The sequence below is a fragment of the Python bivittatus genome, unplaced genomic scaffold (assembly GCF_059951505.1).
Source record: "Python bivittatus isolate LINGU-HERP-01145 unplaced genomic scaffold, Pbiv_v1 ctg000080_np1212, whole genome shotgun sequence".
NCBI classification, from domain to species: domain Eukaryota; kingdom Metazoa; phylum Chordata; class Lepidosauria; order Squamata; family Pythonidae; genus Python; species Python bivittatus.
This window is the reverse complement of record NW_028277035.1, coordinates 3,398,524-3,533,324: the sequence shown is the minus strand read 5'-3', so window position 1 is coordinate 3,533,324 and position 134,801 is coordinate 3,398,524. Positions and strand designations below refer to the sequence as shown.

The window sequence follows — 134,801 nt, the reverse complement described above, 5'->3', positions numbered from 1 at the left end:
TGCCTCTGAGCACTGACTTCAAGTTGGGTTCACTTTTATCTCCTGTGACTTGCACTAGGGCAGCAGTTTGTTTGTTTTTAAATCATGCTCCACATGTGAATCTCATTATCCAATTGCGAAGGTATCCAAATTACCATTCGGTAACCATGTACTTAATTTAATTAGAGTAATTATATTGTATACGCTTTCAACATTTAATCCTCATTTGACTTTGCTATTTACAATTTCCCAATCCTTGGTATATACGTGTAGCTTATACATTTCATTGTTTTGTTACTCTTTGAGGGGCCACAAGAATGTTGTTGTTGTTGTTATTATAATGGGCTAACACATTCTTCTTGAAAAGCCACTGTATTTCGTTACTGCAGTTAAAATGCACATCAAAGTAGGGTGAGGGTTTTTTGGGGGGTGAGGGTAGATTTATTTAAATTTGACAATGAGAACTACAATAATAATGAAATAACTCCGTATGAGCTAAAAATAAGATTTAAGTAATGCAATATTGATGATAAAACATTCCTATGACACTCCTAAATTTTATTTATATTGTTAGGCTGCAAAATCAGCATAAATCTTGAAATGAAGGTGAGCAAACACTTGTAGCTTTATTTCTAAAGACAACAGAAAGATGTCTCTAGTGTAATAAAAAAAATATGGAATGTTAAATTTATGCCCACCCAGGTGGCAGAATCTAACCAATCTTTGCTGATCCTGCTTTAATACTTGAATGGGAATCTACCAAGATATCAGGGCTATAGGTTAGACTGAGAAATCAAAAATCATCCTGAAGGAGCCAATGGGAAGCCACTTTCATTCCATATTATTGGCAAGAAAATTACATGGACCTTTCAATGAAGTCATCACGAATCAAGCTTGACTTGAAGATGCTACTTTTTATTAACGTATGGGATATATACAGTAGTCAACACATGCAGCATCCTCATGCATACATCAGTGCATACAGGACACTAGCCAATGTTGCCGTAATGATCAGTTCTGCCCTTGGACATCTGACCAGGCCATCTGAAAAACAAACAAACATACAGACATAAATTGAATTTACATCTCATGCTAAGATATTGCTTTTTGGGAACAAGCCTTAAATCATGGTTAATAATGGCTAGGTTCATACAACATGCAGTGCACTAATGCCCAAACCAAACAAACCATAGTATTAGGGCTTGGTTAAATATATGAACCCCAACACTCATTTAGATGCATAAAGCTTTTCCATGTGATTTGAGCTCCCAACTGCCAAGGATGGCCAGTCTCATATAGTCCACACAACTGTAATAGAAAGACACAATGCTACAGAAGTTTTGGTCACACATGACCAACTGGAAGTTGGACATACCATTGTTGGGGATGTAGCCAATTAGCTGGGGTCCTGCCATTCCTCCACATATTTAGTGGACATATGAAGGCACATGAAGAAACAGGTCACTACCAGATAGGCCAGTGCTTCCTGCTGACCTAGCTGAGGCAGCTTCAGGGGACATATAATGAAGCTAGTTCCCAGAAAATAGGCTTACTGAGAGAGCAAACAGGAGTTTGATGGTGGAGGACAATAGAGGCACGTTTTGTTTGCTTATTGTTCATCAGAGGAACATGGAGATGGAAGGAACTATTTTGTGACCTGCAGAAGAAGTACCATGTTGTTTTCCTCCTTCAGGACAACAAGAATTGCACATGCTGCAAGTGCTGGCTGAGAAGATGAAGGAGCTGCAGACAAAACTGTCCATCCTCCAGCTTCCCAAGGAAGATAAGGAATTCATTAATTGGACATAGGAAGCCTTTGCAGAAGGACAGTGGTACCTAGGAGCCTCCCAGAAGACAGAAGCAATCTAGGTAGAAAGGATGGAGAAATGGAGGATCAATTACATGAAGGCCTGAGCCTGTCAGAAAGTGCCCTTATTCTCTGGAGCTTCAGAATAATTTCCATGGCCTCCTTGTTCATGTTTCTGAGCTCTGGATGAGGGACAACTGTTATAAACTTCAGAGACTGAAGAAGAAGATTCTACAGATTCTGTAAAGGGCAGGATTCATGCCTCTGTCCTAAAGGGAGGAAGCAGGTAGCACTGCTGATCAGAAATACTCTGATACTACTTTGAGAAGGTCCAAAGAGGGTCCAAAGAAGCAATCTATAGTCCAGATGGCCTGCCAAGAGAAATGTGTACCCATTTTTGTACATTTCTACAATATATTTGTACCATCTGTTCTTTGCATCTTCTTCATCCAGTAGATCTTTGTCTTCATCTTTTATCATATCCATTTTTGAGTTTTTTAACATGGCGCCCAGAGTAGATAGGTAGTTTTAGTTCCATTCAGGGTTTCCTGTAGGCTTTTACTTTGAGGGTTAGAAATTTACCAGATCAGGATCAAGGAATAAATGTAGAATGTTTGAGATTAAGATTAAAGCAAAAGTGAAGTAATCAAATGTTTAAGGTGAAATTGCAGCAAATCTTTCACCAATTGTTGTTGGGGGGGGGGGGGTTTCTTTCCATGCTGGTATTTTTAATCCTCTTGAAGATGCCCATAATCATTTGGTGAATAGATGATTTTAGAAAGCAAAGAAATAAAAATATTTTAAAATTAAGCATTTCCAAGCAGATATATATTTATCTTAAAAAATGAAAGTAAGATTTTAAACACTCTTAATATTACTATAAATAAATAAAAAATCCTTTACCCTTTTTCTAATTTGGCCAAATTTATTGTTGCTGTGATTAAGCATTCCTAGATCATGAAGTCCTAAAGCTAAACTGGTAGGAGTACCAGAAAAATCTGCTTGTTCTCCTTGCCTAATTAATAACTTGAGATTTATTACAGAACAGTACATAAATTAAAGAAATACTAAACACTCAGTGTCAAATCGTACTGAGTAATCATACTCAGTCTGTATGATACACTGTATGAAGCAATTCTCAATAACTCCAATGTTCCTCAAAGAACATCGTGATTTATAGATTACTCTGCAGTGAGTAATGCTCTAGGGTTAAGACTTACCATCTCCTTCAAGAAACAATAGCTTTGCCTAAGCATTTCCAAAGAAAGTTTCCTTTTGTACTATTTCTAAAATCTGTTAGCTGCCTCCTACTTCCCACTCTCTTTCTGATTAAAAGCTAAGAATGTAAGAGGGTCATGACAGCTTACTACTACCACCAAGATGCTATCTGCACACGCCTGCCTGTTCCTTGACCCTGTCCATAAATCCATGGAATTATCTACTCTGATGAAATTCCCTTGGGATATACTCCTGTCTACCTCACAAGGGATTTGTGTGTTCAATTTAGTACTGGAGACAGATTTTAGATTTACAATAAAACTGAGGGAAAACCGCCTGTCGGGTTTTTATCCTAACAGACTGTCTTTGGGGTACCTTGAAATCTGTTTTCCACATAGTCAGACCTAACTAATAAATCTACCTGGGACTTTCTGCATTCTATCTCCAACCTGTTGTAAATTACAGATTTGGGGGCTTTTACCCCATCAGTTTAGCTTAACATCCAGAGAACTCAGCATCTTCTAAAGTATTTGGTGACATTTCATTTGCCCTTAAATTAACATTGCCCTAATATGGAGTCTGGATTTCTCTGATGTAAAGTTTTCATAATGCTGTATGTTAACACAGTGTTGACTAGCCCAAGTATGCACCTTCTTCAGAAGTTACTGAATCAAGATGGCCAATCTTGGTAATTTTGCCCATACAGCTCTTGATTTGCTAGACCTACATGCTATGCCCTTCAACTGAACAAGGAGATCCTGTCATCTCTCATAGACATGCTTGAGAAATACAAAAATTACAGTACCTTGCTGAACAGATGCTTCCTTTATTATTCTAATGCAGCTGGCTCTACTTTCCGTCAGAGGGAGGGGAAATAGCCTTGGGTAGTAGTTGTGGATGAACCAAGATTTGGCAGAGCTATGTGCCAGTGCTGAAGCAAGATTCAGTTGTTAGTTCAGTCAAATTCTGAACGTGAGATGAGAAGAAGGGCTGTTTTCTCCATTGCCTGAGATGGAAAACATACCACAGGGTGTTCTGCCTGAACACTACTCTGTTTATTTTCTGATGTAGCAAAACATCCTCTCTGTTTTGCACTCTTCCTGTACAATTTTCATTATATCACGTTTTTATACAGTAATACAGTAGTTCCTTGTTCTTCATCCTCTTGTCCGTAACTCCAGTTGCTTCTTTAATTCTAGTAATGAATGTACATGAAATGGGAAGTACATGAAATGGGAAGTATGTTTTGTTTCAAACCCCAAGCATCATTTGGGATCAGCCAGTTAAAAAGAAATAAAACTTGGAAGCAAAGGCCTCTCTCTCTCTCTGTATGTCAAAAAAGTTAGTATGGGGGCTCTGATTGTAGAGTGTAAGCCCCACATCTTTTAATGTACATTGGATGTGCCATTCACCTTAAAAAAGGGCTGGGGTTTAATCATGAAGTTGTGGATGCCATCTTGACTTTTTTTTAAAAAAATCTTCCCATCTATGGACAGGCAGTGTAGATAGATAGATAGATAGATAGATAGATAGATAGATAGATAGATAGATAGACAGACAGACAGACAGACAGACAGACAGACAGACAGACAGGGGTGCCTAGAACATTTGGGTTCTTTTAGGTTTCAGCTGAAACAAAATTCAGAACAATCCTGGAGTAAGTTTATGCAGTGAGTCAGAGAAGGTTGGTGTGCATCTCTTTCCTCCTCCTTCCCTTAATCTTCTTGAGCAATTTTCCCTGAGTGTAGGAGGAATGCGAACTAGCAAATATCCTTGCTGTAAGGAGAGCTTTCCATAAATGACATCTATGTGCTTATTTTCCCTTACATAGCCTTATTCTTAAATAGACCTAAGTCTAGTTCTTGATATGGGAACTAAAACACAGTATTAAAAATTATATTAAAAGATAAGTTTTGAAGAGGTATTTGAAGACAGCATGGAGTATAAAGATCTGCAAGTATTTTGTGAGGAGTTCTAAGGCTTAAGCAACAAAGGGACTAATAGCAGAATTGCTTGTGGAGCTTTTAGATAGCTAGTATAATGATAGCAAAAAATATAATGGTAGCAGAAAAAGGAATGGGGCAATGCAATGGAGGGCTTTGAAGATCAAGACTTCTGTCACTGTATTTTAGTGTTATGTAAAAATGCTCCAAACAAACAATCAAGAATAAAGAAGGATTTCTTCTGCATCCCAGAATAGAAGCCAGTGGAAAGATTTAAGGAAGAATGTCATATGTCACAGTGACAAGGGCATCTTCTAGCTGGAGGTAAGAGTCCTGGTAAAGAAAACCAGAGAAGGTCCAAATAGTTCAGATTCATGAATCAGAATTTTGCTAAGAAGAGATGAAAAGCACTACTTTTGCAATTATACCAAAGGAGGAGCAATATGACTGGACTATGAACTCAATATGGGAGCAAAGGAAGACAAATAGTGAAGGGTGTAAGTGGAATAATTACCCAGGCTGAATGCATGCATCCAGCTAAGCCAAAATACAGGGTCTTGGGGTTTTTGGGTTTTTTTGGCTTAACATGTTGTGTGAACCCAGCCAATGAACATCAGTTAATCAAACTGGTGCATAATATAGTATGTGAGACCTATGGACATCTGATTTCCTCTGTTCTTGGAGAACTTCTGAATGTTACTTCTGCATGGGCACATAGACAATTTGCTGTTATTTTAACGTACTTTTTTTCCCTTCAAAAAGAAACCCTGATGCAACTGTGTAGTTCCATCAGGATTCACTGTGATTTAATCAATGTGGATACTGCCATATTACCAGTGCCAGTTGGCATGTTACCAGTTATCAATATCAGCACACTGTAAAAAGACGCACACTGAAAATGGACAACTTGTGCCATTTTCACTTTTGTGAAGCTGTATGATCTGATTAACCTGTATGAACCTTCTTGTTTTCTTTGGTGCAGGAGTCTCCCATTTCAGTTGCTCTGTGAATGCAGCAATGTTACAAACAACACAGGATACCCAGCTACACAAGAACAAAGCAGTCAGCAAATCTGAGCAAGCTTATTCTATTGGCTTTTGCTGCTTCTTTTTTCCCAAACAGATCAAACATGTTCAGAGTCCTGAAATGGCCATGTCATGGTTGAATAGATGCATGATGAAGGAAATACATGAAGCTCTAAGATTAGGCAATGCGCGTGCATGCAGGAATGCGAAGGACACCCCCCACACACACTCCAGATCATGGAAAAAAAGATGAAAAGGAATGTCCTTCTTAAATAAGCCCCAGAGATCAGGATGGAAATGGACTTAAATTGGTTTGGGGACTTTCACTAGTGGTTTTGAGGAGACTCAGTTTTCAATTTCAATTTTAATTAGTCACAATTCAGTATTTCATCCAAAGCCTGAATAGGGTTCCTCTTAACTAATAGTTCAAGTTGGCTTATTTCAAATAAACAACAATTTAGAATAGCCAGTTTGTTGGGCTTAAAGTAATTATAAACTATGGCTAATAAACAAAGGAGCAAAAACAAATCCCAAAGCTTTTCCGTGTGGTAGTGCTAGAGAAGAGACGAGACAATGTACTAAACCCCAACATGAGAAATTATGGTTTACTGTGCCATCAGAATACAATGCACTGTTTGTAGTATTCACTGTTGAACTGATCACAATGTGGCATATGTGTACCTATAAGAATTATCTGACCCAGGACTTGTTGCCTCATTCAATTCCCCCAATGAGAGCTTGAAGAGGTCGTTAATGGGTCTCTATTTCAGGAACGGTTACTTCCTCTGATTGGATCTATCATCCAATTTTTTACTCAGTCTTATCAAGTCTATGTTCATTTAGTCATTTGGAGATAACTACTGCACCTATGCAAAAGATATTTAAACATGCAAGTTACCTAAGCATTCAGAAATTAGAACAAAGATGGCTATGGTGTACCAACCATATCTGAGGGACCACCTCTCCCTGATTACATCTACCTGTCCCATTAGATCCAGCAGGAGAGGCATGCGTTGGGTCTTGTCCACTAGAGAATGTCATCTGGTGGGGCTCAGGAAGAGAGAGTTTTCTGTTGTGGTACCTGCCCTGTGGAATGTCATCCCCCCAAAAGTTGGAAAAAACTCATGGAACTTTGTTTTCATATATGATAACAGCAGCAAGACTTTTATATGCACAATGGTGGAAAGATTTGACATTATCCATAATGGAAGAGGAGTGGATCATGAAGATGATGGAGATGGCTGAGATGGCTAAATTGACAGCTCTGATTAGAGAAAACACACTGATTAAGTTCAATGCTGACTGGAAACCCCTTTTGGACTTTTTGTGTGAAACAGAAAAAAATGAAATTATGATATATGGTTTGATTAGAAAAAATAGTAGATGACAGAAAAAATGAAAGTTATGTTGTAACCATAGAGTAAGAGTTCAATTTAAATTTATACCTATAACTGTTGTAAAAAAAAATTGGAAGTAATTTCTATATATTTCTTTTTTCTTTCTTTTCTTTCTGTACTTTTGGCTTTGTTCTCTATTTATTTTCTTTATCTTAAATATTAGTTCTTGTTAGTTTTTATCTTTCTTGTTTTAAAAATTCATAAAGTTATTACCAAAAAAAAAAGGGATATCATCCCCCAACCCCCTGGGATCAGATCAGCCCCAACTGGCCTTTCCTAAGGCCTTAAAGATGTGGCTGTACCACCAGGCTTGGGGATCTGTATGTGCGGTAGAACCTATAGAGTAGTTGTGTTAAGTGCTGATTGTTTTTTATACATATGATTTTATATGCTTTTTATATGTTTTGATTGTATTTTATTCTTTTTGTAGTTTTTTAATTGTTATAAGCTGCTCAGTCATGTATCTGACATAAGCAGCTATATAAATCAAAATAATACAATAAAAATAAACTCAGTTACTGTATACCACAAGAAAAAAGACTGCTGTATTCTTCAAGAGGATATAAAGTTATGCACATCTGGAAGAAGACAATTGTCAAAAATTGACACAAGGCCTTTGTATTCTTATTTGAATTTCTAAAAATTACTTTCTTACCCTGAGCCTTTTTTCATCTAAAGATCAAACAGTGCAGTTACTTTTATAGTGGAAAAAATAAACGTAACAAACAAAATGGAGACTGCATCTCCCCCCCCCCGCCCTTTTGAATATGACCAGGGTCAAACCCAGTTCATATCTTTTCCTAATCTATCAGACCCAAATTGACCCTCCCTGCCCCCAGACAAAGCCCCCTGCAAGCCCATCTAAACCAAAGAATAGGTGCCTCCTCACCAGCTCGCAGCATGGCCCAAGGGCAGCCCTTACAAGGAAATTGCAACCTAGAGAAACCCCAATGGTCCATCCTCTATCAGCTGACCTCAACATTCCATCTCCTTAGCAATGGGCTTCCCAGTTCTGTTGCCCATTTTGCCTAACAATAGAACTCACCCCAGGTACACTGACAAGGACCTGCCTAGCTTCCCCAAATTGGCCGGCCAATCAGATTCCTAGGATTTCCCACCTTATAGCTCTTAACGTGTATAAAAATCTTTGCTTTTCCATTGTGCAGGGCCCTCTTTCTTGTAAAGCAGGCACCCAATGATCCTTGCAATAAGCATGGTTCTCCTCCTCAATGTTATTCTCCTCCTTCAGACTGAATCCACGACAAGTTTAATTAATGTCAGCATTTTAGACAAGTAAAACCCTCCACAGTGGCAGGAAGAGAAAGGTCTGTTCTATAAGAATAGAACATGGATTTCTAGGTATTTTAATGAGGGCATTTACCACTATTGTAGCACACAGGCACAGAAACCTCTCTGTTCAAAACAAGCAACAATGCTGAAGGATCTGGAGATGAAAGCAACTGCTGTGAGCTTACAAACTGAGAGCCCATAAATTCCCTAGACACAAGGGTTATCGCTGCTTGTTGTCCTAAAGCCACAAATAACACAGGACACCCGGCTGCATAAGAACAAAGGCAGTTGGCAAATCTGAGCAAACTTACCCTATTGGCTTTTGCTGCTTTTTTTCTAAATAGATCAACAAGTTCAGAATCATGAGATGGTCATGTCATAGTTGAATGGATACAATATGAGGAAATATATCAATATTTTAGATCAGGCAATGTATATGCATGAAGGAATACTTGAAGGACACCCCCCTCCCCCGGATTATGGGGAAAAGGATGAATAGTGATGTCTTTTCTAAATAAGATCCACAACACAATGCAAGTACAGAAGTTCTGGAATTCTGCACTGAAAACCCAGTCTGAATTCTGTAATTATAAAATCCCTCAGTTGGAACTGGAACTGATTCTCCATTTCAGCAGACACAAGTGAGGCAGTGCAAGTGTTAGATGAAGACTAATAAACAGAAGTTAACTATCAGCAAAATGGAGAAACTGTGAATGGGCAGCTTGCATGTCTGGGTCTGTCTGGGAATGTACCTGGGGCTGCAGTTCTAGCTTCATTTCTGTCACTCAAGGCCTAGGTGTCATTGGGTGCATTCAGCCACCTATATCCCACTGGGCAGCTGCAACCTCCAGGCTGCTTTAGTACATGCTCTTTAGGTTATTGCAATGCACTCTCTGTGGGTCTGCCTTTGAAGATGGAAACTGCAGGTAGTGAAGAATACAGCAGTAAGACTGTTATCTGGAACAGCTTTAAGAGACCAAGTAACACCAGCCCTAAAAGAATTGCACCAGGTCCTGTAACATTACCCCTTGGACTTCAAGGGACCACTGAGTATATTAAGCTCTGTAGCAGCAGAGAGGGGCTCTCCTCAGTCTCCTATGGCTGGGAGAGGCACATAATTTGTGGGTGGGGGGGTGGGAAACGGCAGGTGAGTGCTTCCTCTGTTGTGGGAGTTCAGCTGTACAACACCCTTTCCCTGGAGGCCTGGCTGCTGCCAATATTACCTGCCTTTCAGTACCAGGTGGGTTTTCCTTCTTCTGCCTGGGACTTAGAAACAATGCATTTTGTCTTTAAAGTGCCCCTCTGACAGGGTCATTTATTACTGTGTATTTTAAAAGGTATGATTTAAAATAGTTTATTACTTATTTTACTTGGCTTTATTGTGTTACCTTATCACCTGCTGCAAGACCCTTGGGATAATAGGTGGCCTAAATGTTTTAAATCGATAAATAATCAGGCAGGTGGTCTGTCTGGGCTGAATCAGGACATCTATATACTAGCATATTCCAACCTTTTGATTTTTTGTAAAAGTGTCTTATCTATTTTTAAAATTATTACTACTGTTATTACATTTTTATCCTACCTTTTTATATATATAATTCAAGGTGGCAAATATATCTAATACTCCTGCCTACTATTTTCCCCACAACAACCCTCTGAGGTGGGCTGAGCTGAGGGAGAGTGACTGGCCCAAAGCCACCCAGTCAGCTTTCATGCCTAAGGGAGGCCTGGAACTCACAAGTCTTCTGGTTTCTAGGCTGACACTATCAATATTCATTGTTGTGATGTCTATTATGAATTATAATCATTCGATTTTTTTACAGTATTTTTGATTTGTAAACAGTCAATTTAGGTCAGTTTGACAACTTTGTTCCAACATTCAATTGTAATCACTGGTAATTATCCTTCTCTTAGCAATAATTCTATAGTTTATTGAAGGAGAACTTTCTGTCTTAGACTCTCTATTGTAAGAACTAGAATTGTTTAAGGGAAAGCACACAACATTCAAATACTCCGTTTGTTCCCAATCAATAGAGTTTCATAGCTCTCCTATTCTAATACATGGCTTTATTGTTTATTTTGTTGTGTGCTTTCATGAGGCCAGAAGAATAATGAAGTATGCATTGACTTACATAAACATCTTGGCATTCTTGTAAGAATGTCAAAATGTTACTTAGAGAAGTACATTCTTAACTTCTGTAAGTTAAATGAAGTAAAAGAGATCTACTTATATTTATTTACAATATAGGAGTTCTCTATGAGGAGAGTATACTCCCTATAATTCGAAGAAACATTTTGTTCCTTATTCAAGATTTTCTCACGTTCTCCGATTTTTCTGATTTACCCAAAATAAATAATGCCTGAATGTTTAATGCCTCTTTTGTATTTCCTTATTTTTTGACTTTGTATTTGTTGAGTTTAAAAACATTTAAAACAACTCAAATTTATTTTCATAGAGTCTATGTAAATTTTATTTTCCTTATAAAATTTAAACGATCTGAGGAAGAACATCAAACCTTGCTGAAGCTGCTACATTGCAGGCTATTGCTTCTCAAATTATGCAAAATGCAAATGAAAGGCAATTATGCACTGCATTACATACACGTCCATGGAATAATTTTCTTCAGTTTATGGAATAATAAATGAACATTAATTCCAGCAGTTAAATAATCAGAAAGTAGGACAATTGGTTAAGGGTTTTATTGCATAACAATAACTGGGTCTCACCACAGGGTAGCTTCCAAGATCAATATCTCTTATACACCATCAATCAATAAGTTTATTGCTGTGTTGGGTCATACATTAATGCAGCATAAAAAAGGAATGGAATCAGTAATGAGAAAACAATAACAAAAAGGGCAAGTAAATTAAGATGGAACCAATGCCGTAATTGAGAGCCTAAAATTCCTCAGTTTAAAAAAAAGCACGGCAAGAGTAGTAACCTGATAGCTAACAGTTGGAATTATTTCTGCAAGAAAATAATTCAGTCATTTGGCAATCCAACCTCTTCAGTTTATCATCAATATTTTCCCTAATGTCACTGCAGATAGGACAGTACAGGATATAATGAATAATGTTCTCCATTTCGCCAGCATCACAAAGACAGAGGCGCTGTTCCATTGGAAGTTTACAAAATCTCCCTTCAAGGTATGTAAAAGGCATGGTCTGAAAGTTGAGAGCTGTAAAAGCCTTCCTCAATGAAGCTTTAGTGATGCTGGCCAGATATTGGGAGAGGCGGCTGTGTTTCTTACAGTGGTGCTACCAACACGACGATTTGGAAGACTGTACGGCATGCAATAGCATCTACACAGGTATCCTGCTTGAAAGCTTACCTCTGAGGTTTTCACTGCTCCAAGAACTAAGTTCCCCTAAAGGGGTCTCTTGAGTATTAGGGTTTTCCCACCTCCCTGCCATACCCGTATTCTCCCACTTGCACTCCAGAGGGTCTCCTAATTCTCCAAAGTAATTTTGGGATATGAGAAGAAACTGTGTGAACGATGAAAATCCATTCCACCAGTACCCAATCACTAGTTTAAACTAACTGACTCTCAGTTTAAATTCAGTTCATAAATAAAACTTTATTTAGAAATTATGCTCACTCCCCCAATTCAAGTTTGCCTTTGTTCTTGCCCAGCTGGGGAGACTGAGTCAGTTACACATTTGACTTGGCTGCTCATTTTATCTGACACCGCACATTGATTGGACAAAGCCTTTGTTATCTAACTGTCCTAATAGGTCAGATGATGAGAATGTATCCTCGGCAATCCATTCATTGCCTTTAATTCTAACATGTCTGGGAAGATGAAATTAAAACATTAAAGTTTACTTCACAAGTGCTGGAAAGACTTCAGGACACACTGTACGCAGTTAGTAAGCTGGCTATGAAAGGGAAATAGAACTTCGTTTTCCACAAAGAGGTAATATATACTGAAATTTGACATACTAGCATTTGCTTTTCAAATGTATTTTATTTGGGAATAAGAGAATAAATATCCTATTTGAAAGGCCTCTGTCCCTCTCCCTGTTACAAAGTAAAAAACTGTTCTCATTTGGTGAAATATCTGTGTACAGTATCTAATTTGGGGAGGATCAAAAATAAAATAAAATACATTTTACTTTTCAATCAGCTTCCAGTATCCTTACTTTCTAAACACTGGATTTGTTTGTTTATGACTGGATCTTAAGTATTATTAACTTTTAAGCATATAATGTCACATAGTAAATCATATTAATAAACTTTCTCTTAAAGCTATATTAATGTGTTTACAGCTATTAATGATGATGCTTTGCATTTTTAATTATTTACTTTCAATATGTACAGTATTTCCTTCAAAGAGCTTAGAATTATATACAGAGTCTTCATCAGAACTATTTCCCTATTCATAATAATCCTGTTGTATTAGGCAAAGATTGTGTTTTATTTACAGCATCACTGGTGCATTTTAATGTAGTTAAATGTATTTTATCATATTTTGATTTAAAATGGCTAAAAAATAGAATAAATTATATAGTTAACAAAGTTAACTATCTAGAATAATTCATGGTATGAATTCCATCAACTATTATTTGGAAAGCAGCATAACATACATAATTAAATGGAATATTGCATCTACAGGAACATATCCTTTTATTTAAGAATAATCACCTCTGAAATAAATTTCCCTATTTTTTCTGCCACTCATTAACATGGTTTCAACTCGTTACAACAGACTGAAAAGCTCAGGGTGCACGAATACGCTGCCTATTAACCCTTATTTAGGACCATTAGATCAGGACTGCAAGATCCAGATAACCACAAGATGGCAGCAAAGTGATACAGAAAAAATTCTTACTGCTAACCACCGGTAGTCCGCATCTTTGCAGCCAAGATCCGGCAGCCCTTGTAACTGCAATTTTGGAGATCTGTGAGTTTAAACAAGACACATCAAGCCCTCAAAATCTTTAGTAATTTCTCCCTAAATTACGATTATGGTTAAATAGCGTCCAGAACGATGCTGTTGACAGCTCACGTGCTCTTTCTTGGGTGCCAAGCAATTAGCCTCCCCGCGACCGCAAGCAATGGCAGCGCATGCGCAGTCGAGCTCGCCTAACGAAGAGAAACCGACAGCTTCGTTGTTATAGGAATAAGCCCTTCCATTCCCTTGCCAACGCCGCCCCCACATATTACATTCGCCAGGACTCCATATACCTTGGGACGACAGCCCCAGAACCCCACACCAATAAGCCACTCTCCGTGCAGATTAGTAATATGGGAGTTGTAGTCCAACTTAACTGGAAGATCCCAATATGGGCGGACTGCTATACAGATCTCTCACGTGCATACACACATATCTATCATACATACATGCGCGGTTCAGGTTGCTAACAAATCGCCTTCCAGACACTTTGGTCCGACGCATTACTCCTCTAAATTAAAGTTGCAGTAACCAGGCATTTTCCTCTACTGCGACGCACCTCAAGCACGAAGTTCTAACTCCGCCCACTTCCGTTGCAACGACCATTAGGTTCCTCTCCGAGGAGATTCCCCTGTAACCGTTGCTTGGCCCGCCGATACAGGCAGCCATCTTTATTGCTGGAAAAGAAGCCTCCACGGTCCTAAAAAGGTGAATGAAATCGCCCGCTGAGCAGCCTAGCGTTTTAACTTTTACAGGTCAGTCGACCGAAATCCGCCCGTGAGCTAAGGAGAAAATGGTAGCTAAGTAGCTTTGGACCGTTTCTCCTCTGCCCTCACTCAATATGTCTGCGTTTTACGGGCGAAGGCAGCGATCTTTCGAAGAGCTGAGACAAAATGGCCGCCGAGAGCAGGAGGAGGCGCTCTAGCGCCGCGTCTCTGTTCCTCTGAGTGTGCTGGCGGAGTTGAGTCTCGCCGAGTTGGGAGCTGAGCGCTAGCGGGCCCGAAAGAGTCGCTGGGAGGGAGGGGTCGGCAGCCGCGAGGCGACGTGTTAACGCGGCCGCCTCAGTGACTTTTGCTCCGGAGCCGCCTCTGCCTCTCGGGAGGCTTCTGTTCGCCCTCCCTGTCCTCCGCCGGGCGCCTCGTCCCATTGCTCTCTCCTCGCCCGTCCCGCGTGTGTGTCGCCCCGCGCCTTCTCTCCTCGCCCGCCCGCGGCTTCCCTCCAAAACCTGTCGTGGCTTTGGTCCGCCTTTTAAACCCCTGGGAGACGGCTTCTGGCTCCCTCTGTTTGGGGTGGGAAAGGGTTCTCCTTTCCTTTTGCCTCAGCCAGAATCGTGTCTCTGGGTCTTCTGAATCAGCCGCATAGGCTCACTCCTCAGTTCCCCCTCCAATCCCAGGAAGACGGCCGCCTTTCGCTTCCCTATCTCTCCTCGATTGGGGGTGTTCCTCCCTTCCCTCTTTCTCTGCCTTTCAGGCTCTCTCCCGGGAAGATCCTGTCCTGCCCTCCCTGCGTACCTGTAACTAACTTTCTGTGGGGCTGCCAGAGCCTCCCGCTCCCCTCTCCGGAACTATCCCTTTTGTCTGGGAAAATTGGCTCTCCTCCTGTGTCTGTCTTCCCTGTTTGGTATGTAACCAAATTGCATTGCTTCATTGCTTCAACTCCACTGCAATCTTACTGGGGAACAGTCCTCTCAAATTTATTTTTTGTTTGCAGTAACTGTAAAATTTCCTTTCCTCTCTCACTTTTGATTTTTGCTTTTGCTTTTGATACTGCACATTGTTGATACTCGGTATATATCCGGCTGCTTGTTTTGAAGACTTTCTGACTCCTTGAGGCAAACGTCCAGCCTTGATTCCATAGTGTTATCATCTTGCTGAAGGGCTTTCTCTCGCCTAATTTTTAGTTCTGCTGCTTCTTTGAATGTAACTTTTTCTGGTTACCATAATAATTAGATTGCGGGCAGTCTTTCCTAATCAGATTTTTTATCACCATCACTAACTCAGTGCAGTGTGGGTGATACTAGTACTTCGAAAACTAAAGAGGAGGATGCCAAGGAAACTGCTGTTACCTTATAAATCTGTGTTTTCTCACTCTCGAGTTCGAAGGGGGTTGCATGATTCTTTGGCAATGAATGCAGCCAGAAGTGGCTACCGGGTCTTCTCAGCAAATTCCACAGCAGCCTGCACAGAACTGGCTAAGAGGATCACTGAGTGAGTGTATTATAACTTTTTGCATTGCGTTCCCTCATGTTTCTGTCTTAATGCCTTTTAGACCCTGGCAATTACTGTAAGAAAATGTAAACTGACATGAATGGCCTTGGAGAAGATAGGTTTATCACAGTTTTTCACTATAATTCAAGAATGTGTATTACTCAACATTTAAAAATCTTATTTTTATTTAAAGAACAATTGTTAAATTACAGCTGGTATTTTAAATATTTTAGATTGGACTATAATAGACAATAAGCATTCATATTGTGATATTATAAATGATCTGTGTGCATTTCTTAGTTCCATTCATACAGCTGAGAAACAAAACCCTTTACTTCTTTATGTTAATAATCAATGTGGTGTTTTATATTCTAGCTGGGCAATTTGAATATATTGTTTAACTGCTTTTTTCCTTTGTATAATTTACTACGTTTAGATCATTGTTTCCCCCCTGCACCCCCCACCCAATGGTTCAATGGATGATTGGACAGCCAACCAAAATGTGTACTTGTAAATTAATCCTGCTCTATTCTGCTTATGAAGAGGCATAATAGTATTGCTGATCTTAATATTGAGGTGCTATGGAGCTAGAAGAGATGGCATTGCTTTTTAGTGTATCTCTGAGGCTTTACAAGATTAGAAGCACAAAACATTTGCACCGCTCCTCATGAAACTTTGCAGAGTCAAAGCTGAATCCCAATTATCTTTCACTAGGGATTCACTGATAAGACTCTATAGGCCTCAGTTTTTGCTAATTCAACATTAGTCGACAACATGATAGTTAATTTGAAAGCTATTAATCGAATACTCTTGCTGACTTTTCATTGACATCTCATAGATGAGAATGTGGGGGGGGGGGGTTGGTACTGTCAGTTTCAGCCTACTTGGATTGCCTTCTGATGAGAGCATACTTTTTGGCACAACTTAGGTACATAAAGTTGCATTAGAAAAACCTGTGATATACACCATTTTTATTGTTTTCTTAATCTTCACATTTACATACTATTTTCATAGTTGTGCCATTTATTTGGAGCATTATTATGTGTGAGTTTAAAACATATGTGTATTACTTTTTTGAGACTGGAAGTAAGCAGATACAGGGATTGATTTCATATATTGTGTCAGCCCTTTTTCCCATTCATCATACATTCTATACCGCAATTTTTTAAAACAGCATAGAGTAGATATCTAATAGGTAATAATGCTGGAAAACCCTTTTCTTCATATTTAATGCCTTATCAACCTTAACTCATTCTGAACTTTAGTTTTTCTGATCTTATATCTACAGTTCTGGACTATCTCATATAGCTGTCTTTTATGACATGATTGTCAGTCTCATTCAGTGGGCTTACTTCTTTAATTTCTTCCTTGTAGAGAGGTATTTAATCTATCAGTTCTTCTTGTACCACCTCATTTGTTTTGATAACTCTTTTTTATCTCATTTGAGATGATGTGAACTGTATAACACTAGCCCTTTTAATATTTTAAGGGACACAATGCTGTCCTTTGTATGTTTATACAAAAATAAGTCCTACCACATTGAGTGGGTTTGAGTTGGATAACTGCATAAATTGGCAGCCAAAGCTAGATCAATATGATTCTCAGAGGAAGCAATGTTGCTGCCATCAACTAGCGTGGAAACTTGCTAGCATTGGCTAATCTTCAGTCAGTTTCCTGAAAAGCTGATTGGGCAAGTTCATCAAAAGCTGTGTTAGCATGTGAAAGATGATTCCTTTCCATGAAAAATATCAGACCTACCTCATCCAAGAATCTCTTTAGATCTATAACTGGAGACTGTAAATATGTCCATCTTGACTTAATACTGTTAAGTCTTGAAAAATTCTCAATGTAACAACATCAGAATAAAGCTAATTATAAAGTATAATTTATAAGCCATGTCTGTCTGCTGCTAGCTCTGTGTTTTGCCTTTTACTAAAAATGGCTTCTCCATATTTAAGTACTCTAGCCTCGAATGCTATAACTTGTGCCATATGATTAACCATCCCAAAATGTTACTGATCATAAGAAGGAAAGCCCCAGCCAATAAAAAGAATAGGGAAACCAAAATTCTATCCAGTAGAACATATATTGTATAATGGACTTCTGGTGCAAGCCAGTTCTCCACACTGTATGCCTTCTACATTAATGAAGTTGGAGTTGATTACTAGTTTCTAGTTCCTTACTTGTATGAAGTTTTGCAAGTAAAATGAAAGCAGACTTAAAATTTATATCAGGTTGCAATTAAAAATTAGAACAGAACAATCACATACCACTTTTTTCTATATTTATGGCATTCTGCTGTTCAACATGAGTAATAAATTCCTCTAATAAAATTATTTTATGCAAATATTTGCAGGAAAAGAATTATCCCAGATTTATTCCCTCTTGCTCTGCTTTTAAATGTTTATTTTCATGAAGAGGAAAACACAAGAAATCATCGGAGAGATAATAATTTGTATAGATTGTGTTTTGTTCAGCTGAAAGATTTCGGTGCACAAACAGCAGCAGGCCCCTCTTACCCAAGATAAATAGAGAATAACAAGGTTTCTGTACCTCAGGATAAGCTTTTGGTGACCACAGAGTTATTTTATTGATTTACAGTTCAGGACCAAGGAGTAAGGAAAGAGATAGCAATAATGATAACCCAGTGCTAAATTGTTCATAAACAATCAGATTCTGGGTTGGGGTTTTGTGCATACCCTTGCTGTGATCTATTGAGATCCTTGACACACATCTTTACCATAAATCAAAACCTTTCATGATAGGAGACCATCACTGAAGGATTAAAACTTTCCATATGCACAAGGCAGTAGAGACCATGGCAAAGAAGGGCTTGTTGAACCATAGCAAGAAGTGCCATACATATTTTTTGTGCAAAATTATTATTAGAGGGAATGTTTTATCTTGAAGAGCAATGAATCCTGATCAAAGAGATAATATGTGAGTATTTTTAGACTTTATTTTAGATATATGATTATTTGTTAGATCTACATTCATTTCACTGGCTGAGGTCTCTTTTGAAGTTTTGCATAAACAAGGAACTAAAAACTAGTAATGCTTGTTCAGAGTTACTTTTAGGAGCAGCATATCTACAAGTGCAGAGCATCATAAATAAACAAACAAACAAACAAATAAATAAATAAATAAATAAATCTTTCTGAATTCCCTCCAAAGTAATATGCATTGGACTCTGGAGGTTTTAACTTGCAGATTTAATATAGTTAGAAATGAACATTGTGTAGAAACAGGACTCCTCTGGCACAAAATGAGTTCCTCCAGGTATGTCAGGCTCAGCCCAAGAACAACAATGAGACAGTCCAGTCCAGTATAGTTCCTTTATTAGCTTGTACCTAATAGACAGAATCTCGCCAGACTAAACCTATGCTAAAGCAGCTAGTGGCTATACCCCACTATATACTCATATATACTCAGCTTCTTCACCTTCTCATGGTCCTGCTGAGGGCTGAGGAAGCACTTGCTCAGGAATGTTCCCCCTCGCTCCTGATAACCTTGATCCTCCATTCCAGTATCCTCCTTGCACATGCCTTCCATTACATCGTAGTTCAGAATGACATACATAGTTGCTCTTCTTTTTTTTCCTTAGAAAACTATAAAGGTATGTGATAGATTGGTTCATCAGTACAGGGTACATACAACATCCAGAACCCATGTTTCAGTGACTGTTAGGGAAGATTGTAATATGGCAACTGAAATGGATATTAATGTTTTACTTTGTATAGCTTTATTATGATTTGTGTTTTAAATATTTTAAATAAATAAGTTTAATTTGATGTAAATATAAATTAGTGCTGGGGTAGGTGGCAAAAGAATGTGATTCCTTTATACAGCAGTCCTAGCAAATCAGATCAATGGCTAGGAATAATCATGGATATATGTTATCTCAAGGATCAAATACAATACATCTCCAAATACCAGTTGTCTGGAAACACAAGTAGGACAATGTTGTGTTTGTGGACTCAAATAAGAATCTGGTTGCTGTTGTTGGAGCAGGATGCTGGAAAAGAGAAGCTTTGATTTGATTCAGCTTTGCACTTCTAATGTTCACAGAGTACTATTAAAGTTTAACTTTTGTACACATATGAGTTTTACTGTTCTAAAATTTGCACAAAGAACAGTTTCATGTTATTAAGCTATTGTGCAGAACCTGAATCTTGCAAATCCCTCTTTTTTTAGGCGTCTTGATGCTGAACTTGGAAAATCTGTGGTGTATCAAGAAACCAATGGAGGTATGTCAGCAGAATAAAAATATGTGAGATAAAAGCCTACATACAGTCAGATAAACATTTTAAGATGCTATGGCATATGCAAGCTCATCCTGCTTTGTTACATTTAGAAACTCACACAAAAAAAAACCAACTACTTGACCAGACCAATCTAGTCTACATGAGTAATAATAATTTATTAAATTTGTTTGCCACCCAACTCTCAACGACTCTGGACAGCTTACAACAATCAAATTATAATAAAAACAATAAAACATAAAAGTTAAAGATGGCAAGCGTGATAAAACTCACTCTCCCTTGCCAAAGGCCTGGGTGAAGAGCCAGGTCTTCACGGTTTTTCTAAATAACAGCAGAGTGGGGGCATCCAGATCTTGGGGGGAACCTTGTTCAGGAGGGCGTGCACTGCCTGAGAAAAGGTGTGCTTCTGGGCACACCTGACATTGTTTAATCGGACGAACCTGGAGCATGCCAACCCTGCAGGATTGAATTGGATGGCAGATGGGCGGTCCCTAAAGTAACCAGGCCCTATGCCATGTAGGACCTTATAGGTAACAACCAGCACCTTGAATTGCACCCAGAAGCAAACTGGCAATCAGTGCAGCTCATGAAGCAGAAGTGTTACATGGGTATACCAAGGCATGCCCATTACTGCTCGCACCACTGCATTCTGGACCAGTTGAAGTTTCTGGGTGCAATTCAAGGGCAGCCCTGTGTTCAGCACATTGGAGTAGTCAAGTCACGAGGTGACTAGGGCATGAGTGACTGTGACCTCCAATCTAGAAAAGGGCGCAACTGGTGTACCAGATGGAGTTGTGCAAAGGCATTCTTGGCCACAGCTAACACCTCTTCAAGCAGGAGCTGCAAATCCAGGAAGGCCCCCAGATTGCATACCAGTCTTGAAGGGGGAAGTGCTACCCCATCCAAGATCAAAGATTGAATATCCCCAGATCTGGGTGACCGAAACCCCCACAGCCACAGTAGGTATAAACAAAACATCATACAAAAAACAGCATACATGTTTGAAATCTAAAGATAGTTTCTGTTTTTGAATCTATTCATTCTTCTCTGATTTTAAGACGGCCAGTGAGATTAGTCCTTTTTTGGTTATCTTGTTGCTTCCACAACATTTTGAAACAAAAACAATATTTCTATATTTTTTATATTTATGGCTGGGTAACTATTGAACTAGATTCATTTCTGCATGGTGAACTTCTTGTGCTATCTTTATTCTTATAAAATCTGCTATTATAGGCTTTACAGTGTATTTCTAAAAATAATATTTATAGGGGGAAGTGCTACCCCATCCAAGATCAAAGATGGAATATCCCCAGATCTGGGTGACCCAAACGCCCACAGCCGTTTTTATCATGTGTATAACCCCTGTTTTTCCAAGGATTCAAGGTTGTGTTTCCTACTCTTTTTATGTATGCAACAACCTTGTGAGATAAAGTAAACCTAAGAGAAAATGGATTTTACAATTGAGTGCAGATAGGAATCTCTACAGTCTCTAGTAGAAGAGCTGGAACATGAATTTTTCTATATCTGAGTTGCTATACAGGTAGTCTTTGCTTAACAACCACAATTGGGACTGGCAATTCCATTGCTGAGCGACATGGTTGTTAAACAAAACATCATGGGACTGTGACAGACTTACGACCTCACTTCCATTGTGGTTGTTAAGTGAATCACTTGTGGTTTTAAGTGAGACATCACATGACTACGACTTGGAATTCTATTGCCAGCTTTTCCATTGATTCTGCTTGTTGGAAGCTAGCTGTGAAGTGTGCAAATGGCGATCATATGACCACAGGGACACTGTAATGGTTGTAAATGTGAGGACCAGTTGTAAAGTTAGTTTTTCAGCATGATGGTAACTTCAAATGTTCACTAAACAGGACAGTTGTTAAACAAGGTCTTCCTGTATCTGCTACCAATATTTTAAATTCAAACTAGCAGTATCAGAACTTTTAAACTGAAGGTTTAAAACATTAGGGCTGTGCAGAGCTCTAGATTCAAAGGGCAAAATGTGATTTGGAACGTGCATGTAGCACCTGTTGGGAACACTTAAAGCAGCTGCATCTTTTCCTGGTCTTATGCCCAGCTGCAGAAGCAGACAACTATATTATGATGTTACTGTTGCTTATAAAAGTTGATAAATTGAGAAGAGATTAATATAGGAATTGAAAAATAATGGAAATAGCTGTCATTGCTGCACCTGGAGCAATGAGGTTTATATAGAGTAAATAATGTGTGCAGTTTTGCTTTGAGGGGATGGGAAATCTAGTGAGGTGGCTCCATTATTTTTAACATCCCTTTGCCTATTATTTTCTGTTTTAGTTTGTTTTTTAATATTTTTTATACTTTTTAATATATTTATTGACTGTTTTTTAACCCTGTTGTATGCCGCCCAGAGTTGCTTGAAAAAGCAAGATGGGTGGCTAATACATTGTGTAAATAAATAAATAATATCTGTGTTCTTGTGTTTCTCTACAGAAACAAGGGTTGAAATAAAAGAGTCAGTCAGAGGACAAGATGTATTCATTATTCAGACAATTCCCAGGTAAGGCTTTTGTAGATTGTCCTTGAACTGTGAAGGCTAAAATGCAGATTCTTGGATAAGTGAGCTGTCCTGTTGAGTTTATTGGTTCTGTGTGAGATTTCTTCTAACGATTAACAAATGTAAATACTCTTCTTCCAGCCCCATTACAATTTATCCTTGTTGCTAATAATTACTGTGATGTTAATAATTGTACTAGTTAACTTCTTCATCATTGTGGACTAAGACAACTTAGTTTGGCACTGAAAGTATTAATATGTGAAACCTGATGAAATTCCCTAGTTTGTGACTGTGTACCGAGAGAAAGGTTCTTATCTCTCTGGTCTTTTAAAGATCCTTGTTGGAGAGTGATTACTCTTTTATAAGTCCCATCAAAGCTAAAAGCTGCCAAAATATTGGTTCCTACTTGATAATTATGAATTGTAATTTAAAAGTGCAAACCAGAAGTTGTAAATGTATGAAATATTGTCTGTGAAATGCACAGTTATGATATGTAACAGTCACCTTTCCATAGCTTTTAAGTGGGGTGATAATAGTGGTTTTAGGTAATTTTTGGCTGCTTCCTTGATTACGAACAAAGCTTTCAGGTGTATAAAAGAGCATGATGAGCATGATGGAGGTAGAATATAACATGTGTTCAGACAAATGGAGGCTTATTTTCAAGGGGACATTTACACTGAAAAAAAGTAAAAGTGATTGGCTAAAATGGAAGCTGAGTCACTGATATGTTTTTGAGAACCAGAAGACTCCCAAGAGTGCCACATCTGATGATCAGGAAAGTTTTGTTCTTCAAGTGTGGCAGAATACAGAACAGTTTGGTAGCTGTGGCCTCAGAGGGAGTTATATATTTTTTTTCTTTTTCTTTTCTTTTTTCCCCCTGGAGAGGATTTAGTATTAGCAAATACATATCTCCAAGCAGTAGCTGAAGTGTAAATATTTTTAATCATCAAGACAGCATTGATATCTTTTTTTTTTTTTTAGCACAAAGTTAAGTCGTTTTCAGATCTTTAGGAAATCTTATCTAATTGCCAAACAGATAGAATATATTTGTTTTGGAATCTATGAATGCTTCAAAAGATTTGGGGAATGACCCCCACATATTTTTGTACATAAAAATTATGCCAGTGGCTGTTTTGTTTTGCAGTTGTTTCCCATGTCACTTAAAATAACAGAAACTTTAAAAGAAATTAAAGTCAGTTGGGTTAGGGAACAGATAGGACACGTCCAGGAGCACATTGGTGCCTACACAGTCTATCTCTGTCCTGGGGTGTCCTATTGGTTCAAATGCACAATGTACAAGTTAAGTGTATAGATTAATTGAATTGTATAAAAAATGTTATGTCATAGATTATGGTCTCAGATCTTGCCTGGGTATGCATTGCAAAAGTTTGCTAATGATTTACAAACTACTTTTCTAAACTGCTTATCTCCTGTACTCATATTCGTACACAGGAACTTCTGACAGGTTTCTGTAGAACCACAGGTTTCTTGTGTACATAGTTGGGAAAATATCAAGTTAAGATAAGATAGCCAACTATTTTGTTGTGGTGTTATTAAATGATTTTTAAAAATCTATTGTATTTCGATTGATAATAGCTGAAGTAATGTACCACATTGAATAATAATGTAGAAGTGTTGTTTATTTCAGATTAGCACAATATGTGAACCCAGCTATTGTGATTTGTAATCTAAAGCTTAGCTTTACGTATGAACTATTCAGCAAACCATGGTGTAATATAATGTGTAAATCTACAGTTGATTTTGTCTTGGCTACTGTAGGATTATGGGCAGAGGGATAACTGATAATTGATTTATATTTTCAATCTTTTCAGAGATGTGAACACTGCGGTAATGGAATTGTTGATTATGGCTTATGCACTGAAGACATCCTGTGCCAAAACCATCATTGGTGTAATTCCCTACTTCCCGTATAGCAAACAAAGCAAAATGAGGAAGAGAGGTTCAATAGTCTGTAAACTCCTTGCTTCCATGTTGGCTAAAGCAGGTAAATGGGCTAGTTAGAGGCAACATTGATTTTACTTCCCACAATTTGCCTTAGCAATGTTTGATCTGTCCCCAAACATGGTGACAAGAATAGCTGTTTTTGTTGAATTTTGTCTTCTACTGTAAGAATAGCTTGCTTTCTGCAGAAAAGCTACCAGAACAACTATTTAAAAAAATGTTTAGGGGAAGTCTGTAGGATTCATACTGATTTCTAATTCAAGCTTCAACAGATCACAACATCTGCCCTCAAACTATTACTGGAGCCTTCTGCCAGATGCTAACCATCACTTTAGCACCGTCATGGAAGTAATGGGAAGATAAAAATAGGAGATGAATAGCCTATATTAAGAGTTATCCAAGGAGGAACAAATAACTAAAGCAGCATTGTGCCAACAGAATGCATAAGCTCCATCCCTTTTGTACACACTTCATGATGCTGCGTGTAGATATGAAAGTGCTAACGCTTACTTTGCAATGGTGCAATGTTGATTTCATCATTTTGGCAAAAGTGCTGGATCCTATGGATGCCTCTGCCTATTTTCCACCCAATTCCTTAGAAGAAAGGAGGAATAAAGAAGAGATTAACCAGGTGTTTCAGAGTGTGTTGAGGCGGGAGCACCTGAGCATGATCTCTAAGGTCACAGAGTTCAGAGAGAGAAAAGTTATTCTGGACTTATTTATGTATTTAGGTATATTAACATTTTTAAATCACCTTATAACCAAAGCTGCTTAGCATACTGAACCTTGCAGCTAGTCCTATATGTTTTCTTAACAAAAGTGTTTTATATAACCTATAAAAACATCTGCTCCAAGCAGTATGTTTGCCTTGTATTTGTTACATGTTTTTGACTTTTAGATAGAGTCAAAGTCTAATAAGAGCCCATATTCTATGTACTATCTCATGACCCATGGCCATATTGGCTGAGAACTGTGAAATTTGCCATTCAGTGTATATGGAAACACTAATCAATTAATTGGGGAAAGTTACCATAACTTCTCATGCATTGTTTTGTTTAAAAGTATAACAGTGCTGGTATTTGACTTTTCTCTAAAGTTCAGAAGAGGTCAGCGAATAGAGAAATTATGGTGATATAATTGATCTGGGCAAGTAGGGGAGACTGGATATAAATACAAGGGACAATGGAGAGAAATAGAAAGTGAAACAAAAAAGTGAGCAGAGCAAGCTCCTCTAGTAATTAGAATCTGAGTCATACAGTCACAGTCTTTAAATTCCTTGCATTCTATTGGCTAAAATCTAATCTAATAACTTGCTATGTTATCCTATTTGAGAACACTTCAACGAAGTTCCCATGACAGACTGCATGGAGGCTAGGAAACAAACAGGAGAAATGTTAGATGTAGACAATCAGAAGAGAAGAGTTTATTTGTAGTTTACTTCATAAATGGCTGTTCAATCCTGATTGCAAAAAGCCTGGGAAGAAATGATTCAAAACATTCAAAGAGACTCCACCCCAGTGAACTCACTAGTAAATGAGGATTAGAAGTGTCTGTCATAGATTCCAAGATTCTGTACTTTACCCTAATCTTTGTATTAAAAATATTTTACAAAAGCCTCTGTAATTTTTCCTTCCTTGTTTATGCCGTGCTGTGATATTTCCTATACTTGTGTTTAAGAAAGGCAGATGCACAAAATGCAAACGGTTCAGCTGTTCCTTTTTTATCAGTAATGCAAAAAGCTACTAGTGGTTATTCTGTTAGTATATCATGAGAAAAATATCCTTCAAGTATCCACAGTTAATTGAACTGGAGCTAGTTCATTTCTTAATGACTTCATCAATATTGATCTGCTTGCTTGGAACTAAGATCATTATTCCATTTTCTTTTTAAAATTAATTTGAAAAAGTTTTGATTAAAATATGCTTTATTTGTTTCTTATAGTATGCATCTTCCTCCTTCTTGAAACACTGAAGAATGTGTATTCAGGTTATATCACACTAGGAATGCATTTTTAGTAAAAAATTATGATAATGAAATGACTAAATGTAATTTTAAACATTAAAATGAGATTTCCTGCCTTGTAATTCAAGTCCATCCTGATAGCAAGCATCTTGGTTTATTCCAACTTGAATAATTAGATATCCATCTGGAATTATTTTAATTTCTTGACTATGTGAGATTATTTAAATCTAAAAGCATATGTGAAAAGCATAATATGACTAATCTCATTTCATATTTAACCCCTTTAATGATGTTTTATGTTTGTTTGGTTTTTAGGTTTAAGCCACATAATCACTATGGATCTTCATCAGAAAGAAATACAGGGCTTTTTTAGCTTTCCCGTTGATAACTTGAGAGCATCGCCTTTCTTGCTTCAGTATATACAAGAAGAGGTAAAGTGATTTTGATCTCTCAATAGTCATAACATTTGTCCTATTAGAAGATAGTGTTCTCATATCTATATTATCTCATATCTATCTGAGGCAGTATAAATAATGAAAAACAATTTTTTGAGTGCTGGGTATTGTTACACACGCTCCCAGGTTTATTTTATGGTCATTCACTCACACACATGCAGCCTGTCAAGGCATGCAGATCTTGCAGCCTCCCTTGCTTTCTACTTGGGTTTTCCAGATAGGTGTGTCTAGAACTTAGGAGACACGCAGCTCTGGTCAACAACCGAAAAATAAACTAGGAACACACGGAAATCATTTTCAACCAAACACTGAGGCATGTCAAGTTCTGATGCAATAAATGGAGACATAATGAATTCAAAATGGCAGCAAAACTTTACTGGATATATGTACATTTGTTCTCTCACACACACTCATCCCCACTTACCCACATCCTTCTCAATTAAGCTGCCAGGCACTAGCTAAACAGACTATAGCTGCCAAGTCTGGATCCAGGACGACTCAAAGAGTGGGCGGGCTTCAGGGCCCCTTTAATCCCCCAAAGCTTTTGCTTTGTTGATTCACAAGAGTGGTAGCTGTCAGTGGGGTGGGGGAGTCCATGTGTTCAGCCCCTGGCCTCCCTTGTCTGTCTTCTGGTAACATTTCTCCTCTGATCCGTAACAGTTTGGTTCCTTCTTACCTACCTCCTGAAGGGATCTTTTTGACAAGATTCCTGGCTCTTGTCCTCCGTGTGTACATGGCTGCTCTGTTTTTAGGTTATGTCATCTTCAGCCTAGTCTCACATTCTCACACAACCCAGTTTCATGTTCTCACAGTGTAATAGGGAATCCCCCCACCTCCATTTAATGTACCTCTTGATGCATCCTTTAGATAGTAGTTAAAAAAAAGCAACAAAGAAAAATAATGGGGATTTTTAGGTATGAGATGGATTAGCAAAAGAAGGAAGAAGCTCTTGTTGCCTTCCTCAGTAGTTATTGGAAATTGTGTAATACAAATACTACATGTTGGCTGTGTTCAGCCGTAATGTTAAGGCAGATTTTTTTTAAACTATGATTTTCTGAATAAGCTGTGTTGTCCTTGTTTGCACTTAATCGTAAATCAGTTTGAATCTATTCTCTGACTCATGATGCCTGTTTTTATTTTATTTCAGGAACCCCCTATATTAATAATATAAGATGTTTAGTAAAGTTGAGGGAGATTTGGCCACTTCAGTGTAATATAAAAACCTGAATCTCTCCACCATCTCTAACACTTCCTTTCCAAAAACAATTGCCCTTTGTAGAATGTAACTGAGCCCAGATGCTGTGCAGCACAGTATTTGTGCAAAGATGCTGTGCAGTTCATAGAGTTTGAGAGCAAAGCCAGAACAGATATGAGACAAGGATTCACAGTTAGCAACTGCAGAGTTGGGAGTAATGCTAAGCTTAACCTTCCCTTCTTCCCCATATTTCATTGATTGTGTGTGTGTGCGCTTGGCCCTAAATCAAGAACAGTTAAATAAAAAGGAAATGTAATTATTTTGTAGTAGTGCATCCAGCACCTATTTTGTAGTAGTGCATTCAGCATCTATTTAAAGATTAAATAGGGACTACATATGGGAGTATGGTAGTCTATAAACAAATTTTTCCCAGTCACATAATAATAAATAATTATTTGTAAAACAATTGATTTCAGAGCCAAACTGCTTTAAAATCGAAGACCTGCTCTCTTTTTTTCAGATTCCTGATTATAGGAATGCAGTTATTGTAGCCAAGAGTCCTGATGCTGCTAAGAGGTAACTACACTTATTTAGATATGATATGCATATTACAAAATATTAGATATGAATATTACAAAAATTCCTAACTGCAAAATTCAGCCTAGTAGGGCTGTACAGAGATCAAAATTCGAAGAGCAAAATGTAATTGAGAACACATATAGACATTGTTGTTGCAACTGTTAGGAATATATTAAAGCAGCTATTTTCCTGGGATTGAAAGGCTTCTGCTTGTACTATCTCTGAAAAAGATATGAGTATTCCTGAGAATCATTATGTACTCATCTACTCACATTTTCAAATTATATTTTTCTCTTCAGATTTGAATGTATGCACAACTCTAGAAGATGGGTCTGTGTGCAAATAACTGTTTGGGACTTCCAACTTTTACTTCTCCAGCTAATGCCCCCCAAAATGGATCCCTGCTAAGTGAAATTAAATGAATATGTATTGAACCCCTTATAGGATAGAGATTTTTGATTAAGATCACCAAGTTAAAAGCTTAGATTATCTTTTATGCATAGGATAGTAGGTAAATTAATAGCTAACAAAAGCTCCCTGGAAGCCAAATAAGACATTCTTCACAAATGAAAACACATGCATTCATGAATGCTTGAAGGAACTTCAGTGGGTGGTTGTGGATTGGAAGGCATTGTGCTCTGAAGTATTTTTCAATTAATATATACTTAATAGAAAAAATATGCTTAATGGAAAAAAAATCCAAGGGCTGATAAGCATCAGTAGTAAAAGGAAGTATAATTTTGCTTTTCATCAATAATTGATGAAAAAGCATACACAGACATTTTTCCAAGGCTTGATCTTGAAGAATGAACAAATGAATTTATGTTTAGGGCTTCTCAGAAAGTCTTGCGTTGCAGTAATATTTGGTTCATGCTTACATAGGGCCCAGTCTTATGCTGAGCGATTGCGGCTAGGCCTGGCAGTTATCCACGGAGAGGCTCAGTGCACAGAGCAAGACATGGATGATGGACGGCACTCTCCTCCGACAGTAAAAAATACTACAGTGTGCACTGGACTGGAGCTGCCCTGTATGTTGTTATATTTTTCTATATTTGCTTGTACACAATAGCTTGTCAAAATGCATAGTAGCAATTGAATGAGCATGTCTTCAGAAGATTGTGTAATGCATCAAGGGATAATCTGAAATCTGCTATATTTGGCTAAACAGTCAAGTTGTCAGGCATAGAGTTTATCTGTATTTACATTGCACTACTTCATGCTGAAAGTGGGGATTTATATAATGAGATGTTTCTCAGTGTAAAACCATCACATTCTACATATATAGAAATAGCATACTGAGGAATAGGATTCAAATAATATTTATCATTTCTTTTTGGTTTTCTCTGTGCATAGAAAAACCTCTACAGTGGAATCCTTTATAAAATCAGTGAGTATTGATTCCACTCTAATACAGTCCCCAAAAATATTTTCTGCCTCAGAAAAGAGTGGGCCAAAGAGGGTAGGATTCAAATTTAAAACTGCATACAGTTCTGAAACACAGAATTTTCTAATCTGTGGACCCTTCTGAATCTGGGGTCATCATTCATATCTTTTGCTGTATTTAATGGTATGGAAAAATATTTCATTACATCTTTATTGGGATTCCCTTCATGTGGAATAACTTGGCCCCCGAAATGAGAGCAGCTCGTTTGCTCAATCCCTCCCTTCTATTATTTTAGCAACTAGTAAATAATGGCCTGTTCCATCAAGCTTTTGGTACTAAGGAAGGAGGAGAACTAATAGTACTGAGATGAGTGATATTTGCTGGGGTATGAGGACTTATTGTATTTATTGTATATTTTCATACCTCAATTTATAATTTTATTGGGTTTTGTTATTAATGCAGTAGTTTTACTCTTTTGGGACTGGTAAGCTGCTTCGATCTGTTGAACTAACATTGAAGTAGCAGCAATTAATTATTAATGAATAGTTTTCTGTGTGAGATGAGGATATAACAGATTTAAAAAAAAATCTGTTCAACCGTGTCCAATTCTGAGACTGCCTGGACAAGTTCCTGCAGTTTTCTTGGCAAGTTTTTTCAGAAGTGCTTTGCCATTGCCTCCTTCCAAGGGCTGAGAGAAAGTGACTGGCCCAAGGTCACTCATCTGGCTTTGTGCCTAGGCGGGACTAGAGCTCACCGTCTCCCACTCTCTAGCCTGATGCCTTAACCACTACACCAAACTGGCTGTAATATAAATAAACAATGCTATATGGACATACGGATATAAATTATATATGGATATAAATAATCAATGCTATAAAAATGAACAAATAAATGAATGGCAAATTGAAAGGATGAGGGGTAGCATTAATAGATGCTTATGGTCTCTGAAGCCCCATCACACAGTGCTATACATCCTTTCCAGAGTGTTTCTCAGTTGTGTAATTGCAGCAAAAGTTCTGGAAGTGAACTTGAAAGAGCACCACACTGAACCATAGCTTGGCTAGTTTGGTTTTATCTTACTGTATTGTATAACCCACATGCTGTGGTTTGTATACCATGATTTATGGCTTAGCACGTTATGTGAATCCAACAGGTATGGGTCTGTGGTTTAGTACAATATGTGAATCAGGTCAAAGAACAATAGTAGCAAGGAAATAACCCTTTTATTTGTCTCCACATACATACATGTTTAGTTAAAAGAGTGATATAAAAATAACATTCTGTATTGCTAGTGATATAAAAATAGCATGGAAATTTAAAAGTTATCCATGGCAGGTTACAGTTGTTCTTGTCTCAGTGAAGACAAGTAGACATGAAGGTTATTAAAAGTGATTGGTTACTTCTCCTTCTTTAAGATATAACAAGATGAAGTGATTTTCTATCCCCAACTAAGACAGAGCTAAGGCATTAGAAAGCTTCAACATGTACATGTACACATGTGCTCTTCCTTCAAATATACCGATATCTGGCTGGGTAAAAGCAGTTGAAGTGATTGAGATCCTTTTGGTTTACTTTTTTGTTTTTGTTTTGTCTTTGCTTTGTTTCTGCCACCTTTCATGATTGGTTATGAAAATTGAAGTTCTATTTTCATATGAATCCAGGATGGCTACATTTTAAAAGCAAAAACAAGTGTTGTGAGAGGGCTATCAAATATGGAGATAGTTCTTCCCTGTTGGATGTTTGCATGGAGGAAGTTGTTTCATGCACCTCTTATATACAGTGTTCCTGATCAAACAGACATAATCCATTTCATCTACATTTGACAAAAATGCCTTCTATGATCTCTCAGGTTTCATTAAGGCAGGCCTTATCTTTTATCTAACATTCTGGCACATTGCTGCCTGAGCTAAACTATAATGCCCTGGAAACAGGCAAAATGTAACTGGTTAGTTGGGTTATCACATGATGTACTTGAATGACCAATTATTAATGCTGACACACTACTTGCATTTATAATGGCAACCTTGAGAAATGTTCCAAGAGCTTTCTTTAGAATAGGGATTACAGTCTTATCCAAGCACTCGATATGTTTCACTAGTGAAACTGCAGTGTTACTGAATTCACTTTGTTCAGAAAAAGCTTACATTCCTGGGCTTTCTTCCTAACATTAATAGGTTTCTACACTGAAGAAAAATCTTTTCTTACTTGTATTGTATTGAAATGAGTAAAGGAGAAATAAATTAGCCCCACTGATTTCTTTTTAGCATTTTTTTTCAGAACACATATAATTCACCCCCCCCCCAAATATTAGGTGAACAAAGGTATGTTTCTTTTTTCTTCAGATATAATTTCTCAAGTAAAAGATAATATTTCTAAAAACTGGGTAGATGCGCATCCCTTGAGTATTGTTCCATGTTTTTAAGTACATATTGTAATAAGTCAAGAAATGTGTATAATTACTACTGTTACCATTTTGATTTCCATTGCAATATAATCAGCTGAAATTTAATAGCAAATAATTTGCTTCTATTCTTGGGGTTGGAAGATTATGAATGAAGTAGCATTTACCAGTAAAATATTAGTAAATTTCTGTTTGGCAACTCATTGTCTTTTTAAGTGGTAGGTAGTCATCCATTTATTGTAAACAGAAATGCTAAATTTGTGGAAGCTAGTTTGCATTTGGGTTTGTTTGCAATAAAAATATTTACTTAAGGTTACAACCCAAAATGGACATGGTGAACTCACTTCCAAGTATCCACTGAAGCAGAATTAATCTGCCTGCATAAGTGCTGACTACAGTAATAATCATGTTGAATGAAATCACATTTGGGATGGTACAATATTGGCTACTTTACTACGTACCTGGATTATTTTGTCTGATTTCTTAACATTTAGCAGTGACCACAAGTCTGTGTATTTGATTCCAACTGTTTCATTTCAACCTTTGGTTGCAATGTTTTAAAATGTTAGGCAGACCAACTAATGTTCAGGGTATTTGGGGTTTTAAATAGAAAAGTACTTATCTCATGTAGAGAACTTGTAATATATTATCTAAGTATGTGTGCAGTTGCATTAATTCAGATAAAATTGGTTCTATTTGGCAAAGGATTGTAACCAATAAGGAAGTAATTTAAGCTATCTGTCTAGGTGATGCAGAATGAACACTAGCCTGTCATACGTGAGGTTTATGCTAAGCATTAATTTACAAAGCAAGCAAGAACATGTATATATACTGTACAATAAATATATCGTTCTGATTTTTTTCCTACTATAGTGATGATGGCCAAAGAGAAACCACCCATAACAGTAGTTGGAGATGTTGGAGGTAGAATTGCCATAATTGTGGTAAGGAATCAAAAGACCAGAGACTGAATGGGAATTTCTTCAGTTTTAACTCAGCTTAATCATTTATGCTTAAATATAGCTGGGATTTTAGTTCTGGGCTCAAAGCCAGTGTTGATTATGCTGACAAGTAGTGATGCAATATCCACTTCTTCCACTTTTTCTGTGCTTAAATATAGATGTTCTACATCATCTACACCATCCTATTTGTTATAGGACCTTCTATTAATGGTTTCTGATATCTATATATTTTAATAAATGTGCAAAGAAAACCCAACTCTAAAGGGTTATCAGTATAGAGTCTTCCTATTCTGAAGGAATGACTAAGTGATGGATTTGACTTTAAGTCTTACTAAGTTTACATAATACTCTATATTACAGTAGCAAGTTTCAGCAGGATAGATTTTAATCTCTTCTTTAATTATAACAGGAATTTGGTATGTTGTTTCATTATTTTAGTAAATTCAGTGGTACTATAGCTAAGTCTGGTTTCCTGACAGTATGTATGTCAGGTGACAGAACCTTGTATAAAAGTTTCCCATAGTATGAAGGCACCATATGAAAATTTGGTGACCTTTTCAGAAGATATTACAGAGATTCCAGGTGGTCTACAACATATTATATCTGTAAGCCTGGGCAGCTATTTTCTAAACCTAACCTTGGGAGAGAGATAACCAAACTAACAATGCAGTCAAAGTTAATTTTGGTTCTTTGAAGATTATCGGAATGATTTTTCCAAACAGACTTTCAGGTATCTTTGATGGAAAAAAATACCTTAGATATCATTGTAGTTACTAAAGTGCTATCTTAAGAGGCAGTCTTATATTGTGCTGATATAAAATGCTTGTTAAAATACCTATAGATGAAAAAAAATGAATATGCTTACATACTTTCATTTCTTCAGATCTTTCTGAATTTACATTAGTGCTAAAGCATTTGAGGTAGGAGTATAGTTCCTTTTTATCAGTAACTTCCACAGTTTAATTGGGATATGCTTTCCTTCTCAGGATGACATAATTGATGATGTTGAAAGTTTTGTGGCAGCTGCAGAAATCCTGAAAGAGCGTGGTGCTTACAAGATCTTTATCATGGCTACTCATGGTCTCTTGTCTGCTGATGCCCCACGTTTAATTGAAGAGTCCTCAATTGATGAGGCAAGTTTCTGTAGGCAATGGATTAATTCTTCAATTTCTTTTTTTTTCCCCCCAAAAGAAAGAACAAAAAACAAAACTAGAACCAAAAAGCTCCCTAAAATCAAAGAACATATTTTGGGGGGGAAATCTAATTGAGTGTGTGCATGTGTGTATGTATATGTAATACACAGTAAGTCCATGCAAAGCACTTGAAAGAGATGAAGCCTTTTCAAGGCTCATGCAACTGTTTCAATTCAATTCAGTTCAACTGTTCCCAGTTGTCTCTGCCTATAGGTGTGTACGCCTAGCCACTTTGCTTCACTGGCAGTTCTGGTAAAAGTGTTGTCTGCAGCTGTGTTTTGAGCCTCTTGCCTAAAGAGTCCTGGTTTTGAAATATCCAGTAATTATGAGCAAATTGGCAGATTTCAATGTGTAGAGTACACAGCTACTGCATGTATTCAAAACCCATAGAGAAATTCTAACAGTTTAGTTTCTACTTGTATCCACCTCGTTCTGCCCTTTCTATAGCAAATAATCTGTGGCAGAGAGAAGGTTTTCTTGGGTTAAAGGGATAAGTTGAAAGTGGAGACTAAATGTCATTAGTCTGTCCTTTCAGAAAAAGTAATGGTTGGAAACAAAAGGTTCAGACAGGAAATCTCCTATTTAAAAATGTGTATCTTCCTATTGTGCTCTAAGGTCCCTGCTTTTCTCCTTTTCAATACAGTTTGTTCTCCATGTAGCCATAATTCAGTGCTGAATGTTTCCAGACTATGGAAATACAATGCTCTCCTTTGGTACCTTCCTGTCCAAATAATCTGTCCTTTCTGACCTTCATTTAATTTTCCTCACCAAAAGAAATGTTGTTCCTCCCAGTTGTCTTTCTCTCTGAGTTAATGGCGGGGGGGGGAGGAGGAAGATGTGGTTGCCAGTGGCAGCAGTCAGATGCATTTCTTCAAGTAGGAAATACAACAGAGCAGGACAGAGGGTGTATAGTGGTACATTTTGTCTACCAACTTTAAAGTTATCTACATATAAAGCTATATGTCAGATGTTGTAGAAAATTATAGAGTTGAGAGAGAACATTAGCCCTATGAAAGTAAAGAGTGCCACGCTGCTATACTAAGGTGCCAGCAGTTGAGCAGTAGAGACTATAATTACCACTCTTTGGTCAGGATAAATTGTTCCTTTTTCAAGGAAATACATACTGAAGAGGTTTTTTTTTTTTTAATTGTCATTTCACAAACTACAACATATATAAAATGCACTAAACCTTTCCAGATTTATTTTACCCTTGTTTAAGTGCATGGTGGCCCAGTCTGTATCAGGGCTATCATGTCTATGGAGGAGGGTGTCAGATCAAATTCATGTTTTGTAAACTGAGTATTTTACCCTTTACTTCTGTTTGCAGCAGTGACAATACCATTGGTGATCCAACTGATAGATTTCCTTTCTGTTGTTATGTCGAAAACAAATTCAGTTTTAATTTTCTGTGTCTTACAGTAATTCTATTAACAGCATTTCATACTATGCAAGGGACATCACAAATATTTGAACCTAAAATCTGGCTATAGTTCCTTCTTATATGATGAAATCTTAAATACACCAATAGACTTAATTCCCACTGATAATCCCAAACAGCTCCTAGCTTGATTTTTTCTTAGATAATATTCTTCATGGATTGATTCCAAATAGATATTTTAGCCCTGTTTTCTGATGCTGTTTTCTTTTCCTATACTTTGATAGGTTGTGGTCACCAATACAGTTCCTCATGAAGTACAAAAACTGCAGTGTCCCAAGATAAAGACTGTGGACATCAGCTTGATCCTCTCTGAAGCTATCCGCCGAATCCATAATGGAGAGTCTATGGCTTACCTCTTCCGTAATATTACCATGGATGATTAAATTTATTTTTTGTCATTCTGCCATTTGTTTCCCCAAAGAGAAGGGAAAATAATATGTGCATGAGACAAGAGTGCCATAAAGTTGATAGTGTATTTTTTTTAATATTATAATGGGGCTGAGTATTTTGAGCTGAGTTTCACTAATCCTGCGTGGAGACTGGAGCAGGATGCAGAGAGGCATTGGAATATGTTGTTAAACTGTTTGAATGATACTAGCTGTGGCTTTTTGCTCTTGTTACATCTTGTGTATCATGAGAGGCAACTGGGGGATGACCTTAAAGGCTGAGATTTACTCTACATGCATATCTTCAAGTTGCATGAAAGAAAGCATATTTTTCTTGCACTGCTGCAATGCCTTCTTGCCATCTTTGGAACCATTTTTAATGCAATGGTAGGAGCAATGTTTCCTTTTGTGAAATGATTGCTAATTCATTCATTTTCATCAACACTAGCATAGTATGATGCTATCTGGTTCCAAAGTTGTGGTAAAAAGTAGAATGTGCTACCTCTTTTTTTTTACAGAAAACTATGCCTGCCTAGCTGCTTGAAAGAGAAGTATAGCAATTCTACATATAACGGTTGCTATAGTTTGTGCTAAAATATAACGTTATAGTTCAGTGGGATTTGTATGGTGTGTTTGTGCATGGCACAAGATGGGATATTTTAGTTAGAAAATATGGAGAAATCAATGCAGTCCTATCTTACACCATACATAACTCTACTCTCTGATACAGAATGGTTAACCTAGTAAAATGCACTCTGATTTTTAAAGCACTCAGTTAGCAATTACACTCACTGCAGTATTTTACCATTAAGGCCTTTGCTGGGATGACTGAGCCTATTTTGCAGTGCAGTGATTCTTGAGCATTTTATTAGATGTTAGCTTCTGGCTTGGAAGTGAAACTACCTACTTCCATACAGTTTCCTTTTCTCCCCTGGCACGTGTTCCTAGGATGCCAAAGTTTCATCCCTAGAATTTCTGCAACTCTCTCACAGAGGTCTCTTTGTGCTTGGAATTTGCTTGTTTAATCCCTGCATATCTTCAGAGTTTCAATACAGAAAACTAGATTTTAATGTCAGATCTATTCCAAGTTTTTTTTAATTAAGACTGAATTGCACATATGGTAGCAAAAGAGCAGCATGTTTTCCGCATTCCATTGAATAGATCTTGAATTTTCTAAAATACAAGGGCATTACTTTCTTCAGAAAAGTTCACGAAGCCACCCATCATTAAAGCTATTTTATTTCAACTTCTGTTTTATTTGAAAAAAGTCTAAGCCATACTTACCTGCATAGACCAACAACCCAAACCTGCTGTTGCAATAGATTGGGTGCAGGTAATAGGAAGGTAAGAAGTGAGATTGAGGAAAAAGATAGCCTAGCCTGATGCTATCTGCAGATGGAGCCTAAGCTAGGCCAAATTTTATTCAGCTCCTTTAATCTATAGTTTTTTTTATTGGCTTTGTTTTGCTTCTTTTGGGGTTCATGGGTTCTTATATCTGCTCCAATATCCTGTACCTTTTGACGCTTTAATTGGAGATATTGTATTGGGACTGTTTTTCTCCCAGTCACTATTTTGACATGCATTGGAGGAAAAAAACACATGCTGAGACCTTGCCACAGTTCTTCAATTTCCTAGTATTTCTTGTCTTGCTGCTCTTCTAGCCAGTCAGAGCAGTCCCTCCATATTCATTTTGGCTTCTTCAACTTGTTCAGTTTTTTTTTTCCTATTTGCTATTATCTGTTTTTTCTCTTTAGCAAATTTCCCTTTTTACTTGTGTTCTTTGGCAGATTTGATCACTACAAGAAATGCCTAAAATAAGGTACCTGGTCCAGCATGTAATGATTAAAATAGCGGGAAGACTTGTCTTCTAGAAATTCTTGATGTATTTTTGCATCTTTTCTTATTAATAATGTTATTACATCAAAAATCTAAGAAGTGCAGATGCAACCCTCATTTTTTGTCATAGCCCAGATGGCTCATTTGCTCATACAGCTCTTTATATCTCAGCCCCTTAGATAAAACATTTCTCAGTCATATTGACCGTATTGAAGCCGAATACTGAATATTCTATTCTGTTTTGACAGAATTTTACAAGTATTGCTCTGAGTATTTAATGCCAGGCAGGGTATAAATGAATTGCTTATTATTTCATTAATACTATTATTAATTATCCCATTATTATTGTTATTACTATTTCATTAACACTGTTAATCACTTAATGATATTATAGCATCTTATATATTTCTGCCTGAATCTTCATGACCATGGAAATATTGTTCAGTTCTTTACAATTATAGATCATGTATCTTACTCTCATATTCCTGCTTTAAAGGAACAGGAAGAAAAATATTCTTTGTCACAGGCAACCTAGTCCCAAAACATACAAGTAAATATGAGGCTAAAGAGCATTTAATTAACTAATCTATACCAAAAGCACAGCTGTAGCAGTGGTCAACAGTGAATAACAGAATGCTGAAAGTACAGAAAGAACTGTTACCCCAGGTTCACAAGCAATATATGCTGGCACAACTAATGGAGTTTAAGTGCCTTAACTGTGGAATGGTTATTCTAATTCACATCAGTGATTGCCAGAACAGATCAGGCATGATCTTCCAGATAGATTAACCAAGAACAACTCATGTTGAGTCTCTCAGATTGTCTCACTGCATGAGTTATCAAAAATATAGATAATATAGATAAGTTGATGTAGCATCCTTTCTTCATTTATTGTTAGGAAAAAGGAACTCTTCTTAATTTCCCTTACATTTTCTCCACACATCAAAGCATATTTAAATATCTTTCAATCCATATTAGAGACAAAGAAGGCTTTAAGTCCAAGAAAGGTCTTGGCTGTTCAGCAAGCCAAGTCCCTTTGTTTATATGTGCCAGCATGCAACTTAGCTACCTTTTGGTCTCATACTGACTGCAGAGATATATGTAAGTCTGGACATGGGGACATCTTGTTGTTTGAGTCTGGTTAACAAATAAGAGCCTTCTGAGATAAAAAGCAATATTTTGAGATAGTCTCATAAATCATAAATGCTGAGTGTTTGAGAAAAGCCATGTTTAACCCATTACTGTGATTTTCATGGGTGGTGCTTGGGTTCAAAGTTCAAAACATTTATATTAACTGTACTTTTTAAGGGTAAATAGATTTGGCTGAACTGTAGGTGAAGTCCACAGTGTGATTTCTCTTCTAAACTCAAGCAAGTGGAGATTTATGCTGCATGTGAATTACCAGTTTTACAACAATCAAAGCCATCCATATATATTCTTGAGGAGTAAAAATAAAGATCTATGCAATGTTATACTGCAGCATTAAAACAATATTTGGGATTTTGATCTGCTTTAAGCAAATTGGCAGGGCCATGAAGTCCAGGTCACAGGATCCAGGGGAAGAGTGATGACTGATTAGGATTAAAGTAACGTAAACAAGTCAGGCATGGCATTTATCTTTTGTGTGATAGTATAAATATGTCCTCATTAAGCACAGAAATCTATTTGCTTTTAAACTGGCGGGACTTATTTTTATCTTGGTCTTAAATAAAGATAAATAAGGAATGCCTCTCCTGTTACATCACCCTGAATTTATGGGAAGATTCTGTCTCTTATTAAGTTATCTTTTGAACCAACTCTTTTGTTAGTTCATGGCTTTTTAAGGAGCTTGCTTTTAGATGTCATAATTCTCCCGTAATATTGGAGACCTCAAACTCTTACAGCAACCACATCTTCTGTTTATGATTTTGTCTTTCCTGATATCTCCTTCCTAAAATTTTATTGTGGAGTCCTTGGGGTTCTCTGAGCTTGGTTCTTTTCTTGCAAATGTTTCATTACCCGGTTAGGTAACATCTTCAGTGCTACAATGGGATGGGGTTTGCTCTCTATGTGCTGTGGCCTGCCTTGCCAGTGCTGGTGGGGGTGGGGGGTTTGTTTTTGTTTTCCTCCTCTGACCATTAACAGCATCTTCAAAGGAATAAAATTCACCAGAGAGGAAGAAAACAACAACATGCTACCCTTCCTGGATATCCTCATCAGCAGAGGAAAGAACAGGAAATTAGAAACCCAAGTTCATCAGAAGACAACCCACACCAATCAAGTACTCCATTACCAAAGTAACAACCCAACCTCCCACAAGAGGAGCTGTGTAAGAACATTATTCAAGCGAGCACAAACGCATTGCAGCAACCCAGAACAGCAGAAAAAGGAAAAAGACCACCTATACAACATCTTCCAACAAAATGGATATCCACGCAATTTTATCAAAAAGTGCCTGACCACTTAACCTACTAGAACACAACCTACACAAGCTATGAAAAGGATCACACTGCCGTACATCAGAAACGTCTCAGAAACCACCAACAGACTTACAACCATATGGCATCTCTGTAGCACACAAACCAACAAAATCACTCCAAAATACCCTAAGTAAACCAAAAGACCCAGTAGCCCAAGAAGAAAAAGCAGGCGTCATCTACAACATACAGTGTAAGGACTGTAACAAACAATATGTAGGACAGACAGGCAGAAGACTATCAGAGTGTATCCACGAGCACCAACTAGCAGTCAGAAGACATGATGAAAATTCCTTAATCTCACAGCAGATGGACAGACTCAACCATAGTTTTAACTGGGAAACTCTCAGCATTTTAGACCAAGCCAAATCCAGATATGCAAGAGAATTCTTGGAAGCCTGGTATTCAGACAAGGCAGCAATTAACAGACACATAGAGATAAACAGCATCTACATACTATTCAAAATAGACAAAAGACCAGAAGATCTCACCAGCAATCAATCACCAGCAATCATCACCCAGATAAGCAAACACCAAGCACACAATCAAGCAGCAAACATGTTAATCAAAGAACCAGCAGAGGAGCAAAACAAAACCCCCACCCTTACCAGCACTGGCAAGGCAGGCCACAGCACATAAATAGAGAGCAAACCCCATCCCATTTTAGCACTGAAGATGTTACCTAGCCGGGTAATGAAATGTTTGCAAGAAAAGAACCAAGCTCAGAGAACCCCAAGGACTCCACAGTTCAACCCTGAGCTACACATATTTACCTCTATTGGTAAAATGTTATTATCCTCAAAACAAGTGCAAGATCCTATTTTAAACAGTTACCAGAGCTGCAGTGGCAAGGCTTGAGATAGAGTTCAGATTGTAAATCTAGCTAGTGGTCTGAAAATTGCAGTTTTTATGAGGAAATGGTTTCTTGGCTTTTTAATCAGATACTTAAAATAGCTTTATTCAAATTCATAACTAGGTCTTTAGTAGTACAAATATTTTCTCTCCTTCATATTCATTCCTGTCTTGCTTTTGTGCTATACTTTATATCAATATAAATGGAGGGGGAGCACTTTAATTAAATTAGTAGCTAATTAAACTCCCTTAAGATGAGATTGTGGGAGAAGGTGAGATAAGTTGTAATTTTGCTTTCTGAAATACTCTGGCTCCTGGGAGAATTGGTTACGGACAACACAATACAAAATAAGACTCGAGAGAGCAAAACCATAGGGCTTCTGAAAAATATTAATCATTCTGAAGAGAAGATGGGGCATTGTATTTTAAATTGATGTTATATTAATTACATAACATCAAATTAAGAGACTAATTGGTAACAACTTTCCAGAACAACAAATACTGTATAATAATACTCTGAGTATTATGTTTCATTTTCCCAAGTGCAAGATACCGAGTTCAGAAAACTCAGTGCTTCAACAATGCAAGTGCTAACTTGAAGGAAAACATGTGGAGATATATACATAAGAGATTCATAGCCAACAAGTGCATGTTAAAGTACAGTTTAGATCCAACACAGTCAGTGAGAATGTCCCTTGTCTCTGGGCTGCATGTATTCAATGCAAAGCAAAATTAAAACATCATGCAGAAAAGCTCTGAAATGAAAGCTGGAATGATTTTCTATCTAGTGCTGGGCCCACTGTCTTTGTGGAACTAGATGCAGTTCAACTGGCCTGTTTCATGTAATGCTAGCTTTTACACCTTGTTCCATAGTGCCACTTCTCCACTGAAGTTTGAAGACGTACCTCTGTCTCCTTTGGGTGCATCATGACAATTTGCTTCTAAAAGCAGTTTCATAAATGAAGGGGAGCTGTTATATCCAGAATAATCTTGTAATACCTAACCTCTGTGAAATGATTTCACATTTTTGAAGCCTGCTGATGATGCAGTGGATAATATGAAAAGCTACTGCTGTGTCCACATGTTCAGTTATTAATCCTCTAGACTAGAGTGGGACTGGTAGAGGTTCTCATGAGTCCAGCACATCTCAAGCCTGATTATTGCAGCCTGTTCTCAATTTTACATGATTGCTGCTAGGAATCTCAAACCTTTCAATTATCTTCTAATAAATATATACACAAGCACTTTGTCTTCAGTTTTGGAATGAAAGAACACACAAGAATGGTGGTGCAGGGCAGCACCATTTCGTATCCTTATGACTTCTTGGGTCAGACATTTGTATAAATTGAGAGGGAGGAGCCAAATCCTGATGGCCCACCTATTTTCATGTCCTGTCCTTAGGGTCTCCATTCAAATGGGTATACAGTTATCTATCTTGAATATTCTACCCTTTACAGGGTCTGGGTTAGTGCATTTAAATAATGTTGAATGTAGTGATATTAAATGAAATATCCCCCTCTTTAGATTGTAACATTGGTTAATTAGGGGAGATGGGCAGCATACAAATTTAATAAATAAATAGTAAAATAAATAAATAAAACGGTGTGCCTGCCACCTTACTATTGAAAAAGAACACTAGGGACAATTACAGTTTAAAACAACAAACAATTGGGAAATTCAAAGTATAAAACGTAAAAAGTTAGTTAAAACATGAATGATAAAAGGACCAGTAAAGGCCTGGCAAAAAGATGCATTTTTACAGATTTCCTAAGAGTATGGAATGGAGCTTAAAGCAGCTCCCAAGGGAAGTCCATGAGTGATGCAGGAGAAAACCCTCCCCCACACACCTGATACCTTTTGTTATCTTCTGAAAGGCCTTTTGCAGAACTTATGTCAGGCTTTTAACGGGAGAGGCAATGCATCAGCTATTTAGCTTTAACCTCCTTAGACTGTCGTGTTTAACACTGCAACTTCCAGCCAACCAGAGAAGGGGCCACAGAAGCTACTTGCCCCTTGCGTTCACCAAGCATAATATCCCTTGCCCCAGCTTTTGCATGTCCCAGGGAACGCTGGAATTAGAAGGACCAAAAGGGGCTTGTAAATTGGGAGGAAGCAGACTTTGAATCAAGTGGATGGAAGAAGGTGAAGAGAACTGGAGAAAAGGTGGAACAAGTGAAGCTGCTGTCACGGTGTAAATTGCAGCAAAATATAAGGCTTTGTGACAATACAGAGGAAGTGAGAATGCAGTGGAAAAGTATTAATATGAATCAGATTTTATGGTGCCTGCTGAGGACAACAGAACACCAGTCAAGAAAACAGTTTGGTTTTTTAATTTGTTTCACTGCAGATTCACCACAGCACCCAATAAGCGTCTCTTTTGTGGTCCAAATGTTTCCAGGGGACATCAGTCCAACCCTGAAAGTTTTCCTCATGATCACTCCAGCCATTTATTTCCTATATCTGTTTTCCACAAGATCCAGCCTAACAGTAAGAGGAATATGAAAAGGAACTGGTGATTCGAAGCCACAGAGGCATCTGTTCTGTTTTGCTGCTCACACTACTATTGAAATGCAACCAAAAATCAGTCCCTGTATAATTCCAGATTCTGCCATATGGGATGTGAAAACACACTGGAAGAAATGTATGGCAAAGAGTCATAAGGTCAACTGTAGAGACTATTACTTGCAACAGAAAGATCTTGCGAATGCTCTTTCTTGAAAAGAGTTTAAATTCAGAGGAGGAGGAGTGACAAAAAGGATTCGATGGATCCCATTGCAGGTAGAGCAAAATTTACCTTTGTAAGATTTTGTCCTACAGCTAGATCGGGCATGGTATTTCTTTCTTCTGTAAAGCTTATCAGTGAATACAACCCGAGTCTGAAATAGCACAGTGTGAAAATTAGGATGCAAGCTGAAAATCCTCAGGTATTGTTTTTAGCCTGCACAGCACATTTTCTGAATCTACGTATTATCCATGCAGTCCTGAAGTCAAAATGCATTGGGGGAATATAAAGAAGCTTATAATGTATTCTCATATACTTCTGCAAAGTGGGGAATTCTTAGAAAATTGCAAAATTTTCTCTCCATTTCAGAACTAGAGAATGTTTGGAGAACTCTAAAATTAATACTATTCACCTTATTGTTGAAAATTTTAATGACTGCTAGATTCTTAAAACTGTGGAAGAACTGCACCCAAGAGCAGAAACTCAGGCTGGCTGCAATCTGTTGAGTTCATGCTTCTCACAACAGTGTGGTACAAGATACTGCAATCTACTGATACCCAAAGCAAATTTGTCCAAGGATCCAGGCTCAATGTGTAAGAAGGTTTGTAATGTGAAGAACTTATTGGGAAAAAATCAACAGTTTAATGAGTCCTGGCCAAGCCTTATCAGAGAAGGTAAGGGCTAGATTTCATTCAAGACAACATGTAGAAGAATCTGAGGGAGGAAATCTTTCTACAGTTAGATACCTACAATTAAATACACATTTTATTCCTTTGAAAATAAATCCAGAGCTGAAATATTGACCACACCTGTAAATATGTTCTTCTCAGATCTGCAAAATTAAGTTAGAACTATAGCATTTCTCACCTATTGTTAACATACTAGCAGGCACACAGGAAGAAATTGGCAACTTTTGTAAGATCTCTTTGCACCACACACCCACAGAACCTAGCCAAGGAGCCATTGTAAGAATAATTTTGTTTTAGAAACTCAGGGAAAAAATGTGTGCAATTCTGGAAGAGCTATGGATAACGCATTCAAGTTCCTAACTATATTTATGCCTAGAATGTGTGTTCCCTCAGATACCTGTCTGCTTGACAGTGCTCACTGCCTTGCCAGTGTCTGTTGCATCTAGGGAATGCAATTTTAATAAGCTTATGGAGCTTGTGGTCAGTAATGAGGAAGAATAGGCTGAACCATTTAATCATGGTGAGAAGAGTGATGATATTGCTGATGACTGCAGCCTTGGAAGGAAGGAAGAAATAATGATTTTGTATAGAGATTCATCAAAACTACAATTGAGAAACTTAACTGAAAAAATGTGGAGTTGTGGTTTTAAGTACTGTGACTTTAAGATGTCAGAGGAGGATCTCAGTCCTGAGTTGGGGCTGATTTTAAGGAGAGTCCCACATACAGCACATGGGTTACTTCCCTAGTTTAAAAATGTGAATTCTCAACTGTTCTCTTTAGCAAGATTTATTGAAGGAATAAGTGGTACAAGAATTCCAGCCAGTGAATTATTTTCAATTTACTGTAGAATCAATATATCTAAGGGGCACACTTTCTGAGACTTTCTCAGCCTTTCTGTGCACTGGAGAGGAGACAGTTCTCTTCAGTGTGGGAAATTCTGCAGCTATCTGCATAACAGTTACTTGAATCTTTATCAGTCTGAAAATTAATTCCTGCAGTGATGTATTTTGGTTCAGAACATGTGCAACTCTCTCCAACCAGTTACAGTTGTGAGAAAAAGAGCTTTTCACCAGTAACAATAAATAATTACCAGGGTGGGGAAATCCTAGGAACAGTCTTTATTAGAGGATTTCCCCTCCTGTCTGATGTTCTGCAAAAAGGCTTTGGATACTGAATCATGGAGGGCCACATTGAAATCCTGAGAAAATTTCATTTTAGCCAGGAGCGAGGTGTAACCTGTGTGACCTCTGCAAATCTCAGTTATTCAACCAGTAATATCCAACACATTTTGTTCTCTAATTCTGTAACAGTAACTAGCATTGTTGGGCTATGATTAGAGCTAGAATGCATGGCCAGGCAAAAGTTATACATAGATCTGTGTTCTTATACAGAAATGGCTGGTGCTTATTCTAATACGAATGGTAAGGGCATACAACCAACAGTGAGTAACCTTTCTCAGGACAAGAGCTGCACTTAAATTTGGGTGGCACGTTAGGGAGTAAGGCAGGACGAAATTTATTGAACTGAATTATATAAAGTTACTCTGATTGTTCCTAGTGTATTTAAGAATTAATTTTCACCTTCAGTTGGTGGGACCTCTTAAAGGCCCAGGTCTTTAAGGAGTCAGTGCTGCCCTGGGCCTCCGGTTGTGTACCCCACCCCCTCCTGTAGACTGTGATGCTGACTACAAGCTTCTCAGGGCAAGGGGGAAGTGTGTGAACAGGAGGACACTCAGCTTGTTTTGGCAGATAAGAGTTCTGTGCTAGAGACTGTCTCTGCTCTATTCCATGTGCCGTGCTGCCATCTGCAGGAAGTGTGGGAGTCCTTCCTCTGGTCTTTTGATGGTGATTGAAGCACTGGGTTTCATGGAACCAGATAATTATGTCACAAACTGCTTCCAGCTCAGTCCTACCTATGACTTCCAAGTCAGCGCATACAGGGTCAAAATCAGTTGCCTTTGGCTGGTATGAGGCTCAGAAAAATAGGAGCAGGGCAGTGTGTCAAGGGAGAAGAATATGAAAGGGAAACAATAAGAGTCTGGTTTTCCATAGTACTCTGATACTCAGAAGCAGCTTTCCTTTCCAAACGGCTGCCCTCCAGATGCATTAGAATGCCACCCTAAGAGGTCCAAGCCAACACGTCTGTGGTATTTTATGGTCTCTCACATAGGTTCCACCATGGCCATAGAATCTTCAACTTGGTTCAGAAAAAAGTAAGGCCGTACAGATGTCTATATTGATCATTCCTGGAAATACACAGAACTATCTGTTTCTTTCTGGTTCAGCTGCTTCTCAGCCCCAAGAGCATCACAGTGGCTGTCTGCACAGCATCCCTTTAAACACACACCCTGTTCCCTTGACATGCTACATATAGCAAATCACTTCACCCCCTGTACAACGCGATCAGGCTGGAAGTGGAACACTGCTGCCTTGATGAACACATAGGAGGAGTGGCAAATATGGCACAGAAATCCTCTTGATCATCCATTGTACTGTGGTTTGGGAGATATCACCCCACTGAATTCTCTCAGAATGCAGCAGGACTTCCTTCTCATTAAGAAACAACTATTTAGCATGAATTTCTGTATTTACTACATCAATATGTATAGCCACCCATCTTGCAATCACGATTCCAGGCAGCGAACACAGGAGTAAAAAGCAACAAAACTAAACTAATGAATAACAACATAAACAACGACACAATAACAACACAATTAATGACACAATAATATCACAATTAAATTAAATTAATTAAAACAGAAGTTGATCCTAATATGTGCCTGCCAAGTGGTAAAGTATCTATCCTTTGAGATAGTTTCTGGCTTCGATAGGAAGTATGGAAGACAGTCAACACTCTTCCCATCTTATAACTGGGTAGATGGGCAGCCAGGATATCCCATTCCAACTTCTAGAACCTGCACTTAATTTGAGGAAAACTGTGAGAGCTTTTAAGAGTCGCTTTTTGTGAGGTGGACCAGGATATCCAATTATAAGTTAGACAAAGTGCACAAAATCTAATATTGTTTTTCCAGCATCAATATGCTGACCCTACACAGGTACAGATTGTATACAATTTTAGAATAGTTAGTATTACGATCAGTAAACAAAGTTATTCCAAATTGATTCTGTGTTGTGTTTGCTCATTATTCAACATACAATGCATACATAGTTCTTAAAATGTTTTCCCATGTATTTTCGCCCAGAAAAACAAAAAAGCCTGAGCCTATGTATATTTACTCAGAAGTGAATCTATTGGAATCCCCAAGTGAGGGTGCATAATACTTTAAAGATTAATGATAGAGAGATTTTTACCTGCTAAATTTGGCAGGCTACTCTTAAAAAATAGAGTAAAAACCAAAACAGTGTGTTAACCCTGTCTGGTTGACTGAATGCGATTGGCGTACTTTCCACACTATGATGCATTACAACAGCGGTTCTCAAAGTGTGGTCTGGGGATCCCTGGGAGTCTCTGAGACCCTTTCAGGGGGTCTGCGAAGTCAAATAAATAAATATTTTAAAATTTATCTATTTTAATTTCTAATACAGTAAATTTTAAATTAAATAGATATAACCCACGTAAACCAAAGCTCTTTGGGATCCTCAATCATCACCTGAATGTGGCTGGCTTATTTTCCACACTATGATGCATGACAGCAGCAGATCTCAATCACTTTTAAGAATATAAAGGCTAAAATGTTTGAGATTCAGTCAATCTGGCAATATCTTTCACTTATTCATTATTAGAATAGCTGGGATGGGGGATTTAAAATAGCTCCTTGATTTTGCAATAACAGCTAAAAATATAAATTTCAAAAGTAAATTGGACATATTTTGAATCTCCATGTTTTAAATTTTGATTTTTGGAATAAATTCTAGAATCTGCACTGAATTTGATGAAAACTGTGTGAGAGCTTTTAAGAGTCGCTTTTTGTGAGATGGGCAGCCATATAAATGTAAGAGAGAGAGAGAGAGAGAGAGAGATGCCACAAATTTCAGATCAGCCTCCAAGATTTTTGTTCCCTTTTTGTATTTTCTATATTCTTTTAAGTGTGCATTTGTAACAGTTTTGTTCCTTTTTCTTTTTTTCTTGAAATAATAATAATAATTTTAAAAAATTGCAAAAGGCAGCTTTACCTGGAACAGCTTATATCCTGCGATGATATCTTTAACACCATCAAATAACATCTGCCAGGTCCTTGGGAAGGACTCAATAGATGGACAAAAATGCCAAATCCAGTCTAAACATCTGGCTGACTGTGCAGCCAACTGTAATAATAATAATAATAATAACTACAAACAATGGCATGACAAAGTAGCAACAATGGTGCACTGGAATATCTACAAAAATACCATTTGCCTGCAAGCCAGAACTGGTGGGACCACAAAACAGACAAAGTAATAGAAAATGAAGAAGCTAAAGTGATCTGGGACTTTAGAATTCAAACAGACAAGCACCTGCTGCACAACACTCCAGACTTAACAATTGTTGATAAGAAAGACAAAAAAGTTTGGATAGTGGACATTGCAATACTGGAGACAGCAGAATAGAAGAGAAAGAACTGGAGAAAATCACAAAATACAAAGACCTGCAAATAGAAATAGAACGACTGTGGCAAAAGAAAGCAAGGATAGTACCAATAGTAATAGATGCCTTGGGTGCAATCCCAAAACAACTGGAACACCACTTGAACACCATCGGCATTGACAAAATCACCATCAGTCAATTGCAAAACGTAGCTTATTTGGAACAGCTTATGATGGGGACTGAATCTGATAGTGGACCTGAGTATTGGAAGTTGTACCTGCATATGAAAACATGGGGGGGGGGCTAGCATATGAGAATGTGTGCATCTGTGACAGAAACTGCGTTCAATGTTCTTGTCAAGAGTGATATATTCCTTCCCAATGACATTCTTGTTGAGAGTGATATATTTCTTCCCAATGACATGCCCATGCAATTTCTAAAGATAGTCATGTGCCTTATGACTTCCTTGTAACCCCCTTGCTTGTTTTTGTAGTCTTTTAGCTTTAAATATAGCTATACTATTTTAATGCTTTCATTGAAGATAAGAATAGTTGTATGATTTGTGATTTCCTTGATCCTATAGAAGAGATGGGAGAGACCAGTTGTGGTCAGTCTGATAAGGGGCCATGGCCGGGGCAAATGACAGGACATACAAAATCTATATGCCTGTAATGTTATTATCCTGATAGAGTAAGGGGAAGAGAGTTGGGGTTAATATAAGTTTAAGATGGATAATGAGTAATAATTAATGTATAGCTGGAAGGATGTCCATCTTTGGTTGAAGTCACCATGACCTGGCGAAACAGATGTTTGTAAGAAGTTAACTGGTTTCTTTGTTTAAACTGTCACGTGGATTCTGTGAAGAAAAAGTATATAAGCTATGTAAAATCCGTAATCAGGACTCCCTCCTTTTGCTGGGAGTCTCCAACGTATTTAGAGCTCTGAAATAAAGTGGATAAAAAGTATGATTTTTGTCTTGGTGTTCTGTTCACCTCGCACCAAGTCCTGAACCTGGTAATTAGGGTTGTCTGGCTGGACCCAAACACTTACATTCTGCGACGATACCTTTAACACCATCAAACAACAACATCTGCCTATCCCAGGTCCTTGGGAAGGACTCGATAGGTGGATAAAAATGCCAAATCCAGCCTAACTAACTAACCTGACTGTGCGACCAACCATAATAGGAATGAATGGATATATTTAAAAAATAATAGATATTAGTGATTATAGCCCATCCAAGCCAGCTGGCCTGTTCTATGCTGTCAGAAAAGAAAATACCTTCAGACAAAACCTTTCAGCCTCCCCTTTAATTCCTGGATTCCTGATGCACACTTGAGCACAGATGATAACTAAGAGCCACTGCGGTATTCTGGCTAAGAGGCTGGTGACTTTGGGCCAGTCATTCTCTCTCACAGGGTTGATGTGGGGAAAATCAGAGGAGGGATTATTAAGAATGTGACCAAGTAGTAGATCTGCCCAGATAAGGATTAAATGTGGTTATATTTCATTTACATTTAATAAAATATAAGTAGTAGTATTCTTCTATTCTATATTCCATATATTTATTGGTACAGTAAAATATTATGATTTTGTCATGTTGGGAGCAGGAGCGTCTGGCGGGGGATCAAAAAAAGTGAGGATGGCAGCTGCCACTGCACGATCAGAGACTCGCCTCTTTTTTGCACACTTTGCACATAACATGGGCGGGGCTTTGACTGTGCTTTTGCAGCTGCCATCCTCACTTTTCTTGACACCCCCCCCCTTTGCAGATGCCTCTGTCTGGGGGTCGCAGGGGTGGCTACATCCAAAGCTTTCTGGTGCTGCACGAGCCCCCCAAGTGGTCACGCGTTCAGAAGCCCTTGTACTGTCATTCTAATAAGTGTGTTCCAAGGACAAATTAATCTTGCCTGAAGCAAGAGGCTTCGCTGGGGAAAGGAGGAAGAGCCTTTATCAAACAGGGGGGTCTTTTCTAAGGGAATACCCTGGTGGCTGTTTTAAAGCCCTTGCTGCTGGTCCATGACCCAGCAGAAAAATATGCCAGCTTAGCATTTGTTGCTCCAACTGCCCAGCCCAGTTCTGCCCTAGTAATGAGCCTGCAACTGGAGCTGCCCCTGCTGTTTTAATACAGGGCAGTGAAAGTGGATGGTGGTAAGAAATGGTGAAGGGGGGGATTCCTCTGGCTACCTTTCCCCTCCCACCAAACATCCTCTGCCAGCAGGAAAACAGCCACTCATCATTCTCCCTAATGTGAGGAGAAGCAGGGTTGAGTGACTGTAGTGGATGCTTGAAATGGCACCTCTGCAAGTTGCTGAACAAACAAGTTGCCGGCACAGAGAGGCAGCCCAGCGCTCTTCTGCACAAACACGAAATCTAGGATTGGATCCATCCTGGCTGACAGGGCACAGGGCAGAGTGAAGCGGGAGGGAGTGATCCGAAATGAACAAGCTGCACCCTTGACTTTGCCAGATGGGAACGGCAGTGCTGGCCGTGGGTCCGGTTCTCTTCTACTGGCCAGCAGCATCCAGAGGTGGCTTATGGCCAGGAAGCGAGAAAAGAGTGAAATGATGCCACTTCTCTCAAGTAATAAAAGCAGTTTTAATAAATGGACGTGGGAAGCCACTTCTTGGCAGAACCAATGGGAAAACGTCAGCACACAGCGAACAGCAGCGGGGAAGTGCCACAACCCAGCTCTCTTTCCTGAAGAACCATGTCTGCAGCAGAGGCCTAGCAAAGTCAAGCACCTTCATCAGCACCAGTCATACCATACGTAGGCCGATACCTCTGTGGAAACCAGGCAGGTGGTCCCAGCAGCCAGACAGGTGAGGGCATGCCCACAACAGCCTAAATGACCAGTGGGTGCTGGGCAGGTGTCACTCCCAAGTGTGCCAGCAACCACACCATCCATGAAGCATCCCAGATCACGTGCACTGTGGCAGGAGACAAGAAAAACAATCGAACTGGAGCAGTTCGAGACAACTTCTCAGCTGCCTCAGCTGGGGGCTAAGGATTCGACAAAGGCACCCTCCTAAGGATAAGGAAATAGTTACCAGGCAGTTGGCGGGGTGTGAGGATGAGACTATAGAATATCTTTGAGTTGACTTAGCGTTAGCGTCAGTCTACAGTGTTTGAGCACCGTTCTGGCGGAGAAAATAAAGCCCCTTTGATCCTATGTTAGATATATCATATCTCTTTACAGTTGTAGGTGGTTGTGAGCGAGTGTGTCCACATTTAATCTTGGCTGAATCTTCTCCTCGGAAACGACTGCCGCTAAACATGAAGCCGGGCTGCTGGCTTTAACACTTCAAATCCCGAATCGGACGCTTCTTCTCGCCTTTGCGCGAAGGGAACTATTTCTCGCGGTGCAGCGCGTCTTAACCTGTAACGCGCAACCTTGCTACATTGCCTAGCAACCACGAATGCCGAACTGCATCAATCGGCAGGCGATGGTGTAAACAAAAGCACATGGGCAGGGGCGGCGGCGAATCCTAGAACTGGGAGGTTTGTTACGCCACCAATGGAATGTGAGAACTGGAACAGGGCGGGATTGTGCGGCGGCGAAGATTCCTTTCGCAGCAAGGCCGAGAGACGCCCAATTTTATCCCGGCTTTAGCTAGCGGGAGCCTGAAAAGGCTTCCATAAATCGGATCTCATTAGTGGAAGGACGGGAAAGAATAGGAAATATTAGAGAAAAACTATCGTAATAATAGTCCTAGAATTGCTTTTTTAGGATGTGAACTTGCTCTCTCTCTCTCTCTCTCTCTCTTTTTGGGCTGCAGAAAAGTATCCTTCTTCTGAAGAAGAAAGATCCTTTAGCGATGGAACTGCTTTCCTAACCAGAACGTTATATTTTCTGAGAGTCAATATATGAGCACAGATTTATATTGTTGCATTCAAAGCAGATTTTCTTTATTTATTTTTCAAAGAAATTTTCAAGCAGTTGTCCCACTCAGAATTGGTTGCCAAAATGTCTGTCAAAGTCACATTGTATGAACTGGCGGATCTCTCCATAGGGACTCCGGAGATTGGCATCATCAATTTCAACGCCCTCCATGCTCTCCTCCATTCCATCATCAACTACCTCAACATTCAAGACATCAAAGCAGATGTGAAGGTGGACAGAGGTCCTCCAACCAAGCCAGAACTGCTTTCTGCTGCAGTTGAGGCAGGACTTTGTGATTTATTGGGCCAAGAGGCATTACCAAAAGAGAAGGAGGGCAAGGAAGGCATTTTGGGAGAAGAACCAGTCGCTGGGCTTGCTGATTTGGGAAAGAAACTAAAGCTGATGGAGGCCAATCTCCGTGGTATGAAAGGTCAGATTCATGGGATAGAAGGCCAGGTCCAGGGAGCATTAGATCATGCCCGAGGAGTAGAAGATGAAGTCCATGGAGTGCAAAATCAAGCTCAGGTAGTGCAGGATAAAATGAAAGAAATGGAGAAACAGCTCAAAGGGTTTGAGAAGCAGATTGCTGGACTGGAGAGGCTTCCTTCGGGGCCTGAATTGATAGAGAAGACCAAAAGTGGATCTGGCTCAGCTGTATCTGACATGTGGCAAATGATGCAGATGCAGAAAAAGATTGAAGCCAATGAGAATGGAATCAACCAGGTAGGCAAACTTTCAGTCTAGGTGATTAAAGTGTTAGCAAAATGCAGCTTTATATGGAATCTTGACAAAATATATTTTTTAAAAAATTAAAATCATAGCTATCAATTTGCATTGGAGCTTTAATTGTAAGGGGTGCATGATGATAGGTTTTTTCCTTAACAGTATGCTTTGCTGTATTTCAATGCACATTGTGACTATTCCACAGGGACATTTCACAATCACATAATCTGCATGTATTATGAGAGCACCCTCTTTGTAAATGAAATAATAATGGCTTTTACTAAGATATATGTTGACAGCTGCAAGAATAAACTTGGCAATATTGGCACAACACAATAACTTGGCATAACATTGGAAAAGAGAAATCTTGCCAATGGTATTAGATCAGGAGACTAAAACTGGAGAATATTCAAGCAGGAACGGCTCCTTTATATGTAACATGTTACATAGCAAGGCACATTTAGACACTTGGAATATGGTTTCTAGGACCTTAACAGAAACCAGCAACAGACTTCCACATTCAGTGTAAAGTATAGATACCCAAATTGTGGTTGGTGGTTGGGGAAACAGATGGAAGGGGGGGGACAGTGTGTTTCTAGAAAGTCTTTTCATAATGCTTTTAACTATATTCAGTAGCTGATCTTTTGTTTTATCTTATCTTACGTCTTTTTCTCTTTTGTTTTTCACTATCTCAACAATAAAAAAAATATTTTAAAAAATTAGTGGCTAACCTGATGTGGCAGTTCCAAGGATGAGTAAGAAAACATGTAAGGGTAAATTTGAAAAACTGTATGATGGAGTATGATTGTTTCAAGTTGTTTTGGAGGAATCCAAGAGGCAGGCTATTATGGTAACCACCTACTGATAATCGAGTAAAAGGAGAACACAGCTTATTTGACTAATCAAGGAAAAAGAAGATTACATGTACCCAGTTTTTATTATATCCTTTTTTGAAATGAATTTTGCATGAGCTTCTTTGTTGCCAGTTTCTCTAGGACAAGAGGTAAATTAAAGTTGGGTTGTTGGTACCCATTCAAATAGCAAGGGGGTGGGCAAAGAACTCTGATCTTGACATACAGGTTTTTCTGGGTTATAAGAAAAAAACATTATTTCATTTTTCCTCTGCATGTGATCTGGTCAGCCCAGCCTTTGTTAACCTAGTGCTCTCCAGATATGCTGGATTACGATGCCTGTCCTCCACACTCAATATGGCCATTAGCTATCCTGGCTAAGAATTATTGGAACTGTATCTCACACATCCGGGGGGGGAGGGGGAACAAACTGGGGAACATTGGCTTGTTTAAACATATAATCCTACCATTAAGTTTTTGCTGGTCTTACATCTTCATCCTTCTCCATTTTAAAAATCTGCAATTTAGGATTCCAGCATTTTTGTACAAGTGTAGGCAGTATCTGAAACTCATGCGTTTCCCCATTGGGGTGATGCTTCCTAGAATAATGAACAGAAACATAAATATACAAAATTCCAAATTCTGTGGAATTGCTTCGCAGCTTTTTAGAAAATGCCAGAAAAATGTGTACTGTTATTTTGATCTAAACACCTTGTCAGGATGAATGTTCATCAATATTGTGAATTAAATTAGAGTAGTCCCATTCTACTAATATTTGAAAGTAAAAAGCAATATGGGAGAAATTCATTTAACAAAAACAACTAAGAATACAATTTTTTAAAAAAAGTTTGCATGCAAAGAGAAAAGAAGGGAGAGAGAGAAGGAAAATTAAAAAAAAAAAAATCCCCCAACCAATCAAAACTAATCTGACCACGAAAGATCTTGTTGCACCTTAAAGACTAATACATTTATTATGGAATAAGCTTTTTTAAGTGGAATGGCGCATACCATGCCGGGCTGAACCTGACATTATGGACTTTTGTTCTCTTCACTAGACGCATGAAACATTCTTTCTTACTTCCTTCATTTAAAGCATTTATACAGCTGTCCAGCTCAAGACAACATGACTCTGGGCAGCATACAAAAGAAAGAAAGAAAGAAATTCAAAACTAACAAATATAAATACAACCCATATTGTTAAAACCAAGTAGATAATAAATGGCAAACATGGCTGAGTATATTACAACTTCTAAAAATGGGGACTTTACTCATTCTGGCCCTTCCTGAATTGAGTATATATATGAACACAGGGATGAAGGAAGGGGTAGCATGTTAGAGAGAAATGGCATGTAGGAGATAGAATATAAAGTCTTCCTTGAGTCAAGTTTGGCTTCTGATGACTGCCTAGACTCATCCCTATTGTTTTCTTGGCAACAGTATGAAATTATTCTGGCATTGCTTTATTTTAGAATCTTCTTTCAACTTCCCAGTCTAGCCTACAACCCTGTGACTTCCTGGTGGTCTCCCATCCAAGTACTTACTGATCAGGTCCAACCTCGCTTAGCTTTTCTGAGCTCAGTTAAGGTTGCTATATAGTCACAACTGCACTCTTGACACTCAGTCTTTTGCTGTTGATTACATACCACATTATATTTGACAATTAACCTCTCTAGTATAATTCAAACACTTCATACTGATTTAAGCAGGGAAGCAAAACTGATGCTTTGGGTGGATGTTCACGCAGCAGCTTTTCATTTGAGTTTCTCTTTGAAGTCATTTGCTCAAGAGTAGCCCTTTTGAGTCAGCAATGGAAGCCTTCACATTCAGATTTACTTCCGTATGAACAGAGCTAAAACGAAGAAGGAATATGGATATATATATAAGCTCTGTCCTCCAGTGCTTAGCTTTTTGTGCATTTAATTCTGCAGAGAGCTCTAGTGTATTTGGCTAATAAGGCAGAGGCATTGCTGCAGAATTCTGTAACAAGCAAAGATCTAGAACAGGGTTCCTCAACCTTGGCGACTTGAAGATGTATGGACTTCAACTCCCAGAATTCCCCAGCCAGCATGGCTGGCTGGGGAATTCTGGGAGTTGAAGTCCACACATCTTTAAGTTGCCAAGGTTGAGGAACCCTGATCTAGAAGACACAGGCATGCAGGAATACTGGCAGCCTCATAAGCATGCCAGTGCTAGAGTTCCACCTCCCCAGTGCTTTTTTAGCTTGTTTTCTTTTGAATATTGCCATGTCTGATGTCCATCTTATACTGATACCTTCTTGCATGGGGACTGACATATACAGTACTGTACTTCATAAGACATGACTGGTAGATGAGTAGCATAGATCAAGCTAAAAGAGCCTTGACGTTGCAGATGTCCTTGTGTTATGGCCTGTAATAACATTCCTGGGGGAGTGTTGACATTCAGCTTTGTTGCACAGTGTAACACCAGGAGTGTGGGTGATAGAGCTTTCCTTCTGATGCAGCAAGGTGTGCAAAGAAGGACAATGGCAAATGACCTTAGAAGTGGAGGCAATTGGATGTGGGAAGAGGATGAGTTAGAGTAGGGCAGGGTGGGGTAAGGTAGAGTAGGGTAGCAGTTGGATTGCACCTGTAAAAAGTAACTTAAAATTAAATTTAGCAACTTAGATTAATTGAATTGTGATTAGAAATTGACCCATAACTTCATCTTCATTCACGTTACTACAGTTAGAATTAATTTAAGAGCTGGTTTGGTGTAACGATTAATGTACCAGGCTGGAAACCAGGAGACCTGGATTTCTAGTCCCCCTTAGGCACGAAGCCAGGTGGCTAAGTTTGGGCCAGTCACACCCTCTCAGCCCTAGGAAGGAGGCAAGGGCAAACCACTTCCGAAATCTTGCAAAAAAAACCCTGCAGGGACTTGTCCAGGCAGTCGTCAGGAGTCAACACTGACTCGAAGGCACCAAAAAAACCAAACCAAAACACCTTATGTCTGAGGTTACACATTTCCTCAAAGACATTAATTGTATGGGAAGAACTATGATAAGTGGATTCATACCTTTGAAAAACAGATTGTATTAACTCTTTTGTTTCTTGCAAAACTTAAAATCATATCTAGTTGAGTGTGATTGTTCTGCTGGAGGTCTGAGAATCTAGGGGATTCAGATCAGGGCAGGCCTTAATTGCCAAAGTTAAAAAACAACTCTGACATGAGTACAAACCTGGGAGAATGCCAGTAATGTGTGCTCACCCCTATCCTCCCTAGTCATCTTTTTTCTTGATTAGAGCTGCTGAACCAAAAATAGTTCAACCTCAAGCTTCAAGGTATGCCAAGAATGGCTCCCCGCAGAGAGAAGCCGTGCAATGGGCCACTGCTGGAGCTGTTGCAATGCATTCCATCCATAAGAAGTTTCCATTCATTCTAGAGACTCCTGTCAGTATACCCTGATGAACCAGGTGGGAGGGACAGGGAAGACGCTCCTCCTCTTGCTGCTTAGGAGATCCCACATTCCTTTTGATGCTGAGATCCCAGAACTGCATATTGATGGTAGTGGGAGACACCCTCAATATAGATTTGCAGAACTAGAACTACAGTTAGGCAGAATGTAGCAGTGGCTTTAATCTGTAGAAACTACGGTGTTCCTAAACTGCCTTACTAATTTTTCTCTCCAGAAGCATATAGCTGTTTTCTGCTTTCTCCACTAACCTCCTACAATACATGCAGGACATTTGACCCATCAGCAGTACAGAAGTTCCAGTTCTTCTGAATATGGAAATGGAACAGGATAGGAATCATCTTGTTCTTAGTTGGTCATACCTGCTGATCTGTGGAAACATCTCCTGCTGCACTCTAGAATGTAAGAATCATCCCTCCCATTAGAAATCTTCTGTATAATATCCCCAAGACACTACTGTAATAAAATATTGATGCAATTCAGAAGAAGAAATTGGCTGTATTGATGTGTAGTTGCACAAGCAAGTTAAAGTCCTTACTTGGAACTTCAGAGAAGAGCAACCCTGAGCAAGTCATTATCCTTAATCCAAATTCTGTTCAGTGAATTGATTCCCAAAGAAGTGAGTAGTCTTGCAGGCTGAATCTTGGTTCCCACTTCACAATGTTTTTGGATGAACATTGAAAAGTTCTGTGTTATGGGGAAAACTATAGAAAAAAATCATATATATCCAAATTGGGTGGTCATGGTAGTGCAAAACCTGGCTGTGTCAGCATTGAATTAATGAGTGGCAAATGGAATCAAGTAAAGATCTGGGAAGGCATGTCTGCACTTGATTTCTTAATAAGATGCCTGGTGTTTGGATTGTTAACAAACTCCCTGGTAACAAGTGCACTGAAGTAAAAAATAGTGTCTCGAAGATTTGGATATTTTGCTAAATTTCCTGGTCTTCTAGTTCCCCATCAGGTCTGAATAGAGATGTGGTTATTTCCTTTAGACAAGGAGATAAGCAATCTGTAGCCATATCTGTATTGATAAACTTCAGATCCTTTTAGATCTAGCCCACATGGCCAGTGGTGAGACATCACGGGAATTGCAGTATAACTGGATGGGTTACAGGTTTGCCAATCTCTACTATAGACTAAAGCAGAATTCTTGAGTCCTCCAGATGTGTTGGCTTACTATTTTTTAATTTCCTAGCTGGCATGATGAAACATTTAGTTTTTGAAACTTCAGTTCATGTCTTGGCAGCTCATCTGAGAAACATAGTTGCTAATGAAAACTAGGTAACCTTCTGTGCAATCCCATTGTTTTGGCCAGCATACTCTCTCTGTGCCATTGTACTGTGTGATGTTCTGGTTGTCACCAACTTTTCCTCAAATCATCTTGCTTTTCCAGTGGTGTAGGAACACTATTTAGGGAGGGAAAGGGGTGATATTTCTCTCTCTGTTCTCCTACTACATTTTTCAAATTTTATGCAATTACTCTTTGAAGCATTTACTGTATCTGTAACTAGCTCACTGAATGGCTCTCTGGTTGTAAACAAGTAAATAGACCTATGTATGAAGTAGGGATACCAACAGAGTAAATCCCTTTGCTTTCCAAAGTAACATGTTCTTAGTAGCACTTCTGCATCTATTATGGGAGGTAAAAAAACTAATCCATAGAAAATACTCTTGAAATACATACAGTAGTTTTTTGAAATAATTAAAGTTGAGTATATCAAAAGGCAATGTGGCTTCTAAATCTTGCAAAAAATCTTGCATCTTTAGTATTTAATTAAAAAACAAAACAGAAGTCCACCTTTGAAAAAGCAGCAATTTATAGTCAATATCTATGGTTCTTGACATTCCAAAAATACTTCTAACAATGTGATTATAACCCCAGAATTGTCCATTGCTGGTACTGGATCCTTCTCCTAGTTGCACTAAGATGTCTGTTCTTCCGCCTGCATCCTGAGTCCTAAGAGTTATTATTTCTGCTGGGATGGGTAAATCTGTTATTTTTTTTCCTCCAGTGGGGTTAGTAGCTATTTGCAGAACTGCAATAGTCCTAGTTCCAAGAGACCACACTCTTCCTCACCACAGTTGCTGCTGCCCAATCTCTCTCTGAGATAACAAGGGCAAGGCATTTTCCCCCCTTACTCCTCTCATTGGTTGGATGGGTAGAAACAGCAACAACCAAAACACTCCAAGAAACAGCTGCTGGGACCCTGATGAGATGTGGATCATGGCAAGTGCTGGTAGTAAAGTGCCCTTTAGCCAAAGAAGAGAGCGAAGGAGGAGCTGGGTTCACACATCCCATTAAACTATCCTGTGCATAAGGTGTATGGTATGAACCCAGCCTTGGTGGTTTTTAAAGCATGGTTTACGGCTGTGCAAATTAGCCAGTGGTGGGATCTTTAATTAACCAAGGTTAAAACAAGCCCTGGAATAACACAGTGTGTGAATGCAACCACTAAGCTTAGTGAGGCTTAGTGAGTTTCTGAGAGCTTCTTGCTAGCATTGTGAGCATTAAATCTTCTTTCAGAAGCAGTTGTGTCTTTCTGTACCTAAATTTCTTCCACTGCAGGTAAAAAATATAGTTGCCTTTGAAGAACAGCTAATAAAGGTAGACTGCTATGGGCATCTCAGCATGGGTTAGATTTTTTTAAACAGATTTTTTGCATCAAATTTGTAATCTTGTTATGATAAGGGAAAGACAGAGCCAGGCATTGACGGCCATCAGGGAGATGACATGTGAGTTTGGGAGGCAGTAATGCTAGCAGTGAGGGCGACTCATGATTCAGTTGCCGGTCTAGCATGAGCTGATTGTGGTGCTTTGATACAATGAAATATATGAAAATGGAATAGGAATATTATTTTAAACAAACCTTCTGTGGTGTCTTTGATTTTTATTTTAACTACATTGATTTCTCAAAGCATTTTTTTTCTCACAAATTCCTTCATTTTTAAGAAAGAATGTGTTGTGCTGCTATTTGAAGATTACACTGAAGATGTATTTGAAGATTACATTGGACGGATGTGTTCTTCTCCAGTGAATTTTGCTGGTTCTCAACTGTCAGTGGCTTTTTTGTGCTCCCCCCATGGCCTGTTCCAGCAATTGGACATCCCATGCCCCTCTCCCCGAAGATCCAATGCTATTGGTCGTTATTCCCGTTTGACTGACAGGGGAGAAGAAACTCTGGAAACTTAATTTGAATATGTTGCTGCTGTGAATATTCTCTCTGCTTATTTGGTTACGGGTTATTTTGATTCTGGAGGGGGAGCTTGGACCTCTCCTTCAAAACCAACTTTTGGTGGAATACTTTCTGATCCCTTCTGTAACCCCACAATAATTTCCAAAGAATTATCCATACAGAGACCTAGATTCCTCTTGAGGATGGCACTCTTTTTTTCTGAGGAAAAAACCCTGCATTTTCCTTTCCTTCTTTTGCTGCAATTTAGCTCAGGGAAAAAAAAACATTCTTTCAGAACAGCCCCCGGCCAACTGCTTTGAAATAAAGTTAGTCTGTGAGATCTAGTCTGTGGATTTCCCATGGCATGTTTGTTTGGTTCCAGACCTCAGAAACATGACAAAGACCAGGGCTAAACTGGTGATCACCCTTAATTACTGCTTAGAGGATAAGCGCATAAATTCCCGCTTTCACTTTCTCACTTTCTCCCTGTTGTAGGCCATGTCCCTCTTACAAGATTTAGTGGATGAGACGAGTAACATGAAATCAGCCACGAGCAACTTGGAGGATGAAGTACAAAAAATCAAGGATCACTTAGCTCTGGTAAGCGGTTTTCATTCCGCTCTGTTGGGCCCACAATCCTGAGGGAGTTGGCTGCATGTGTTCAAGACCTGGTTGTTTTTTTCTTTCTTAAAACCTCAGGGGCCTAGGTGTTACCAGTCTGGCAGTCTGACTAGGTACTGTCTGTGCTCACTTCCACATGGAGACACACGTACTTGCCTGCATACACCCATATGAGGAACAGCTGTGGAATGTTTGGAGGGTTAATTCCTCCATCAAGGATAGGTTGAATTGCCATTTACTTTTCAACCAAAGGTAGAGGTTTACAAATCCTGGCAGAGAAGCAGTTCAAATGCTTTCCCAATGTATTGTTTTGTTTTGCGGGCCTGGAATCAGAGGAACAAATCTCTACAAAGAATACACAAGTGAGTTCACGATTTCTCCAGAAATGACCAGGGTGTACATGCTGTTGATTGAGATTTTGGCAAAAGCAGTGTGGATATAAACTGTTTGTCTCCTGCAACAGTCCTGAGTTGATTAGGTTCCTAAACAGTACATTGAGGGGGTGAAAGTGCCCACTAGAGTTAATCAGAGCTCCCTCGTCCCAGCTGAACATTGGAAAGAGGTTGTTGGATCAGTACTGCAGCGGTAGGACTACTGTAGGTTGGGGGTCCCCAAACCCTTCAGCTCATCAACCCCTTCATGAAGTTTCAGATTGTTCATCAACCCCCAAACATGTATTTTATGACAATAATTTAATAAATAGGACTTTAATAGTACTGTGAATAATAAGAATAAGAATAAAAGAAGACAAGCACCTGCCACACAACACTTCAGATGATAAGAAAGACAAAAAAAGTCTGGATAGTGGATATTGCAATACTTGAAACAGCTGAAGAGAAGAGAAAGAACGGGAGAAAATCACAAAATACAAAGACCTGCAAACAGAAGTAGAACGACTATGACAAAAGAAAGCAAAGATAGTACCAATAGTTAGAGGCGCCTTAGGTACAGTCCCAAAACATCTGGAGCACTACTTGAACACCATCAACATTGACAAAATCATCATCAGTCAATTGCATAAGGCAGCTTTACTTGGAACAGCTTACATCCTGCAACAATACCATCAAACACCAACATCTACCTATCCCAGGTCCTTGGGAAGGACTTGATAGGTACATAAAAATGCCAGATCCAGTCTAAACATCTGACTGACTGTGCAACCAACATGATGATGATGATGATGATGATGATGATGATGATGATGATGATGATGATGATATTGGCCCCTTAGATAGGCCCATTGACCCCTGGGGGTCAATATTGACCACTTTGGAGAACCCTGGACTAGGTAAAGCACTCACCCCCATTACCAGGGTCCCAGTCCAGACTGAGATTCTCCTGTTGGCTGTTTCTGGATGAAAAATTGCACACTGCATAGAAAACTTCATGAAAAAAGTTATATGGCTCTAGTAGATGGGAAAGATAGCAGGAAGATCATGACCTGAAAGGTAAGGCTTAGCATCCCACTCACCCACATATCCCTTTTATTATTTTTGTTGAGTTTATATTTGTTTGGGGCAATGACTCATTTGAAGAAAACCATCTTTGCATCTAATATGTTTTTCAGGTTTTTTTTGTAGGACATGCATTTCTGCTTATAGCCTTAAGTATAAACCCCTCAGTATGGAAATAAGTTATCTTGATGATCCAAGATGCAACCCCAATATATTCATATTAGTAATTCTTAATATTTTTGAGTAATATTAAATGTACTGTACTCAAGAGCTGTTTCTTGAGACCAGTTGATCTCCCTGGTGCTTGCTTTTGTTTCTTTGCACTCCAGGATACGAAATGTTTACTCTTTTCCCCCCAGACTTACAGGAGGAAAAATGGCCCCTAGAGCAATACACTTACCTTGAACTGGGCATTCACTTTTTTTTTTTTTTTTGGCTTGATTTTCCCCAGGTATGGGCAAACAGGCTCATCTTTAGCATACCTTTATGATGTGTTTAGAACTTACTCATATTCACATCCTATATCTGAATAAAGAGGAATAACCTAAATGTTTCTTTCATTTTGCAGCTAGATCCCAGTGGGTTCGATGATCGTTTAAAGACTTGCTTGAGCGATCAGATCAGTTTGGATCATGATTTGGTATGTTCTTGCCTTCCGCCTTCAAAGAAAAGTAATTTTTGTGCCAGCTCAAACACCCCTTTCCCTGTCAGTAGCTGCTGAAGGCACTGCCTGGTGGTTGTGTGGAATCAGAAGTGTCTGAAGTAGTTCATCCAGCCACCACAGTTGCTGTATGTTAACTATATCCTTCATTCTGGTCTGAAGCCTGTTTACTGTGCAAGCTTGGCATTGGGCTGACATTCTGGCATTGCCAAGAAATTCTGCTTCTTACTGGCACCAAAATTGGTTTATATGGGCACTCCCAGTTTTCTCTTGCATTATCAGGTTCACTTCATAGGAAGCTGCCATGAAGATTCACTCAGACAGCACCCTCCAATGCTTCAGCCACAAGTTAATGGCATGGAAAAGTCTATCTCATTTGTGAACTCCAGGTTCACTGGGTTACAGCTCTCAGAATTGCTACATAGTCAGGTTTTGGCCAAGTCTCAGCACATTGGTAGGCCCCAATGGGGGAAGGTTGCAATTCATTCATTGATTCAAATAACATTCTCCATGTTTGCCCTTGTTATGAAGTCATTGTACAAATGATACCACTCTGGAATTTGCATCACTTCCATTACTATGATTAATGAAAGTATATAAATTGCATCATTTGAGTCATGACATCATGACATATGTTCTTCTGCGGATGCCTGTGATGATAGCTCTTGCTGACAGCCTTTTAAATAGACCTAACACAAAAGGAATAAGGAATGGAGAAGGAAAGGGACAGTAAGCCTGTCCTTACCTAACTGATGGATGATTTGCCTCCTAATTTGATGCTGTTGTCTGAAGTTACTCCCTGGGCTTCCAAGATTCCTAATGAAGAAGCAATGATGATAGACCCAATGTATGGGACAGAAAGGATGATTTTCATATGTTGTGGTTTTGATTCCTTTCTAGAAAGACTTAGAGAAGAGGTTAAACCAATTCCCATCCCCAGAAGAAATGAACAACATGGTACGGTGGGAAGTTCTTGAAGATGTCCTCGTGAAGGGCAAGAGTCCGTCTCCTGTGAGTATGGTTTGGTTTGAATGCCATGTTTTCATAGTGGCATCATGCTGAAAATGAGCTGTGATAAACATCATCTTATCAAAATGTACCACATTTGGAGAAAAAAAATCCAAACTATGTTTGATGTTTAATCATTTAGTATTGATGCCCATTTTCTTGTACATTACAGATTTAATTGCTGTTTATCCCCTTGACTTTGGCTTCACATGTTTATAGCATATCCCAAAAGCATTTACACTGGACAAATGGTTCATTCTTTCATCATTTGTGGCCAGAAAGTTTTTTTTTCTAGCATTCATTTGGAATCTTGCAAATCTTGAATCCTTTATTTCATGCCCTGAACTCTGAACAAAGGAGAATAGATCTAGACTTTCTTTTGTATCCTCCAAATAGTAGCAAGTTTAAAGAATTGTTTACTAGAAGCAACTTCCATGTGGCATAGTATAACCATCTGCCCCATTTTTATCTATGTACTCCTTCCTGGGGGCTTACCCTTCCAAATGCTTTAAAGGCACAGGATACAGTTAAAGCCATGCTGTACTACATTTCTTCCCCTTATAACAATTCCCATTACACACCACTTTTACATAATATAATGCTTCATCCAGCCTGGTAAACGTCTTACTTGAATTATCCATATTTTGGCTTCATTACATAAATGGTTTTGTTCATCTTCTGTGAACTCTTTTAAGTTGGCTTGTAGCCCAAGGCCAATCCAGAGGTATCAGTCATGGACTATGCAATCTCTCCCTCCTCCTTAATTATCGAAGCAAAGTAGGAAACTTTCCACACCGCCCTTGCAACTATTTATAAGTATAATGGCCAATAATTTTGTAGGGAGATATAAATGTACTCTTCCCTTGGTTTGTTATACAGTATATAGTATATGAACCACGTTTGAATTTCCATGCCTTAGCCCCACGCTATACAGGTTTATGTATTTTCTACATTCTTTTTCTTTGTTTTCCAATCATCTTCTCATCTCCCCTTCTAGATTAATACCTGGTCTCGATCTTACTTTCCCAGTCACCTTTACTTTAGCATATATCTCTCCTCAGTGCAACCCTTCTGGTGATGCTTTCTGTATCCCTGCATAGCATATAGCAGTATATACCTTCAAAAACTCAGCAACAAACCTTTTCTCTTATAACCTTACCGTCCATAAACTATCTTTCAGGTTCTGAGAACCTCTTTGTCTCCCCATTTGCTTGTGGATAATAACCAAAGAATATTACACTCTGCCAGATAATTTTCAAATTCTGGTGAAGTAAATCAAGCCCATTATTAGAATCTAACTCTTTAGAATGTCCTTTCCTAATAAAAAAAAACAAATAAATGTAATAATTGCAGCCAAAGGAGGTTGTGATATAAAAGGCACTTATGGATGTTTACTATAATAGTCAATCAATGTTATAATGTAATGACAAGTGAACAGAGTCCCATCAAAAGGATTTACAATATCAATAGCTACTTTCTGCTGAGGAGCACCTAGAAGTGGCACAGACTGTAATGGTGTGACACATATTTGGCAAGTAACACTTGATTTTATTGCTGCTTCCCGCTTAGGAAACCATTCCTGGCCACTTTTCTTTCAGTCTTTCTTTTTGTTCTCACCATTCCTCACCATAAAGGTGTGCCATAGTTCTTGTGGCAACTGCAGCCAATATGCTCCCTGTTACACATATTCACCTTGGAATTAAAGTTCCTTGTGAATCCTGTAACAGGGCAGCAACCCACCCTCAACTCTCCTATCTTTATGCCATTTTCCTGTCACGCGCTCCTGCAACTTCTGTTGAACGGGACATGCTGAACATGCAGTCTGGTATCGCTCTTAATCACTGCAGTAAGAGTACTAGAAAGGAAGTTCCCTTGCTTCCCATCACCCTAATCCACTGTCACTTTCAAAAGCTGGCATTGGCAATCAGGATAAACAGCAGATACACTTTGTATTCTTGGTCCAGACTCCATCTGGTACATAAAGGAATGCAATTTTCTGACCGCTATTTGTAGTTGATCGTGCTGTCAAAGATTTATGATCCATACATAACTAAAACGTATGACCCCAGAAATCACTCCTTCATTTTTCAACAGCCTAAATACAAGTGTGTGCTTCTTTTTCTGTAACTGGATATTTCTTTTCAGCATCAGTAAGTGTCCTTGATGTGAATGCAAACGTTTTCTCTCTGTACCTCTCAGGTAATTGTGTTAGTACAGCTCCCAACTCATAATGGGAAGCAATTATGAATGGGAAGCAATGGGAAGCATGTTAGCCAATCCATTATGGGTAACAAACAGGGTCAACACAGGGCTATCACAATCAACCTCTTCATATTCCCAAACTTTGTGCACTCACTGTCTAGTTCTGCCTTGTCGTTCCTCTTAATAACTCAAAAAAAAAAATTTTTTTTAATCACAAGTGGTACAACCCAAAAAGGAATTTAGGAGCTGTATGTTCCTTGGAGGAGATACCTGTAAAATAGCTACTACATGATCAGGGCCAGGCGTCTGTCTGTCTGTCTATCATCAATCATCTATCATTTGCCACATGTTTATGCTACCTACTTGTGTGACTCTTGACAATTTGCAAAATAAAAACTAAAAACATCCATGAAACCAGTCCAAACTTAACTAAAAACAATTGCTGTCCTAACAAAGATCTTTCTAACTGAATGCCCTCCAGAAGGGGATTCAGCAGTTTCCTGAAGGACAAAAGGCTGGGGTCAACCTGATGCCAGAGGGCATGTTGTGCTACTGAAAATGCTGTGTCTTGGATCTGGCCCCAATCTCTCAGCTTTAGACCATTGTCTGGTCTTGTACCATTTAGCTAAAAAATACACCTCACTGCCCAAAGGCACCCTTTTCTGTGTATTGTCGAAGGCTTTCATGGCCGGAATAGGATGGCTGGTGTGGGTCTTCCGGCCTGTGTGGCCGTGTTCTGGAAGTTTTGTTTCGTAACGTTTCACCAGCATCTGTGACTGGCATCTTCAGAGGGCAGGAGCACAGACAGGAGCAGTTCTCTCTGTGCCCAGGATGATGTGACCCTGTTGTGGGTATTTATAGAGATCAGCGAGGGTGCCTGAAGGGTGTGTGTGTGTGTGTGGAGGGGGGGGGGGTTGGGTTAACGATTGGCTGCTGTTTTGGTGTCAGAATATGTGTGTATCTTCTTGGGGGTTAGGCAGGGTTTTTTCTACTGAGTTGTTAAGAGTGGCTGCTGGTGATTAGCATGTTCATTGTGTGAATTGTTCACGTGTCCTGGTGGTTGAGCTGAGTTTGTTGACCTTTTGCAGGCTGTATTTTTCAGGACTGGTAGCCAGGTTTTGTTGATTTTTAGACTTTCCTCTTTTTTATTGAAACTGTGCTGGTGTTTGTGAATCTCAATGGCTTCCCGGTATAGCCTGGTATAGTGGCTGTTGGTGTTGTCCAGTATCTCTGATGGAAAAACACAACTTCCAAACAATCTTCAGACCCACCAGAAAAATACAGCAAATGCTAAAATCAGCAAAAGACAAAAGGGATCCCCTCACCGCCGCAGGAGTATACCGCATACCATGCAGCTGCAGACAAGTATACATCGGGACCACAAAATGCAGCATCCATACCAGGATAAAAGACACTGCAGACTACAGCAACCAGAAAAATCTGCAGTAGCTGAACATGCTCCAAGCACACTGGACACAAAATCCTATTTGAAAACACAGAGATACTGGACAACACCAAAATCAACAAAACCTGGCTACCAATCCTGAAAAATACAGCCTGCAAAAGGTCAACGAACTCAGCTCAACCACCAGGACGCGTGAACAATTCATACAATGAACATGCTAATCACCAGCAGCCACTCGTTAACAACTCAACAGAAAAAACCCTGCCTAACCCCCAGGAAGATACACACATATTTTAACACCAAAACAGCAGCCAATCGTTAACCCAACCCCCCCCCCCCACCCTTCAGGCACCCTCGCTGATCTCTATAAATACCCACAAAAGGGTCACATCATCCTGGGCACAGAGAGAACTGCTCCTGTCTGTGCTCCTGCCCTCTGAAGATGCCGGTCACAGATGCTGGCGAAACGTTAGGAAACAAAACTTCCAGAACACGGCCACACAGCCCGGAAGACCCAGACCAGGCACCCTTTTCTCTTGGCTTCTTTATAGTGTTCCAGTTTGTATTTTTAGAAAGTTTAATATCTTGGAAGCTGTCCAGTCCAAATTTATTAGAGCAATACTTGCAGTTCCAAGATGCATCAAGAATGCTATTTTATGATTAGAGACAGGTATGGTTTCTGTGACTGCCAGAGCCTGGTTTTACCGCCTTAATTTCTGTTGAAATTGATTTTTTCTCCTGTGGGTCTGGCTCCACTGGTTCTCAGAGATTGTTTTAAATCAGCCTGGCTAACAAAAGCTAATAGCAAACTCCAGTCCTTAGGACTCTGTTTGGAAAGCCTCTGTCCATTAGGGCTTGAAAATGCCAGGAGTTATCTTAAACAACTTATCTGGGATATTGATTTTTAAACCAGTTTAAGCTTAGTATCCAACCCTACAGTTTATGAATTCTTCTCAAATGGGCACGTGCCATCATCTTATCTCTCTTTACTCCTAATTCTGAAATTTCGTTGGGCTTTCAACTTGGCCAGGTTGGATGCACTACTCTCTGCAGTCCTGTGGGGGCAGGATTAAAAGAATCTTTTTCAGCAGCACTTATGCCCATGTGGAGATAGCTCTGTGGAATCCCTAAGCCATAGGCTCCTTTGTGGCTCTCTCTACCAGGAATCTTGGAAGATATATGTTTATCCCATTTTAAAGAACTGCATACTGTGCCAATTACATCTTCTGTGTAATCTCCAAGAAAGCCTGTCTGGTCCAGGAAGGGTCACAACTGGCAGACCTGCTGAAGCTGGCCAAAGGCTCTTCTGACTATCACTTCTACCTGCCACCTGATGGTCTAACAAGAGTCATATATCTAGGAGAACCCTGAGATTGTGTACCAGATCCTTCAGGGGAAGTATAACTCCATCTAGAGAACGAGATGTGTTGAGCACCACACAGCTGTGCAAGATCTTTAATACTAGTGTTAGGGATAAATACAGAATCTTTGAAGCCACAAGAGGAATATCCAACCCTCATTTATTAATGAGTTCTTTAAGGCAGAGTGACTCAGAATATTGTGAATAGTTTCTTCCCAGGTTTCTTGCCACCTGGACTGAGTTGCCACATATGAGATAAGCTACCAGAGGACTCCCCTCTTATCTCTTGGTTGTTTATGTCTAGCATTGCTTCATTACTCTGCCAGCCTCCTCACATTCTCTCACAGGATGAAACATTGATGGAACCAGAGGATTTCTGTACCAACAGTAACTCAATTTTGCCAAGATTAGGGTCAGTCTGTTTCACTCTATCCAGTCCCTCTCAGCCTCCAAGCACCAGGTCAAGATTTTCACTGCATCTTCTGCTCAGTCTGAGGTAGAGATGCAAAGCTGGGTACACTCAGCATGTTTACAATACCTAACAGCAAACAGAATGATTACCTACTCCAGTGGTTTCATGCAAATTAACAGCTGAAAACATCTACCCCCTGCAATTCTCCAAAAACTTCCTCTGCACTAGGAAATAGATATTCTATTGCAGTGGCCTTATCTTGCTTCCTGAAGTCCACATATAGACAAATGCTACCATCTTTCTTGCTTGTCTCTACTATAGTTGGAACCCATTCTTATGACTCGACTTCCTCAGTCACATCTTTTGCCATCACCCCCTTAAATTCCTCTGATACCAGTTCTCTAGGTATGTTGGAGCTGTTATATACAGTAGGTACCACATTCTGCTTCAACTTGCTCTTCACGTTTGCCTGATGGAACACAGGGGCTTTTGCTGGTCAACACTGAAGCAAACGTAGGAACTGGCTTTCTTTTTGTTACATATTTTGTTCCTTCTTTTTTTAGGGATGGGGTACTTTTTGCAGCATTCATTGGGCAGCGGCTGTTATAATTCTTTTCTCTTCCCTTTGTTTTGTCTATATCTAAAGAAGGACTTTTTGTGGTTTTAGCATTCTTTATCAACTTCAGGTCATTCTGGGCTTTACCTTTCCTTATACTTCTCTGTAGTTCTCCACTACCTGTGTGTATTCTCCATGGTGATCCGTCCCTCTTTCTACCTCTTCTTACATGTATGCTCTTTTTTAAAGCTCTCCCTCTCAACATGAGCTACTGTTTCATTCATTCATAGTTACTTTCCCCAATATATCTGCTACTTCAATTTCCTCAGTGAAATAATCCCTATGGGTTAGTATCAAGTTAAGGAAATCTGATCCTCTTGTCTTCTTCCCTTTGGAGAACCCAGTAATTTCCTGAAAGGACCACGCTTGGCAGAATCTGTCTCCCTACAGATGTTGGGGTAAATAGTCTCTCATCAATACTAGTTCATGTCTCTTTAAGAGAACTGTAATTTGCTTTTGGAAGGCATCAGCTTCATCTTCTCCTGGTTGGGCAGGCAATAATACATACAATATTATTACTTTAGTTGTTCCCCTCTTATTTTAACTCAAACATTTTCTGTGGTATCACCAAGTTTGTTCACTTGAATTTTAACCATATAATGCTAAAACATACCATGTTAATCCTTCTTTTCTATTGTTCATCTTTCATGTGAAAGTATAACCTTCAATTGCTATATTCCTGTCATAGGAATTATCCCACTGAGTCGCTGTTATATCTAGGAATTACGTTTGCTTTCTTGAGGGGAGAGTTCAAGGCCAGCTTGCTTATCTATCATGCAGTGAGCATTAGTGTATAGACAATGCGTATAAACACACTTTGTCTCTCTCACCACTTCAGATGCCCTCCTGTTGTGGACATATACAAGTTTTATATATAATATCCATATATAAAAAATATATGGATATTTTTTATGGATGCTACTGAGTAATGGAACATTCAGAGAGGTTTTCATAACTGGGTCGTTTTCTTTCAAACAAGCTTTGTTGATGGCTTAGAGGGAAAATCACCTATTCAAATCAATAAATTATCTAGTTGGTGTGACTATGACTATGCCATTTGCTTTTGGGTAAATTAAAGATATGAAAATGTATCACTTGAGAGACATCTTCTTGCATCGGTATTCCATTTTTCCCTTGAGGAGTTTAGGGTAACCATTTATTCTCACAACAGCTCTGCAAAGATGAGTGAGGCTATGGTAAAGTGACTGAGCTAGTAAGCCAGGTTGATCAGGGACTCTGCTTCTTGGTCTGAACACTCAATCAGACCAAGGATCAAAAGCCATGCCAAATTCTATCTGAAATAGTTGGCGTTCTCTAATTGCGCAGCCTGCATTGTTTAATCATTTAGGATTGTAATAATTTTGTTAGTGACAGAAGATTGCACATTTTTTAAATATAGCTAACCTTGCCTCCTGTGTTGTCTTGTTTCTAATCAATTTCTTCATCTCTTTCACCTGTTACTAAATCTACCCCCTTTCCATTTTTCTTTTAGGAGACAAGTCCAGTCCATCACTCCCCAACTGATTCAACCTCACCAGAAGGCAGAACCATGGGATCTCCACGAGCTCAGCCTGGCGCTGCTACTCAGAGAAGAGAAGGAGCCCAGGGCCCACCAGCTGGATTGCCAGGGGCACAGGCAGGAGCACCAGGGGCTCCAAGTGGAGCAGCTGTCCCTGGAGCACAGCCAGGCATTGCTAGGGCTGATGCTGCTTTTGGCAAGGCCCAGCCAGGAGCAGTGGGCAGTCCAGGAGCACTTGGAGCCCAGCCTGGAACTCCTGGAGCTCAGCCTGGAGCTCCTGGAGCCCAACTGCCATATCCTGGCACCCCTGGGGCCTATCCTGGGGCACCTGAGGTCCAGGCTCCCTATCCTGGAGCACCTGGAGCCTATCCTGGGACACCTGGCGCCTATCCTGGGGCACCTGGGGCCCAGGCTCCCTATCCTGGAGCACCTGGAGCCTATCCTGGGGCACCTGGGGCCCAAGCTCCCTACCCTGGAGCACCTGGAGCCTATCCTGGGGCACCTGGAGCCCAGGCTCCCTACCCTGGAGCACCTGGAGCCTATCCTGGGGCACCTGGAGCCCAGGTTCCCTATCCTGGGGCACCAGGGCCCTATCCTGGGGCACCTGGGGCCCAAGCTCCATATCCTGGTGTATCTGGGGCTCAAGCTCCATATCCTGGGATTCCAGGGGCTCAACCTGGGGCTCCTGAAGCCCAGTCTGAGGCTCCTGGGGCCCAGACTGGAGTTCCTGGAGCCCAAGCCCCCTATCCTGGAGCACCTGGGGCCCAGTCTCCCTATCCCGGAGCACCTGGGACCTATCCTGGAGCCCAACCCCCTTATCCTGGAGCACCTGGAGCCCAGGTTCCCTATCCTGGAGCACCTGGGACCTATCCTGGAGCACAGGCTCCCTATCCTGGAGCACCTGGAGCCTATCCTGGGGCACCTGGGGCCCAGGGTCCCTATCCTGGGGCACCTGGGGTTCAAGCTCCATATCCTGGGGGTCCTGGGGCCCAGCCTGGGGCTCCTGGGGCCGAGCTTGGGGGTTCTGGGGCCCAGCCTGGAACTCCTGAGGCCCAGCCTGGGGCTATTGGGGCCCAGCCTGGGGCTCCAGGAGCCCAAGCCCCCTATCCTGGAGCACCTGGGGCCCAAGGTCCCTATCCTGGGGCACCTGGGGTTCAAAGTCCATTTCCTGGGGGTCCTGGGGCCCAGCCTGGGGCTCCTGGGGCCCAGTCTGAAGCTCCTGGGGCCCAGCCTATGGCTCCTGGAGCCCAGGCCCCCTATCCTGGAGCACCTGGGACCTATCCTGGGGCACCTGGGGCCCAAGCTCCCTATCCTGGGGCACCTGGGGTTCAAGTTCCATATCCTGGAGGTCCCGGGGCCCAGCCTGGGGCTCCTGGAGCCCAAGCCCCCTATCCTGGAGCACCTGGGGCCTATCCTGGGGCACCTGGGGCCCAAGCTCTCTATCCTGGGGCTCCTGGGGTTCAAGCTCCATATCCTGGGGGTCCTGGGGCCCAGCCTATGGCTCCTGGAGCCCAAGCCCCCTATCCTGGAGCACCTGGGGCCCAGCCTGGGGCTCCTGAGGCCCAACCTGGAGCTCCTGGGGCCCAGCCTATGGCTCCTGGAGCCCAAGCCCCCTATCCTGGAGCACCTGGGGTCTATCCTGGGGCACCTGGGGCCCAAGATCCCTATGCTGGGGCACCTGGGGCTCAAGCTCCATATCCTGGGGTTCCTGGGGCCCAGCCTGGGGCTCCTGGAGCCCAAGCCCCCTATCCTGGAGCACCTGGAGCCTATCCTGGGGGACCTGGAGGTCAAGCTCCATATCCTGGGGGTCCTGGGGCCCAGCCTGGGGCTCCTGGAGCCCAAGCCCCCTATCCTGGAGCACCTGGAGCCTATCCTGGGGGACCTGGAGGTCAAGCTCCATATCCTGGGGGTCCTGGGGCCCAGCCTGGGGCTCCTGGAGCCCAAGCCCCCTATCCTGGAGCACCTGGGGCCTATCCTGGAGCACCTGGGACCTATCCTGGGGCACCTGGGGCCCAAGCTCCCTATCCTGGGGCATCTGGGCCTCAAGCTCCATATCCTGGGGTTCCCGGGGGCCAGCCTGAGGCTCCTGGGGCCGAACCTGGGGCTCCTGGAGCCCAAGCCCCCTATCCTGGAGCACCTGGTGCCTATCCTGGGGCACCTGGGGCCCAAGGTCCCTCTCCTGGGGCACCTGGGGCCCAAGGTCCCTATCCTGGGGCATCTGGGGCTCAAGCTGCATTTCCTGGGGTTCCAGGAGCCCAGCCCGGGGCTCCTGGGGCCCAACCTGGTGCTCCTGGGACCCAGCCTGGTGCTCCTGGGGCTCAACCTGGTGCTCCTAGAACCCAGCCTGGTGTTTCTGGGACTGAAGCAGAGTATCCAGAAGCCCCTGGGGTTCAGCCAGTCTATCCTGGAGCTTTAACTGGGGGACAGCCCGGACTTCCTGGTGCCCCTGGATTCTATCCTGGAGTCCCGGCTGGATATCCTGGCCAACCTGGAGTGCCCTGGCCCATTCTACCTGGATATCAACCTCTTGCCTTACCTGCTGCTCCTGCAGGCCAGTTGGCTGTGCCACCTGGGCTAGTTCTTGGAGCTACACCCCCACCATCTCCCCTCTTACCCTCCTCCACTCCTATGGGGTACTCCGAGTCTCCCTCCTCTTCAACCAATTTGGCTCCAAGTCGCTATGCGGATACGGTGGATGCCCTGCGCTCACTTTCCCAGCTGAATGAGCTCTATCAAACTCTCAGAGACCAGATCACTATGCTGGACTACTACAAGTGTGGCCATTCTGATCTCCGCAAGCTACAGGACTTCCTCACTGATGCACGTACGGATTGCATGTGCATGTCCTCCCCCATATTAATAATATAGTATAGTAAATCTCTCATTGACACACATCTGAAACCCAGAGGAGAACACATGCAGGAGATATCAACAAGCCTGGGGAACCCTAGTGATTTCTGAAGTATTTTTTAAAGGCAAAATCATCATCATCATCCTATATATTTTGTGGGAGTGGGGGTGAGGTCCCCCCCACTTAATCACAAGAGGCCAGGATCCTTTTGAAGGGGTGAATCTCATAGTATTAATAAAAGAAAAGAGCCCAAGAAAGAGCTCATCTGTACATCTTGCTTGCTGTGGAGACACTGCACTAACAGTTTCTCTAAGACGGGGCCTTACTATATAGCCTTTGTCTTGTCGCCAGCCCACCATTGAAGCAATCCGAAGGCATTCTAAGGTGTGAATGCAATGTTTTTCCTAGCATCTTGCACAGATATTTTAGTAGAAGAAAATATCTGTAGCTCATGGTTGAACTATGGAGTCCTTAGTGCTCTCTGAGCTTGGTTGTTTGCTTGCAACAACCAAGCAGAGCACCAAGGACTTCACAGATATTTTAGCTGCATGAAGGTGGAGTCTCCAGAGGTCAGCCATCAGCTGGGCTTCCATTGGCCTGGCAAGTATACTAGGAGTCCACCTCTTCCATCGGGTTGCTGGGCAATGTGCCTCCATGGACAGAGAGGGACTTTCTACTATGGGAATATTGTCCTTATGAAAGGTCAAAGCAGGTCTACTAGAGGAGGTTGATATTCCCATTGCTAGGCAGAAAACAGAACTTTACTCCGTAATTTTTTCTTCTGGAGGCAGATGGAGGAAGGGAGTGAGGGGTGAGGAGAGGCTGCGGAGCCCATCTAAAGTTCTTGACTAGTTGCGTGGCTGGGCTTGAAAGTACAGGATGCTTTCTAAAAATTTGTAACTATAGGAGGAGTGGCTTCTTGAGAAGTTGATATTTCCATGGTAGAGCTTTTTAAAAAAACAAATTGCGATTATTAATCCCCATAAGAGAAGCAGTCCATTCCCCAGGTGGTCAGCCTTCTCACCCTGATAGGCCTGCAAGTAAGGCAAAATGTCTATGAAATATTCAAAATGACAACTTGAATTCCAAACCCTGCCCTGCCACGTGTTTAGGGCAGCAGTTGGTTTTTGGTTTTCTGATTGGTGGTGATGCTGGGTAGGAGAGGAAAGAATGGCCAGGAGCCCACCAATTACTCTCCTGAAAGAAGCCATGTTTCATTCTGTGAAGGCAACAACACTACCAGCCTTATTGATGAGAAGTGGCAACAGGTAGTCTGTGGGGGCTGGCCTTTTTATATCAACAGATTTTCCTCCCATCTCAAGCAGGGGCAGGGGGGGAATCATATTTCTGGGGCTGTGTGGATGAGCCCCAAAACTAAACCTGTTCCCAAGTCATGAAGAATGCTACTTCTTTGGAACAGAGGTGGGGAAGAGAACAGAACTTTGAGAAGATGGGGAATGGGACAGTGGGCAAGGGCATGGCTAACTATCTGACTCTACAATATAATATTTTGTTGCAAGATCTACCTAGATATATTCATAGCTTTCTTCCCTTGTTTCTGAGTAGTTTATAAGACCATGGCTGCTATCCCACCTGATCTGCCAGAAAAACTTGCTGCCCTGCATTCCATGGAAGAAGATCTCAAAACTGAGAAAGAGGTGGTGAGTGGGGAAGGGGCAACAGGCTGTGAGAATGACTGCTTTCAGACTTTTTCTAAAGAGATGGTGCTCAAGAAGACTATCGAAAAAGTAGATATGGGCTGCAGCTGAATGACTCATTGTTTAAAGTACTTTGTTGAATAATTGATGCCTGATACATTGAATTCTGTTTTGAAATCAGAGATCTTTTGTTACGATGGTAGTTTAAAGGAGGCTGTATCTGTAATCAATAGCTGTCTATCCTAAATACATTAAGAAACTCCCTGTAGTTATTCTTGGCTTTATTATCCAGTCTTGAACTGTGATTTCTTTTAATGGAAGGTGAGATGTTTGTATGCTTAAGTGTTTGGTCTTGAGACCAAGTACAGGCAGCATTTTGCTGAATATGTCAAGTCAAATTCTGCTTGCTCAATGGAGTTGCAGTGGTCACCTGTTTAGGCTTAGGGTGTCTAAAAATGTGGTTGAGCTTATGGCTCAACTACAGCATGTCAGAGAAAGCTACACATTACTGGAGGCAGGCATTTTGTGGAAGACACCCCATGCCCTTTACAATGCATGTGTGTGTCCTGTGATGTGATGTCATTCTATGCAGTGGGGTATCACTTTTGACTACAGCTCCTTCTTTTAAAGATGAGCCTTTTTTCCATTATTAATCCTGTACCAGGCAGAGCCTCTTCCAAGTTTACAATGCTCAAACAGCATTTCACTCATGGCAGCTTGAGCCCGAAATATCCACCCAATAGAAACTGCATATAAAGTGACTTCATGCTTTTACTAAGTCCTTATACTGAGTGAGATCATAGATTCACTTAGTTTAATACTGTCTGCTCCACCTGGCAGCAACTCCCCTGAGTTTCAGGCTGAAGTTTTCCCAGCCCTGCTGGGAAATGCCAGGAACTGAAGCTGGAATCTCCTGCACAGCCCTTCCTTCTTGCAACAAATCTGAACTTCCCCTTCCTTTTCTGGCTTCTGCTGTTGCCCTTGTTGTGCATGAAGAGTGGGACTGTGAGGACAGACAGCTGCTGGGCTTGCCAGGTCCAATTTTCCTCTCTCTCTGCTTTCCCTTTGGGCATTCCATGTCATTTGCTATATAAAGATTCCATTTTATTCCTAATGAAAAGTGCTGAAAATATGGGCATTTCCAGATCATCCACTTTTGGATCAGCATAGAACCTGACTGATCTGTACATACTGTCTGTTTTGGAGAGCTGAATCAATTCATTTTTGCTTTTAACTGCTCTGATTTTGTTAGCCCTTCAAGATAGTCTAGACAAGAAGCACAACTATGATTACTAGCTCTATATTTATTGTAAGGTTGCATTAACAGAATCTTGCAAGTCTGAAAGTACCCACCCCTTCACTTTTGCTCTCCCAAAAACTAAGGAAGGGGCCTTCTGAAATGCTTTTGCCACCCCTCCTCCTTCGGACTCAAATTTTGCTTATCAGGCTGTTGTCTAGGCTGCAGCTCTTCTTCTTGTCTCCCAAGGTCATTCCCACTTACCATTACAGATTTATTAGACATCATAGCAAAGCTGGCATTTTTCATTAAACTGCTACAGATAATTCATTTCCCTTTGGCAAGAGTTTTTGCCTTATTCCACTTCCTAGGCTTAAACTGGTCATAACTTTGCCTTCCCTTACAGAGTTTCAGCATCCTGTTCCCATTCTAAGGGAAAGCATGCTAGCAGTTTACGAACTTCATTTCCTTCTTGTATATAGTGAAGACAAGCAGATTTTTGAGACTGATAATAGCTCAAGGGGTGGGATGACATTGATACCTCAGTCTAGCAGAGTTGGAAGCATGTGGTTCTAATTTGTAGTTAAGCACCTTGCACTTCTTTGAAGTGTTGGGCATTCTAGAATTGGTCACCATCATCCTTTCCTCATTGGATGTCCTCCCAGATGGGTTGGAATAAATTCCCTTGCCGGCTGGCCATTCTAGGAACTATAACCCAGCATATCTATAGGTGGTCAGGCTGAAGAGCAGCTGGAGCCTGTGGAGCTGTGCACTGATTTGGATCTGATTCAGAAGATGTGTTTTGGAATGCACTGGAGCATGAATTCTAAAATCTAAATCATTAGTCTAAAATTTATTAAAGCAGCTATGTGACTTTTGAGGTTCACGCTACTGCTACAGAGAAGCTTCCATTGCAGTCTAACAATCCTGCGCAGCTCCCTTAATGAATCACAGACAGATGCTGGGATCTAAAAGCACCTCTTTTAGGTCAAATCCAAAGCATTGCCCAACCCCAGGTATTTATAATATTTCATTTATTTCTGCATAGGCAAACTGAGGCATCTGATCCATTTATCTCCCTCAAGATCTCTTTCTTGCAATAGAGAGTGCTGTGCTGCCCCTTTTCTCCTACAGGATTTTTTGTTCTATACAGGAGAGTTGGAGTTTTGTAACGCCAGTTCTTTGAAGCAAGTGTGACTTCTAAAAATTACTTTTTCCTCCAATTGTGATTCTAGTTAAGGAAGATTCAGAACGCAATTGAAGGAGAATTGCCAGGAGAATTGCCAGGAGAAGAGACAGAGAAAATAGAGGGAGCTAATCAGATCAACTTGCAAATAGGTTATCTCAGGTAAAAGAATAGTAAGCGCTAGAATAGATGATACTGCTAATGGGCCAAGCATGTTTGTTTCACTGATGTTCTTAAGATCTTGCTAAGTAATGGCAGACAATCCACCATATGCTTGCTGTAGAATGAAAAGGAAAAGAGATCTTTATTCTGAAAAACTCTGTAAGGAAATATTAAAAGGTTACAAAAGTACATTGCAAACCTCAAACTAATTATCATTTCCAAGGAAGTAAATGACTCTCTTTTTAAATTAAGGTGCACAAAGCTGTTTCAGACTTAATTTGATGCTTTGTTGCCATTTTGTGGGGAGAGGGGGCATGCCTCCGAGTCAGTCTTGACTCCTGGTGATTGCTTGGACAAGCCCCTGCAGTTTTCTTGGCAAGATTTTGGAAGTGGTTTGCCATTGCCTGCTTCCTAGGGCTGAGAGAGAGTGACTGGCCCAAGATCACCCAGCTGGCTTTGGGCCCGAGGCGGGACTAGAACTCACCGTCTCCCGGTTTCTAGCCTGGTGTCTTAACCATCACACCATCTGGCTCTCTCAGTTGCCAAATATTTTGATATATTTCCTTAAATGTTCGTATTTTTGAAATGTCATTGTTTTTGCGATTGCTTTTCTGACCAAATATAAACAGAAAAGCCCTGCCTGTCAGCTATTTCAATTGCATCCATCAGACAATGCATATTGATGATTCTTTAAAAACATCTGATAATTTTTCCTCAGAACGGAATTGGAAAGGTTCTGCCTTTGTGTTGTCTTTTCAAAAACAACCAAACTAAAATTGGTCAATACTTCATGATGCTGGTCAGCAAGGGTGCCAACAGGGGCAAAAGAATCAAAATGGAGATCACTCAGTTTATTCCCCAGCCAGAGCTTTAGTTGTATAGGCACAACTACTGTTAGGACTTTTTTGACACATCCGCTGCAGATGCCTTGCAGGGAGGTGTTGTGTAAGCAATGCTTTTGTAGTATGATTCTAGCATAAATGATTGATGGATTCAAACCAAGGTTTTAAATATTTTCATGCTGTCCAGCAATAAAAATATTCAGTGTTGCTCACACATTTGAAAGTAGACTAAATATAGCAAGTTAGTTAAAAACTGCTAGTATAGTTTATAGTGTGTGAAAATGCATTTGAAAGTCTCATTGGCCTAGTTCACACTTTGTGCTTTGTTGTAATTTGTTTAATCTGAGAGCCTGTTGGGTGTAGTGGTTAAAGTGTTGTGCTAGAAACTGGGAGATCTAGTCCCCGCTTAGGCATGGAAGCCAGCTGGGTGACTCTGGGCCAGTCACTCTCAGCCAAGTCCACCTCAGAAGGTGGCGGTTGTGAGGAAAAATAGGAAGAGGGAACATTTTATTTATTTTATTTCTACAAAATAAAAGTGGTACATAAACCTAATAAATAAATAGCCGTGGCTTACTGAATAAGCTGTAGTTGGTTTGTTGATAACATGTTTATTTATTTATTTATTAAATTTATATGGCCGCCCATCTCACAAAAAAGTGACTCTGGGCAGCGTACAACAATGAAGTAAAACAATAAGTATATGAAAAAAAGTCATTATTTAAAAATATAAAAGCAATCATCATTAAAATATAAAAAACTAAAGGCACAGGGGAGAGTGAGCATTAACTGCAATGATGGAGCCATCGTAGAATGGTACCGGTCCTCTGGTAACATGTTACCTCCCCTGGGTTACATTTTAAATCACAGATAAGCACAGTGGTTTAGTCTGATGTGTGAAGCCAGCCATTCTGACAGGGCCAAGTGGATAAGAGCCTTTCTGGTTTTCAAGGCACATTTTATAAGGGCTTCCTCCCTAAAAAAAAACAAAAAACACAAAAGAGTTATCTGCTGGGAGAAGGGTGAAAACTGGAGCCAGGTGTGAAGTGAGCTGAGATCAGCAAGGGAGTTTTCCTTCCAGTCACAGCAAGGATCTGGCTTCCTGAACTGAAGCCCAAACCCAGATCATGAGATTTATGTATATTGCTCGTTTCCATCTTCTGAGCAACATGTAACTGAACAAAATGTAACATTGTGTAATTTTGACTTCATTGGGTGGCATATAGGCAGGTACATGACTGTCAGAATCCTCGCAATCAATTAACCACCTTACCTGCCAGCTTGCTTCGGTTCTGCCATTAGGAGACATGGGGGGGGGGGCGCTGGAAGGATCTGGAAGGATGGGTGAATGAAATGACCATTAGAAGCCGATGGACTGTTATCAAAGACTAAGGGATGCTCAAGGTCGGGCCAATGAGCGAGTGTGAGAAGACTGGGAGGTTAGGGGGGTGCAAGGGGGAAAGAGAAAAAAGGTAAAAGCAACTTTTGACACGCGTGGGCTCAGTCTTAGCAATGCTTTGGAACGATACACTTGTTCTCAATAAATCAACTTTCCTTGGAACCATTATTGGTTGCAAGGCGAGTTACTGAAGTTGGGAGTTGGGAGTTGGGAGTGGCAGATCATTACAATGACAGACACTTTTATTAAAAATCCTGCAATTTAAATTAAATTCAGCATGAAGATCTGGTTGCACAACATCTGCTATTACAGGTAGTTAGGGCATGAGCAATGCCTCCACCTTTCTTGGCCCCCATGTGGGAAGGGCTTTGGTGGCCAGCTCCTCCAAGGTGGCTCTTGTGGCCAGGTGCCTATCACAGTAGTGGGGTATCTTGCTATGGGGAATTGGCTCTTGTACTCTAGTTGTAAAAGAAAAACACTTAAAAAAACCAAGAAGAGTTGCTGGATCAAAGCCTTTGGAGGTATTTAATCCAGTTTATAACCTTGCAGATGATCTGTCCTCCTCACTTGTCCTTGCAGTTTTATAAAAAGCAGAAATGCTTGAAGCATTTTGTATTTGCGGGTGACATTGCTAAACACTTAAGCACACCTCCACCCTATTTGCAGGGGAAAACTCAAAGAGGACAAATGAGGCAAAATTGCTGAGTTATTCTTGCTTCAAGATTGAGGATTTGGGGAACTTGTACTAGTTTACTTTCTATAGTAGACAAAGAACACATATATATTTCATGCGCTCCAAAATTCCAACTGCTTTTTGTTTTCTTTTGTTTGCCGAGTGACTCTTCTTTTTTTGTTGATTTTGTGGTGCAGAGCAACAGTACAGGATATAGAGAAAGAGCTAAAGGAGCTGAGAAACAAACAGGATATGGGGAAAGCCAAATTGGAGCAGTCGGTGACCGACAATGCCTATTACCTCCAGGAGCAGGTCAGCAAGAGAACTCAGGATAAGTTGAGACCAGAATGTCTTTAACTAATCTAAAGAAAATGAAAAACCCAAGTTGTGGGGAAAGTGCTGCAAGGGGGACAATGCTGCTGTGTTCTTTCCAAAATTTGTATTTATTCCTATGCATTTTGGACAAATCCTTTCTTAATAAAAATGTGTCGAACTGGTTGGTGTCTTCTCTAGGTAGCGGCCAGGATGTTGAGCCTGCAAGCTAATAAATGAGTCAGGAGTGTGGACAACCATTGATTCACAGTGAGAAGCTTGAAATATAGGCAGGAGATGAGACATCACACAAAATCAGGCTTGAGAGTCAGTCCAAGATGTGAAAGTCAGGACTTCACCAAGTTTGATGTTTCATTTCCTGCTTCACCTTTAGGTAGGCACCTTGGTCAGTTTTCAGAGTTACTGACTTTCTAATTCCTAACTTAGTAATTGACCTGTATGCACTGCCTGACCACACCCAGAGATTTAACCAAGTTTTCTTTGAGAGGTTATTTGTCTGAAAAGTGTAGGAGTAACTAGACACTTTGAAAAGAACACCACATTTTTGTGGTCTTATCTTCCTTTACTCCTGGCTACCAAGAACAGGACCCATAATTTCTTTTGACCTTGAATTCCATTCCAGAGCTTCGCCCCTGGAATCTTTCATTTGAAGGGGTCTGCTGAGGGGCTCTTCCAATGGAAGATGAATGGATGGCACAAGAAAGCTCAGCAAAGGGGCCATTTTATTTTTATAATCATTTAAAGTGATTGGCACAGCTTTCCTTCCTTTAATCTCTAGGCTGCTATATAGATCCTGTAAAATATAGGATCACAAGAGTGCAGAAAATAAAATTTAGCATACCGGTCATTGCCTCTTTTTCTGCTTTGGAAAGAAAAATCTGGATAGAGTGCTCTGGCTGTTCCTGCCCATCATGTCTGGCCCTTGCTGCTTTGCAGAGCCTTTATTTCTTGAATTTTGAACCAGCTTTTGATCTGCAGTTATTAGCAAGAGGATAATCTTTAGCTCCCAGATGATGAAATGCTTCACTTGCTAATTTCTGCATATCAAAGGGACAAGAAGAAACCAGGCTTTTTGTTCATGGCTGGTTGGCAAAGCGTATTGATTTGTTACAGAAAGCTTCTCCAATCTGACACCCTCCAAATGGTTTAGGCTACAACTCCTATTATCCCCAGCCATCAAATGAAGTGAAGATTGTTGTCCATCCTACCTGGAGAGTGCCAAGTTGAGGCTATCCTGCAGGTATTCAACTCAGCCTGGTGGGGTGCCCTGTTTTTTTCCACTGACATGCAGCATTGCTTACTTTATAATACCCTAACAGATGTTTCATCATTTTGGGGTCATCGTGGCTAGCTGTTGCGGGAGAAGGCCTGTTAAATAGAGTCAGACCTTGCCCACTGAAAGGTCCATCTAGGTCCCCTCAAAACTCATTCTGCTCAGGTTACCCAGTGATGCAGTGGAAGGGGGGATTTTCAGCGGGAGCAGGAGCAGAGCTTCTCTCCCTGCCGTGGAGTCCTAACACCCCTCCTCAAAGCCCTTCTGTTACTCCCATGGGCAGAGTGGGAGGGTGTGGGGAGCTCCCCTTAACATCTATGGAAGCTGCCTTTTGGAGCTGGGATTTAGTTTCAGGGAAGTTCTAGAAACTTTTTAAATTATTATTGACATATTCCACATTACTACAGTGCTGATGAATTCTGCCATTACAAAGTTATTTTGGCTCTGTATATTTTTAGATTTCTCCCAACTTTGCCTTAAGGGGACAGCCCAGATCCATATATAGGATCCTCTAATCTAATGTCCTTGAGATGCCCTGGAACTGCCAATGCATCCACAGTGTTGGAACTACCCCCCAAAACTCCTATTCTGCATGGCCCAAGCCTGGGAACTCTGACCATTATATAGATCCAGCTAACTTAAGGGCACCAGGTTGAGGAAGACTGACTCAGCCCAACAAATTAAAACAGCTTGCTCCTGTCACTATATGTTAGAGATGAGGACCAGGATTTCCTTTTCAAAAAACCAAACTCCTCCTTCTCTCACTTGCTCACAGTTAGACAAGCTTAGATCTGTCATAGAGAACATGATGTCCTCCTCGTCTACCTTGCTGTCCATGACCATGCCACCCACCCCAGAGCCTGGTCTAGCTCACGTCCAAGGCACATGTGCAGCCTGCAGCTTAGATGTCAGTGAGAAGGTTAGCCAGTTGTTCAAGCGCTACGAGGTGCTGCAGGACTCAGTCAACAACTTCATGTTGAGGCAGACAGAAGGCAGAATGAAGAAACCCAAGCAACGCCAGGTAAGGCCAGAAAGAAAATGGTTCAGACTACTCTTCAGTTTTCCAGTGGATAGTTGAGGACACAGTAACCCTCTGCAGGATGGACAAGAATGGATGTTCTTTGGGTCACAGTTTGGATAGGGAGGCCTAACCCATTGGATCTTTACAGAGGCGTGGATGATCTGTCTAGCTCAGTATTGCCTGATGGTGACTTCTAAGAGTGCCAGACAAAGGCCTTTGCCAGCTGTTCCTGGAGAATCCAGGAACTGAATTTGGGAGCTTTTGTATGCAGAATTTAGCCTCTCCCTCTGAGCACTATCACAACCTTTTCCCCCAGTGATAGCTGCTATGTGCTGGGGGGAGGGAGATGTTTTGCAGATTCACTCACCTTTCAGGTCACATTATTTACTGACTTGGTCCAGACATCATGCTAAGCTATCTTTTATAGATAATTATTCCTTAATAAACCTCAGTTAGCCATGGCAGTACTAGTGAGGTTTTCTAAGTACTTCCTCCCTTTGAGGATTTTTCAAGACAAGTCATGTGCTCAGCATGTTGCATGTTTTCTAATAGGGTTGCTCATGATGTAGGACTGCTGACGTTTGAAGGTATGCCACTGTTGCCATAGACCTTGTATGGGCAAATGGAATCAGTCATCTGTTTTAATCATACGTTGTATTACGTGATAATGGCATCATAACCGGAATGTTATTGATATAGAGATCACCTTTGAAAGTTTTGGAAAAAGGAACCATAAATACCATACCCTGCCTAATGTTTGCCTTCCTGTTTCAGGAGGTTTTAGTGTTAATGATTCTTGAAAATGTTTTCAAGAATCATTTCTAGGCTTCAAGTATTTCAATGTTTCATTCTAGGCTTCAAGTATTTCAATGTTTCATTCCTGATTAAACTGAATACTTCTACACAATTTCAAAAAAAAATTTAAAAAATTGAATGGATTTGAATGAAGAATCCAAATTCCGCTTCATGCAGCTCCATGTCCTTGGCCAGGCTACTCCTTATCTTACATCATGAAGTTCAGTAAGTCGTTGATAGTCAGAATTTCAGCCCAGCTCCTACAGTATTCCATTTCTAACAGCGGCCCAGCGAGCCAGGCCACCTTGCCAACTATGCTTTGCTTTGCTTTTGTTCCATTACATTCCCTGCGATTTTATTTTTAATTTAAAATAGCTGAGGAAATTATGGCAGCAGTTATGATTCCAAAGTTCATCCCTATACAAGATCTCTGGTTTTGTTCTGAAAAAGTATCAGTCATATAGAACTGTGTGCAGATATGTCTGTTCAAGTGTCCAGTTTCCAAGGTCACAAGGGTTTGGTTTTGTTTGGGTTTTTTGTGAATTTGCTGCTCTCTCATTCTTAGAGATTCTGTCAAGGAGGCCTGGAAGGTTGAATGGTGCGGCCCCAGTCTGACATAATTACTTTTAGTATTCTTAGGTGCATCTTGATCTTGGATGGTGACAGAGCATTTAACAATGGGGTTTCCCTTGAAATACAAACTAATGTGACTTTTAGGTTGTCACATGTAAATCTAAACAGAAACGTTGTGAGAGCAAGTAGTACCGAAAGAGCATGTAAATGTCCTAGATATGAGTCCATCTTCCATTACTGTGTCTAGGGTTTTCCCCATTTTGTTTCTTCCAGTCTTTTAATGGGTAGTCTGAATGTATATAACAGCTGAATACCATGAGTAATAGTAAACTGATGATGGGGCCAAGTATTAGATGATGTCAATATGTATGAGTGTGCCTGTTACATAACAAAGATGCATATTATTCCACATATATCTTGAGTTTATTTTATTTTATTCAAATAAAATTTCTCATACCAACTTTTGGAGCACCCTTTCTTTGCAGATTCCCTGTTTGTCATGAAGAGATGGATCAGCCTTTCATTATTTACCTCAAATTCCCCAAAGCCAAAAGCTTGAGTTTTGAAAAACAGAACTGGAGGGTTAATAAGATCATCACTATTTGCTTGTTGACTTTGTCATTCATGCCTTTCCCAATCAGGATGAAGAGGTGCTCAACCATATCCAGAGTACTATCCTGCAAGTCCAGGAAGATTGTGAGAAGCTGAATGCCACTACTGGCACTCTTGTTGAAGATCATCGCCAGAAACAGAAAGAGATCAGTGTAGGTGACTTTGAATCAAAGTTAACAGGTGGGGTCAAAAATTGGGAAGAAGTTCTTGGAAATTGTTATGAACGCAGTGGATCTCAGTTCTCTTTTTGAACAGGATTGTTGTCCTTGCTGTAAGATTGTATAATAAGGCTTAAAGTAGCCAGAGTGGCCCAGAAAGAAGGAATATGTAGATATTAAGACATGAAGATCTTGTGTCCTTACAGCTTTGGAAAGTTGCTTTATTTTTCTTACAGAAAAATGAGAAGATTCTTACATACATTTGGCTAGTATTTAAGTTTGAAAGGGGGGGCATGTGCTTATACCTAAGTGCAGTATAAGTAAATAGTGAAAATCGCAGCACATTATAAACTAAAATCAAAATATAACAATCATGAAAACATTATCTAATCCCAGGACTACTACAACTTAAATCAGTATTGAATATTGTCACTGAAAGAAAAGAAGCATTTCAAATTTGTGGAGACTGAACTCCAAATATAGTTTAAGGGGGAGTTTAATCCAAAGAGTAGGAGTTAGATGTGAGACAGCTCTTCTGACTCGAGGGAAAACTAAGTGACCCTGATTGCACACAGTAGCAAGAATTGTTACCAAGTTATTCAAATAAGTGGGTGTTCCTATACACCCAGCCCAGAAGATCAGCACCAGCTGTTTAAACTGTTAATGCTTCTGAAGACCCAGCCAATGTAAATATTGGTGGAAGGAAGAAATAGGGGTGAATCCAAGGAGGTCCAGGACCATATAAACCACATTATTCTGGACCTGAACCAGAGGGCAGAGAGCAGAATCAGGAAGATCAGCCAACAAGCTATTGCAATGATTCAAATGAGACACCACCAAGGCATGAACCAAATGCTTAGCTGTCTCAACAGAAAGAAATGGACAGATTTCTGGATACTCATAAGGTGAAAGTTACAAGATCTTGTAGTTGTATTGATGCAACTATCAATGATAGTTTCTCATCACTAAGAAGTCCCAGGTCTTGTACCACAGGGGACATCAGCATCTGGCAGTCCTGAAAAGTGAAAGAATTAAGAGGAAGATAGGAAGAAGGATGGTCAGGGTGAAAAAACAATAAGCCTTGTCCAAATTTAATTTAAAGTGGTGAGAACACATCCAGCTGGAAATCTCAGGTACTTGGAGAGGGAAGACCACAATACATCATCCAAGGCTGGGGCTGAGGAATATACCTGGAAGTCATCGGCATAGGTAGGATAGCTAAACTGAAAAGAAGAAATGAAAGAACCCAAAAACAAAGTATCAGAAATGAACAAAAGTGGACCTAGGACCAAACTCTGAGGAACGTTCACTGATAAAGGGAAGGGCTGAAACCAAAGACAGTTCCACACAACAGAAAAAGCATGATGCCAAATACAGGACTGTAAGCACCCAATTCAGGGCCCAATGAAGTCAAAGTAGATGTTAAAATTTTGTGATGAAGGGTGTCAAATGCCATAGATAAAACTATCAGGACCAATACTGATGTTGATAGTTCGCCTTTGCTACCAGGAATAACTGACAACTCATGCCAGTGTCAACTTAATGGATTGACCTGCATAAATTCATTATTGAAATGGGTCAGTGAAATTACTTCCTGACTCAGAGGAAAAAAATTGAGAGAGAACATCTTGTTTAGTAACCTTAGACACAATGTAACAGAAGACATTAAAGAGGATGAAGATGTTTCAGCGAGTCTGGAAAACACCTGCCATTGGAAAACAATTAAGCAGCCTATTAAATAATGTCAGAAAAGAAGGAAGAAGATATACGTGAAGAAAAGAGGACTAGGAGTAGTTGTAGTGCGTACTAATTTTAAGGGGGCTTTAAAGGTCAAAAAGAAGACTATAGCTTAAAAAAAAAAACCTATTTTCTCCTGCACTTAAGGCACTGATTTTAAAAACTCCACAAAAATTAAAACATCATTAGGCTTTTATTTATTTCATAATGCACAAACTAGGGTTTGCTTCCAAACTACAATGAAGCCTAGGACTCTGTTAATTATTCCCTTTAGTTAGTTTTGATTTGAATCCATATAGAATTAGGGCCAGGGTTAAGTTAATAATTCACTCTAGGATTGACTAGCAGCTTTTCTTCTTCTTGAGGGGATTAGATTAAACATGTCATATCCAGTAAGGGTCATGGGTTTTGTTTACTTTGATGACATCACTGATTAAACATAGAAATAAGCCCTTGTTAAAATTAGTGTACACTATAACCACTAATAGGATCTGAAAGACATAATATGGGGGCCTTCTGAAACCATTTAGGCTACCACATCTTGAGTACCTGGAGAAAAGTAGGGCCTAGTGACTACCTGAATGGGAGACCACTAGGTGATTCTAAAGCTGTAGACTAGACTGGGAAGTTGAAAAAAACATCCTGGAAGAAGGCAATGGCAAGCCACTTCCATAGTGTTGCCAAAAAGCAACATGGATATCAGCTTGAGGGGGTTTATACCTTTTCTTATGTGGTAGAATATAGGCAATATATAGGCCTAGTAAAATAGGGAAGAACACCTGCTTACAGATTGTTTGTGGAGATAGTGGTGATGATAAAGCTACAGGAGCTTGAGTTCTTGTTTTAGTAACCAGCATCATTTCCCTTTGCTTTGTGTTCTTTAAAGGCACTGTACAAATCACTGGAGAAACTAGAAAATGAAAAAGCTGACAAAGATAGCCTAGAGATGGAAATCCATGTGGTAAGCTGTGGGACTTTCTGGGATAGGATGGATATACCATACATGATGAAACATGAATAGACACTCTTGAGGAAGCTTTTTTTACAAATGGAGCCTATGGGGCAGTCGTAAACAGCAAGCTTCCTCTCTATTTTGAATGGAGATCCTGATACAGGTAGTCCTTGAGTTGCAATGGCAATTGGGACAGTATTTCCATCGCTAAGTGATGTGGTCGTAAAGCGTGAAGTCATGTGACTACATTGCTTAGCAACCGTAATCCCTGCAATCCCTGTTGCTGTCATTAAGCGAGGATTGTGGGTCATTAAACGAGCATCTCCTCACAACTTCCTGCTGGTTTCCAACAACAAAAGCCAGCAGGAAGTTGCAAGTCCCAGGTGGCTTGCAAGCAGGCTGGCAGGCAGGTAAATGGAGAGGAAGTAACAGGGTGTGCGGTGGCTGGGAAAGTACTGCACAAGCCCAGCAGGGCTTTGGGTGGCTGCTGCTGGGTGGGAGAGGGAGCGAGGGGGTGCGTGAGTGGCCAGGAAGGCATGGCGCAAGCATGATGGGGCTTGGGGTGGCTGCTGCCTGGGGGTGCAGGGAGGTGCAGCGCAAGCACAGCAAGACTCAGAGAGGGTACATGGGTGGGGGAGACTTACCCAAGGAACTTGCGACCTTCCCTGCCAGCTTTCCCACTGACTTTGCTTATGGGAAGCCAGCTGGGAAGGTAGCAAGTCACAATCACGTGACTGCAGGATGCTGCAACCATCATAAGTGTGAGCTGGTTGCCAAGCGCCCAAATCGCAATCATGTGACTATGAGGTTGCTGGAACAGCCAGAACTTTGAGGACCAGTTGTAAGCACCACTCATTCAGCGCTGTTGTAATTTCAAATGGTCGCTGAACTATTGGTCATTAACCGAGGACTACCTGTATTTGTCATCCTTTGAGGTTAGGATAGGTAGGGGTAGCGCCACCTTGTAATGTTTGGCTCTTGAGGGCAAAAGGGGGAGAGATCCCTTGTGATACAAATGAGGCCAAAGATCTGCTTCTGCCTTTCCTCTTCATTTCCAGAAAGCAGATAAGACCGCCCTTGCAGCAAAGGTCAGTCGCAGCCAGTTTGATGCCACCACAGAACAGCTGCATAAGATGATGCAGGAACTGCTAAATAAGATGGCTGGGCAAGAACAAGACTGGCAGAAAATGCTTGACAAACTCTTGATTGAAATGGACTCCAAGGTAAGCAAGACGCCATCCTTCTTAGCTATTTGCAATCTGGCCAGCAGAAGGAGAACTACCCGCGCTAGTGGTCCATGTTGTGATGTGCAACCGAGGCTGCTGAGCGCCTTACAAAAATTCTGGTCCTTTTCTCCTTGGCTGGGAACATGTTTCCATGGTAGAATGCTTAGCTTGTATTTTTCCCTACCAACCAGGTGAACTTGAAGCACATTACGCATAGCTTCAGCCTATGCATTCTGACTTCCAGCTTGTTCCTGGACACAGTGAAAAATTCTGGTTTTGATCTAATGAGCAGTAAAACACACACACACACACACACACACACACACACACACACACACACACCTTCCCCAAGCTGTTTGGTATTTGGATGTACTGGGAATTAACCTCTCTGGCTGGGAATTCTAGGATTTGGCTCCAATACATCTAGAGCTGAAGGCGGTTGCAAATAGACTGATATCAAAATTATGAGCCTTCTCGTTCACTCCAATTGTTCAGCTACCCCTGACATATGAGATTTGACAGGAAAGGGGATAAATGGGTCCTTTTCTGTGGTGGCAAAGAAGCCTCTGCTGGGAGATCTCCTCAGTGCCTGTGCTTTTATTGTATAGGAAACAAATCAAGACAATTATTTTCCTGTCTTTTTTCTTCATTTACATTTTTATTTTTTGTTCTTTCTTCAGTTCCTGTTGTTGATCCTTGTTTCTACAAGAATAATAAGAAAGCCTTAATTTTATTACTACTTTATGAGGCTTCATTGAAAGTGTTTCTATCATAAACTGCCCGGAGCATGGATGGTAGAAAGGCAGGATAATTAAAATAAGAATAATAGTTTTATAGGAACGGTTCCTCTGCTGTTTTCCATACCTCTTTGAATGGGATGTCTCTGGAATTGATTCTGTCAGCCCATCCCTCCACCTACCTACAGGAGAAGGCTTTCCTTGCAGAAAATACTATCTCTGAGTAAACAAGTAATACAAAAGCACAAGAGCAAAAATTTAATAAAATCATAATCTAGAAAAAGGTAAAAGAATTAAGAACCCCTTGAGGCATAAACACTAAGGAAAAACTTTATAGAAATAAATCAAACATATATTTATTATTCATGTATTAATTAATTAAACTTATTGTACTGCCAACTACCAAAGTCCCTCGGTGGTTTATAAGTAAGATATAACATCAAAATTAAAATTCAAGATAGTAGGAAAAACTAACAACAACAATTAAAAACAATTTACAAGGTGAATTTTAGGACCTTCTTGAAAGGAAGCAAGCTGTTAGGTCCCATAACCCAGCAGGGAATGCATTCCAGAGAATGGAGGGGCCACAGAGAAGGCTTGACCCAGACTGCAGCAATTGTAGATGAACTTCCTCAGATTATCTCTACGAGTTGATGGGGTTGGGGAATCCCGTAGAGGTCTTTCCTCAGGGAACCTGGACCTGAATCATATAATGCTTTAAAGGTAATAACCACGAACTTTGTACTTCACCCAGAGGCAAATTGGCAGGCAGCATGATGTCTTTAACACAGATATAATGTGGCTCCTTTGAGTTCTTCCAGAGAGATTTGGCTATTAAGTTCTGAACCAGTTGAAGTTTCTAGGATAGATGCAAAAACAGCCCCACACAGAGTATGTCACAGAGGTCAAACTTGGATGTTACTAGTATATGATGCATCATTTTAAGGATGAATTTGGTGTATCAGCCAAAATTGGTATATCAGCCAAAACCAATAAAAGGTGCTCTTGGCCATTGCTTTGGTCTAGAGAACTAGGGAGAGATTTACATTCAAAAGCAACTGCAAATTCCATACCTGCTTCTTCTGGGAGCTTAGAACAGGGATATCTACCACCTCTCTGAAACTGTAACTCTGGATCCAGTTTCACTTTACTATTATCCATTATCCAGCCATTATCAACTGCAGGCATGGACTCAGGGAAGCTACACCATTACCTGAAGATGTTACAGAGAAAGAGACTTGGGTGTCATCAGCATAATTATAGCACCCAGCTCCAAATCTCCTGATGATCTCCCCTGGCAAATTCATGTTGATACAGAAAAGCACTAGAGACAGAATGGAACCCTGAGAGACACTTGTTTCAAGGAGCAACCGTTTCCAAGTAACATAATCTGAAATCTACCTGATAGAATCATTGCAGAAGATTGCCTCCTACTCCCTGATCTCTCAGATGATCCAGAAGAATATCATTACTGATGGTATCAGAAGCTGCTGGAAGGTCAAAAAGAATCAACAGATTCACACTCCCTCTGCCAATCTCCAGAAGCAAGACAATCTCAATCACATGATCTACTTAGAAGCCAGTGTGAAATAGTTAAAAATAATCTACCCCTGTAACGGTATGTGGGAATGACTTTGGGAGATGGTGCGGGGGGAGGGAGAGATACTGCCTAGGGAACAATCAAATAAGAGGGGGCATAGCCCACAACTACATAATGGAAAGAGTAAGAAACTCAAAAAGGAACCTCCCTAACTTATCAGGCTGTAAAAGAGACAGTGGGAGATTTCTACCTTCAGACTTGCAAGATTCTGTTAATGTAGCCTTACAATAAAGTAGAATTAGCTTGTCTGGTCATGTTTCCTGTCTGGTTTACCTGGGAAGGCTGACAACCCCTGGGTCTGCTTGCAGGTGAGAAGTCTTTCTTATCATCTTACCAACCATGGCCTGTAGTTGCATATCTCCAAGGGATCCATTGCAGACTACTTTAGAAGTGGAGTAATAACTGGCTCCTTTAAACAAAGGGGCATCCTGGCTGCCACAGAGATGCATTCATGATGTTAACTGAAGTATTTGTAGTAACTTCCCAGCTAGAAATTACCAGTGAAGATGCACAAGAATCCAGAGATTAGGTGATGGAACATGTCATTCCAAGTACCCTGTCCACATCCTCAAGTGTCACAAACTAAAATTAATTTAATCCAACCATAGAAGATACTAGAAATCTCCATAATCAATGCTGCATCAGAAGAGGCATCTGGATTGGCCCCAGAGTTAAAGATTTTATCTATAAAAAATTAAAAGTAGCAAAAGGCTCTGTAACAGAAGACTGTATGGTAAGAATCAGTCCCCTCATAATTCAAAACAATTCAGATGGCCACAAGCTTGCAGAAGCAATGCATGCAGAAGAAAATGTGTTTTTGCTGCATGTATAGCCATGGCATGTCCTCAAATAGGATTTAGCCTGTGCCTTATTGGATTCATGCTGATTCTTTCTCCACCTGCACCGTAAATTGTTGTCTTGCCATTTCAGCCCCCTATATATCATGAGGCCATCTTTGAAGCAAGTTGGAAAAGGAGTTTAGGAGCAATTTTGGTGATAAGCAAATACTTTATTCCAGGTACAAACTACAGCATCAGCAGAATCACTGGTGGGATTAACCACAAACCCTTCCAAGGCTTCTTGAAATCCAGCTGGATCTAGTAGCCTTTTGGGATCATTCTAATAGGTATGCCACTAGATTAGCCACTAATCCAGCCATAACCAGATAATGGTCCTTCATGACAGTGGGAGACCGAAGTATCCCCAATCATGGCATACTTCCTTCATCAGAAAAGATCAAACTGAGCATGTGACCTCCATCATATGTTGACTCTGTGACTAATTGGAATGAACTCCTCAGCTGCGCAAGACAAATTGGCTCCCAAGTGGATATTGAGGTCTCTCAGCACTGTAAGCCTATGGGACTCCAAAACAGATCCAAGACCATTTCTGGAAGCTCTGTTCAGATTCCATTAAGTGGTAGACTGCAGTGCATTAACAAAATCTCTAGCCTATCCTGTGTACCAAGACTGAAGTATGCACACTTAGTGTGAGGCAGTTTTCTCACCAGTGTTGTAGAACATTTGATTGGGAGACACTGCACCCATACTTGCTCATCTGTCTCCCTCAGCTGTTATCTCATTACACAAGCCAGATGGGCTACCTCACCCACCGCCCAATTGTGCATGATGTCCACTTCGTTTCAACTTGACTTGTTCATACAAAGAAGAAGAACAAGTTCTTTGTGGAGATGGAACCATCCTTAAAGCTTGAGAGATGACAAGGCTATTGGAGAGTGGAATAACTCTTAACATTCTAATCTCCTTTCCCTACTGGCTAGCCATGCCAAGTCTTCATTCAAGTGCTACAATGGCAAACAAGTATATAGCAACAATGCAGCATTATCAGCCAATGAGCAATATGAATAGTGAATAACAAAGCATTTGAATGTCTGTATTAGGTAATACAGTTCTAATACAAAACAATGGCAGTGTCAGCCAAATAGGTTTCAGTAGTCTGGGATTGGGTTTGCATATCATGCTGAGACATAAACTGGTTTGTTTGGTTCTAACTTAGCATATTGTACAAAGTCAGCATTGTAGTATATAACACATGTTTTATGGTTTATGAGTCCATGAACCCAACCTTCGTACCTTTTTAAACAATGGTGTAGTGATGTTTAATACCAGCCTAGGTGTCCTCTTTTGGACCCATTGACAGTGCTGCATTCTTTCCTTAAAATAAATGAGAAAAGCTTCAGCATGAACTCAGAAGGCATGTGTAGCAGAGGAAGCATTACTCTGATATGGGGAGAAGAATCATACCAGTGATAAATCTCCACTTACACAAATCAAACCAAGCAACCAAACAAAGGCCCAACAGTTAACTTCTTCACAGTTCTATATAAACAAATCTCAAGAAGAAATGTGTAATAAATACATGGTCCACTCCTAAGAAAGTTTTCTTGCAAAGGATCAGAAATCCACCACTTGCACAGCAGGAAAGTGAGAAAAGGAATGAGATCCAGATTTGATAAAGATCTGACATACATAAATGTAACTGATGTTAAGGAATCAGGTTAAAAAAATTAGGCTGACATCTTCATGGCCATGCCCTACATAGAAGCCTGGATAACTATTTCTGGGCTAATATCTGCATGTCCTGGTCATGCAAATGGATACAGGCATATACATTATGCTATTCTGCTTGGGAGTAAGCAGTGTTGTTTAAAGTAGAAAACAAATAAGAAGAAAGAAATAGAAGTTAAAGGTAGGAAGTGAGAGAAAAGTAAAAGTAATCTACTTGAAAATATTCTGAACCGACGCCATTCATTATATCTTTCTGTACCTTTCTATCTTTGCAGAACATCCTTGCTTTTACCTATTCATTAATTGCCTTTTTTTCTTTAAATCATGCATACAGTCTTGCCAGCTTATAAAATGTATCTGGCAACACCTGCCTGCCTGTGCTGATTTTTATGATAAGAAAAGAAATCCATGTTATATTGTCTTATCACCATGAGGACATGATGGTCTTGCATGCACCAGCAGAGGGAGTGTTCTTTAAAGAGCCAAGCCTATACGGAGAGAGACAGCACCAGATTTGCACTGCCACGCAATACAAAGAACAGGATACCAGAAGAACAGCAGATGTCCTCCTTTCGGTTTGCTGAATGTGCTTGAAGTCTTCCTGCCTTTGGTTTCAGCCTGCTCCATAAGCGCTTCACTCTCCCCAAATGCCAGGCTCTACAGCCCAGTAGCCACTGCTGGCGCATCCTCTGTTAGGGAATAGCGAGTGCCGAGACCTAAGGGCTACATTAGCTCCCAGGTCTCTTATATTGAGAGAGTTGCTTTGCCCACAGGCTCTTTGACATCACTGCTGTTTCCACTGTCCAGTCCCTTAAGAGAGATTTGAAGATGATCTACAGTCATCTTCCTTTCTACCAGCTTGGCAATGCTGAGATAAAAGAGCAGGAAATCAGGGCCTCTGGCTTAAGCTGCTGCAGGTCTTGTGGTAACCCACCCTCCATGCAAAAAAGGAATGCAGTATTTTGCTTTGTTCTCTTTCCATGTCCTTCCTAACATGTGCAAAATATATCCTAGTGGTTCCTATGACAGGAAGTTTATGGTAATGAATTCCACTGGTTAATTATGTTCTGTGTGAAGAGCTACCTCCTTTTGTCTACAGGTAGTCCTTGGGTTACAATGGCAGTTGAGATCAGGAACTCTGTTGCTAAATGATGCAGTTGTAAAGCACAACATCATGTGACCACATCGCTTAGTGACAGTAATTCTAACAGTCCTGGTTGCCGTCGTTAAACAAGGACTGCATGGCTTGTTAAGCGAGCACCTCATGTGATCGTGACTTCTGACTTCCTGCCGGCTTCCCCATTGACTTTGCTTGTGGGAAGCTGGCAGGGAATGTCGGAAATTGCGATCATGTGACCGTGGCTCGCTGCAACAGCCAGAACTCCAAGGAACTGTTGTAAGTCCCCCTTGTCCAGCACCATCATAACTTTGAATAGTCGCTGAACAAATGGTCATAACCTAAGGACTAACTGTATTCTCCATCTCCTTCTAGTCAGTCTCCTGGTCCCAGTATTTTGCATACATACACGCATACATGCAGACATACTCTTTATGCTATTCACTTTCAGAATAAAGTTATACAAAGGGCAAAAAAAGAGTAAGATGAGGAGAAAAACCTTTCCTTCTCCACTTTCTCTAGCCCATACTTGATTTTCTATGCCTCAACCAAGTTTCCCTATAGCTGCCTTTTCTCAAAGCCAAGGAATTTCAAATATTCCAGCCTTTTCACATGAGGAGCGGGATCGAGACCCATTAATTTTTTGTACTTTTTCCAACTCAGTTGTACGTTTCTTCAGACATCCTGCTTTGTGCTTGAACCTTGCTCCTGCATGGCAAGTAAAACTCTTGTTTCTCATGTTGAGCAAGTATCCAGTACTGTTAACTCCTTGAAAGCAGAAAATGTTGTTGCTATGTGATAAGTTGACTTGATAGGTACCTATAGGTACACATTTCAGGAAAGAGAAATGGCCCACCTTCCTCTTTGGACTCCCCTGAAGTCGGGCTAATAGGTGCCTGTGAATCTGCATTGCACATAGAGTGATAGTTAATCTAGTCTTAATCTCAGTGCCTTGAGCACCCGGCTTTGGAATCTCTGCATTCTTTCTGAGCAGCTGGACCGCTTGGAACTGGATCCATTCAGGCAGCAGCTGGAGGAACGTTGGAAGGATATTCGGAAACAGTTGAAGCAAAGGGTTCCACAAGACGAAGGAGACGAGGCTGCGGGGATCAGAAGGTAAGAGAGACTGGAGAGGGACAGCTGTAGCATTAAGAAAGCACAGTGCAAAAATGGGTAGATGTTCTGTGGCCACAGCCATCAGCCTCGGCTTCCTATCCCACACTTGCAATATGGTTAAAAATAAGAAGAGAAAATGCATCTGTGGGTCTTTGCACACTACTTGTAAACCCTTAGGCTGGGTTCACACATACATTGAGCCAAAATGTACTTTGCTTATTTATAGCTTTGTGCCTTGTGTGAACATTACCCAGAGTTACTATATCCCTCCCTGATCCCAACATCAAATCCTGACATTCAACTGAAACATCTGAGGTTAAAAAAAAATCACAGAGCTACAGTTCTGGAAGATCAGAGTCAGGTTATGTGAGGCTTTGAAATACTTCAGTTGGCAGCTCCCATAATTCCTGACTATTGGCTGTGCTAATTGGGGCTGATAGAGGTGACAATCCCCAAAATGACAGGTTGCTTTAGAGGCAGATCTTTAGTGTAGTTTCAAATTGGCCCTGTGGCCTATCCCTTTATGTTGAACACTTATTCTCTAGTTTGCTTCTCAACAAGCATGGGCCCATCCAACCTTTTTACAAGCTGTTTCTTGGTTCTTAACGCTTACACTGGGGGGAGTCCTGGTCCCAAAGTTGGGGCATCATTTCACTGCTGGTGAACTTCTAACTGCACCACAGTTGACTTTTGCACTTCTTGGCCACTGGAATGCCGCCTCTTTTTCATAGATGTTTGTTGGTTTGTTAGATTTTTATTTATTTTTTATTTCCATTAGATTTAAAGGCCACCCAACTCCAGAACAACTCTGGTTTGCTAACTAGGCTTCTTTGGGGCCTAGTCAGCAACTTGGAACACAAACCATTTCCTTAACTCTCTTGGATTAAGGAAACCATTCTGTCTGCTTGCTCCGTGACTAATTCTTTATCTGTCACTAGATTACCTGATTTCAGAGAGTTGTTCTAATTAGGGGAAAGTGCACTGGGAGGTTTCGACTGGAAGAAAAGAACTCTGAAGAAGTGGAAGCAATTTATGTGTTGGCATGTATTATTATTTAAAAGTAGGTTTCTTTTCAGATTGCATACATCTTATTTAAAAGTAGGAGTTGCATTTTCTGCTCAACCAGTGTGCAACAGAAACATCAGGCTTGAGAAGCAAAATTTCATTTGAAAGAGAAAATGCAGTCATGTTAAAATTGTAAGACAGCAGTTTACCAGAATGACAAATCAACAGCCTATGAATACCTTTAACTGGAAAGATGTCTTCTGTTGGACAGAGAAGAACAAAAAAGGCTGACGAGCAGATCTCCCTTGGCCAGGATTTTCAAAAATGGGCTGTGATATTGTTCCTTTTTTCTTGGGATGTGAGCCATACAATTACTTTACTTTGCAAGTACAGCGCAAAGTTGAAGGTTTTTTTATTGGAGGGTTACACTAGCAAAGTGAGAGGGGAGCGAATTATTTTTCTTCTGTAGAGGCTCAGCAAAACCAGATTTTTTTTCCCCCCAAACAGAGCAATGGCCTGGGATTGGAGACATAAATACTTCCTGGTGATCAAAGAGATAAATGTGAAGTAATTTGCCAAAAACAAATAACTTTTCCCAGCAGTAGGCCACACTGGATTGGAATTCTGGGAAGTGTAGTCTCAATATACCTGGAGGGCACTAGGATGGGGAAGCTGAGCTAAGGCTGCTCTGTAAGAAGCTCACTTAACACAGCTGCTCTATGGAATCACAGCTGAGTTCCTTCCTTTGGGGTGAGCTCTCTCTCCAATAGGACAATCCTCTTAGTATGCAGGGATAGCATCAGCTTCCAACATCCTGGACAGCTGTTAGCTTCCCTCCCCTGTCTGAGTCTCCTTTTTCAGGTGTTGCAATGACAGCGATGATGGCTCGGAGCCATCATTTACATTTTCCTTCAGTATATCCAAGTACCTAGCATATTTTGAGAAAATTAAAGGAAGCTCCCCCACCCCACCCCCACCCCAGCAACAAAGGCAGAGCTTTTGCAGAAAATGTAAATGTTTTCAAGCCTCTGCCATGAACATAAGAATATTTATGCCGCCCCCCCCCCCAAAAAAACCACCACTTTGGGAGTTAGTATTTGGATGGGATGCCAATTGGAAACCTCAGGACTGTAGGCTTTGGAAGTGGAAAAACCATCTCAGAAGAAAATAGAGCAACCTTCTTCCATTCTGCGGTCAAGAAAACTACATGGATATGTTCACATAATCAGGAATTGAGCTCGACTTGAAGGAGACTATACTTTTATTTACCAACAAGAATGACAGCTAGACAGAGGTCACCCTCAGACCTGGAGGTACTGAACACCTCCTGCTTCTCTGATCTCTCGCCTGCTTTCCCAGATCTTCACCTTGTCAATGGTCCTTTCCTTCAGAATGGCAAGCTGCCACTGCTCTGTCTCACCACCAGAGGGCGCTGGTGCTTGGCGTGTGGGCCCACTGGCACAGCTTATTGATAGAGAGGGAGAGAGAAGAGGGGGGCATCTCAGTGTGTGATTACTTTAGCAGGGCGAATCAGCAATTCCTGCTATATACTGCTAGGCGGATAACACACTAAGCAGTCCTATGCTAAGTGTCTATTATGTAAGACACAGCAGAATCTCTTTGCCCAGTGGTGCTGGGATCCCAGGAGCTGTCTTGCCTGTCCCTGCGTGTTGCTTTGAAAACCCTTTAATTGAATCAGGCAGTGATTATATGTGAAGGCACGGAGAAATAAGATGCAAAAATATGTGGGAGACCCTGGCTGTCGAGAAACATGTTTCCCTCGGCCATTTGGGGAAGGGGGGTTGCCTTGATGGTACTCTTCAGAGAAAAAGGCGGTTTGGCAAGGCTGCTGCTCAAATTTGTCTCACACAGCCTTGCACCTTCTCAGCAGCAGCGGTGGGGGCAGTGCCAATTCCTGACTCATGGTCCCGCATCCCAGCCCTGGGCACGTCATGAGGGATTAGATGGAGGTGTGTCATGTTTAGGATAGGAAGGTCACCATAGCGACTGCATTTTCTCAGGTGCAACGTGCAGGGCAGGGGTGGAGTGAAAATGCTGGCCTTCAATGAAAGGGAGGGGGAAAAGGAAAGAAAACAGATATGGTCTAAGCACAGCCAGTGCACGGTGTGGAGGGAAGGACCACTCTTTGTTTTCTCAAAACAAACTTTGAAAGTCTGCAAGAACAGTTGCTTTCACACACTGTTGTGAAAAGTCTATTATTAGACTTTGCCAGCACAGCCAAAGGAATGATGGGAGCTGAAATCCAATCTGGGGGGGTGGACACCAGGAGGGTGGAGGGTGATGTCGTTTGACTATTTTGAAAATCTCTTTGCTCCCCAATAGCAAGAATGATCTCAGTGCTGGGCCCAGGGTAGCCAACCTGTGGCCTGCCTGAGGTTACTAAACTGCATCTCCCCACATCCTTCCCCAGTGGCTGTGCTGCAAGGGCTCCTGGGAGTTGGTCGTCAACATCTGGGCAGCTACGGGTTCCACACTGCTAGAGTAGATGGTCAGCTTAACACGTGGTGTCCCTATCGGTTTTAACCACTGGTAATGCCGTGTATTATTGCTACTAGGGCCTTTGCTTTGGAGCAGATCAGACATTATGTAGAGATGGAGGAAGAAGAAAGCTTGTGATCTCATTCACTGCCTTTGGGGCAGGAAGGAAAAAGCACCCTACGCAGCTCACCCATAAAAGGATCTGAGATTGCCTGGAGTTCTCGGAATTAAAAAAACTTGTGCTGGAGAGGCAAATTCTCTCTTGCTCCCTTTTCCCGTTTCTGGGTATAAACAAAACATCATACTTCAGATCATTTTTCCATTGATGAAACACCTTCGCAATCTGCCTGAGTCCAATGTAACTGGATGATGCTGTTTTAGGCTCTGGAGATACAGTGCCCAAAATTTTCCATCCTTCTGGGGACATTTTTATTCTCCCTCATAGTGACTGTATTACTCATGGTGCACAGCCTGAGCCTTGAGGGCCATATGTCTCCCCTCTAAAGTCTCGCTGTGGTCCCCAAACCCCTCAAAGTTACTGTTGCAATTTTTAAGGTGGCAGAAAGGGCATTATTAAATACACAGTAATTTTATTAACTGCATTTAACTAATGTAATAAAATATAATTTAAGTCAAATGTAGCTGTTGTATGAGCCCTGCCCATTTCTTTATCTTGCCCTCTCCCCTTGGAATATAAACCCTGATACTCCAATAAACTCCGAGTACGACTCTCCCCAGGGGCATTTTTAACATACATAGTTGGTGGGAATTTCCACTACCCTTTCATGCATTACCATCATTTGAACTCTGAATTCCTGCCCAATGAAATGTTTGTTTCATTTTGCTTGGCTTCTTTAAGTTGTAATTGTTCATTGTGGAAATAAATATTCAATTTAATGGGTATGTTAAAAACGCCTCTGCGTGAAATAAACATGCCAGGTTGAGTTTATCCCCACTCTGTGGCCTTCTAGTTTAAAAAAACAAACAAACACATTCCTGAAATTGCCAAACGTTTTACCCCTTCCTCCAACCACTCCCCACTCTGACCTGTCCTTTCTCTTTTCTACTCAAACAGGAGACTACTGGCTCACTTCCACTGCATTTCTTGTGACCGACCCTTAGAGATGGTGGTGCCTGGCCCGTAAGTCTTTGCTTGGCGCTTTCACGTTACTGATGTGCTTAGATACAGATAGAGCTCCCCATCTACTGGGCTGCAGGTTCAGCCTGCAGCTCTTCAGCAAGTCACTGCCTCTGTCCATCTGCCTGCTGAGAAGCTAGCCTTTCCTTCATTAATAAAACACTGGTAAGGTGTTAGGCCAGGAGCAGCTGCTGTCTCCTCTTTCCCTTGTTCTGCATCCTCCTTTATTTGTCTTGTCTGTGTATTATCTTGACAGGCGAATTACGACACTCCCAGCTGTTCCAGGTTTACCTGCTCACCAATCCCTCCGGCCATATACGGTTTACGAAATGGAACAAATCAGGCAGCTGAACCGCAAGTAAAATGCAGTGCTGCTACATTTTGTTCTCTTGCAGTTTCTTTCATCTAACTTTTCTGTATTCAGGGACTGAGAGAGACAGAGATTTGGAATAGGAATCCATAGGGAGGAATGAATACACTAGGTGCAAAGTATGTCTAGTTTGAATTATATTCTTGGGGTGGGGTCTTCATTATGTAGTGAAAATTAAAATGGTTTCTGCCATTGCTGTAAAACTCTCAGTGGCGGTGGAGAAAATAGGAGGTGAGCATCTTGTTCCAAAATGCCTCTTCATTTCTTATATCTGTAGAATTGCTTCCAAAAACTTGTGGCTGGATCATATAGTATGCTAAAGTACATCTTAGTATATTGTATGAATCCATAGAAGAATATTCTTTTAATTTAGAGTCTCTTCATAGTTGTGTGGACCTAATTCACTCCTGCTGATTGCAAAGTTCTATATGAATGAAAGGCAGGGAACTCCTAGCTGTTTGGCTGCTTGGAAATGGCCTCTAGGACTCTTCCAGTGGCCTTCCTTCATCCCCCTTCTCCATGCAGCGTTTATTTATTTGTTCATTTTCATTTTGTTTTGATCAGTAGCCATGGAGTTTTTAAAAAGTCCAGGGAAATCTGTATGTGTAAGGGTGTTCCAGTGCCTTCTAACTCTCTTGATTCCCCTTCCCTGAGAATTAGGATTGAATAAATCTTCCCATTTGTTCTAATTTAATTGCTGTGACTTGTGTGTATGTGGGAGACAGTATGAGGGGCCGCATGGTATGTATGAGACTAGAAAGCGTATGTACGAATGGGGAGGTATGTGGTCCCCCAAAAATTGCCTATGGTAAATGCATTCCTCAGAGTGAAAAAGGTTCTGCACCACCGAGTAGATTCTTTCAGTACTGCCTGTTATGCGAATGCAAAAGATGTTGGGTTCAATAGCCCTGCTTAACAGCATGTTTTTTTCCTCATCCCCCTTCTTTGGCTGCTCCTACCTCCTTGCTCTGGCTTTGGGCTGCATCCATTTCTTCCCCTTCCGCCTCTTCCCTATTCCATATCATAGCAATTTTAAGTTAGGACCGGGTGTTCGTTTTGATGCCCTGGAGAAGAGCGCTAGTCTGAACAAGTTACGGCGCATCCATTCCAAGATGCTCATGGACATACAGAAGGTGCAAAGTCATTATGGCGGAGCCGCCAGAGTCAACGCTCAGATGATCAGGGATGTCCTGCAGTCCCAGTGTCCTGGCCCAAGCCCATTTGGCAAACGGTAGGGATAAAGCAACCTATTCATCTTGCTAAAGAGAAATATAGAAAGCAAAGCAGGGCTCTGATCCATCTGTCACCCTGGTGCCCCACTCAAGAAAACCTAAGGTCAGAGAGGCTCTGCTCTGCCTTTCCTTAGCACTTTTATGGTGAACCACAGGCTGAGCATTACTATTCATTTCTGCCTACTTATAGCCAGTCATGCCTCACTCCCACCCTAAGCTTACCAGCAAAGCAGAGAGGGCATGAAATAGCGGAAGCAGCAAATTGGAAAGAGAATAATATTTTTTAAAAATGTAAAGGGAGGATGGTGATGTCTCTTCAGTGAGCCCTGAACACTCCAGAGGACACAGCATTTGACCTATCAAGCTGGGTGCTGACACTAGGTCTGAAGCAAATCAAATTATACAGCTTTCTCAAGAAGCCAAGAGCCAGACACAGCAGAAGACCACCTTCAGCTAGAGCTAACCAATGCTTTCAATCAGATTCATAAGAGGTACTTTGGAATACATGGAAGTCTGTGGCTCATTAAAGGAGCCGTGTCCTTTTCCAGTAATCATCCAGACCTGGAAAAAGACATAGGTGCTTAAATGAATTGCAGGCAGGTGCTATATTCATGCTCCCATGCTATCCAGAACATCCCTTCTGAATCAGTTGATAAGTATTGTACAGCACTCTGTCTGCCTGAATATATCTATTCATTCCAATGCTGGCTAAAGGGTATATGATACCCCAGGCCACATTGACTGATGGTGCCACCTCCTGCCAATGCGAATATTTGCATTTTTAGAATGATTTGGAAGGAGGAGCAGCGTGGGTGCCCCCTAAACTTTTGCACTCTAGGCCAGTGCCTCCTCGGCCTTAGCTTAAAGCCGACCTTGATTAACTGTATCCAAGAAATCTATCTATTTCTTGGATACTGACTTCTATTCGGACCCTGGAATCAGGGTCTTCTTTAAATTTGTATTCAGGTAACTGTTTAAAATTGTTTGAGTGAGGAAAGATTTGCACGAGAAAGCTGTAAGCCAGTTACAAAACAGAATTTGGTGGGAGGGGATTTATTTGTTGGGAAGATTCTCTATTCCCTTTTACAAATAGTGGGAAATTGCTATCCAGAGAAGGAACTTCCATTAACAAATTTATCTGAACTTGTATGTACATCATTCCTGTGTATAAATGGAAGGAATCCACACATTCCTTGGGTATGCTTAGTATCATGACACCTTGAAATTAGCAGGTAAGAAAGATTTACATAAATTCCTTCCATGCAGGAATTTTGCTGTGCCCTCAAGCAATCTTTTCATGTGCTTCTTTTAAAATATTTGCAGGTTTGTGACCAGACAATGAAAATTTGTAGTGGTTGGACTTGCTGCTTGTGGAACTTGCAGTTCCCAAGCAAGTTCAGAACTTCACAGATTTGCTAAACAAGTCAGACTTGATTGTTGTCACTTTACAATATGTTCAGTGATGTCTATAAAGTGGCTCCTATATATGCAAAACCAAATCCAAAAATAATGCCCGGACTAGCTTAGGCTTAAGTCTGGATCAGACGTGACTTCTTGTCTATAAACGAGATACAAGAATTTTGTAATCAAATCTCTTGCCATCCAAGCTTGCAATTTAACTTGCATTTCTGCTTTCCCTTATTGTTAGTTTAAGGAGGCTACTGCTTGCTGCATGTCTCGTTTCCCTACTTGAAATTCTGCTTTCTGTCTAGGAAGCTGCTTTCCAGAAGTTGCCTTGTGCAAATAACTTTCTGCTTGTTCCACACGTTTTATATGCCTCGCCGCTGTCCTGTCTTCCAAGGCAGAGGCGAGGGACATGATGCTGCAGGCAGGCTGCTGTTATGTACTATACCTGTCATTTCAGTGAACCTGTTCCCAGGGTCTCTGGGAGAGGCTTAATGTTTCCTGGTGTCTTTCAGAAAAGGGCTGGGCCAAAAGGGAGTCCTGCATAATCCGATTAGCAAGCAGGAAATGCACGGATAGGGCCAGAAGAGAAAGAGCGGGGTGGTAGAGACTGGGACTGTGCCTCTGATGAGAGCGCCAAGCTCTGAAACAGCTGACTTGTGACTTGGAGAAAGCAAATGGTGTCACCCACCCCTGCTTCCGGCAACCTTTTCAGGCAATGGGCTCCATTGCAAAAGCTTACAGACATTATAATTAAAAATGGCTGGTATCTCATGTTCTTATGCGAGGACAACAATACCATGTTATATGAACTGTCTCGCAAGAATGAAGCTGTTTTAAAATATTACTTGGGTTTTATTATCCATTTTTACATTTTGGAAGATCTAGCAGTACTGCAGACACTATGGCACCTCTGACGCCATAGCGGGAGAATATGAGAAAGATGACCTATGGAGTCATTAGGCATAGTTCTTCTCTTGCTGTGAAGAATGAAGGTCTAAAAGTCTGATTCTCTAATCCCCACCTTCTTAATAGACTCTGACTTGGGAGCCTCCAATGAGGATCTATTTGTTTCCCCCACACTTTCCTTTTCACTTCTGTAGAGGACAAACTTGGATTATCCTTTGTTGACAAGCATAGCAAAGCCTGGTCAAAACCAAAACTAACCTAAACTCTGTGACTTATTTCCTTTTTTTGCTGACCCATGTATTAGGGCCACAAAAGACAGTTTGTCGTTTCACTACCACCAACTCTGTTAGGGTTGTTTCTGGTGGTCATACAGGATCAATTTGAGACTTCCACATGTCCCAGGCCTGGGACGGTGCCTCTTATCACATTACTCATGTGACCAAATGGGTCCAAACCCTTACACTACAGCTGCGTGTGCTGAGAGAGCTGATCATATAATCCTCAAGACCTTTCTTGCAATGAAGGCTTGCAGTACTCAAGGACAGAGTGAACAAGATTTATGCTTCAAATTTGAGATACTGAAGAAGCAAAGTAGTAGGCTAACTTTTCAGGCTAGAAGGCAGATTTGGCATTTCCAAAGCCTTTTACGAACATGCTTAGAAAATGGCTGCCATGAGAGGTGCATTTGTAAAAGACTGCTTGAGCAAAGCTATTCCCCAAAACCCCATTTACCAGAACAAAAACTGGTGAGGTGCTTTCTGCCATTTCCTTACAGATACACACTTCCCCCCCCCCCTTCCTTGACTTTGCTACCTCATCTTACCGTTATCTTCTCTGGGCAGGTGGGCATACTTTCAACACAAAAGTGGAATGTAATCACTCACCATTATTATTTCCTAAGAATGCTCTTGTGGAGTCCAGAGTTTGAACCCTGTGACATCATTGTAAATGGTGCTCAAACTAACTCTTAGCAATATGTCAGCTTTCCTTCCTTCCTTCCTTCCTTCCTTCCTTCCTTCCTTCCTTCCTTCCTTCCTTCCTTCCTTCCTTCCTTCCTTCCTTCCTTCCTTCCTTCCTTCCTTCCTTCCTTCCTTCCTTCCTTCCTCCCTCCCTCCCTCCCTCCCTCCCTCCCTTTTCCAGTTGAAGGAGGATAGTTCTAATATCTTGTCGCAACCTGGAAGGTCAAGTTGCAGACCACTCCTGCCTTTCTTCCACCTGAATGCCAGAGCTATTTAACCTGCCCAGTGGGGTCCTTCCCTTGGTTATCAACGTTTTATCAACAGTAGGACAGGGTAATTGCTATCTCACTGTCCATTAATACCAATTAGGGAAGGCGCTTTGGATTATGTTTGTACAATAGTCTAGCCTAGCAATTCCAATCAGCCGGTGAGCCACAGGAACACTCTTGTGACATCACCTGAAGCCAGGGCTATTTTTAAAAGCATTTTCTCCCTTTGGGGAGGCGTAGGGGATATGAAAAGTAGGAATGAGAGTAGAAGGCCTCTGAGAGATGCTGCTCTTTTTTTCTATATCTAACCTGCCTGTTCTGCCCTACTTCTATTCCTCCACAAAAGGTGTGAATTAAACCTGATAATATTTGAATTTCAGCTATACAATGTTGACTTGTTTAGGGGAACTTGGGAGGTTTGAAATAATCTAACCCTTATTGTGAGAAGGGGGGAGCCTGAAAAATTGCTTTGCTGAAAATCAATCATTTTGTTGCTGAACTTCACTATACTAAGATGTAGTGGATGGGCACATGGCAGGGTGTAAGTTTTTTGCCTCTCTGATACACACTAGTTCACCAGATTAATCCAGTTGCTTGGTTTACACAACACAATGAATCATACATTAAACATCCTGAGATTTGCAGTGGCCCCTGAGCCAAGACAATGCTTTAGCCTAGGCCACCACAGAAAAGTCATGCTAGATCTTGAATTTGGTTGAGTACTAATCCTTAATTGCAATGCTTCCCCTGGTCCCACCTCTGCTGCTAATGTCCTGAAATGAATCCAATCCTTCAGAAATAAAGTGGTGGTTCTGTCTGGGTTACTGGGATCATAGGGCTGACAGACTTTGCCTTGTGTGGATTATGGGCCCTTGCCTCTTCACAGGGACAGACTTCCAGAGGTGTCTGATGTGAGCTATGTAAATATACCTCGGCATTGTGGAGGCAGCCATACCCTCACCTATCCATACAGGCGCTATGCGAGACTGCAACAGTTCAACCAGTGTATACCTCCTCTCCACGCAGATGAAAACACCATGGTGGCAATGATGAAGGTAATGCGGAGCCAGGGTGGTGGGGAGGAGGAGAGGGCGGATGAACATTGGCATGGACCTAAAGCTGGACAACTGACTTTGGAGCCTAAAATGCCTGCGCTGTCTATAAGTGCTTTGCATGATCTGCCCTCCAAAAGGGTGAGGGGAAGGAACTCTACCTAAAGAGACGATGAGAGTACCACAGGTCTGACATTTTGTCATTTAGTGCCTGAGGGGTTTGCCTTCCTGAGGTCCAACTTGTTTGCAGTTATTTGCTAGCCATTCAGTTCTGATGCACCTGGGAAGAGTCTGATATTGGTCTAGGGAACTGGTGGCCTTCCAGTTGCTGCTGAATTACAATTCCTAGCAACCTTAGTCAGACTGGCCAATGATGACAGATACTGAGAGTGGCAATTAAGCACCATAGAGAAGGCAGTAGGTTTCCTAGTCCTTGCCTAATGTAAGAAAAGCCCAGCTGGGTTAGACCAGAGGTGTTCCTTGTCCATCACTTAGTTACTACAGTGCCTCAGGGTGGAAGCCATATAAATCTTAATCATCTCAAGCATGGAATTTGCCTCTTTTATAGCTATTGTAACCTGGTTCCACCATCACCTCCCTCAAGACCTTGTTCCTATTTAGTTGTAGCCAACTACAGCAGTATATATAGGATATTTTGAACTGTGCTGCATTCTCTATAGGATACTTTGTCATTTTCATGCCCACTGGTACCCTTTCTGTTTTTACCAATGGTTGGATTGAGACCCAGCCATATCTACACTAGGCCCATTAAAATCAATGTGGTTAGTTCATTGATTTTAATGCCCCTGCTTTAAATATGACAAAGTCTGCATCTTACTAAAGGATCCTAAATTGGACAGTTTTATACTGTAATGGGAGAAGACACTCTCTGCAGATTGAAGAGATACAAAATCTGCTGCAGTTGATCTGAACTTAAATCTCTGTCTCTTGTTCAATCCTTTCCTCATCACCAGAGACATTTTCTTTTTCTTAGGAATTGGTGCCCCATCTATTCATTAGCAGATACTTTGCTAAGAACTTTAGCTAGCTACATTTGGCAAGATTGAAATGGGCCTATTTTAGGATCTTATTTCAAGGTTCTTCAGCTTTTCTTTTGTGTGTATGTTGGTGGGAGAATAGGAATGGGTAGAAAGGGGTAGCATTCTTTTTAGAAAAACAGAATGTGAATGACTCCAGCCTGCAATTCTGAAAGTAGGAGACAAACATGAAGAGGAAATAACCAAGACTTAATATTTGGGCAGCAATGACAAATGCAATCCAGTGCCAGCCAACTGTTGGATCAGACACACTTGTCAATCTTTCACACCAGTCTCTAGCCTTATTTAAGCACCTGGAGAAAAAGAAGTATAATGCCTTTCTGAATAACAGTGATAGCAACATCACCATTTATAGAATCTCCACTTTCACGCTCTTAACTTCAAGGTTGGTGGCTTGGTATTATCTTTGAGATAATGGATATACTTTACCTACTACCTGTCTGTGAGATTTCTATAATACAGTGGGGCAAAAAAGTATTTAGTCAGCCACAAATTGTGCAAGTTCTCCCACTTAAAAAGATGAGAGAGGCCTGTAATTTTCATCATAGGTATACCTCAACTATGAGAGACAAAATGGGGGAAAAAATCCAGAAAATCACATTGTCTGATTTTTAAAGAATTTATTTGCAAGTCATGGTGGAAAATAAGTATTTGGTCAATATCAAAAGTTCATCTCAATACTTTGTTATATATCCTTTGTTGGCAATGACAGAGGTCAAACGTTTTCTGTAAGTCTTCACAAGGTTTTCACACACTGTTGCTGGTATTTTGGCCCATTCCTCCATGCAGATCTCCTCTAGAGCAGTGATGTTTTGGGGCTGTCGCTGGGCAACACAGACTTTCAACTCCCTCCAAAGGTTTTCCATGGGGTTGAGATCTGGAGACTGGCTAGGCCACTCCAGGACCTTGAAATGTTTCTTACGAAGCCACTCCTTCGTTGCCTGGGCGGTGTGTTTGGGATCATTCTCATGCTGAAAGACCCAGCCACGTTTCATCTTCAATGCCCTTGCTGATGGAAGGAGGTGTTCACTCAAAATCTCACGATACATGGCCCCATTCATTCTTTCCTTCCTTTAAACGGATCAGTCATCCTGGTCCCTTTGCAGAAAAACAGCCCCAAAGCATGATGTTTCCACCCCCATGCTTCACAGTAGGTATGGTGTTCTTTGGATGCAACTCAGCATTCTCTCTCCTCCAAACACAACGAGTTGAGTTTAGACCAAAACATTCTACTTTGGTTTCATCTGACCATATGACATTCTCCCAATCCTCTTCTGGATCATCCAAATGCTCTCTAGCAAACTTCAGACAGGCCTGGACATGTACTGGCTTAAGCAGGGGGGCACATCTGGCACTGCAGGATTTGAGTCCCTGGCAGCATAGTGTGTTACTGATGGTAGCCTTTGTTACTTTGGTCCCAGCTCTCTGCAGATCATTCACTAGGTCCCCCTGTGTGGTTCTGGGATTTTTGCTCACCGTTCTTGTGATCATTTTGACCCCACGGGGTGAGATCTTGCATGGAGCCCCAGATCAAGGGAGATTATCAGTGGTCTTGTATGTCTTCCATTTTCTAATTATTGCTCCCACAGTTGATTTCTTCACACCAAGCTGCTTGCCTATTGCAGATTCAGTCTTCCCAGCCTGGTGCAGGTCTACAATTTTGTTTCTGGTGTCCTTCAACAGCTCTTTGGTTTTGGCCATAGTGGAGTTTGGAGTGTGACTGTTTGAGGTTGTGGACAGGTGTCTTTTATACTGATAACAAGGTCAAACAGGTGCCATTACTACAGGTAATGAGTGGAGGACAGAGGAGCCTCTTAAAGAAGTAGTTACAGGTCTGTGAGAGCCAGACATCTTGCTTGCTTGTAGGTGACCAAATACTTATTTTCCACCATGATTTGCAAATAAATTCTTTAAAAATCAGACAATGTGATTTTCTGGATTTTTTCCCCCATTTTGTCTCTCATAGTTGAGGTATACCTATGATGAAAATTACAGGCCTCTCTCATCTTTTTAAGTGGGAGAACTTGCACGATTGGTGGCTGACTAAATACTTTTTTGTCCCACTGTATAAAAGCAGCTGAAGAACAAATATCTCTTTAGCCACATGTTCCTCTGTAATTTCTTTTTATTCTCCTCTGTTAGCAGAGATGTGATAAAACAACTGGGCCATCTTTGCTTTAGTCAACCTATGCTAATGCAAGTCCATCATTCTGACTCTAATAATGATAGGTGAAACTGAAAACCTTCCCATCTGGTGCGCGTGCACACACACGCACACACGCACACACACAGGGTGACTACAAATCCCCATGACTGTGTTGGTTAGAGATGGAGGGTAATGTAATTTAACAATTCTGGGGGACGTTGCAAATTAGAAAAAGCCAAGTTGAAGGTACTGGGTGGTTTTCCTGATTACAGCCCCTCATGATATTCTTTTTGTGGCACTGTGCAGCACCCAATAACTTTCCCAATTACCTTACATGCCAGGTAGCATTCCCCTGTGGGGTATTAGCTTTTTGCTCCAAGTGAAAGTGGGGAAAGTTAAATCAACTGCTGTGAGGGGAACACCCTGTTGGGTGAGAAAGGATGAAAGGGAAGAAATCAAGGTACCGTGGGACTTTAGGGTTGGGGAGATGGAAATCTCAGTGGCAAGCAATGGGACAGAGCGGTTGTTCCTGCCATTGGGAAGCCACTTCACCCTGCTGCTCCAGAGATAATACTGTGAAATAGTCACTACAGTATCTCTTTGGAGAGAGTTCTGGAGTTCATCGGCTTGGCTCTGGGAGATGGGCGGGAGCCCCCAGTATTTGTGGGGACATGCCAGGATTGTGACAGACCAGCACATCCTCTGCATGTGGAATGAGCCAGTCACTCAATAAGACACTCAGGCTAATAAGAGGGCAGGGGATCAGCAGGCTGAATTACAGTATACTCAGAAACAAAATTGGCCCATAATAAATTGAAATCTTGAGCAGGTTTCAATTAATTTCTTAGTCACATTTCTTTGATTTCCATTTTTGTTCCTGTCCTGCTCCCACACAAGTATGGTCCCCAATAGTAGCATGCATCTTTTTACTGCAGGGCGGAAATTCCCACTTGTTTCAGTCTTTACAGTTCTATAGAATTGGATTTCTGAATTGCAATCTAGAGATCTTCCATGCCTTTTCAAATTTTCCAGTACTGGAAATGAGGCATTGTACATCAGATTGGGGGTGGTGATGATTAGGGGCAAGACACATGTGGCTGCATCAGGGAATTTTTTTAAAGGAAAAACACCAATTTCTAAGTTCCAATGGTCTATCTGGTCACCAGAGTGGGTTTTTCAAACTTACTCTTCAGCATTGAGCCTGATGGAGTGAAACCCTTGTAAAAAGTTGTTAACCCTTATCAGGGTTCAGTTGAAATTTATCCTGTGTTTGCATTTATTTCTAGCATGAAGAGGTAGATATACTGGGTCTTGATGGTCATATCTACAAAGGACGGATGGACACACATCTCCCATCAATAACTGGAAAGGATTGTGAGTTTCGTGTTCTGTTTATGGATGCTCTGAGTAGATTTAGTTAATTATTTCTCTTTTTCCCCGGCACCTTTGAAGTATTTTAGCACTGTACCTTCCTGTCAAGTAATTGCATATAGCAGCATCCCCAACTTGGAGCTCTGTGGTTCCCAAACTTTCCAGCCAGCATGACCTTAAGTGGAAAATTATGGAAGTTGTAGTTCAACAAATTAGGAAGGCCCCAGATCTCTGTGTTTGTTCTGCTGGCAATTGACCCTGAGAAACATACAGCAGTTTCCTCTGTGGGCATGTTTGACTTCTTGGAGTTGCTATGGGACTTTACCATCATCTGTGGTGAAAACATTGATGCCTCCCTTCACACTTCTCTCACCAGCTGTCTCAAGAACAAGAAGCAAGCTCATTCGGTCTTCCTCACAAAGGCATCACCCCATGCTCAGTGACATTGCTAACCTCCCAGCTCGCCCCCACACTGCAAAAGTGTCCTTGCGCAGCTTGTCAGGTATGTTACAATCCTGGATCAAGCTTGGTTAGGAATGGAAATGATGATGCCTGAAGCCCAGCCAAAGAAGCTTGGAGTGTGTTTTCTTCAACTTTCTATAAAATAATTGCTGAGGAAAGCAGGGTAGCGATGATCCTCAAATGAAGCTTCTGAGTGATGGTCTATATTCAATGTTATCACTATAGGATGGGCATTGTGCAGATAATATTTGCTGAGAATTCCAAACAACTTGTTTCTTTCTTGAGATTCCTTGGGAAAAGCAGAGGGCTATTGAATTGGTTTATGTGGCCTTTCATAAAAAGTTTTGAACTATGAGGCAGTGGTAATAGCCAGGCAAAACTGTTTTCTTCGTGAAATCTCCAAATTTGGGGTGAACAAAACCCAAACACTTAATTCAGCCCCCACTTTAAAAAAATGTAACTTACGATGCTTGAAGTACTGAAGTCTGGGACCAGGACCAATCCATTCTTTGTTAGAGCCTCACTTAGCCTAGCAATACATTAGCCAAACTGCAACTTTCTCTTTTGCAGCTTTCACTGGTATGTTTATGTTCTTCCATTTCCCATGAGAGATTATGTTAGTTTCCCAGGAAACTGCCAGATCCTGCCTAAGCCTTGCGGCTCTGCCTTTCTGCAGACGCCCAGTAACAGGACCCCCTCTTTCTGTGATGATTAGTGTAGGCAATGGATCTCCAAGGCCTGAAAGCCTTCAGGAGATCAGCTCTTTAGTAAAGAGCTCTTTATGGACTGGACAGACACAAGCATACTTCCCCAACCTTGTCCTGACCTTCCAACTCTGTTGGACTGCAACAACTGCTATTGTCCCAAAGCTGCTGGGTTATTTCAATTGAAGATAATAGGAGCTGTAATCCAGTACTTGCAGAAGGTATCAGTTTGTTAAAAATGTTTTAAAAGCAGGAATGAAACCAGTAATTAAGACTGATGTGCAGATCCACACATGGTAAGCCTTTTATTGTTTCTTAAACAATAGTTCCTTGTGAGAAAACTGTTCTTGGCTGTGTGATTCTAGCTTTGTTTGCAATTTTCATGGCTACCGATCCATCTGTCCATTATAGAGAATTCCCTTTGGTAGCACTGAGGTGCTGAATGATTACATCTGAGATGTAAATGCAAACATAGTCAATAAGAACCACACTGCCCCAGCCTGATTGAAGAATACTTCCAGAATTTGCAGTGCTACTTTGCATAATTCCAAAACAGCACTTACTTACCAGTGGCTAACGTAGGAAATGTAGGGAACCTGTCAGTAAAGTGTGTTTACCCTGCACAGAAAAGGAAAGGAAAAGTCATTCCCTGCAAAAAGTTTCAAGGGTGGCCTCATCAGACTCCCTTTTTAGTTTGTATTTGAATGCAAGAAAGGCTTGGTGGTCATCCCAAGTAGAGTACAAATTAAAGCATGGATTGATTCACACATAAGCACTTTTGCAGGACAATGGATCTCTGATACACAGTCTTTGCCAATTCGACGTCCTCCAGATGTGTTAGACTACTATCCCAGTATGGCAGCAGTCATCCAACTCACCTGGAGGACTAGTTGAGGAAATGCTTTTGGAACATATGAAGCAAATATATGTTACCTTGAATAGAAAAAGGGAAAATAAACATGCTAGTGAGAAACTTGGGTTTCTATAGCTTGCACTCAAAAGTTAAAAATCCAGGTAGTCGTCACTTTAATGACTGTTCTTTAACAATGGTTTGAAGTTACAACGGTCCTGGGAAAAGTGCTTTACGACTTGTACTCGCACTTATGACCATCACAAACCATCACACCACCCCCCGCAGTGACGTGATCACAATTTGTGACCTTTTTTACAACAGTCATTAAGTGAATCACTGTGGTCATTAAGCAAATCACTGTGGTTGTTAAGTGAATCATGTGGCCGGCAAAAAAATCCATTGGGGAAGTTGGATTTGCTTAACAACCACGTGATTCACTTGACCATGTGATTCGCTTGACTGCAGTGAGTTGCTTAATGACCACCCTGCTTAATGACCAATTTTCTGGTCCCTATTGTGGTAATTAAGGGAGGACTACCTGTATGTTCATGCAGTATGCTAAACCAGAGTTTTGTTAACCATAGTTTATTGAAGCAACCACTACTTGGCCTAATTTACCAAATATACTAAACCCTAAAGTATGGCTTTCAAACCATAATAGATGGTCAATCACTGATCATCAGAGGAATTGGAAACAGACAAATTTCAAGTGCTGCTTGCAAACAGGGTGACATCATAGCAGGTCTAGGATCCCAGGAAGTTTTCTTTGCTGGAGACAGTTCAGGGCTTCTTCTCACCCTGTACTGTCTACTCTGACTGGCTAAAGCTTTCCAGGATTTGAGACAGGGGACTTTGCCAGGCTTAACTGGAGACGCCAGACTGAAGTTTTTTCTTTCATCAGTTATAAGGGGAGGGACTAGAAAATGTCAAATTAGGGTGTTTTTGTGCATGGAAAACAAGGGAAGGAGAGAGGTTTGTACAGGGAAAATGGGCTCTGCTGATTGGCTCAATCATTTCTTATACGCACAACAGTAAAATTGAATGTGGCTGTTTTGTGTGTCGCAGCTAAATCAGGAGACAAGTCTGTCGCTCAGTTAAGGAGTGTTGAAGAACGTGGAATGGAGGACAGAGAAGGTTTTGAGGTACGAATGGAGATTCCCTCGAGACAACGGTCTGATGAGCAGTCTGCCTAAACCAAGGGACCCAGCTTTGGTCTTGCTTAGAGCATGGTTCTCACTGATGAAGCCAGACAATAAAGAGTGAACTAAAGGAGAAGGCTGCAGACCTGCTGCTGCCACGAGGCCGTGGCCCTCTTGCTGTGGCCACTGTGTTTGCAGTCTCTGCTCTTTCCTGTAGTGATGTTCCTGGAGGAGTCTGCCAGTGGGTGGGGCAGGTAGGTGTAGGCAGGGGTGGGGCGGGGCTAACACTTTCTTCTGCAGAGAGCATTGTTCCACTGAGTCAATAGGTCACTCATTTTATCCACGGAAAGTTAATCTTCAATACAAAATCCTGTATATAAACTGGCTAAAGTCAGCTGATTTTAAGTGTCAACTTCTCCCCCTTTTCTATCTGTTGCTTTGCGTCCCACAGTCAGATGTATAAATGGCCGTGCAAAAGAAAGCCAGTTTTGTAGTCCAAGAAATTTCTGTCTGTTGCCATGTGAAGAGATAAAGAGATTGGATATCCCTCTATCTCTGTCTCTATCATCTCTATCTCAGAAGTAGGCCTTCTTATGGCCTTTCGCAGGTAACACAGTATCAGTATGATCTACCTATTTACGGATTTTGCATCTGTTGATGATTTTCTGGAAGGCTCAGCAAATCTTGACACTCTTCTTAGTGCAGATGTCATAGCAACTGACGCTCTGACTTCTGGACTGGGCAATCTCTGTGGTCAGTATATTATGCGGAAACAGTGACTTCCAGAGAATCAGTAGCTGCTGTTACAACAATAAGTCAATGTAGGGAGGCAGGTTGAGGAGTCTCTAAACTCTTACACACTTGTACTGCACTGAGATTGTTGCAGTTGGGGGAGCAAGAGAAGCTTTGTGTATTGTTAACGAATGTGCAGATGCATACAGTGGGGCAAAAAAGTATTTAGTCAGCCACCAATTGTGCATGTTCTCCCACTTAAAAAGATGAGAGAGGCCTGTAATTTTCATCATAGGTATACCTCAACTATGAGAGACAAAATGAGAAAAAAAATCCAGAAAATCACATTGTCTGATTTTTAAAGAATTTATTTGCAAATCATGGTGGAAAATAAGTATTTGGTCACCTACAAACAAGCAAGATGTCTGGCTCTCACAGACCTGTAACTACTTCTTTAAGAGGCTCCTCTGTCCTCCACTTGTTACCTGTAGTAATGGCACCTGTTTGACCTTGTTATCAGTATAAAAGACACCTGTCCACAACCTCAAACAGTCACACTCCAAGCTCCACTATGGCCAAGACCAAAGAGCTGTTGAAGGACACCAGAAACAAAATTGTAGACCTGCACCAGGCTGGGAAGACTGAATCTGCAATAGGCAAGCAGCTTGGTGTGAGGAAATCAACTGTGGGAGCAATAATTAGAAAATGGAAGACATATAAGACCACTGATAATCTCTCTTGATCTGGGGCTCCACGCAAGATCTCACCCCGTGGGGTCAAAATGATCACAAGAACGGTGAGCAAAAATCCCAGAACCACACAGGGGGACCTAGTGAATGACCTGCAGAGAGCTGGGACCAAAGTAACAAAAGCTACCATCAGTAACACACTATGCTGCCAGGGACTCAAATCCTGCAGTGCCAGATGTGTCCCCCTGCTTAAGCCAGTACATGTCCGGGCCCGTCTGAAGTTTGCTAGAGAGCATTTGGATGATCCAGAAGAGGATTGGGAGAATGTCATATGGTCAGATGAAACCAAAGTAGAATGTTTTGGTCTAAACTCAACTCGTGTTTGGAGGAGAGAGAATGCTGAGTTGCATCCAAAGAACACCATACCTACTGTGAAGCATGGGGGTGGAAACATCATGCTTTGGGGCTGTTTTTATGCAAAGGGACCAGGATGACTGATCCGTTTAAAGGAAGGAAAGAATGAATGGGGCCATGTATCGTGAGATTTTGAGTGAACACCTCCTTCCATCAGCAAGGGCATTGAAGATGAAACGTGGCTGGGTCTTTCAGCATGACAATGATCCCAAACACACCGCCCGGGCAACGAAGGAGTGGCTTCGTAAGAAGCATTTCAAGGTCCTGGAGTGGCCTAGCCAGTCTCCAGATCTCAACCCCATGGAAAACCTTTGGAGGGAGTTGAAAGTCTGTGTTGCCCAGCGACAGCCCCAAAACATCACTGCTCTAGAGGAGATCTGCATGGAGGAATGGGCCAAAATACCAGCAACAGTGTGTGAAAACCTTGTGAAGACTTACAGAAAACGTTTGACCTCTGTCATTGCCAACAAAGGATATATAACAAAGTATTGAGATGAACTTTTGATATTGACCAAATACTTATTTTCCACCATGACTTGCAAATAAATTCTTTAAAAATCTCTCATAGTTGAGGTATACCTATGATGAAAATTACAGGCCTCTCTCATCTTTTTAAGTGGGAGAACTTGCACAATTGGTGGCTGACTAAATACTTTTTTGCCCCACTGTACATATGAATATACACATGCATAAGCAACACCTAACATCACCAAACTAGTATCTTCAGCCTTGTCTTATTAGTAACAGTTTATTTTGGCAAAATATCTTACCCTGCAGTTCATAGTGATCAATAGAATTCCTAACTTTCATCTAATTCCAAATCTGAGGTGTATATGTATTTTGCTTTAGTGCAGGGCACAAGATAATTGCCTGCCAGCAAGCTTTTATTTAGAGCAAAAACTATTTTTATTTTCCACTGAAAGTCAAAGTAGCCAGGCCCTTAAAAGTACCCGTCTGCTTCTGATTCCCATTGAATTAGTGTGCAGCATTGCATGTAGGATGGATGACATGTCCTTGATTGGTTGGTAATCTACAGCACCTTTAAAAGCATTTAATGTGCTGGTTGGTTAGCTCTAGTTGCCTTTATCACAGGATGACTCTATAAGTGAATTAGACACTTTAACGTTCGAAATAGCAGTGTGAACCCAGCAAAAATATTTCTGGACTTCACAAGACAAACAATTATCCCCTTGATCTCAAGCATATATTTGAAGTAATCACACTGTTTCAGTTGGGCAAGCAACTAATTCCACTTCTCTACAGCCAACACATTTAATTCCCTAGTGAATCTTAAATCACCGCTTTAGAATTTAAAAAGCTTTCCAAACCAAACAAGACTTTGGTGGAGAAGAACATTTGGTTTCCCAGTATGGCTGTGGATCTTTCAGTGCCTAGTTACATAATGCAAAATTCAGCCAGACTACGCAAATATCACAGTCTCTCATCCTGCAACAGAAATACTTCATTGCATTTCTTAAACATGCAGAGGAGCTATTGTTCCTTAGCTTGAGAACCTCAGCTAAATGGTTTTTAAGGATCAAAATGAGCACTTTCTTTCAAGAATTCTGTCATGTAATGTAGGTGGCTGCTCTGCTTTTCACTGATAGCGTGCAAAGACTAGCAGTGTCAGGCTGTGCCAAGGCTCAGGGATCAGCAATGGGGCTTTTCTGCTACCAACTTTGCAGAATGCTGGGGACAGAGGTAGTGGTTTCTGGGCCCCAAGGAAGACTTCTTAAGTGGACCCCCTCTGAGTATTACTCATCAATTAAAGAGCTAATGGCTACATTGGAGGGAGCAGACTTCTGCTTATGCAGGCTTGCATTGGCAAGAGACAAACAGCAACTAGGGGCACTTTCTTAGTACAGGGGCTACCAGATCTGAGCTGAAAGAATCTGGGTGACTAGAGAGCTGAGACTTGCTGTGTTAATTGAAGGCCAACCATGACCCTCTGCCCTGAGTGTCCCTAGGTGGCTGCTGCCCCTGCAGTGTTTGCATTTACGCCCCTGCAAAATGCTCAGTAAAGCTTATGTAACAGTGTCCAGCCTTTCTTTCCCTGACACACAGTACTCAACAAGAGCTCCTCCTACCTACTTTTTTCAGGAGTTTTCTGAATTGATCACAGGTTGCTCTCAGTCTTGTGGAAGCTTCTTTGTCTGCTCTAGAAAAACCTAAAGAGATCAAGGCTTTTTCATGGGGAATGTTTCATAGGGGTGTGGGCTTTGAGGGAGTCACAAGTAAGAACTTTCAGTGCATGCCATAGCTTAGTCCCCTCTCAGTTTTGACTTCTCTCTCAGAGACGATTCCTGCCCCACAAACCTTCCAAGTTTCTATATTACATTTCTTGCCTGCTGATTGTAATGCCACTAATGCATGCTGAGATGGATGCATAATTTGAGTTTTTAATTAGTATTCCCATTTCAGTTATCCCACTATGCCTTGCATGATATTGGAAGTCTTGAGAAATTTATTCTATAATAATCACACATTTCATTCCTACGCCTACCCCCCCATTAAAATCTATGTATGGCAGTCCTCCAACATCAATATAATTCTGAAAACAAGAGGGGGAGGGGGCTTTTGGCTTGGTTTTACATCTGGGATGGAACTGATGGAATGGGTTCCAGAGTTTGATATTTTTAGGGTCAACACAACTAAGAAAAAACTCGTAAGAAAATTATGGAAGTTGCTAATGCAGGCATCATAATGGCCATTAGCTTAAGCAGCTTTATAAGTAGGGGCAAATTTAGAACTGACAACCAGTTGCTGAAGGCACAAGAACCTGGCCAAGGAAAAGAGAGGACTACCTTCTTAGTGAGATGATTATTTTCCTTCCATCTGTCTCCAAAGTAAAAATTTAAGATCTTTTCAAGTAACACAGCTAAACTTAATTTGAGCAAGATTCACCCATTAGAATGATAAAGCCAGCAGCATTGGTGAGGCACTTCTTCATGTCCATGACAGTGGGCTTCCCTTCCATTCTTGAGACTGGGGGGAAAAAATAAAACATGCTGTTGTAGAAAACACTGTCCTCACAGCCTGTCACACATCAGCAACAGTGCTGGTTGGTGTTGCTTCTCCATACTGCTCAGTTCAAGATACTTTTGGGGAAATGCATGTTGGCTTCTCTGCCATGGAAGGGCTTACTTACAAATCAATACACCTGGATTTGCACCACCTATTTTGACAGGGCAGTCAATCTCAAGGAATGCAGCCATCTCACATTTATTGGATAGGCTCTGTCTCGGTGTGTACAAACCCAGAGACACATAACAACATACCTATGGATACATGCATTCACACACACAGGGTTGAGCATTCTGCAGTCATGCTCTTCAGCTATTCCTCTCCACTCCCCTTATCCACCAATGGGAGAAAAAGTTGCTGGGTGAAGTTCTGCCTTCTTTATTTTTGCGTACCAGTATGAATACCAACCTCTTGGTGGACCTGTGATGAGAGTTTCATGGGGTACATTTTTTCTTGTTGGGACGGCTTGCACCAGTCAAATGGCTGTGGAAGTGCAGAACCCAGCCTAGCTGGATGGGAAGAGGTAGCCCTGCAGCAGCCCAGCTGAAGCCCACCAGATCGCTGGCTTCTGAAGGCTGGAATCTGGAGAATTGGAGGCAGTATTTTGGACAATCTGATGCCTGTGGACACCAGTGTGCCTATAAGCAAGCCTAGAATATTGTAACACTGCTAAAATGAATTGTTATGATCCCACAATTCAGCAAACAGTCTAAAACACTGATTTTGATCCTTCCAAAGGTTACTTGAAAGTATGGACTGCATTATGATGCTACAGTCATTTGAAAACACCAGCTAGCTTTCTACCACAACCATTTTTATGTTACTCAAATAGCATAAATAAATTACTAAACCTCCAGAATTATTTATAGGAATAAATGTTTATATGTTATTCGAAAGCATGTTAAGCCTCTTTCTTTGGGCCCCCTGTCATTTGTGTCAATCAAGTTACTTCCTCCTAATTATGAATTAACTCCTTGATGGAGAAAAAGCAGCGAGCCTCTAAAGGGTTTTTTCACTTGTGATGTGGAAGTTGCCTTTTCATTTCTAGAATGGATGATTTCTGAATGATGCAAACAAGGCTTACCTCTTACCCCTCCTCTTCCGTTTTGCAGATACAGAAACCAACTTCCATGGAATTGTTTAGGAACACATGGGAAGGCTAGGCAAACAATTCGGGAGCCATCTCCCCCTACCTTCCCACAGTACAATAACTTTATAAACCCAAGATGTCACTTCTGCAACCTCCTGTGCACAGTCACGCGAGTGCAGGACAGATGAACCACATTCTTCTCTATTTCAGTCCCCTATTGTAGGAAGTGCCATCAGCTATCTCCCATTCCTTAGTTGGTGACCCTGACCTCTTCTGTTACTCTGCACAAGCTAAGGAAAACCAATGTAATGCCAGCAAGCAGTTCGAGGGTTATCTACAATTTACTTCCATCACTGATCACTTGAGATCCTCACAACTGGACAATAGTTTAATGCCCAGCCACTGCGAGGGGCCCAGGTATTCTTTGCAATAAACTATAGGCTGCAAGACCCTGTGGTTGTCAAAGTCACAGTTTTTCATTCAAAAGTCATGGACTCCATGAAACTAAAATGGTTAGAAATAACTTCAATTCTCTATATCAGAGTTGTCCCTCCCTGTGCCCTGTTCACAGCTTCTATGAACAAATTGAGTTTTCTAGGGTTGGAGGTACAACTATTTTTTTAATTTTATTTTCAGGAACATAATTTTAAGACCACTTATTAGACAAAAAACCCTCTCATCTGCCTTATTACCATATTCTCTAGATACTTTAAAAAGGGAGGGACGTCTTATGTAAATTTCTTGGTGAGAAAAAATATTCTTCCTTAGGTAAACATTTTTCCTCTCACCTCAGAAATGAGAACATTCAAGCAGTGAGTCATATAGCTAATATAAGTTCACTTGATATTTCTTAAACATTGGATTTTTAAAAATTCTTCCTGGAGTTGGCACAAAGGGTAGAGAGTTGGAGGAGTAAAGGGCAAACTATTATTATAAAAGGCCATTATTTGTTTCACTGTTTGACTTTAATGGTTGAAGAGTCAATTTTAAATATTGACTTTTAAGTATTTCAACCCTTGAAGATGGATAAATTTGAATCAGCCTGCTCTCAGCTAATTCTGAGAAGTAGCATTCCTAGATTTAATCTTCATTTTAGAATAATTGGGGTTATTTTCTTGATTATGGCATTTTAAGTCTTAGTAAGATTTTTCCACATATATTCTCTAGCCTATTGTGGAACAATTTGCTTTGACTTGCAGCCGCTGTCTGGCAACAATACTTATTCAACAGCTCAGTTCTATCAATGTTTGTTGTCAACTGTCTTTATAATCTAACACCAGGGCAGGCACCCTAATGCCCTCCCGATGTTTTGGACTTCCATCTGTCACATCAGCCAGCAGGTCAATGACAAGGTTTCTGGGAGATTTAGTCCAAAATATCTACACTGCCCAATCAGTCCATCCCATCTAAACTGGGTTATTAGTAAGCCTTCTATAGAGCTTTAGAGTACATGCCCACCAAACAATCAAAAAGCCAATGAGGAATATGCTCAAAGAGCACAACTGGCTGGGCAATGGACATTTGCCTCCCTTCCCTTCTTTGACAGAAGAAAGGGACTCATCCACAGGCCATATGCTGATATTGGCCTCGTGGGCTTCCTGGAGGTCTCCTCAAGAATCAGTTCAGCCCCAGCCTGGCTTCCACGTCCTGCCCAGCACTCAGGGCTGCCAAGGCTTCCAAAGAAAGAGAAGAAGAGCCCTCAACAGGCAGAGACTTGTTTCAGCCATAAGAGCAGCAGTGCATGATCCTGAGAAGAGGCAGAAGGACCAGTCTTCATCACGGATGTTCTCCCTAATAAATTGCATATACTTCCATCCTTCCCCAAACTTCTGTCTTCTACTCAGGGTGGGCTTTAGTCTCTTTCCGAAATCCCGGCCAGCCTGGAAGTGGTGGATAAAACCCACGGTAACACAGCTAAATGAACTGGCTCAGTGGAGCTCCTGCTATTGGGACACAGACTTGCATTTTGAAGGATTTGGAAAGCCAATTAAAAAAAGAGAGGTAAAAATGGGGTACAGCTTGCTGAACAAAAGGTGGATACAAAACTGCACGTACAAGATGAAAGTCCTTGCAAAAAGTGTATTGGCAGCAAAATGTTTAGAATGCAATATAGAAGGATAACTTACTTGCAGAAGTATGCGTACCAGGAAAAAATATGCCTATCAGAGAAAAGCTACAAAAACACCTAATTTTGTAGACTTAAAACAATTGCCTAAATGAAACAGAATGAACTGAACGTTAGGAGGAAAAAAAATGAGAAGATCATTTTAACAGATTTTCTATCCATACTTTGTATTTGTACTCAGTATTAGCCATCCGCCAGCTGAGATGCAGCATCTAGAAATCAGAGCAGATATATCAGTTTGTACCTTCCAGAATATGCTGCTGGAATTCAACTTCTATCAGGCTCACCCAACAAGGGCAATGTTTAGAGGTGATTGGATCTTTAGCCAGGCAATATCTGGAGTCCTGTAGCTCTCTCACCTCTATTATAAAGGGTGACACATGATTTTCAGTTGCAACTTCCAATCCCTCCACTCTGTCTGTCTACACTCAGCCCAGAAACCTAAGTTGGACCCTGTCTAGCTGCCCCTATTGCACACTTGCTGTAGGAACAGCTACAAGCCAAAGCAACTCTGGTTACCTAAGAGCTGTTTTCTACCTTTTCCTATTGACCAGGTGATACAGGTGGCCTCCAAAAGCAGCTGCCTTTCCTAACACAGTATCCTGTCTCTGAACCCCTTCTCAGGTCTGTTCTTGGGTGACTATAGAACAGAATATTTAGTTCTCGCTGTTGCCATCACTTTATTATCCTTCTCCTTAGACACACATCCTCATCTCCAAACTAATAATAATAATTTATAAAATTGTATGCCGCCTGACTCTCAACAACTCTGGGCTACTTTTTCTTCCATTCATTTCAAAATAGCTCTTTGGCAACTCTGGATGTTGAAATACTCAAATGGTAACATTATGCTTCTGATGGGAATTATAAATCTACCAGAGCTCTTCCATGTAGACTGGAAGTGGCAAAAGTGCTTTCATTACAGCATGTGTGAAGGGAGGAAACATGTCATTCTCTGCACCAGGAGCAGAAAGGCACATGGCCTCTGGAGTTGTGCAGGAGACAGACAAGGCCCTTTTGCATATTATATACTCCCTTCCAAAGACTTCAGGAGAGTATGCATATATTATCAATGAAATGAATATAGGATGGCATTACAGTTCTTCTTTTTCAACTTCTATCATTCTGAGGGGTTTTTTTAAAAGATCTTTTTTATCCTGCCTTTTTTTTTCATGTACAACTCAAAGCGGCAAACATACCTAATACTCTTTCCTCCTCCTGTTTTCTCCGCAACAACAACCCCATGAGGTGAGTTGGGCTGAGAGAGAGAGTGACTGGCCCAAAGTCACCCAGCTGGCTTTCATGCCTAAGGCAAGACTAGACATGCCTCAGGCGGGACTAGAACTCATGGTCTCCTGGTTTCTAGCCTGGTGCCTTAACCACTAGACCAAACTGGCTCTCAATTATTGAAATTGTAAGTTAAAATGGGGCCTATAAATGCCTATTACCCTCAAAACAGCTTTTAATAATTGATGGATTGCAATGATTTAGAGAGTTCAGATTTTAGGAATATAAAACTTTCTGAGCTAGTTTACAAATGGCAACCAAAACTAATTCATGAAACTGCAGGAAAAAACACTAACATACAGCAAGCCATCAGAACTTGCCATGGCAGCAGAGGTTTGAAGGTCTTGAGAAAGGAAGGCTCAGTCTAGTATAATAAAAGAGAGGCTTAAAACCACTTGGTTGGCCAGCTGCCTCCTCTCCCCACCACCTTTTTCTCACAGTGAAGATGCAAATGTCCTTGAGTTAGAGACTATCTATCCTGAACAAGGATTTCAACCCAGATCCTCCTGAGAAACATTCAGTATGCTATCAACCGCACTACATGTCCAAACTAAGCACAAGGCATGTCCCATCCTTCGTCTTATCCTATAATACGTCACAGAGTTCTGGAATAATGTAAAAGTGGAGAAGAAATCCAACTTGTTTGGCTGGTTGCCCAACCTCTTACTGTAAAGAGCCAGCAAACCTGCAGATCCAGTGGAAATGCTTCATCTGCAGCTTTTACTAGTTGATTAATGTAAAATCATATACACTCATACTATTTCCAGTCTGCAAGAGTGTCCACTTTACATAGTGAATAAAGTCTACCAGCATGCTCCTTGTGTGATGATCTATGCTTTGTCACACAGGACTTTAAAAAAAACAAAAAACCACAGACCAGATTGGAAGAGATTTAGGAGATTTCCTCCTCTTAAGGTCTTGTTTCACCACACTTCAGATGTTAGGGAAATAGTTGCAGTATGTCTACTGTGGGTCTTCATTGGTGAATTTGGTAACATAGTCCTCTCAAGCATGCAATGAATAGGTTTTGGACATGCCATTTATTTTGCTGTCTCATATAGGCATCTCTACTTCAAAGAAAGAACTTTTAATGTCAGAAATTCACATATTTAGGTGCCATATACTTCATTTACTTTTCATTCTGAGAATTTTAGAACACAGTATCCAAGATGAGAAAATATCAATAGCACAACCAAAGCGCTAATGCACACCTAAAACATAGTGGAACTGTATCCAGTGAGACACTGTCCTGCATGAATAGTGAGTTGATAAAAAGGAGACGAGACAGACAAGGAGGATTGAGCTAACTAGGAATGACGGAGTCTATTACACCTGTAGATTATCAGGTTAGAGAACGCAAAGTTTAATAACCCAGAAATTGGGAGAAATACACATCTTCACAGAACTACTGCAGGGGAATATATTATGACCCAAGAAGCAAAGTAGTATTAGGAATACACCTAATATCTTAGCCTTCTGAAAGCAGAAAGAGAAATTGGAAAGGGGAAAATGTATCAGTCAAGGCTATCAGACTGTACTGAATAAGAACTAAACAACCACTAGATGGCAGCAAAGTGTCAGGGGGTTTCTATGTCTCTTTGCTGCCATCCAACAATCTTCCTAAATTTTACAGTGCAAGTAGGGGAAAAAAAAAAGATAAGGTATGAAAAATTACGCTGTTAGTTTGTTGGTGATATATCCAACCAGAGTGGGAGAGAAGGGAAGCCTTGGCATAGTTATAAAGCACTCGTGATCTGTGAGATATTGCTCTTTCCCCCATTTGGTGTGTAAAATGTGTAGAAGCAGCTGTTGGAGTCTCTGGATGAAGGCATTGGGTGGAATCTAATGGCCATGCTTTGCCATTTCTCAGACATTTTCTTCCCAAGAGCAAAGGCATCTGTTTTTCCACCTTATTCTCCAAGTGCTTGAGAAAGACTTTCAAATTTCTCTTGGTGGTGATTTTGAGCTTATTTTATTGCTAGCGGTAAGGCAGGGTGCTCCTGTTGGGGGTTTGCTTCCTGCTAGGTTTCTTTCCATAATTCTAAATTCTCCCTGATTGCCCTATTTTCCAGTCTGGAAAAAAAAAATCGAAAGGAGGAATTCCTTTGGGTTTTAACTGGAGCTTTTGAAACTGCAGATTACCTCCGAGAGAAACAACAGTACAGTGAAGGCAGGCCTTTTGCACACCACCCTTAACCTTGACCCTCGAGCATAAGAGCATGACAAATTCTTTTCTTTTTTTTGAAAGGAAGTTAGAAAGCAAACCCCTTTCCTCAGATCTGAAGACTGAAACCTAAATGAGAACTTGTAAACAGAAACCCAAAATGTGTCAGCACGCTGCTAGTGGGAAGTCATGTGACAGCCAAAGCCCTGGAGGATGGAACGTCATGTGACCGTGACAAGCAGCAGCCCCTCTTCCCACCCTGGGGCCCATCCCTGTTACAGCCGAAAGGACTTGCCTGCTGAGTTTCAAGGCTTTGAAACAGCAATGGCCATGTGGTCAAAAGCAACATTTATGAATGGTAAGCAGCCCAGAAAGTCCAGTAAAGAGGTCACCTTTTTCCTTGAAAGATCAGGAAAGGAAATGGAAAACAGGGGGCAAAGGGCTAGTTCTGTTTAAGGCTGCTTAAAATTGTTTAAGAGAGCCACTTTGGTGCTATGGTTAAGGCACCAGGCTAGAAACCGGGAGAGCGTGAGTTCTAGTCCCGCCTTGGGCACAAAGCCAGCGGGGAGATCTTGGGCCAGTCACTCTCTCAGCCCTAAGAAGCAGGCAATGGCAAACCATTTCTGAAATCTTGCCAAGGACACTGCAGGAACTAGTCCAGGCAGTCACCAGGAGTCAATGCTGACTCGAAGGCACACACACACACACAACTGCAATGGAAGCTCAGATAGAATACTGGATATTTACAAGACTGCAGGCAACTCTGCCCCCCCCCACCTCCCGGCCTAGCTTCCTATGAGCTGAAGGACCCCTCTTCCCTTTGCTGAAGCTGTTGAAAACAAAAGAATTTGCATGAGATGCGGATGGATGCAGAGATCACTGCTGCCAAGCATGGATGCCTTTGAAGATTAACCCAAGATTACTTGCTTGAGAGTGGCTGTTAAGAGTAGATTTAACCTTTTTGATAACATTCGAAGAGGGCTTCTGTCTCTCTTTTTTCCACACCTCAGTTATCTCTTCCCCTTGCCCCATGTAGTTCCTCCCGCCCCCGTCCCCATTTCTCTGTTCTTTCTCCAAACAGTTATCCTCTAATTCCGTTTCCATCCTAAGGGTTAGGCTTGTTTGCTCTTTCTACTTTATAGGAAAGGAGTATATGTGTATGCTTCTGCTTCATGCGTTATTGGGGTCTGTACAACAGTGGTTGGCATATTCACATGGGGATCAATTGATTTTGTAGATGAGGTCCCTTATTTATAGGTATATTTATGGGGATTGTCCCTCCCACAGCTGTTTAACTTTTTTGCAGTAGCTTCTGGCAGGAACACATGCTGGCACATATGCCCACATTTATAAAAGTATGCTCCATGCACAATTATTGTGTGTGGGGGGGGCAGAATTTCCAGGATTGGTTCTTGCAAAAATTGGCAACCTGGCATGGTGAGGAAATTGGCATTGTGCAAGATTGTTGTGTGTTTGTATTTTTTTCTGTTCACACTTCCTCTTGAAATAGGCAACTTGGTTTGGGAAAACAAAAACAAAAGAACACCAAACTAAACAAGGATATCAGTGTGTTAATGAGTGGAGTTGAGGAAACTATAAAATGCAAAAGACTTCCTTTTAAAAATGGCAGTCTTGCCCAAATGATGAAATAGGAAAAGTACAATTTTCAACAAAAGTAAATTGAAAAGACGGGAGGGGACACAGTGAGAAATTTGAAATGTATTTAAAATGCAGTTTATTTAGTCCCATTTATTACTAAAAAAAAAAAAAGCACTCAGAGCAACTAACATAAATAATTAAAGATTTTAAAAGCCAGCATTCATTCAAACCATCATAAAACCTAGAGTCTAATTTCAAAAGTCTCTGCCAAAGATACATTGAAATGCTGGCCCAAATGCCAAGACCTTCCCTCTGCCAGGCAAAGAGAGAAGGGGCAGCTCCACCCCCTGTAAGGAGAAAGGAATGTCTCCTTTGCTAGGGAAAAAAACCCTCCCCTTCTGAAAAAGACCCTTGATTTGATCGAATAGGATTCTTTTTTAAAGTCTTACAAGGTAAGGCTGTGTGTAAAAGCAATTACTATAACAATGAGAGTAGATCTATTGAAAGCAGGCTTATGAGGTGGGTTGGCCTTCTACGGTTCAAGCAGATAATTTCAGATCAGAAGAGATGTCAAACTAGATTTGGAGAACATGTGTGTGCTGGTGTAAACCAAACCTAATAATACCATTTGGTATTCATTTGAGTCTCAGCCCTTCATTCCCCCAAACTCTAGAGCTGGGAAGCCTCTGAATCCAAATTCTCTCCTACTATTTTGAAATCATTCCTGTTTCTTTAAAGCCAACTAATGTGAGTAGCTAGAGGTAGAGGACACTAGATTTTGTGTCCAAGTGGCAGCAAAAGAAAGCCACTCTTCTTTTTTAAGAGAATTTCCAGCCCCGCACATAGCCACCTATCAGCTCCAGCCTTCTTGCGTGTTCTGTCTCCAGATTTTGCCATCCTAAACAGTGCAGAAATCATTTGAAGTTCAGGTGCAAACATCTGATAGACACATCCCAAGAAAAAAGCCACAATTCCTGCAAGGACAACACAATCAAAGAGACAGATATTCCTGTCAGAGCCAAAGCACAGGCTTGTCTTGTGGGTGGAAAATAAGCAGCTTTCCTTGGTGCCATTCACTGTGCAATACATTAGACGATAGCTCTCCCTACAACTCCTCCTGCCCTTAGCTGGCCTCTGTCCAACAGCATCGTTTAGTGCCTTAAAATAACCCACTGCCGGGGAGGGGGGACCTCTCAGGTGCAAAGTTGAGAATGGTTGTAAGACCTTGGGCCTTGGTGGAAGCTCAGATTTATTTGCACTCTCACAGCAAGCGATGGTATTGTCTGGCTGCACGGTTTACAGTAACAATTTGAGACCTTGTTTTGCAGCCTTCCCTCTGAGCCAATCTGAGAAATCCACCTTTTGTTTTTCATCCTGATAAACGAAAATGGAGAAACAAGACATGGCGTGTTATACTTTAAACGAGCAGTTAATGTTTATACATGATAAACATTAACAAGTAATGTTCAAGCATTGGTGTGATGCATAACGGGGTGATGTATGAGGATGATGGACCCAGCGTATATACCAACTGTACTTGGCTTGGGATTCCTAAAATAATATTGACGACGTGCAGTGCTGATTGTGTTTTTCCTGATCGTGTTGCCAAAACAGAGCACTGACTAGTGCCTGAATAGCAAGTTCAGAGGGCCACAGAGTGCATGACTAGAGCACTTCTGAGTCTGTAATGAATAACTTTTTCCACCCAGCTCACAGAAGGCTGAAATCTGATCTGGACGCAGGGCAGAGCAGCGAAACGTTTCCCCCCCCTCCGCAGCCAGTTGTAATGCATCACCAGATTCCAAGCTCTGGGTGCTAAGCTGGCAGGGAATTCTGGGAGAAGCAGACTCGACACATGGAAGGGGCATCCGGCTGGGGAGAGCTAATGTTTTATGCAGATAACGCTGCGGTTACGGCCTTTAAACACAATCTGATCTACGCACTTCTGCCTGGCAGCAGTCACATGAAAGGCCTCAGCCTATGGAAGCACAGCTTGAAGTCAGCCTGATCCCGAAAGAAAACCTGCCTATTATTGCTGGAACAAGTGGTGTACGCATTAATCCTAGCTGGGTGCTCAGGGTCCCCACCCATACAGCTTTCCTAGCTAAAATTCCCTTTCAGAAGGCAGCAAGGCTGATGAATAGATGATATTCCTGTTCTTCTGTGTTAAACAGGCAGGGCTCATGAAAGGCCCCGAGGGAAGAAGAATCAGGCTTAAATCCATTGTGAAAGGTGCTGTGTGTAGAACTGGGTGCTGAAAGTGGCACGGTGGCCAAGTCCTGCCTCTTCCTCACCATGCTGGTTCATTAAATCCCTGAGCAGATCCAGCCTCAAAGAGGGAAGAAATAAGTATCAAGAATTTTTTTAAAAAGAATTGACCAAGGGAGATCAGTAAGCAGAGCACAGCTGCTAGGACTCCCTCTTAGGACAGCAGATGCTTTCCGTATGCCTGTATGTGTGTGGGGTGTGTGTGTATGTAATACATACTAGGGCTGAATTTAATCTACTCTGTGTTTGCATTTCCACAGATCTTAGTAAACTAGCAGGAACATTCAGGCAACCAGGGGAATGTTTGCCCCTGAACTAATTTCAGTATTCATGCCATAGTCCTTCAGTTCATTGTTTAAAAGACAGATGGGTGGTATTTAGGACGAGTGGAATGATTTACAGTTTTCAGCAGGACAGTTTTCTATAATGTCCTGAGCATATGCTAGAAAGGGGACCAATGTATTGCGTTTTCATAAAGCCTAACACATACCTTGAAAAGCAAGAGGTTTGTAAATGAGTGGGTTTGCACTTTTTAACGGGTACCAGGAGAAGGCATTCTGCTTCCAGTTATAGGACGAAAATCAGAAGGTGGCATATAGAATATGTACATGAGGAGGAAGAAAAGTATGTCACCCTAGCAAAGATATAGCACTTTTAAATATGGGTCCATGATTTTCTTTACATTTTATACTCTGCCCTGTGGCAGCTAGCACTGAGCCTGGGAGCAAAGCACAGCCACTCAAGGGGACCTGAGTTAACTAAACTAGTTGACCACTGGTTAACTAAATCATGAATCTGCTAGTCACCCTAATACCAGATAAGAAAGGAGCAAAAAAAAAAAAAAAGTAAGCATTCTGAAAAAAGCAAAGCCTGCACAGAGCCGTAATCTGTCAAGTTACGTCAGTTATGACTGTCTAGAGACAGTTGTCTGATAGTTCTGAGCAATCAAAATGCATCTCCCAAAAAAATCAGATTGAATTAATCAAAGGGATGGTACATGCATATTCTGCAGACAACTTGATTTGCCTGTGACTCACAGCTGAATGTGTACAAGATAGCATTTGAGGAGACAGTGATGATACCACAGTGTTTGATCTCCAATGACTCATTCATCACATGCAAAGTTGCATAGGATAAATCTGCATGTGTGAACCAAATCTGAAAAAAGTTGGTGTAGTATGCGGGGGAGGAGGACACAACCTTGGCTTCCAACAAATCTATATATCTGAAGCATTTGTATCCATGCAAACAAAGGTTGTCTCAAGGAAAGGGCTGGAACACGCTTTGGAAAGAATGACCATACATACAGCAAGCTTTGGGTATTCAGAACCTTTATGGCCACACCATGTAAAATATAAAGCCTGTCACAAAATACAGAATACCTGATAATGCCTGCCTGCATCATGGTATAGTTGAATGCTTAGCTGTTTAATCCCTGCCCACAATTCACTTCCCATGAAAATGTGGTAAACTGATCATATCAGTAGCAGGGTCTCTCTACAGTAATATGTATCTGTTTTTGTATCAACAAGATGTAGCCCCCATTTTTACGTTTATACCTTTTTCATTGTTCTTTTAAAAATTAAAACAAGCATATATTGAAAGAGAAGGTTTAAGGAAGTATAAATTAAAGCACGCACAACCATAACATGGAAATAAGTAAGCATGTCTGGATCTGCCTGATCTTTTTAAGGCCCTGATACCAATGAAGACAAGTTTCAAAACATGGAGGAAGGCTTGCTACCAGGAAGTGAAAAGTCTATGCTCTGAATAACTTTCATGGAATCTGTCACGACATGGACTGCGACATAAACTGAAACCAAGGAAACCTTGTCTCTTGCGAGGAACTTGATCTGTGTTTCCTAGAATCTGCCACACATAGCAGGGTGAGTAGAAAGGACCTTGTGGAAGGCATCAGGGCTTATGCAACAAGATAAAGGCTCCCATATAAGGGCACAGACAGCAGCACCTGCCAAACAACTATCAAACAGGTGTGACGCCAAGTTCTTGGACCACACCAGCCACCTGGGACCAGGTTTCTGAAGTGCCATGGATGTGATTGCATTTAATGACAGAGTTGAATGTGTTACCAAGTGCCATCCGTGAAGCCACCGGTTGCTTTGCACTTCTTCAGCTTCCTATTGGTTGACATTCTGTAAGGCTATTTTCAGACT

The 134,801-nt window shown here is 41.0% G+C and overlaps 2 protein-coding genes and 1 long non-coding RNA gene across 6 annotated transcripts; 2 read left to right on the top strand and 1 right to left on the bottom strand.

The window, feature by feature from the left end:
- Positions 1–675: 675 nt before the first annotated feature.
- On the bottom strand, positions 676–15,166 carry LOC148216602 (uncharacterized). The gene is made up of 3 exons (XR_015794675.1): positions 15,066–15,166; positions 14,004–14,254; positions 676–1,023 (listed from the first exon to the last, which is right to left on the bottom strand). It is a non-coding gene; the product is annotated as an uncharacterized LOC148216602 (long non-coding RNA).
- Positions 14,186–41,435, top strand: PRPSAP1 (phosphoribosyl pyrophosphate synthetase associated protein 1). 4 transcript variants are annotated; one of them, XM_025166065.2, is made up of 11 exons: positions 14,186–14,262; positions 15,650–15,761; positions 19,956–20,008; positions 22,499–22,565; positions 24,395–24,567; positions 26,802–26,917; positions 28,657–28,712; positions 29,598–29,743; positions 33,374–33,444; positions 34,449–34,595; positions 36,318–41,435. In XM_025166065.2, the coding sequence occupies exons 2-11, from the start codon at positions 15,679–15,681 to the stop codon at positions 36,474–36,476; spliced, it is 1,071 nt and encodes a 356-aa protein (XP_025021833.1). In that variant the 5' UTR covers positions 14,186–14,262; positions 15,650–15,678; the 3' UTR covers positions 36,477–41,435. The 4 variants fall into 4 exon arrangements, with proteins under 4 accessions (XP_025021833.1, XP_025021832.1, XP_007427290.1 ...); XM_025166064.2 differs by having other exon boundaries at positions 14,198–14,309; XM_007427229.4 differs by lacking the exon at positions 14,186–14,262 and adding an exon at positions 14,452–15,174.
- Positions 41,436–53,526: 12,091 nt separating this feature from the next.
- QRICH2 (glutamine rich 2) lies at positions 53,527–117,460 on the top strand. The gene is made up of 23 exons (XM_088134741.1): positions 53,527–54,165; positions 62,120–62,224; positions 64,268–64,339; positions 65,261–65,371; positions 72,856–73,026; positions 73,129–73,446; positions 73,939–75,052; positions 75,347–75,706; positions 77,300–77,394; positions 79,864–79,976; positions 83,085–83,199; positions 85,269–85,514; positions 87,524–87,646; positions 90,276–90,350; positions 91,400–91,564; positions 98,544–98,665; positions 103,245–103,310; positions 103,564–103,665; positions 104,705–104,908; positions 109,337–109,505; positions 113,993–114,080; positions 114,454–114,579; positions 117,162–117,460. Exons 1-23 carry the CDS (start codon positions 53,527–53,529, stop codon positions 117,287–117,289), a joined length of 4,827 nt encoding a protein of 1,608 aa, XP_087990867.1. The 3' UTR covers positions 117,290–117,460.
- Positions 117,461–134,801: the final 17,341 nt, after the last annotated feature.

Excerpts from the sequence above, each read along its gene's own strand:
- PRPSAP1 (XM_007427228.4), top strand. The coding sequence starts at position 15,598 with ATGCCAAGGAAACTGCTGTTACCTTATAAATCTGTGTTTTCTCACTCT. Across the intron at positions 28,713-29,597 it reads AGTCCTGATGCTGCTAAGAG|GGCCCAGTCTTATGCTGAGC; the intron begins GTAACTACACTT and ends ATGCTTACATAG. Across the intron at positions 34,596-36,317 it reads AAGAGTCCTCAATTGATGAG|GTTGTGGTCACCAATACAGT; the intron begins GCAAGTTTCTGT and ends ATACTTTGATAG.
- QRICH2 (XM_088134741.1), top strand. The coding sequence starts at position 53,527 with ATGTCTGTCAAAGTCACATTGTATGAACTGGCGGATCTCTCCATAGGG. Across the intron at positions 98,666-103,244 it reads GAGGCTGCGGGGATCAGAAG|GAGACTACTGGCTCACTTCC; the intron begins GTAAGAGAGACT and ends CTACTCAAACAG. Across the intron at positions 114,081-114,453 it reads ATCAATAACTGGAAAGGATT|CTGTCTCAAGAACAAGAAGC; the intron begins GTGAGTTTCGTG and ends TTCTCTCACCAG.